This window comes from Pipistrellus kuhlii, unplaced genomic scaffold (assembly GCF_014108245.1).
Source record: "Pipistrellus kuhlii isolate mPipKuh1 unplaced genomic scaffold, mPipKuh1.p scaffold_m20_p_1, whole genome shotgun sequence".
Classification (NCBI taxonomy): domain Eukaryota; kingdom Metazoa; phylum Chordata; class Mammalia; order Chiroptera; family Vespertilionidae; genus Pipistrellus; species Pipistrellus kuhlii.
The window spans coordinates 193,953,395-194,096,979 of NW_023425404.1; the positions used below are offsets into that span (position 1 = coordinate 193,953,395).

Below are 143,585 nucleotides of genomic sequence, written 5' to 3' on the forward strand. Positions count from 1 at the left end.
TTGTTTGATTTCCAGTTAGGGCATATACCTGGGTTTCAGGCTTAATCCCCAGTGTAGGATAAATAAGAGGCAGTCAATAAATGATTCTCTCTCATCATTGATGTTTCTATCTCTCTCTTCCTCTCCCTTTCTCTCTGAAATAAATTTTTAAAAATATTTTTAGAAAAAGAAAGAATAAGAGACGAAGAAGTAGCTTCCCTAGGAGTAACACTTCCATGCTGTAGCTCACGAGGAGAGACACACACTTCTCTCTCATCTGTCTTTCCACTAGGAGGAAAGCTGTGGCCACCTGGGCCCTGTTCCTCCAGGTTTGTCCTCTGCATGTGAAAAAGGGGCAAGGTGCCTGGCATGCTGATGGTCTATCCAGGAGACTTCCACACCCAAAAGCAACAAACACATACTCAACAGTCCTGGCAAAGAAACAGACCCATAGACACAGAGGACAGATTGATGATTGCCAGAGGAAGGGAGTAACTGGGGGACTAGGTGAAAAGATTAAGAAGTACAGAAGATTGATAGCTACAGAATAGTCACAAGGATGTAAAAGTACAGCATAGGAAATATAGTCAATAATCTATATAGATAAAAGGCTAAGTGACTGACCGTACATTTGTCCAACCATCCGGCCAACTGACCAGCCAGTAAATATGACACACACTGGCAATTTAAAAATAAACATTTATATGTGTGATACATATAAAGCTCTCACTGGTGCCAATTGCCCACATGTTCTAATTTTAGAATATAATATAATATAATATAATATAATATAATATAATATAATATAATATTATATATATATATATATATTATTTTGACATGTAATTTTTGTAGTAATGTAATTACCACACGAATCTTTCTTCTAATTAATTTCTTTTCAATGTGCACAAATCTGTGCACTGAGCCACTGGTGTTGTAATAACTATGTATGGTGCCAGTTGGGTACTAGAAATATCAGGAGGAACACTTTGTAAAGTACCTGATTGTCTAACCACTATGCTATACAACCAAAACTAATACAAATTAATAGTGAATGTAAAAAATGAAATTAAAAAGCTCTCATGGCAAAGACATTCACTTTTGGTTAATTGCCATTCACCCCTAACAAAGCTGCACGTGGTCAGATAAGTCTTAGATTATTCATTTATATAAATTTTACATTCTGCTCCTAAACATATGTTTGCTTTTTTATTACAACGATAAAAGAAGATGCACTATGCATGTGTTATAGTTTTATGTAACTCCCCACATGCCCAAATGTAGCTATATCTCAGTGGAAGGAATCTTACTTTAGGTTCGTGTCCTCAAGACCAGAGACCTGTCATGCCCTTGATCAGCACAGAATAGGGATCTGTCCCTTTCACATTGATGACAGCCTATTCCCAAGTTCTCCAGTCTGACCATGTTCAGTCTTCACTCTGCTTGCCAACCTAACCAAATTTAATCAGTTTTTGGTCTATTTCTCTTCACCTTATTCCAATCCTTGGCACTGTTTTCTGACTTTAACCTTTAGCTTGCCCCTTCATCCTCATTTTGGAAACTCCCTTTTGCTGCATTGTTTACAAGATATCATGGTCTCTCCCAGAACCCATCTCTACCTCAGGGTGATACACCCCCATGAATTCTCCCTGGACTTTGGAGTGAGTACGTCCAAAAAGGTTAATATTTGTGTCACAAGGTGTTAAGATGCTCAAACTTGGCTCAATGTATTTGTTTCCAGAGTAGTGATAATATAATACATTACTGCAAACTGGGTGACTTACAGTGACTGAAATTTTTCTCTCACAATTCAAAAAGCCAGAAATCTGAAATCTAGGTGTGAACAGGACCATGCTCCCTCCAAAGGCTCTCGGTGAGAATCCTGCCCTCCCTCTTCCAGCTTCTAGTGGCTGCCAGGAATAGTTGGCATCTCTTGATTTGTAGTCAATGACTCCAGCCTCTGCCTCCATTTCCACACCACATTCTCCTGTCTGTATCTCTGATTTCTCTTTTTTCAATGGCACCCATCATTGGATTAGAGCCCACCCTAATCAATATGACCTTATGTTAACTTATTACTTTTTTAAAGGCCCTAGTTCCAAACAAGGCCATATTCTAAGGTTCCAGGTGGTTATCAATATTGAGGAGACACTGTTAGTACCACTGCTCTCACTGCTTTCTTTTCTGTAGTCTCAGGAAATGGAGGTATGAAGGGTTACATGATATGTATTGGAACCAGGTTTCTTGAAGTAGTTTGATAATCCATGAAGTTCTTCAGCTCTAATGCCCTCTCAGAGATACCTTCTTATTACTAGACAATGGGCATGCTTTGGGAGAGTTGTCTATCAGTTGGCTCCCACACAGACCCCAACTAGGAACCAAACTCACAACCTGAGTATATGCCCTGACCGCGAATCAAGCCCACTAACTTTTGGTGTATGGGATCATGCTCTAACCAACCAACGAGCCACAGTAGCTACATTATAAAAAGTAATAAGAAACAGAATAAAACTAATTTCAAGAATGTATTTAACTCAATGTGTGTTAAGTATTATCATTTCAACTCAATATATACAAAAAAGTATGCACCTAATGTTTTAAAATTCTTCGTGAGATATGGTTTTTTTTTCACCTAAGCCTTCAAAATCCAGTGTGCATTGTCTATCTACAACTCCTCTCAGTTCAGACTAGACACATGTAAGTGTTCAGTAGCTAGCCGTACATGGCAATACAGTTACAGGCACTTTGCTAAACACTTTACCAATATCATTTATTTAAATATCATGACAACCTGCAAATGTGTCCCCATTTTTCAGATGAAGAAACTGAGGCTGAGAGAGGTTACATAATGTGCCTAAGGAAAAAGATTTAATGATTGGCACAGCTAGGATTCAAACGTAAGTGTTTCTTTTAGGGTCCCATACTCCTAACTGTTATACTTTATAGCCACCCAACCTGGATAGATGGATGGATGTATGAATGTAGAGTTCTTTGAGGTCATTCTTTGGATTTAGGGTTTTCTATTTTCTTTGTCCCTGGTCTCTCCCCTCCAACAAGCAAGTTACACCTGTATCAGATTCACCTGGACTTGCCAACTTCCCAGAATTCATCCCGATATGATTCTCATCCAGTAAATTAAGGAGAGCTCATGAATCTGCTTTATTAATGTCCCAGATTAGTGATTCGAATGCCCATTAAAGCAGTGCTTGCAACCTTGGCTAATATTAGCAGCACCTAGAGCTTTAACAATACCATGCTTGGGCTCCATCCACAAACAGTCTGGTATGACTATCTGGGATAGGACCTGAGTGTCAGCGTGTTGACACGGACAGCTGGCACTGAAAATTCTGCTTTGAAGTTTGAGATCCACTCTCATCATGCCTCTCTGTTTCTGGCCAGTCTGGATAATTATGTGTGATAATGTTGAGAAGAATCCAGAGAAATGAATTGAAAGCTGTGGAGCTTCCAGGTGTTCAGGTGGTTAATTGGGACAACAAGCCAACCTGAAAGTAACATTCAAGCTTTTATTTATTCACTGCGACAAGACAAGCAAGAGGCAAAAGAGAGGGAGTGGCTCCATTGTTCCCTACAGAATGGCACCAGGTGTAAGCAGCACAGATGGGGATGCCCTGAATGAAAGGCTCCTACCATTATATGGAGGTACAGGTCAGGGGGATAAAGGGGAAAAGCCTAGGGATGGAAAAATACTGCGTGAAAATGGAGAAAGTGCCTCAGCCACAGGCCCCAACAAAGAGGCCTCTGAATGGACGTGCTTGCCTAGGAATGAAGACATAGGTGTGTACCGGTTAATAATGCAGATGTTTTTCAATAGATGGAGTTACACTTATGTTGATATATATGTGATTTGATATATATGCTATTTTGTTGTGTTGACTACAAGCTTCAAAACTTCAGATGTCAAATTTTCTGAAGATGGTAACATCATAGATATTTTTACGCTTAAAAATGTCAAATTTCATGCAAAAAAAAAAAAGAACATTTGTGAGAAGTTTTAATTCATTACTTTATTTTGAAGAAAAAGTTACTGTATACTTGGGGAAGCTTATTGTGAACATGCTCCATCTCAAGATACTTGTGAATGCTGGTTTAAATGCTTTAAAATTTATGATTTCTATGTGAAAGACAAAGAACGCCCAGGTCAACTAGAAAAGTTTAAGTATCAACAATTACAAACATTATTGCATGAAAATGCATGTCAAACTCAAAAACAACTTCCAGAAAGATTAAACGTTGTTCAGCAAACAATTTCTGATCATTTACAAGCAATAGGAAAGATTTTACAGGAAGGAAAATAGGTGCCACATCAACCGAACAAAAGACAAATGGAAAACCTAAAAGTCATCAATAAAATATTGCTTCAATGGCATGAAAGAAAGTCTTTTTTACATTAAATTGTGACTGGCAATAAAAAGTGGATTTATCTTGAGAATCCCAAATGCACAAAATCATGTGTTGGTCCAGGCCAACCATCAACATCCACTGCAAGGCCAAATCACTTCAGAAAGAAGACAATGTTCTGTGTTTGGTGGGATCAGGAAGGTGTGTTGTAGTATGAGCTTCTAAAATCAGGTGAAACCAATAATACTGATAACTACTGACAACAAATAATCAATTTGAACCACACTTTGATCCTGAAATGACCAGAATGGGCCAGAAGACAAGGCAAAGTAATTTTGCTTCATGATAACACACCATCACACCCTTTAAAACCAGTTAAAGACACGTTAAAAGATCCTGCCTGGAAATTATTGACCCATCCAATGTATTTACCAGACCTTACTCCTTCATATTACCACTTGTTCTGATCAATGGGACACACACTTTCTGAGCAGCACTTCAAAACATCCAAAGAAATGGAAAACTGGGTATCTGCATGGTTTGCTTCAAAACAAGAAAAGTCCTATTGGGATGGTATCCACAAATTACCTGAAAGATGGGGGAAATGTGTAGCTAGCAATGAATATTACTTTGAATAAAGCACTTTTGATGCTTCTTTTGAAATTATCATGTTTTCTTTGATTACAAAATCCAGCCCTCACTGGTTTGGCTCAGTGGATGGAGCGTTGGCCAGGGGACTGAAAGGTCCCAGGTTCAATTCCAGTCAAGGGCATGCATTTACCTTGGTTGCAGGCATATCCCCAGTGGGAGGTGTGCAGGAGGTAGCTGATCGATGTTTTTCTCCCATCGATGTTTCTGACTCTCTATCCTTCTCCCTTTCTCTCTGTAAAAAATCTGTAAATATATATATATATATATTTTTTAAATCCAAATTATTAACTGGTACACACATGCACTTATGAGTATGCCTTGGTCCAGGAGGCTCCTGATCCTTGACTGAACCTCCCTCCAAAAAAACAGCAATGCAAAGAATTTAGTCGTCTTTGGAATCAAATAGATGGTGGTTTGAATCCTGTCTAATATAGTTTCCAGCACATAGTAGGAATATATGTTAAATTTTTCCCCTTTCCCATCTGGACAGTTCAATTCAAATATGTTAGAAGCAAACTTGAATGAGAAATCAGAATATTTGTATTTCAGCTCCTAACATTCTCTGTGACCTTGTTAAGGTGATGTAGGCTCAATGTTCCCTGTTTTCCTCATTCTTCAATGGCTCATTTCCCAACTATTGTGGGGATTAGGTAAATGAATGTTCATTAACTCATTGTGAAAAGTACAAAGAGCTACACAACTATTAGGGATCACAGTGGGCCACCGCCCTAATCAATAATCTCTAAGACAGACTTTAGAGCACAAGCATGCAGGCAGAAAGAATGCAGAGTGGCTGTTTCCCTGTGCAAGGTCCCTGCTCTGCTGCAAGCATCGAAAGCCTGGAGAAGTGGAGGTCAAATACCAGGAAAATCCTTCATGCAACAGAAGATTTTTGTCAGCAGAGCTGAGCAGAATGCCAAGTCACAGATGGTCCCTGAAAGCATGGTTAACTTCCTCATCAATATGTTAAAGCCCTTTGGAAAAGTCACCACTAACCCCAGACTCCCGGAAGTCTACACTTGGTACATAATCCCCTAAGTCTTTCATGCACACACTTCATTTTCTAGTCAAGGAAACTGAGGCCCAGGTCCTCTGCTAGTTTCAAATCCACATTTCTTTCTGCTCTGCCAAATATTTTTTGCCACATTTGCTTTATGTATACTCCCACCCAGTATTATTCAGGTACATTTGATAAAGAAAAATTGTATAGGTTTAAGGTGTACAACAAATTTTTATAAATGTATATGCTGTGAAAGTCAAGTTAATTAACATATCCATCAACTCACAATTATTTATGTATTTTTGGTTGAACCATTTGAAAGGAAGTTGCAAATATTGCTCTACCTTTTAATTCTTTTAACCTGAATTTCCATGATAAGGTATTCATGACTACAATGCCATTAACACAACTAAATTAAGACATTCAATAATCACATCAAGTATGGTAGTCCAAATTTTTTATAACTTTCAAAAACTCCAGGATAAATAAAATATATTTCTTACATCTCTAGCCCACTTTATTCTGAAATAATAAAAATCGGACCTGCCCAAAATTTGTGTGTGATATAAATTAGGAGTGAGAAATTCCCCAAATCCCCAAACACTTCCATTTAAGTACAGTCCTTACTACACAGAATCCTCTAACCTGAATGCAGGTGGGGGTTGGCCCTCCCCAGGACTTGGAAATGTAAACAAAAACGAGGGCATGAGATGGAAGCCCCCTAGCCAGCATAATTTATAAAATGAGCATCGTATCTGAGACACTCAGATGAATGTCACCACAGACATGCCCAACTTTTCATGAAATAGTTAAAAGGAATAAAGTGTTTCTCATTACATTATAGCCTGCAAGGTTTTCATTAAGTTCTGAAGTTGCCCTGTTTAGTTAAAAGCATTCGGGCTTTTCTGAAATGAGTAATCCTAGAGTTTTTACTTTTCTGTGGTCATTTTAATAGGACCATGTAAATTTATTCCTCCAAGCTAAATTTTGTCACAGTAGAGGTGCCTGGAGAATGAGGGAATATGATTCTTATGGCTCAGTAAGGAGGTGAAATTCTCTTTTTCTTTATTCATTGGAATACTGTAACCTTGTTAGAATATTAAAAGAGTTGTGTTACCCAAACAAACAAATGTAGCTTGCTGGGGGTGGGGGTTGGGAAGAGGAATGAAGGCTGCTCATGCACACGTGTGCACACAACCAGTATAAGCTTAGAGCTGAGCCTCCTCTTCCAACCTGCAAAGCACTTAATGTGACTCTGGACCAGTCTCAGGTCTGCTAACTAATTAGAAATAATGCCTCAAGCTTTTATAAATGACGTATCCTTGCCTAGCCAGTATGGCTCAGTAGACAGGGTGTCAACCTGCGGAGTCATGGGTCCCAGGTTTGATTACAGTCAAGGGCACATACCTAGGTGGCAGGCTCCATTCACAGTAGGGGGCCTGCAGGAGGCAGCCAATCAATTATTCTCTGTCATCATTGATGTTTCTATCTCTCTCTCCCTTTTCCTTCTTCTCTGAAATCAACAAAATATATATATAGTATATGTACTTTATAATGTGACCTCACTTGGAAATGGGACCTTTGCAGAAGTAATTAGTTAAGATGAGATAAAACTGCAGTAGATCAATCAAGTCCTTAATGGAAAATAAGGAGAGGAAAGACAGGGACACAGAAACACACACAGAGACTAGCAGGCAACCAGAGGCAGAGACGGAAATAATACCACTGCAAACCAAAGAATGCTAAAATCACCCACAACCTCAAAGCTTAAACTAAGGCATGCAGCCCACTCCCTCAGCCACCTCATGCCCGGAGCCTTCAGAGAGAGCACAGTCCTGTGGACACCTTGACCTTGGACTTCCAGCCTCCAAAAATGAGAGGGAATAAATTTTTGAGGTTTTAAGCAACTCAGTGTGTAGTGCTTTATTATGGCAGCCCTAGAAACTAATACACATTCAGACTCCAAGGACCAAAAACCAGGACTGGGACAAGGATACAAAGAAAAGTATAGGGAGAACCAAAATGGCAGTGCAGGCAAACATCTGTACTCTCTGCCTCCCACAATCACATCAAAATTACAACTAAAATACATAACAACATCATCCAGATCCACCAGAAAGCTGACTGAATGGAAGCTCTACAACTAGATAACTAAAGAAGAAAGTGAACTGAAACTGGTAGAAGGTGTGGAGGCACAGAGCAGGCTGGTCCAGCCACCCACATGTGCCGCTTTTTTAATCAGGAGGGAGATTGTCTCTGTGGAGGCTGCCCGAAAGAGCAAGGGGTGCCAGACCCACACCAGATGCCCAGCCCAGGTTCCCAGAGCTGGGAAAAAGAAGTCCCTATGGGTAATAAGAACTAGGGGCTGTAAAAAACGGTGTGGATTGGGACTCAGTGACAAAGAGGCTGCTAGAGACCCAGCTGTTTCCTCTTAAAAGGCCAAACACAAGCTGAACTTACAAGCTCCCACTTCCTCTGAGCTCCAGTGAAGGAACTGGATTGTCTGGCATTGGGGCAAGAACTCGAGGCGGCTTTCTTCCAGATGGAGGTGCTCACAGCAGTCATTGTTTCTATGCTGTGATCTTCCTGGTCGCAAGGCTGACTAGCAGCCATATTTGTTTGCTCTGCCCTAGTGATTCCCTGAGACCCCGCCCCATGCAATTTACAACCCTACCAAAGCTGAAAGCTACAGCTTTTGCATATGAATGGCCAATTCTTGTTTAGAATTAAAACCTGTCAAACAAGCTACAGTTGGGTCAGGGAGACCCAAGTCTATCAATAAAAGGCCCAAAACCCAGCACCAGTACCAGCCTGCCTTGCTTCACAGCTGGGCCTCGTCTGGACACTTTCAAACATGATACTAAAGGAGGAATAGCATATCTATCTCTTGCTCCTGCTGAGTGGCCCCAGGAAGTGACTAACTTTGCACCTCCCTGGAGACCCAAGGCCAGTGGTAAATATGAGACCGTACCAGATTACAACTCTTCACATCCATAATTGACACACTCAAGTGGCAGACTCCATGAGCACCAAAGCCACACTGAAGCAAGACCTCCTCTATAAGGGTGTCTCCAGCACAGCAGCTCTCCCACTGTAGTTGTAGCTGGTCCCCACAGCCAATTGGCCTGAAGGTCAATTCCTCCCAGTGACAGCAACAGCAATCAAGGCTCAACTACAGCAAGACTGTGCACACACCCTACAAAAGGGTGTGCCTAGAGTGTCTACCTCAGGTGATTGGGGAGGCTGAGCCAGACCCTATAGGGCACTTACTACACAAGGCCACTCTATCAACTCAAGGAGACTTAGCAGCTCTACCCAATACACAGAAGTAAGAACAGGGAAACAGCCAAAGGAACTTGTCACAAATGAAAGAAATGGAAGAAAGCAAACTACTGGATATAGGATTCAAAACCATGGTTATAAGGTAACTCAAGAATCTTCTAGAAATTTCCAGTGAAGTTAGTGAGACTTTCAAGGATCTTAGTGAGAATGTCAAAAAAAAAAAAAAAAAAAAAAAAAAAAAAAAAAAAAATTGAAAAGGATGAGTAAGAAATTAAGCATACACTGACTGAAATAAAGAAGAAATAAAGAATAATATACAGGGATTCAACAGCAGACTAGAGGATAAAATCAATTATTTGAAATATGAGGAAGCAAAAAAAATCCAACCAGAAAAGCAAAAAGAATTAAGAATCCAAAAATATGAAGATAGTGTAAGGAGCCTCTGGGACAACTTCAAGCGTACCAACATCTGAATTATGGGAGTGCCAGAAGAGAGACAACAAGATATTGAAAATCTATTTGAAGAAATAATGACAGAAAAATTCTGTACCTGGTGAAAGAAATAGACTTACAAACCCAGGAAGCACAGACAGTCCCAAACAAGAGGAACCCAAAGAGGACCACAATAAGACACATCATAATTAAAATACCAAGGGCTAAAGACAAAGAAAATATATTAAAAGCAGCAAGAGAAAAGCAGTTAGTTACCTACAAGGGAATGCACATACAATTGTCAGCTGATTTCTCAACAGAAACTGTGCAGGCCAGAAGGGAGTGGCAAGAAATATTCAAAGTGATGAACAGCAAGAACCTACAACCAAGATTACTCTATCCAGCAAAACTATCATTCAGAATTGAAGATCAGATAAAGATCTTCACAGACAAGAAAAAGCTAAAGGAGTTCATCACCACCAAACCAGTATTACATGAAATGCTAAAGGGTATTCTTAAGAAGAGGAAGAAGAAGAAAAAGAAAAATTATGAAAAACAAAATGGCAACAAATATATATCTATCAAGAATTGAATCTAAAAATCAAATGAATAAAAAATCTAATTACAGAATAAACCGATGAATAAAATAGAATCAGAAGCTTGGAAATGGAACAGAGTGATGATCCTCAGAGGTCAAGAGAGTGGGGGGAGAAAAGAGATTAAACAAAGATCTTATATGCATTTATGCATTACCTATGAACACAGACAGTAGGGTGGTGAAGGCCTGGGGTAGGGTGGGAACTGGGTGGAGGGGGTTATGGGGTAAAAAAAGAGACATGTGTAATAATCTCAACAATAAAGATTTAAAAATATATAAAATAAAAATAAGAAAGAAAGAAAAGGAGTACAGCCCTATCTGGTTTGACTCAGTTAATAGCATGTTAGCTTGTGGACTGAAGCATCCCAGGTTTGATTCCGGTCAAGGACACATGCCCATGTTGTGGGCTTGATCCCTGGTAGGGAGTGTGCAGGAGGCAGCCGATCAATGATTCTCTCTCATCATTGATAATTCTACCTCTCTCTCTCTCCTCCTTCTTCTCTGAAATCAATAAAAATATATTTTAAAAAAGGAGTATCAAGCAACTCGGCCTGTGCCCAGAGCCACCCTCCCCAGCAGGCTGGGTGCTTAAACTCAGCTTTTAAAATGGTCCCTCCTGTCACGAGTTATGGGGAATGGGCAAAGTGGAAGGTCGCCTTTATTGCTGACCTGGCATCATAAAAATAATTAGCCAATTGCCACCGGTGCTTCAGGAAGGTGATTTGGGCTGTGTGCTGTCAGCCTGAGAGAGCACACAGACTAGCCAGCCATCAATGCGTCACCTTCGAAGGAAGTGCTGTTGATGAGCAGATATTCCCCTGAACTGTTTTTCTTAGGAGAAACTATTCTTTTCTGCACAAGGTGTGTCCATGGTGCAGAGAACACTCTCAGGTAAGGAACAAAGGTCACATTGGTCTGAGTAAGTGGATGTGACAGCTCCAATCTGGTTCCAAAGTCAAAGGGCAGCTGGAGGGGCCAGCCTGGGACCAGGAAGCCGCTTTCTGGACAGGGGCCATGGTCAGGACTCAGCTTTTAAAGTCTTAACTGCAACTTTGCAGACCTATAAGCATCTAGCAAAGGAAAGGTTTAGTGTTCTGCTCTTAATATGTGTAGTCAGGTGCCTCATCAAGTTCTAATAATCAAAGGCTGTCATTCCTTAATTTAAATTTGAGTACACTTTGTTTTATGTATGCTAGTATATGAAAATAACCATCTCAAAGATAGCAGTTTAATTTTTGTTTCTATTATTTGTTGAAAAGATACATGCTGTCCTAGCCTGTTAAGCTCAATGGTAGAAGTGTCAGCCAGTTTGATTCTTGACAAGGACATGTACTTGGATTGTAGGTTCAATCTCCGGCCACCACCAGGGTGGGTGAGGAAAGTAACCAATCCATGTGCATCTCTCTCACATCAATGGTCCTCTCCCTTCCTTCCACTTTCTTAAACTTATGGGGAGAAAATATCCTCGTGGATGGATTAATAAAACAAAAAAAAGACAAGATAAATGCTGACCTTGAGCAAGGGAACAATAGGACAGGCAGGGTAGAAAAAGGTCTTTGCCACCATTTCTTTACCCCCTTGACATTCCTGACACCACACTTCAGCTCTATTATGTCTTTTAATCCTCGTCTAAGCCCCTGAGTTAGGGTTTATGATTAGTCCTGAATGACAGATGAGAAACTTTTACATGAGTCATCTAACCAAAGTCTCATCACAAGATAGAACAAAGGGACGCCGAAACCTGTTTGGCTCAATGGATAGAGCATCGGCTTGGGGACTGAAGGGTCCCGGGTTCGATTCCGGTCAAGGGCATGTACCTTGGTTGCGGGCATATCCCCAGGAGGGGGTGTGCAAGAGGCAGCTGATCGATGACTCTCTCTCATCATTGTTTCTAACTCTCTATCTCTCTCCCTTCCTCTCGGTACAAAATCAATAAAATATATTTAAAAAAAAAAAAAAAAAAAAAAAAAAAAAACAAGATAGAACAAAGGGACAATTCCAGCAGAGGTCTGTTTGTCGTCATATGCTGTGTGACATGTGCCTCATCTTTGCAATGAGAAAAAAAATCCAAAAACTGGGCCTGTGAGTGAGTCTCCCTGGACCTTGGAGACATTCTCTCTCCTCTCTTCCCAGGGCAGGTAAGGATTTGTAAACTGTAAAGTGCCATCCTCCAACAATTAACAAGTTTCTCTTTTGTCCTCTCTTGGTATATGCCCAGTAGGCACTTTTCCTGCTTCAGAAGGAGTTTGGACAATGCCAGCTGGGTGGATGATCCATAAGGCAGGCCTCGTGAGCAGGTTGGTAACAAGGATTGGAGAATGAAATGGATTCTCTGCCTGACATGGGAATAGAGAGCAGAAAAAGCATCTAGGAAAACATGGTAGTTAAATCAACACAATCATGGTACCGAGTATACTGCTTTGAACAAAAAGCAACTCATTTAGGATTGTTGGAGATATCTCTTTACCCTCCCCTTTGGGACAAATAAAACCCACTCACCTGCTTTTAAATTAAAAATACGTAATTTCATTCAGTAAGTTTCACAAATGGATAGAAAAATTATGGTACAGCCATTGATTGGAATAGTATAACCTCATTAAAGGTCATATTTCCAGAATATTTTGTTGAAATGGGATAAAAATTAATGAGACAGTGCTAATAAGAGAAGCATCAGCATAAAAAATGAGATCCCAAGGTGCCTCTAAAATAGAATCTTACTTCTTTAAAATAGATGAATTTCTGTTTATTTGAATGGAAAAGAGATTGGAAAGAAATACCTACCCAATGGTTAAAAGTGATGAGCTCTGGGTGAAGTATTAGTACTTGACTTTAGTTTTACTTTGCAGTTTTCTGTATTTTTAAACATATTTCACAAGGGTCATGTAATATTTTATAGCAAAAAGAATAATATTTTTAAATAATTTTTGGCAAATACTAAGAGTATGGAACAGGGAAACACAAGAGCCTGGTTTCTGTTCTGAGTCTACGTCAAATCCCTGCTCCAACCTATGTTGGTCTCCTTATCTATTATACAAAACACAGAGGCTGCTCTTAATTAAATCTAGGGCTCAGTGTTTCCATTAGGCATTGTGGCCAATTAGTGACTGTAGGAGAGTGGGCAATGTGTGGAAGCAACTGAGGGGAGTCAGAGACACAGAGGAGTCAGTGAAGAAGAAAAGGAAAGCTGAGAAGTGAGGGATGCAGACAAAGCACATGTGGACTCAGAAGGTTTTGGAGACGAATGATGTTGTTAAGTCACCGCCTTCTCTGCATTTAGAAGTCACCGTCGTGTGGAACTTTGGTTATTTACAAATCTTCATTGGCTTTAATTATTAAACCTCTAAACATTTTGCCCGATTACTTCACCACACAGACCCATCAGGATGGAAATTACCTCTGTGCTAATGCAGGAGTGTCTAGAGGAATGTGATGAACTCAAATTGAAATCTGGATCTAGTGCCTCGAGCTGGAAATGAGTCACCCTTGGAGTAATTATCTGCCCACTTTACCTTTAACCTTGGGTTTATGTGGAAAATAATTCAGTTAAAGATGGTACTGATTAACTCCATTCTACCAAAACTCCCCCGGGTCCTTTCTCTCCAGACCCCTGAGGACAAAGCTTCCTCCTGTCTGATGGTTACCAGGGCCTCAATGCTCTCAGGAGCACAAGGTGGGAAACAGTCATTGTCACTCTGCTAATAAAACTGAGATCTCCATTGCCTGCTTCTGTGTCCTTCAGAGCATCACAACACAGAACACACGGAATAAATTCCTTACCCCTGGAGGAATCATACTGTTTCAAGTCCACAGAACTTCATGTAAAATCAGAGGCTGTCAAAATCAGTGGACAGGTGTGTCAGGTCTTCTGTGAGAAGCCGCAGAATGACTGCACCACTGGACTCTCAGAATAAAACTCTTCCATTCCTCTCAAATACACACCTCTTTAGGGCCTACAATAATTCACAACCCTGGGGTAGGCAGGAAAGCATAGGTGCCTCCAATTCTCCCTATCACACCTCCAACAGACATCTGATCAATGCCGATTCTCCTCTTTGGGCAGAGATAAGGTATGGGAATCCTCATTAGTCCAGGGCTCCGTGTATGATTCATGGACAGGAGAAAATGGACCCTATCTGTTATCCCCACACTGAGCTTCAAGTTCACAGAGGGACTTCATTGGCTTTGTACTAGGCCAGAGAAGCCAAAGGTATAGATGGTGCCCATGCTCTGGCCAGTTTATCTGCTACTTGGAGATGGCCTGGGCCTCCCACTGCATTGAGTGAATTTGCTCCTCTCTCCCCCCGCCATCTCCAAGCAAGAGAGGTCTGACTTGTGATCCTGAAGTCCCGACTGCTCAGCTGCTCAGGTCTGATCAGCCCTCTTGCCCTGTTCATGTTCATTTGCCACTACAGTGTCAGAATCTTCCTTCCTTCTTTCCTTCCTTCCTTCCTTCCTTCATTTATTTATTTATTTTATTTTTCAAAATTACTTACTTTGTCTTTATTGCTGCACTGTAATCAGTAAAATGTAACCATCATAATTGTTTCAGGTGATGAGTTTTGCCAATTGTACACCCTCATGCCACCACCACCCAAAATAAGGCACACACATATTTCATTCCCTCTGAAGTTACCTTTCTGGTGGCATATTTCTCATCACGATGAAAAGCCAACAAAACTCTATCTGATTCCTGTATTTGGACGGGGTCAGGTACCTCGCTGGCTTGTTAAACTGCACTCTTGCAAAGAGACTATCCAACTCCAGCTATAACCTCCAACAGCACTTGTAATTTTCTCTCTAAAACAAAGAAAATTCCATTTCATTTCTTGTCTCATGAGGCTTCCTTGTCCCTCTAAAGATTTTTTATATGTTTCCTATGTCCTGGCTCCTCCACTTATTTATAAAAGTACCAGTTTTTCAGAAGAGACTGTGTAAGTCCTATTATATCATTAGGCCCAAGTCCTCTATATTAGGAATCTGGTGGGAAGGCTGTAAACTCAGGAGATTGTGGTAGGTATAGTGCTTGGGACCTGCTGTAATACTTTTTGTGTCTCTTGCTCCCTGTAATATTACATGTTATTAGAGTTGGTGACTTAAAATCCATCTGCTTCTCAACCTGTGGGATCAGTGATACACTCCTCATAAGCCTTCCGCTCCACTTCAAATTTTTATCAAATTCTTCAATCCCAGAGAAAGGAGAAATGTTTGTAAGAAATGCAGCAAAGGCAGAGTCATTTTGCTTAATGATGAAGTTTGTGCCAGGTTCTGTTGCTGTAGATATTTGTCAATTCGTGTGCCCACTCTAGTTAAAAAGGAAACATTTTCACGTATTTCCCTATATTAGCCAGCAGTGACCTGGGCAATATAACCTGAAAGACACCCAACCTGATTTGTCTAAGAGGAGACAGACTTGGGCTAAGGAGTCAAGGAGCTTTGCCATCACACTACAGGGGTGTTTTTCAGACCCTCATTGCTTCCTGCCTAGATTATTTCAGTAGCCTTCTAACTGGTCTCCTGTCACTGGTCTCAGCCACCTTCATCATCTCTACCACTGACAATGTGCTCTTTCCCCATCATTCTCTGACAAAGGGCTCCCTGTGTCATTCTGCAATGGCTTCCCCATTTTCCACGGTGTCCACACTCCAATGTACTGTTCACAATCTCCATAGAGTGATTTAACTCTCCCTACCTCCTTTGTACACTCCTCTTTACACATCCCAGTGTTCCTCCTGCCACCTGCAGGCTACACAAAGGACAACTCTCAGGCGCCATTTGCCCAGACCCCCTTACATATGCAGCCGCTTCTTCCTCTTCTCAGTCTAGTTAATTCTGCGTCATCCTGAATTCACTTAGATGTCATTTCCTCTGAAACTCTTCCCAAACACTTAGCTCAGGTCTCCTCCTCAGCCCCCAGTAACCCCTGTCAAAGCCTCTTCAGCTGATGCATCACCCAACACCAGGGGCACCATTCACATTGAACACAGTAACAGTGGGACTCCCGGGACCTGTGCAACCTGGTGGCTTTGAGCCTTTGCACCTGAGTTACTGGCTGGCCTGTCTCCCACACCAACCCCCACCGCACACCTTCCACTTGTAGCCGGACCACCGCTCTATTTCAAAGCCTCCCTTCTCTGCCTGGAGTCCTCAGGTTCTCCTCTGGATCTGCCCATCCTTTTGAACCTATTTACTCCCTAAAAGTAACCCTTTATGTTTGGGGAATTGAAAATGTTTGTTTTTCCAATAGTTCTCAAGCTCAGCTTCTCCTAGGTCAGGATCACTGATTTCCACTGAGGATAAGGACAGGCAGTACCCTTCCCCATGCAGCCCCAATTCTCAAAAACCCTACCCCAGCTAGAGTCTCAGGCCACAGCTCACTGACCAGAAGAATTTAGCCATATGGTAGGAAGAGTTTGGGACCCTTTGTCCCTTTTGTCTCAGCCACAGCTCCTTACAGACAATGGCCACACCTTCTATTTCTTTAAAACATTCTGTCTCCCCAAAATGGCTAAATCACAAGGTGTACAAAGTAAATAACTCATCTGATGTTGTTAGGGGGATGTATTTATAAATGAACAATAATTTGGAGCTGAGAAATATATCTTTTGTTGAGAGACATGAATTCTTAGAATAATAAACAAAAATTAAACTCAAACCATTTGAAACATAAAGAATTTGTGAGCTATTTTGTTTATTGTATTAGTATACCTTTTCTGTGAGTCAGAGAGACAGACTAACCAAAAACCTAGAACAATGGATCACATAAATGCCTGTGTGGGTAACTATAATCAATAGACCATCTTTCTAACAGGGAGCATCCTTCCCAGTGGATCAGATTGTCATTTTCCTTAGGTTGAGTGTTGTAGGTTCTCAGTTTATTCCCAGAGACACACACACAAAAAAGAAAAGCCTCCCACAATCATTGCTGATAGGCCATGGGAGGGCAATGATGGGAACGGTGGACAAAGCGGGGCTTAGGTAGCATTTCCTGTAGGTACAATAATAGCTCTTGACTTTGGTCCTTCAGCAACCTTGAGTCTACAGCTCTCTGGGACAGCCCACAGCCTTAGAGAATCAATCTGTTGGGCTGAGTTTTCCTTCATTTAAAAAAAAAATCAAATTTGTTTTTTGAAGCCTCTAATGGCCCAGTGAAATAATTTGTCCCTCACTCAGGAGTTCCCACATGGCCAGGTAATTGTGAGTGGCTGGGATATCTGAGGGGCATCCCTGTTTGTTCAAGTTTCAGATCATATTCCGTTCTTAATCTTTCATCATAAATCAGTTCTTCTGGCCTTTTAATCACTCTCGTTGCATGTTCCAAATGGGTTCCTGGGCCATAAATCAATTAGGAAATGTCTTTAAAGTGCTTTAAAAAATAAAAAGTGTGGGTGAGTGCAGCCCATTGCAGAAGCAGGGTGGCATGCTTGAAAGCGAAACTGGTGTTCAAAGTGCAACCTTTGCATGCACCAGAGCTTGTTTCTAATAAATTTCATAGGAATCTCACGAAGGTGGATTGATTTATTTTCCCCTTTGATATTTCTCTTATTTCCCCGAGGCAAAACCAAATCATATTTCTTTGAGATGTTTGTTTGGGTTGAAGGATAAGGACAGCTTTGCTTTTCCAGCAGGAGATTGTATTTAGACAGGAGAACTTGCTGAAAGCCAAAGCAGAAAACAAAGACATGATCCACAGGGGAGACGGTAGTGATTCCATCAGTGGAGACCTTCAGGAAAATGACGAGCAAAAAGAGAAGACACTTGAATTAAGACCAGGGATAACAAATAGGTTTCAAGTTAAATTGGATTCTGTTCAGTTCTGTTCAATAGATAGCAGCTGCTTGTAAAGATGGTTTCAAAAGAAAGTGGACATCATGTCCAATGGGGAAGTATCATGATCAATAAGCTATGTCTGCCCAGCTGGTGTGGCTCAGTGGTTGTGCATGAACCCATGAACTAAGAGGTCACAGTTCAATTCCAGTCAGTGTACATGCCCAGGTTGCAGGCTTGATATTCAGTAGAGGGCATGCATCAGGCAGCCAATCCATGTTTCTCTCTCATCACTGTTTCTATCTCACTCTCCCTAAAAGAAATCAATAAAAATATATTTAAAACAACAACACTTGCCTTCCTTTAACATAAAAAATAATAATAAATAAGCTATGTTTTCCCTGAGTGTGGAAGAGGCAGATGGCAGCATGCTCGTTACCTATCTGACATTAGACAACTTGAAGGCAAGACTCATTCACATCTACCATCCTCTGCAAGGCTACAGGCACCAGAGGAAGCAAGATGTACCCCAACCTCAGCAGGTGACTACTGCTTAATCCAAGCCAGTCATGGTGGCCCCATTGCCCAATATGGACTTCGACAAGAGCATCTGTTACAATTGGATCTCTGTAACATGAGGATGAGTCTGCTAGGAAGCTTCTGGAAGAGGGTTCTTCACTCTTAAGATGATACAAGAAAGAAATGGACTCTACTGCCTCTGGATAACTTTTTATCTGTGATGCCTGGAGCTATGGCACAGGTGTTGCCAACAGGAGGAGACCAGGCTAAGGACAGATCACCTTTACCAATTTCACAGTGTTGCTCTCACCTACTCTTGCCTGACATGTGACATATGAAGAGGAAGAAGATGGTTCTTTCTGCTGATTCACTGTGCCTGACAGAGGATTACTTTACCAGGTTTGGCAAATAAGAGGTTCTTAGAATGAAGTACGAGCCACAGAGGAATAGGACAGAAGGAAAACAACATTATAAGAAGGATCATTTTAGTTATTAAATGGGTACCACATAATGTCTGTTGAGAGGAAGGGGAAAATAATGAAATATAGAATTTTTTTATTGTTGAACCATCCTTCTTGAATACAACACCACTGAGAAACTAGACCCCAATGCTCAGAGTTTCCATAGCATGAAAGCAGGCCTAAGGGAAATGAGTCACGACACAGCAGCAGCTGTTGTTTGCATATTTGTTGATTTTGCGCAGACTCTTCACTATACCACAGGGGTCAACACACCACAGCCCCAGGGCAAAATCCAGCTTGCTGCCTGGTTGTATAAATAAAGTTTGGTTGGAGTACAGCCAACCGCGCTTGTTTACACGTTGTCCATGGTTGCCTTTTTGCTAAAATGTCAGAGTTGAGTAATTGCAGCAGAGACTTCATGGCTCACAAAGCTGAAATCTTTGTCCTCCAGTCCTTTGCAGAAAGTTTGCTCCCCACTGCCCTGACTTAGAGGGAAGAGAACCAAACTGACAGACTGAACAAACAAATGAACACTGGCCACCACATAGAAATGAACACTGCATAGAAAAATGACCCACCTGAACCCATTTGAACTCTGACCCATGGCCTACAGCAACAGGCCCATAGAACCAAACCAGTACCTACGGCAACCTGCACAGGAAACCCACCTGTTCCCTATACATCAAACTTGTAGAAAGTGAGACACTATCTAATAACAGGTCCAAGAACTCCTATAACATCTATATGTATTTGCAAACCTTGTCTGTAAAGCCCCAAACAGGCAGCACTTTACTAATAACTGATAGCTTTCCTAATTTTTTATTGATTTTAGAGCAAGAGGAAGGGAGCAAAAGAGAGAGAGTGAAACATTGATTTGTTGTTCTGCTTATTTATGCATTCATTGGTTATTTCTTGTATGTCCACTGACCAGGATCAAACCGGCAATCTTGGCATACTGGGGCAATGCTCTAACCAACTGATCTACCCAGCCAGGGCTAGCTTTCCTAATTGTTGTCCTCATTTCTAAATTAGGATTCACCAGAGTTAGTCAGAGTTAGTCAAATATGTACCACTAATCAGTCGCTTAGGATGCCCCAATTTTAGTTGTCCTCCCCAGAGCTTCCTCACACCAACAGCCTCCAATCAGGGCTCACAGGAAGCCCTTCCTTTTCCATGGGAAAGCTTTCCACTCCTTTGCCTACCCCTGAGTCTCTTTCAAAATATAAGTGATGGTGGCTGACTCCTTTGCTATACCAAGTTCTGGGGGCGGGGGGGGGGGGGGGGGGGGAAATAGCCTCTGTTTTTTTCATTTAATTGATCTTCCGTTATTTCCAGAGAATTTAGAATTAAAGGATCTGAGTCCTAATCCTGGATCTGCCACTCATTCCATCTGTGACACTAAACACTCAACTCACCTGTTTAAAAAAGGAAATTAGCCGAAGCCGGTTTGGCTCAGTGGTAGAGCGTCAATCTGCAGACTGAAAGGTCCCAGGTTCGATTCCGGTCAAGGGCATGTACATTGGTTGCGGGCACATCCCCGGTAGGGGGTGTTCAAGAGGCAGCTTGTCGATGTTTCACTCTCATCAACATTTCTAGCTCTCTATCTCTCTCCCTTTCTCTCTGTAAAAAATCAATAAAATATTTTTTTTAAAAAAAGGGAAATTAAAGAGGCAGGGTATCTACCCCTAGTAGCTCACTGGCCATTTACATATTAAGGGTAAGACTGAATCATGCTAGAAATAGATGCAAAAAAGGAGGTGGCTCTGAGGAAGGAGCAACAGCTTGGATTGGGTCATACATCTAATACTTGCCTGGCATTGATTAATTGATAATCACTGTTATCTTTGACCACTATTAATATAGTCACTAGAAAAATGTATTTCCCCTACATTCACAAATTTCTTCCTTTCCAAGCAAAATGTAAGCCACTCGTTTCAAAATATAGAGAAGTCATATGTTTGAAAATCCAATTTCACAAATGGCTTATTTGTTAAAGTAATATTTTAATGGACCTGGATTCAAACACTCTTTTCTAAAGTTTCCATTAGTGGCATCATTTGAGTTTGTCCAAACCACTGTCTAGTTGTTTCATGGATGTTTAGCAATTTCCACTAATGATACAATTTTGATTGTTTTGAACATCTTTCATCTTTTGCAGTACACTTACTTGATTTATGGTGTGTAAAATAAAACACTAATTGCACAGAATTTTCACATATCTCACTGGATACCTTTAGTAATATTATCATAGTTGTATAGCCCGTGAGTATTCTACAAATGTCTTTATGTAAGTCCTAAACATACTCATTGTTAAAATAACCTTTTAAAGCTACAGTTTCCATTAACTATAAAAGCAACATATGAATATTTGTTTGGATTTTTTAGCCTTGATCCAAATGTTATGTCATATATAAGCAAAGCCTATATTGTCAAATCTGTAATATTCAAGACTGTCCATAAATGCAAGTTGAAAGATACACTGGACAGTGTCAGGAGTCCAGCTTTCCAGTTTGGAATCCATCCTTCACTGTCTGAGCAAGCTCCAGAAAATAGCATTATGCCTTGGGATCCTATTTCTTCTCCTATAGGCTATCACTAGTTTCATGTCAAGACCAAAAAGTTATCATTAGTGAGCTCCATAGATTTTCACAAATACTGGTGGAAAATGACATTTTCCAGATGCTCAACTGGATGGCTTCCATCCAGAGGAAGCCTGAACTCGTAGGATTTCAACAAGTTACGCTGGAGGAGCATTGGAGCCTGAGAGGAATCCAGAAAGACTCCTGTCCAGAAGCTGTGCTTTGTTAGCATTGTTTTGCAATCCTAGGTTATCAGCCTTGGCAAAGACTAGGATGATGAAAAGGGTCAATGAGAGGAAGAAATGCCTTGACTCAGTCGTTCATAGAGTAAGGGCTGAATTCTGGAGGTTTGGGGGTAAGACACAGCCCCTCCAGATATCCACAGCAAAAGAGGAGATAAACAGTTTGCAAATGAACACAGACCATTCACTTGTTCTTGATCTCATTGCAGGATCCACTTGGAAAAGAAATGATGTGTTCTTGTTATGCTAAGTAGTCAGGTAGTCACCAGCAATATATCTAGAACTACACCTTCTGGGCTCAAATCGCCTCTCTGCCACTGACTGATCCTGTGATCTTGAGCATTGCCTAAATGCACTGTGCCTCAGGTTGTTTCTTGTCTGTAAAGCAAGGATAATAGTAATACCTACCTCAAGGAGTTTTCTGAGGACTTCAAAAGATGCCTAGCAAATTGTAAGCGCTCTTTAATTATTACTAACTATTAGTTCCCATTTACTGAGCATGGTCTATATGTGCACACATGCATGACGTCAATTAATCTTCACTGAAGTAGGTTCTACTATTCCCATTTTATAAATAAAGTGAGGCTTGCACAGCTTCGGTAAGACCATGATTCAAACTAGTCAGTCTGACCCTGGTGTTAACTCTAAAATGTATAACATTTGGGGGATGAAGATAATGTATACAGCTGCTTTAACCATAACAGGTTGCTATTTCACATTAGAATCCCCAGTAACATAAATCTTTTTTAAAAATATAGTGACTAGAGCCGAGACCGGTTTGGCTCAATGGATAGAGCGTCGGCTTGGGGACTGAAAGGTCCCGGGTTCGATTCCGGTCAAGGGCATGTACCTTGGTTGCGGGCGCGTCCCCGGTGGGGGGTGTGCAGGAGGCAGCTGGTCGCTGACTCTCTCTCATCGATGTTTCTGGCTCTCTATCTCTCTCCTTTCCTCTCTGTACAAAATCAATAAAAAATATATATTAAAAATATAGTGACTAGAGAACTATAGTTTCAAAATACAAGCAATGCAAATATTTTCATTTTCCACAAGAGAGCCAACAAAACACTGTATGGTTCATCTAGTAACATACAACAACCTAAATTAATAATGATGAAACAAAATGAGCTGTCGTCTATATTTGACAAGTATGAATAACAGCATGAGAAAAGCACAACCAGCAGACAGCCCTGATGATACCTAATAACTAAACATCCTTCCAGAATTCAGTGGGAGTGCCCACAGCTGGGTTCCCTCCTGAACACCTTCCCCAGGCACTGGTACAGGTAAATTTCAATTTCTAAAGGCTAAAATGTGTTATCTCTTATTGACTCACTTAAAATAAGTGAGGCCTTTGGTTGTAGAAAAGAAAAGAGGGAAAGGGAGAGATAGGAAGGAAGGAAAGGAAAGAGAGAGGAAAAACCTAGTATGTAATTTGCATTATCCACCATCAAGAAATAAAGGATATTCTCCAAATTATTTCTAAATCTTTCCTCTCAAAGTCTAAGGTACAATCCCGGCTGTGTTTATCTCATCTTCTCACTGGAGCTTATATATTCTCTGAGACCATGGTCACCTTTTCCCATGTATCTGTATTTATATCCTCATCCTATGGGCTGCCAAACCCTTTCCCCTCTTGGGCCCTCCAATTTTCATAAGGAGCGTGTCTGTCTTATATATATATTTATGTATATTACTTCCATACATAACATGTATATTCCCTTGACGTTAGGATGTACTAATATTGAATTCCACCCAAGTCTTGGGGATTCTAAAATATCCCATCTACTACCTTTGTCATTAGTTTCTTTTATTTCTCATAATCTGCTCATTTGTATGGAGATTCTGAGACCATAATTCCCATCCTTCTCTAAAATTGTTCTTTCCTATAAATCCCCAGGCACATTCTGCACCTCCATTCTTCTCTCTGAGTCATACTTATTATCTGTCATCCGAAGCAATTACTTTACTGAATGTTTCTCCCTTCTTATCGGTATTAGTTCTCTAGGGCTGCCTAAACAAAGTTCCACAAGCCCAGCGCTTTAAATGACAGAACTGCATTGTCTCACAGTTTTAGAAATACAACATCCAGATCTTTGCAAAGTTAGCTCCTTCCACAGGCCTGAAGGACAACCTATCTTGGGCCTCTCTTCAGTTCCTAGCGGTTGCCATCAAGCCTCAGTGCTGGATTCTTGTTGGATCCTCTAATCCTTGGAGAGTAGATGCAGCAACCTCTGCCTCCCTCTTCACATGGCCACCTTTTCCCTGTGACTCTGTGTCTTTATGCAGCCTTCTTATAAGGATACCAGCGGTGAGTTAGGGCTACCCTAACTCAGTAAGGCATCATCGTAACCAATAATCCACAAAGATCCAATTTCCAGATAAAATCACATTCACAGGTACTAGAGTTAAAGACCTCAACATACCTTTTTGAAGAGACACAATTCAACCCACGGTACCATTTCTGTTCAGTTTGGATCCTGTGTTCCAGTCAGTTGGACTGCAGAACTAGTAACCTGTTCTTCTCTCTTAGGGATGGAGCCAGCCCAAGAAGTCATCATCATCTCCTCCTTAGCTCAGGATGCCAATCCCCTTTTTCATCCCCATCTACACAGCCTGCTTTGCCTTTCCTATTGTGACACTTCATTCTAAGATCAAAATTTGTATCTGAAGAAATTATGAAACCCACCTGTGCTCTCAAGTTCTCCACCTTTCTGGAGATTTTCCATGATAGTGCTCTTCTTCTACACGTGAGTATAAGGTGCAGCAGACCAAGGGCCTGCTAAGTATATCCATCAGGAAGACAGCCATGTTCCATGTGCCCAGATAGATATACCTGACTATAGATGTGTCCTGCTCTGCCATTTACCACTGTGTGGCTGTAAGCCAGATACTCAACACATGAAGTTACTAGTAATACTAGCCATAGGATTATTATGAACATTAAAATAATGATATGAAATGTTTAGTTTGATATCTGTTATGGGTCCCTCCAAAATTCATATGTTGAAGTCCAACCCCTCAGCACCTCAGAATGTGACTGTATTTGAAGATGTGATGAAGAGGGGAGAACCTAGATGGCAGCAAAGGTAAATACCGGTACTTGCCACCTCCCACAACCACATGAAAGTTACAACTAAAATACAGAACAACCATTATTCAGAACCAACTAAAATCTGGCTGAATGGAAGTCCTACAACTAGATAAGTAAAGAAGAAAGCACATTGAAACTTGTAGGAGATGCTGAGCCATGGAACAGGCTGGTCCTACACCCATGTGTGGCATGTTTTTAATCAGGAAGGAGATCGTCTCTGCAGAGGCTGCCCATGAGAAGCACATTACAGTGCTGAGAAGAGAAATCCCTATAATTTAAGGCTGTAAAAACCACCGGGTATTAATAACATGGGGTCGTGGGAGTCCCAGGCCGTTCCTCATAAAGGGCCAGCACACCAACTTACTAAGACTCTCTCTCTCTGAGTTCCCTCACTGGGACAGTGGCTTGGATTGATCCAGGGACATACCAGAAGGAACTGGATTGTCTGGCACCGGGACAAGACCAATTTACATTCCCACCAGCAATGTACAGTTTCTCCACATTCTCACCAGCATTTATATATTTTTTTTATATTGGCCATTGTAACAAATGTGAGGTGGAATCTCATTGTTGTTTTTATTTGCATTTCTCTAATAAGTAGTGATATTGAGCACCTTTTCATATACACATTGGCCATTCATATGTTTTCATTGAAGAAATATTCTATTCAGATACTTCATCCAATTTTTTTTTCTTCCTCTATTTTTTAATCAGGTTATTTGGGGAGGGTGCTATTGAATTGTGTGAGTTTCTCTCATATTTTGGATATTAACCCCTATCAGATGTGCTTACCTTCCTCTCCTATCTACCAAAATCCAAATGTATTTCAAAGATTGGCTAAAATTTTGCCTTGTGGACGACAGCTTCCACAGGGAGTCATCTTCTCCACCACATCCCAGAAACTAAGATAGAGTCTGGTTCCCCCAAGACATTTGCCTTCTCTGTGCTGCTGAGCACAGCCCCCCCCCCCCCCCCACCTCAAGATCCATTCTTTCCAAAATGAAGCAGAGAAAACATAAGCCACAGCCTGGAGTAGAGATGAGGGAATGCCAAGACACTATCTACTTACATTTGCTACTTTGGCAAAACACAAAGCAGGAAACCCTTACAACCTGCATTCCTAATCCAACTACATTGATAGGGATAGAATTCTACCAACCCTTCCAAGAAACATGCATCCCTCAGGCACAGTGAGAAAAAAATCCTCCTCCATCAGGACCTCCAATTCTCAGCTTCCCCTGAGCGAAGAGAAATGAAGAGGTTCCAGAGAGAAATAACATAGGGGCCCACAGCCCCAATCACCTCTGCAGGGCTGGAGACCCAAGGCTGACATGGCTTTGAACAGTAACTCAAAGAAGAAACTGGAGAAACTCAAAGTATTATCAGAGACAAGCTGCAAAATTCTGCAGTTCAGTATGCCCTGCCCCCCACACACCGAGGCACTTAGGGACCCCACCTAAGGCAGGCAGGGTGCGTCCCAGACAGGAGACAAACCCTGTAACCATATGGCCTACATTTAAATCCCAGCCCCACTGGTACTTAACCTTTCTGGATCTCAGTTTTCATACAAGTGAACATTAATCAAGTTTTCACCATGTGTTAGGCTCTGTGCCGGGCATCATGCAACAGGATTCAATGGGTTAATTACATAAAGCTCTCGGTTCAGATTCCAGCACAGAACAAGCATTTACAACACTCAGTGGCAGTAGATGTTAAGGAAGACGTCATTCCAATAGCCTGTGGTCAGAAGAATTAGCAGATTTGTTATTTATCAGAAGTTCAAGCACCAGCTTTGTTCCCCACCAGCTGTGTGACCTTGACTAAACTTCTGAAGTATCTCAACCTTCACTTCTCTGATCTTACAAGCATGCGCAACAATCTCTGTTCTCCAAGGTTATTGGAGACTCAAGTGGCATCTTGGAGATGAATAGGCTGTGGACCTCATTGCACCATGTGTATTGAGGAGATGATTCTGATTACTGCCCTCACCACTGGGTTATTTTCTGCCCCTATTCCCACATTAATGTTTAAGGGAAGGGGCGAAACACACCCAGCCTCCCCGGGAGGTAAGTATATAGTGGCAAGCTATTATCCCATACTATGTACTCCAGGGCTCTAAACCTTGTAAACTTCAAATTCAGAGGACACCAATAAGTCACACATGAGAAAGGTCAATGGAGCAGTCAGTGGGCCCAATTCTTTTAGCAGTCTGTCTGCCTCTTCCCGTCATTGTCCACCATTCTGGCTAAAAGTAGGGCCAGTCTAGTTACGAGGTAGTTGCAGTGACATCAAGTGAGATGGTAGGCTTCACTAAACAATGAAGGGGCAGGGCTGGAGTGAGTAGAGAGGGAATCGTGGAATTTAGAGACACAGAAATGCACACTCTGGCCTCTGCTTCAATGTCACCTCCTATGAAATCTTTCTTGACCATACTGTCTGAAAGGTCCCACCTATTCCCATGATTATCTAGCTCTGTGCCTCAGTTTCCCTATATAAAGGTGAAATATAATGATTACACCTCTTTCAAGATAGTGGTGAGGATTCAATACATCCTATGAGTAACTGTTTACAAGTGTGGCATATGAGAAGTATTTAATAAATGTTAGCTTTTATCAATATCATTACTATTACTATTTTTATCAGATCACTATTGAATTCTAACGTGTGATCATCTGAAAGCATTATCTCGGTTATCTACTTACCTACAAAACTGACAAAGTTGTATCTTTACCTCTGCAAGGAGACGCCTAAGCTATCTCCCCCACTAAATGCTTAATAAACATCAGCTGGTTGAATGAATAATTTAATGAGTGAATGAGTGAAAAGGCACCCACCACACTCATTAGACTCATCTCTTATATCCTAACAACATACAGCAGTACATAGTTTCTTAGCTACATATTAGGCATGAGGAAATAGTGACACTGAGACAGGTAAGTGGTTTGTCCACACGGGAACATGGGTGAGCAGTGGGCTGGTTCTATACCAAGTACCCATATAAGGCCCACCGGTAGATTGAGTCTCCCTCTGGTTGTTCATTCCACAAATGTGTCAGATTCCTACTCTAGGCCATGCCCTGAGCTCCGACCCCCATCCACAAGAGGGAGCTGTCTTTAATCCTAGACTGCATCCCACCTCCTAATCTCAGTATGTCCACAAAAAAACAAGACTCACACTGAGGGGGAGTCAGAGACCACAACCTCTCCTCCTACCCCACAGCAGATCTAGAGCAAGGTTGAATCATGTGACACCTGATTTCCTCACAGATGACCATCACAACCAGAATTAAATTGTCCCTGGACAAGGACATCTGGGCTCAGTTTCGCCAGCAGGCAAGCCCAGCTCTCAGCTGTGTTTGTTCCGGGAGGGTGAGGTGTTGATAAGCATCACCACAATCAGGACTTGCCGTCCATGACTTACACTCGTTTCCTAATCAGTCATCACACTCTGTCCAAGTTCAATGCTGACCTATTGTGCTGAACGCCACATTCTCTGTAAGGAGCACGGCTGCCCAGAGGGAGGGAGGCCGGCCAGCCCTTGTTCCTGCTGCTGCAGCAAGAAAACAGATTTTAAGGATTTCCCCTCCTTGTTATCTGGGAGTCTTTGTTTTGCTCAAAAGTTTCTCCTCCCTTTTCTCTTTTTCACTTCATGGTTCCAAGACAATCTGAATTACCCAGCTCTATACCGAGGCCATTGCCCTGCTCAGCCTAACATATACATACGCACACATACACACACACACACACACACACACACACACACACTCACACACACACACATTCACACACACAGAGATTATTAGCCAAGAGAACACTGTTACCATGGGCCAGTCTCATTCCTCAAAGCCTCCATTTCATCAACTAGAAAACGAGAGGAGGCTGGACTAGATTACCCTCTCTGTTGTGAAACTTCACAATTCTAATTTCTCATGATTCTGGAGTGAAAGTCACATATTGCCTGAGATGGAAGACACGTTTAGAAATAATTCACTACAATGTCCGTTCATTTTCAGCACCACTTCATTTTGGCCACAGCTACATACCACCTATTCTATTATTTACTCAACTATTTTTCATTATGTGGACTTTTTTACTTAAATGACTGAATTTCAAAGGGGCAATCTCCTCACAACCATAAACAGAAAACCATAATCATTTTCCACACATAGAATTATAACCAAAGAAAAATAAAACCACTTAAGAAAATTTCAACCAGGTGCTAAGGCAGGCCGGCCCAAGGACCTCAGACTCTGCTTGCCCCTTGCTGTTGAAACTGCAGCAGAGAAAGTGTTCAAATATGCTAAAGGCCTGCTAACACCCAATGAGGCTTTCTTCTTGCCCTATTCTGCTTTGAAGAGCAAAGACTCTCTCCCAAGGGGTGTTAATATTATTTGAAACCGAAGCTGGATACCACCCAAGGTCACTCCCCAAAACGTCACTTGGGTAAAATGTCCTCAACTGCTGTTCTTTGCCCACTGCTGCAGCCAGACCATCCAAAGCTCCCAATTGTTCACTTCTGTGTCTCCACTATCACTTTCACCGCAGCCCTGCCAGGAAGCTGGAATAAGAAAAACAGGCACCTCAGCAATACACACAGCCAGGAGCCCACACCCAAAAGGCTCCAAAGGAATTCTGTAAACAGCACAGTGCCTTCCTGGTGCTTACGCAAGTCCACAGCTCCAGGAGCCTTTGACCTTTGACCTTGGGCAAGTCCAATATCGCTGCCTTTTCTAAAGGAATCACTGTCCGTGTGCAACAGAGAAGGCTTCCACTAAACATTTAGGGAGTTCTTTAAATTTATATACACGTTTTCAATGGTGCCATTTACGGAGTTCTTAAGGGGGAGTCCCTTTCTCTCTTTCCTGTCTTCACAGATACGGTGTGGAGTAGGGGCAGATAGTACCCACGTGTGAGAGAGCAGACACAGGGGGGAAAATAGCAATAGGGAGGCATGCTTTCTGTTTATGTACTATGGGGCAGGGAAAGCAATGAAATGTTGCAGCACTGGATGCAGTCTGACTTGCAATTTCATCCTATCACTTTGCAGCAGCAGAAACTTGGGCAAGTTGCTCATCACTATGAGCTTTCATTTCCTGCTTCACAGATTAGCTCTAATGACACATACATGTTGTGAACATGTAAAGAGATACGGCAGGGACAGCGTCAGCCAGGCACACAGAATAGCACCCAACACTGGTTCTCTTCCCCTGTTAGCTTTCATAGAGGTCCGAAGTCCGCCCTCTTTTTATTTGTTTGATTGTTTTGCCTTCTGAGACCTGAGTCTCCTCTGCAAAGTGAGAGAGAGAGAGAAAGAGAGAGAGAGAGAGAGAGAGAGAGAGAGAGAGAGAGAGAGAGAGAGAGAGAGAGAGAGAGAGAGAGAGAGAGAGAGAGAGAGAGCTGTGAATTTTCTTCATTTAAGGTTTTTTTCCCCTATGACTTGATTATGGAAAGTGATTGGTGGGAGTGAATGGAATAACAAGAAGGGGACAGAAAAATTTCTCACCACCAAACCCAATAATCTGCCCCTTTTTGAATAACCATTAAGCAGCCTACTGGAATCTTCAAGCCCCCCCCCCTCCCCTCAAATTTTGGGGATGAGAGAAAAACAACATTAATCTAGAAACCGTGGTGCATTTTGTGCATAGATTTGAATTAAAGAATTCTTGGATGGTTTTGCCTATGCAGTTGGGCAGGTCGGGAAAGACTCAAAGAAAAACAAAGAAACACTCCCCCCTGCTGCCTGGATGACAAATAACAGCGTAGACATAAAAAAATCCACCGTCAAATAAACAGTCAAACCCTAAACCAGTGGTTCTCAACCTTTCTAATACCTCGATCCTTTAATACAGTTCCTCATGTTGTGGTGACCCCAACCATAAAATTGAGAACCGCTAGCAGAGTTGAGAACCCCTGCTGTGGAGCCTAAGACCGTCAGAAAACACAGAGATTTACATTACGATTCATAACAGTAGCAAAATTACAGTTATGAAGTAACAATGAAAATAATTTTATGGTTGGGGGTCACCACAACTTGAGGAACTGTATTAAAGGTCACAGCATTAGAAAGGTTGAGAACCACTGGAAATGCTTGCAAAGGATTCATTGTGTTTATATGCTTTAATTTGGTGAAATGCATTTTCCATCTGAAGTTACCTTCACAGGTTGTAAAAATGGTCAGAGAACAGAAGCTTTCTCTTCAATGATTATTTTTCACTGAGCAATGTATTTCTTTATTTGAGCAGGAAATACGTTGACATGAGTTTGAAATCAAAGCGATGTAAAATTTGTAAATTGAAAAGAAAAAAAATCTCTCCTTGTTTCTGTCTTTCTTACCCAGACGCTGTTATTAGATTTTTTTTTTGTAAACACAGCGAATATAACTATATAATCTTTTTCCTTCTTTCTCATACAATAGTTAGTTACTCAAGTCTGATCTACATAACACCATGTCCCAGAGATCCTTCCAGTTTAAGACATAAGTAAGCTTTCTTGTTGTTTATTCATGGAGCATTTTAGATATGAAAAGAACACATTGCCAGTTGGGGGACCATATAAGCTGGTTAAACTATTGCAAAATGTGCCCTGGCCAGTCGCTCAGTGGTTAGAACATTGGCCTCTGCACAGAAGGTATGGAGTTCCATTCCCCCTCAAGGGCACACACTTGGGCTGCAGGTTCCATCTCAGAACCCCATTGGAGCACTTGGGGGGTGGGGGGCGGGAAGGGGGCAACCTATCAATGTGTCTCACATTGATGTTTCTCTCTCCTTTTCTCCCTCTCCCTCCCTCCCTTGCCCTCTCTCTAAAAAAACAATGGAAAAAATGGCCTCGGGTGAGGATTAAAAATATTATTGCAAGATGTGAATGACTTCAAATGTTTAATATAGAAATGACCTTCGTCAGCCCACATTACCCACAAACACTGTCCCTGTCCATTTGTAATAAACGTGTCTGTCTCCTGCCTGCATTTCCATTCTGGTGCCTCTGCTGATGAAAATCTCTCGTCTTGATCACCGCTGTGTTCCGTGCCAGAATAGAGCTTTGGCGTCACTGAACTTTAGAAGCTGGTGCTCAGAATTAAAAAGGGCTTAATGCCACCACGATTTCTATTAAAACGCCCAGGGTGGTGGAAAAAGCCTTTTACTTCAGCTGAAATGTTTTTGTAAAGGGCAACACAGAAAATACAAACCCCACTGCCTTTTTCTGGTTGGATACCCCAGCCACGGGCCCCTCCTGGAAATGGCAGGGCTGCCAGCTCTCGATGGAAATCAGGTTTGGCTCATTGTATTGAAAAGAGTTTAAAAACAGTGTCTTCCAGTGCAGACAGCAAGCCAGAGAGACTGCCAAGGTCAAAGAAAAATCCAATTATCCATAGTAAATACTGACTGTATGATTAAATTATACCAGCTAGGAAAACATTTGATCTGCAACTGACTTTTCCAGAAAATCCCCCCTCGAATTCAGCCTTCATCAGCATCTGGCTGACAGATTCCCTTCTGTCACTCAGCACCTGCAACGGGTCTGTAGGAAATGCATCAGGGCCTACCCACATGCCCTTGGCCAGGCCTGAAGGTCACCCACAGTTTCAGTAGGAGTTCTCATGCACGCAGTTATCTCACCACCAAAGCCCTGCTTCTCTCCTCCTGAGGGCTTTTTCTTTTTCTTTTTCTTTTTTAAAATGTATTTTTAGTGATTTCAGGTAAGATGGGAGAGGGAGAGAGAAATATCAATGATGAGAAATAATCATTGATTGGCTGCTTCCTGCATGCCCCACACTAGTGATCAAGCCTACAACCTAACTGGGATTGAACCATGACCTCAGGGTTCATGGGTTGATGCTCAACCACTGAACCAAGCTGGCTGGGCCTGGGAGCTTTTTCTGGCTCCAAAAGCATGCCCTAGACTAGGGGTGTCGAACTCAATCAGAGAAAGGGCCAAAATCTAAAATCCAGCCTAAATTGCGGGCCGAATGGTTTACTGAACAGTCATAAACTGTCATTGTGATGGAAACGCAGTGGAGTGCAGTGATGACAGCGCGGTGCGGGCCACATTGCAAGGCCTGGCGGGACGGATTTGGCCGGCGGGCCTTGTGTTTGACACATGTGCCCTAGACAGTTGAGGCATACAGGGTTGGACAGAAATATCAAGAAGATAAGGTCCCTACAAGCAACCCTCAACCAATGAGAGATGGGAAATGGTAGATCCATATCCAGCACTCTTGCCTCTTGCTGGGACAACCCTGCTGTGTGTGGCTCTCAGGGGGATACCAATGGGACTGAGCCCCAGGTGCTCCCAGTAGTGACCCACTCATTAACCCTTTCTTTTTGGTTTCTTGCCCTTTTCCATTCTCTTGGCTTTTTCCTAGGATCACCTCCTATGATAATCTGGGTCCATTCCAGAAACAGAAACTGCACAGTAATTTAACACCCCCCCCAAAAAAAAAAAAAGTCTAATGCAAAGCATCATTAACTCTGATAAAGAGCAACTGTAAGATACAGGGAAACTCTGTTAGGCACCCTATGGCTCAGGGTGAGTACCCACGCAAGGACAAACTTGGGAGGGACCCAGATCTCTGAGAAGATGTGGTTCTGCCCACGGACTAGCAGAGAAGGCTGCTGTTCCGGCAGGGTAGAAACTAATAGTCTGCAGGTGTCTCAAACACAAGAGGCCACTCTCCAGAGTGCATGTGAGTACAGATTACCAGCACCATGTCTCTCTAGCACCCTCTACTGAGAAAACTTAACATTGTGCTCATACTTTGCCCTGGAATATTCATGTTAGACATTTGTCCAGTGGTCTGTGGTGCAACAGTACTTGAGCACTTTTTTCAGAGCAGAGGAAGGAGCCTCTGTGGTTTGGTCTCCTTCATGCTCCTGCCTGGCACCCATGCTTGCTGGGCCTCTGTGATGTAGGACTTCCAGTGTCCTGACGAGTTGCTGGCAGTGCCCACGGAGGGCCACACCCTTGGTCCACGGTCAATGCCACAGCGATTGGGGAAGTAAGAAGATCTCCATCTGGGTGCCGAAGACTGCTGGGACATCAGTAGAGCAGGGCACATACCTGGGAGAAAGTGAATGCCATTGAAGGAGAAATACTTTAAGGAATTTCTTTATCACAGAGCAGAGAGGCAGTGCATTGATAACAAATACTCTTCCCATATAAAAGACTTGCCCCTAAACCCTAGTCTCAGGACCTGCTTTTGAAGAACACAAAATCAAGAGAATGTCTGTAAGATCTGATTTCCATCCTGGCTCTGTGCAACCTTAAGAAAGGCCATATTTTTCATCTATAAAATAGAGGTAGTAATAAACAATATCCACCTCTCAAGGTGTTAAGAGAATGAAATGGGGAAAAAAATAGACCATTTGCAATGCATCTGGTACAAAATAAGTGCTCAAAAATGCCATCATCTGCCTTCCTCATTTTCAAACCGAATTGCAGTTTCAATGTTCTTTTTCAGTGTCAAGGAGTTCTGAACTGCTCAGCCCAAGACATTTTGTTTTTCAATGTGGCTTAGAACTGCTTTGGTGGGGAAGGGATTAGACAAATCCTTTCCCCTAAAAAGGGACTGTGTGAAGAATTAGAAGGATAAAGGTAAAGAAGTGTTTCTCTGCAGAGGAAAGTTCAAGGATAATTTCTCCAGCAATATGATGTACCAAATTCTGTTGGCATGTAAATAAATGAGTTTTAGCCCAGCTGGCATGGCTCAGTGGTTAAGCATCAACCTGTGAACCAGGAGATCATGGTTCTATTTTGGGTCAGGGCACATGCCCGATTGCTCGATCCCCAGTGTGGGGTTGTGCAAGAAGCAGACGATCAATGATTCTCACTCATCATTATTTCTTTCTCTCCTTCTCCTTCCCTCTCTGAAGTCAATAAAAATATGTTTTAAAAAATAAGTGAGCTTTAACGGAGTGTAATAATAGCTATCATGTGTTGATATCTCACTATGTGCCAGGAATTTATAGTCAAAATCTTGTTTAATTCTCACAAGACTTTAACCCCCCCCCCAAAAAAAATGCCATTTTTAATCACAGTTTTGGAAATAATAAAACTAGGTTCAGAAAGATGAAGCAATTTGTCTAAAGTCAGACCAGGATTGAACCTGAGTCTACTTGACTATTATAGTGGACAGAACCTTGATTCAGAGCAAGGAGTCAGGCAATTACAGTTCATGCTTTATCTCTAAATCCCTGTGTAATCCCAGGAGATAGTGCTTCCTTTCCCAAGAGAATGATCCCCTCCCCTGTGAAATCAGGAAGTTGAGTTAGAACCATAGTTCTCACGGGGATGGAATCACCCCAAGGATGCTAAGGAAATTTCTGGGAATAATTGGCACGGTAATTAAAAATGACACTCACTGGCTTTTCACTATTGAGGTCCAAGAACAGTGGACACCCTTTGGGATGCTTGGGGTTGTCTTGTCCAGTGAACAATGTGCTTCCTGCCACAGAACATTCCTGTAGTTGAAACAGTTGTCTGAATCTAGACTCCAACTCCATTCTACACACCAAAATAGATCATCCTTACCCAATGTAATATACAATGAATTTTCCAATTGAGGGAAATTTGTTGTTTTGTTAGAAATTGGTCATCTTTTGGAAAATGATATCACCAACAACAATGCAACTCATAATAGAAGTTAGCAGACCATCACATCTCCCTCTCCACTCTGCATGTGGACTGATCAAATGTAGAGTTATTTGTGAAATGAATTTTTTACACAATGAAATCAAGAGTCTGTGTACTTCATTGTGTCTTCTAATGTAGTAGCCCCCAAACATTTGAAGACCACATTACCTTACTATATGAAGTTATTTTCTTTTCACTTTTCCTTTGTATAATAGTTAGGATTCCATATAGATTAAAAAGAAAACACTTGTGTAGACAGGTTGTATTACCTGTGAACGTCAAGATATTAAAAGAGGCATTATGAAGTATTTGTTTTTGAAGGGATGCTGGGCACAGGAAGAGAGGTTCTGTCCTCACCGTTTTCTAAAAGATGACAGCCCCGGTCCAAAGCCAAGCACCAAGATGCACAATATGCAAATATGTTCACCTACTCCACGTGGCTCCTTAATACTGACTCTACTGCTATGGGTTCTGGGTGCACCAAAGATTGAGGAGACCTGAGCGCCTTGCTTCGTGGAGCTTCCACCAGGAAAACAAAAGCCCGGGTCTACTGATGTTAAATATTTACCTAGGCTTTGCAGATGCCACCACCCAGAAGCCGCCATGACCAGCCATGGTGAGCCCTACCATGTTCTTCAACATTGCAGTGGATGGAGAGCCCTCTCCTTCGAGTTGTTTGCAGATAAAGTTCCCAAGACAGCAGAAAACTTCTGTGCTGTGAGCCCTGGGGAGAGAGGATTTGGTTATAAAGGTTCCTGCTTTCACAGAATTATTCCGGGATTTATGTGCCAGGGTGGTGACTTCACATGCCATAATGGCACTGGCAGCGAGTCCATCTATGGGGACAAGTTTGAGAACGAGAACTTCATCCTGAAACATACAGGCCCTGGCATCCTGTCCATGGCAAATGCTGGGCCCAACACAAACGGCTCCCAGTTTTTCATCTGCACCGCCAAGACCGAGTGGTTGGATGGCAAGCACGTGGTCTTCGGCCAGGTGAAAGAAGGCATACATACTGTGACGGCCATGGAGTCCAGGAATGGCAAGACCTGCAAGATCACCATTGCTGACTGTGGACAACTCTAATACATTTTACTTGTGTTTTATCTTTACCACCAGACCATTTCTTCTGTAGCTCAGGAGAGTACCCCTTCACTCCAATTTGCTTGGAATGTTCCATAATCTTTGTGTTCTTGCCAGTTTATTGGGTTCCATCATTCCCTTACCCCTTCCCAGTCTAGCTGGATTGCAGAGTTAAGTTTATGATTATGAAATAAAAACTAAAGAGTTTTCTGTCAAATAAAATAAATAATAAATAAAAATAAATATTCACCTAACCTTTGGCTCAGTAAATCCACTCCTGGGTACATATTCAAGAGAAGACATTATAAGGATGTGGATAGCAGCTTTATTCATAGTAGACAAAAGCTGCCAAACATCCAAAAGTCTGCACGTGAGATATCCCTGGGAGGCAGGCACTGAGTGGTAGGGGGAAAGTGTGTGGCTGGGAATACAAGGGAATCATACTTGTGCCAGGGCTCCCAGCTGAGTGATCTGGAAGAGAGGGAGCGCCATCGTGTGGTAGAGATGGTGCAAGTCAGGCTGGTTCCTGGGCTTCTGACATCACTGAGAGATATAAGGCTGCACAAAACTAGCACCTTACAAGTGACTCCCTAGCAGGAGCCCTCTGAGTGTCTGTGGATATCTAGCAAATGATATAATTTCAATTAAAGCTGTCATTTATTGAAAGTTTACAATGCACCAAGTCCTAAGCCAAGCTTTTCAATGCAACACACACACACACACACACACACACACACACAGCTGCCAATATTCTCCTCATTACAGAGATGAAGAACTGGGCCCGGAGTCGTGGATAATTCCCCAGCCTGAGTCACAGAGCAAGTAGAGATGGAGTTGGGTTCTAACCAAGAGGGAATCATAGTGATCCTCATTTGCTACTAGGAATTGGGTCTGGGGGTTGTCTGACTACAAAACAAACACAGGGGGAAATGCAGGCAGGAAAGTGAATGCCAGCCAAAACCTTTCCTGGCAGCCATGCCCCTTTCCCTTCAGGTCCTCAACGTGTTCTATAATGAGGCAGAAAAAAGGGTGAACCACAGGGGCACTTGCAGTAGGTACTGCTCCGTGTTTAAAACTGGCTCCATGGGGGGAAGAAAGCCCTGATTTGTGGCCCTTGCCATGTGTGGGAATGCTCCCAGGGTGGCCAATTTCAGGCTACCAACTTGGCATCAACTACTTCACAGATTTCCTGACAATTTAACCTAAGCGCATCCTTATGGAATTGATTCTGTTCTAAGAAAATAATGCTTGTTAGGTAGAAGTGGGGCCTTCCCTCATTCTCCAGTCCCGGATCATCCGGAGTTCTTTAGAATCCCTCGAGAACCTCCTGCAGGGTTTTCCTCACACGGGTAATTGATTCCAGCTCAGCAGGCCCACACAGTCTAGCTGTGTGATTTCAGTTACAGCTCTGGGCTCTAAGGACTGACTGAAGATTCGTCAGGTAAGAGACATCCCAGACCAGAAGGTTTGATGTCATGGCTGTTGACAAACTGGAGAAAAGCTCCATCCTGGTGAAGATTGGGTTCAATGAATTAAAGAACGAATTTGAACTCTTACAAATCTAAAAGCAGAGTGAGAGTATGGATGAGCCACAAACATAGGGGTGGGCAAAAGTAAGTTTATGTTGTGAGCGACATTCCTTTGAGTAAATAAAGCTATTGCAATAATCATAACCTGCATGTCTTTGTCTATAGGAAGAAATGTAAACCTACTCTCTGGGCCGCCTGCATATATCTTGACGGTGGGTCACAGTGAATCACAAAATAACCTTCTTTAACCAGCAATATAGCATAAAATGAATAATAATGGAATTGCAATAAAAGAGGAACATGAGCCCTAACCGATTTGGCTCAGTGGAGAGAGCATTGGCCTGTGGACTGAAAGGACCCAGGTTCAATTCCGGTCAAGGGCATGTACCTTGGTTGCGGGCCCATCCCAGTAGGTTTCTCTCATCAGTGTTCTAACTAATAATAATAATAATAATAATAATAATAATAATACAATATATTAAAAAAGAAAGAAAGGAAGGAAGGAAGGAAGGAAGGAAGGAAGGAAGGAAGGAAGGAAGAAAGAAAGAAAGAAAGAAAGAAAGAAAGAAAGAAAGAAAGAAAGAAAGAAAGAAAGAAGAAGAAAAAATGTGTAGAGAGACGCCTGAGAAGGCACATGGACATTCTTTTTATTCTTATCAGCTGAGCCAGAGGGCATTGACAGAATCCTGTTATTAGTACTGGTTTCTTATCTTTATCCGTGTGCTTGAAATGAGGAACAAATAGGACCTTGACTTACCCAGGTCTTGATATGATAAATCTCATCCTTGTACCAAAAAATGAGGAACTTACCCAGGTCTTGATGAATAGGACCTGGGCGCACCTGAAACTCCTTTTGACCTTAAACTTCCCCTTTGGAAATCAATAAATGTGCTGTGTTGTCTGTGGTGAGTGGGTGAGTGTGACTGCTTCTCCATCAGAGAGGTGGCGCCCACTTAGCGCCCAGCTTGATGAATCTATTTCTGCCTCCATGTCTCTTTCTTTCTCTAATTTCTTAATCCCCAGCTCCTCCACTCAGGAATCTGTCGTTTTCCCTGTGGGACGTGGAAAACAGAGAAAATGCCCACCGCAAAAATGTTTTTAAAAAAATAAAAGAGGAACGTGATAACTGGGACCTATTCAATCCCCTGGGTTTTGTTTTCCTTTGCTGCTGCTTCTTCAAACACTGGGTTGAGTTTGGTTTTCCTGGGGGTAAGTTCAGTGGGGTGCTTAATGTAGGCTTTGGGTGGAAATCCATGGAACTGACCAAGCTACTTAACATTTCTAAGCCTCAGTCAGTTTCCTGGTCGGTGGACTAGTGATACTAAAGATGCTGTCCCAGCAGCTGCTGAGATGAATTGAGCATAAACTTGTATCCACACTTTAATTCAAGCTTCTCGCAGGGAAAAGACATCAAAAATACTAACTCAAAGGCATTATTCAAGGCTGAAAATCAATGTGACTTAATAAGTACTACTCAGAGTTTTACAAGTTATTAGGTTTAAAAGTTATTAGGATAACTTCAGGCTTAGAGGGCGTTGATGGCACTTTGCTATCTGGTTCAAGGTTACGGGGGACATCAGTGAACTGCAGTCAGCACAACGGAGTCAGTCTGCCTTCCCGGAAGGACTCCCAATTGCATTAAAGTCCATCAGGAAAATACTGCAGTGCTTTATCAGGAATGCTAGAGCCCACCCACATGGGCTGAAAATCACGTCAGCCCCCAGAGTTCTGCGCCAGATGAGGTTTGGTATGATTTCCTTTGACACCAGGCTACCCTGAGGGTTCGATGAAATGATAACCACAGCAAAATGTGTGTTTATCCTGAGCCAGAGTCCATGGTGAGCACTTCACGTCCATGATGGAACCATATCACCCACCATTTAAATTTCTCTAGGGCACATACCCTGTCCTTGCTATCAAAGCCCTACTCGACTCAATTCTAATCCCATCTGACTCTGCTCTTCCCCTTGCCCAGTATTCTTCATCTGCAATAACCCGAGGCCTGCTCTTCAAACACATTGAGTCGACTTCTGCCCCAGGACCTTAGCACTCGCTGTTCTCCCTGCCAGGGCTACTCCTCCTCTTTTCCCATGGTTGGCTTCTCCAGGACATTCAGATCTGAGAAAGAGCTCCCTTAATATCCACTGCTACCCAGTCATCCTCCGTCATATCATCCTACTTAACCCTCTGCTGAGCACATACCACTGCCTTATACTTTATTCATAGTGGAGGGTGTTTCTCTCTTTTCCACATCCAGCATGGAAAAGGAAAAAAGACAGATTCCTGAGTGGAGGAGAAGAGGATTAAGAAATAAAAGAAAGAAAGAAAGAGACAATAGGCAGAAATAGATTTAAAAGTTGGGTGCTAGGTGGGAGGCTGTCACTCTGATGGAAGAACAGACACACACCACAGATGACACAGCACATTTATTTATCTTCCAAAATACAAGGGTGTTTCACTAGAAAACTTAGGATCAAAGGAGCTTGGGAGGGCCCAGGTCCGATTCATTCCCTCTTTCTCCGTGCTAGACTAGATTTACATCTCAAAGCCCTCTCCCAAAACCTGGACAAAGGTAAATCAGATCTGATAAACACACACACACACACACACACACACACACACACACACACCACTTTCTTGTGGGGAATGTAACCTGGACAGGACTCTGCCAGTGCCTGGGGCTCAGGTGATAATTTAAAGAATGTCCATGTGCCTTCCCTGGGGGCCTTGTACAATTCAGGTATTTGTTTGCTGGCTGCTAGCTCCACTAGAATGGAGGCACTGGTAGGGCTTGCCTGCTTTGCTCACCTATTCTCTCCCCCACTTGTTGTGGGTGCATATTAGGAGCCTAAAACATACTTGTGGAGTGAATAAATGAGCTCAATCAATCCTCCCCAAAACCCTCTCTGGTAGGTCTCTTATTCTTTCCATTGCACAAATGAGAAAACTTATTCTTTCCATTGCACAAATGAGAAAACAGGGTGCAGACGGGCGGAGCAATTTGCCCCCTGTCATCAGGCTGGACAACAGCAAAGCTGAAATGCAGACCGCGGTGTGGCTCCACCTCCCCTTTATGCATTACACATCTAATCTAGGAAACGAAAATAAATCTGCCTTTGCTCTAGACTTACATTTAAATTAGTTCCTCTGACAGTCATTAGTCAGAGGGCTCTCTGCGGCTCTATGTAAATCAGAATGAAGAAAAATGCCCACTTCAAGAGTGGATATGCCTCTAATCGCATGCATCTATCTCTTCTATGACTAGCCTGGAATATTAAGCTACTTAACAACTTGCTCGTGCCTTCCTTTCCCTCTGCCCAACCAGCATCCGTCATCTCTTTCAAAGGCGGGGTGAAGGCCACCGCCTTCCTGCGTAGTGCCTCGGTGGCCAGCTCAGGCCACTCCAGGACCCTTCCACACATTCATTTTCTATGTGACCCAACCACATTGGTTTTATTTTCTGTGCAGTATGTGTGCTTAGTAAGCTTATTTGGTCTTTCTGAAGGGCATGCTGGCTCCCTGAGCCTGGGGCCTATGCCCACTGGGCTTCCCTTCCTAGGCACCTGCATGGACCAGCACGACGGCACAGGCACGGTACAGGTGCCTAATGGCAGGAAATTCAACTCCAGAAATAGAAATGCATTTCCTTCTCTCCTCACTCCTTGGTGAAAGTTCTGATTTGGGAAACAACACAAAAGCTCACTTTTGTAAAACTCACTTTTTTTTTTTAAATTGATTTTTAACAAAGAGGAAGAGATAGGGATAGAGAGTTAGAAACATTGATGAGAGAAAATCATCGATCAGCTGCCTCTTGCACACCCGCAACTGGGGATGTGCCTGCAACCAATGCCCTTGACTGGAATCGAACCCAGGACCCTTCAGTCTGCAGGCCGACGCTTTATCCACTGAGCCAAACTGATTTCGGCTAAAACTCACTTTTTGACCACCATTGTAAGTTGATCAATATCTGACAAAGATTCACTTTAATCTCAACTGACTGAGCCTTTATATATATATATATTTTTTTTTTTAATATATTTTATTTATTTTTCACAGAGAGGAAGAGAGAGGGATAGAAAGTTAGAAACATCAATGAGAGAGAATCATCAATCAGCTACCTCTTGCACACCCCCTACTGGGGATGTGCCCACAACCAAGGTACATGCCCTTAACCGGAATCGAACCCGGGACCTTTCAGTCCACAAGCCGATGCTCTATCCACTGAGCCAAACCGGTCCTGGCCTGACTGAGCCTTTTGTCTTTTTCTTTTTCTATATATGATAACACTGTCTTTGAAATGTCAAGGTAACTGGTAACTTCTCTTTTTCAGTAACTTCTCTTTTTCCGTACCTCTCCAGGTTCAACCAATGCCTTAGGGCAGTGGTCGGCAAACCGGGGCTCCTGAGCCACATGCAGCTCTTTGGCCCCTTGAATGTTCTAATGCCACTTCTTCAAAGTAGACTTGCCTTGGCCGAAAACTGACTTCTGCGCATGGGCCATAAAGTTTTATTCGTGTAGAGAGCCTCTGAGAAGGCACATGGACATTCTTTTCATTCTTATCAGCTAAGCCCGAGGGCACTGGCAGAATCCTGTTATCAGTACTGATTTTTTATTCCATGTGCTTGGAATGAGGAACAAATAGGACCTTGACTCACCCAGGTCTTGATATGCTAAATCTTGTACCAAAAAATAAGGAGCTTACCCAGATTTTGATGAATAGGACCTGGGCACACCCAAAACTCCTTTTGACCTTAAACTCCCCTTTGGAAGCCAATAAATATGCTGTGTTGTCTGTGGTGAGTGTGACTGTCTCTCCATCAGAGAGATGGCACCTACCTAGCGCCCAGCTTTATGAATCTATTTCTGCCTCTTGTCTCTTTCTTTCTCTAATTTCTTAATCCCCAGCTCCTCCCCTCAGGAACCTGTCAGGGAGAAACACCACACATTCGCCCTGTACGTGCACACTCGCACGTGGTATGTTGTGGAAGAGCCACAGTCAAGGGGCCAAAGAGCCGCATGTGGCTCTTAAGCCAAGGTTTGCCTACCACTGCCTTAGGGCACCAGGTGGAGACCACAAAGTCCCTCATTGTTGACTGGTGACTATCCTGTGCCCATCTATGAAAAAGAAGCACGAGTCTATCACCCTACTTTTTACCCATTCCCAGAGGTTCCCCTGCTTTGCTTTCTCCCACCTCCCTAATCTATCACCAGTGGGTTTCAGGGTACCTACTTACATCTCCTGCTTTGATGGCAATTTATAAGAATAGGTAAAAACTGCCATTCAGTAAATTGAGATTCTACTTCCCATAATTTTTGACAGTTTGACTCAAATAAACTCACACAAAAAATTTTTTAATATATTTTTATTGATTTTGCAGAGGAAGGGAAAGGGAGAGATAGAAACATCTATGATGACAAAGAATTATGAAGCGGAGGCTCCTGTACACCCAACACTGAGGATCTAGCCACCAGCCCAGGCATGTGCCCTGACCGGGAATGGAACTATGACCTCTGGTTCACAGATCAAGGCTCAACCACTGAAGCACGCTGGCTTGGCCAAAAGTTCTTTACAGGTTTGAATGTTTCTTACATCAGCACTGGACACCAGGCGTCAGACCATGTAAGAAATTGCAACTGTTCTGAAGACGCCTGATCACATACCTACCAGATTCTGTCTGCATTCAAGCCCACCAGCTCAGCCCCCAAATCCACTGATGACAAAGTTTCCCACCAGCGACTGCATAGAAGGATGAAACTCCAACTCCGGAGTGCTGCCATCATCGACCCAATGTCACCTTGGCTGGGGTCTGTGTGGCTCTTCCCTTTGGATGTCCCATCCCTCTTCCCCTTTCCCTAAATAAAATCAATGTTCTTTTTTTTTTAAATTCTTTATTGTTGCAAGTGTTGCATATGTCTCTTTTTCCCCCCCCATTGATCTCTCCCAGCCCACCCCCCGCCCCTCCAACCTAGGCCTTTACCCTCTATCGTCTGTGTCCATTGGTTAAGTTTATAAGCATAGAAATTCTTTGGCTGATCTCTTACCCTCCCCCACCCAAATCAATTTTCTTTAATTACCATCTGAAATGGCTATTTAGCCTGCCGGCGAGCACCATCCACCATGTACACCTTTTATCATATACACAATAACATATACATTTAGCAACATGTTACATTGCTAAATATATTGTTGGTAATTGGGTAAAGGGGAAAATATGTCATAGTCCCATCTTGTTTTTAGCACTAATTTTGAAAATGGATAAAATAATTATATCTTTCACCATTTTAATCTTGATTGCTTTTACTAATAAATCTTTTAAGATTCATTTCATGACTCTTGCTGCAGCCTTCATTATACTCTCAAAATGCATGAGGCTTTATGGGAATTGATGCAATTAAGCCAAACTGTTTCCGAGGGAAAGTAGATGCAATTTGGCTAGTTTGATGTTAATTAGGTTATAAGACAAGCATTTTTCATACTTGACAGTTTCACCTTGAATAAGCTGTATCATTAGCTGAAAAGTTTGGGCAAAAACAAAATTGAAACACATAACAACACCACCAAAAGGCATTTTATCGAAAAACTTCATGGAAATGAAAAATGTTTACATTTTCCCCAAAGTTTGAATATATCAGGTAAACATGGTACATCTCATGGTGGGGTTGGGGGGAGGTCAACTTCAAAGTCATTTGATGTCTTGGTAAAACCTGTTTGGTATATTTCCCCAAAACTGAAAAATTAAGAAAAAGAAAAAAGGACAAGGTAAGCAAATCCTTTGACAAGTCAGGTGGTTTTCTATTCTTTGCTTTCAACAAAATTGGAGGTCCTAATTGAATAGTCACCTCACAGATCATCAAATCTAATTTTTTGAGATGAAGAATTGAGTGACATTGCTACAATAAAACTCTGTCCACGGGTACAGTACTTGTTTACATGAACAGGGTTTCTGAAGGCATACAGCTATAGAAACTGACAATGGGATTAATTGATGTACAACTCTTCCCATTCTGGCAATGACATCACCCACAGAAGAATGAATTTTCTAAAGCATCTAGAGGCCTGGTGCACGAATTCATGCATGGGTGGGGTCCCTCTGGGTGGCCTGTGGGGATTGGGCTGAAACCTGTAGTCCAATGCCTCCTGCAGCTTCTACCTGCACCTGATGGCTCATGCTGGCCTCACTGTGCGTGCTGAGGGTTTGTGCCCAATTAGTCCTTATTGGGAGAGGCTCCTGCTGCCACAGCATTGATCACTAACTGTGAGTCCTGTATCTGGCACCCTTCTGAGGGGAGTGGCCTGCAGGATCAGGCTGAAACCGGCTCTCCAACATCCCCAGAGGGGTCTCGGATTGTGAGAGGGCGCAGGCTGGGCCAAGGACCCCACTGGTGCAAGATCAGTCTTGAGAGGGACCATGGGAGGGCTCCAGGGCATGTCCAACCCATCTGGCATAGTCTTGATGAATGGGACCACAGCAGCAAGCTAACCTACCGGACAGAGTGTCTGCCCCTGGTGGTCAGTGCACATCATAGCGAGCCATTGAGTAGCCTTAGCATATCTAATAAAAGAGTAATATGCAAATTAACTACCACTCCGCTACACCCATAAGTCATGCCCACAAGCCATGCCTACAAGCCAATCAGGAGCAAGTATGCAAAGTAACCCAACCAAGATGGCTGTAGCCACAAAGAGAGCAGGAGGGAGGCTTGGGTTTCCCTGATGATGGAGGAAGCCAAGCTTTTCACACACCCTGGCCAGCCCAGGCCTCTGCTTAAGGCTACAAAGTTTCAATTGTAGAAAATAAAGAAATCCCAGATACCAGGGCCTCCGCTTGGGTGGGGTGGGGGGGGTGTGGGTGGCCTGCAAACCACCACAGGCCCCTCTCCCAGGCTGCCCCACACCTCAAGGAAACCCCCACCCTGATCCTGGACACCCTTCATGGCAAACCAGATGGCCCCCACCCATGCACCAGGCCTCTATCCCATCTAATAAGAGTAATATGCAGACTGACCATCACTCCAACACACAAGATCTGCCCCCATGTGGTCAAAGATCCTGCCCCCATGTAGACACAAGATGGCCACCACAAGATGGCCAGCAGGGGAGGGCAGTTGAGAGGGACCAGGTCTGCAAGGGAGGCAGTTGTGGGAGATCAGGCCAGCAAGGGAGGACAATTGGGAGGGACCAGGCCTAAAAGGGAGGGCAGTTAGGGGTGACCAGGCTGGCAGAGGAGGGAAGTTGGGGCCAAACAGGCTGGCAGGGGAGAAGTTAGACATCAATCAGGCTGGCAGAGTGGTTAGAGGGTGATCAGGCAGAAACGGTTAGGGGCAGTCAGGAAGGCAGGCAGGTAAGCAGTTGGGAGCCAGCAGTCCTGTATTGTGAGAGGGATGTCTGACTGCCCGTTTCAGACATCCCTCGAGGGGTTCCAGATTGGAGAGGGTGCAGGCTGGACTGAGGGACACCACCCCCCATGCACAAATTTTGTGGACTGGGCCTCTAGTAATTAGCATGTTATGCTTTGATTGTTTGAACAGTCCACGGGTCACCTGACCATCAGACACTTAGCATAGTAGGCTTTTATTTTTTTAGATACCATCCACTTTACCAAGATGCATTTTCTTTTTCAAAAGGTTTTCATTGATTTTAGAGAGGGAGAGCAAAGGAAAGAAACATGAATGATGAGAGAGAATCATTGATCAGCTGCATCCAGCCCGCCCTGCCCCCTCCATTGGGGATCCAGCTTAAAAGCCCAGCATGGGTCCTGACTGGGAAGCAAACCACGATCTCCTGACTCAACCACTGAACCACACCAGCTGGGCAAGATGCATTTTCCAACACACTTTGCATTCTACTCCATAGTTATGAAAACAGGCAATATTTATTTTGCTTTAATTGTGTGTTAATATTTTAAAGACAATAGCCCAGAATCGCGATTAGTTGTCTCTGTAACCTTCAGCAACTTAGCTCATAGCTTTGGGCCTCAATTTCCTGCTTTTTGAGTTGAGAGTAGAGTTGCTACAAAGATTGAGATGATGCAGGTCAAAGCTCTTGACGCCAAGCTGGTATACAGTGCATGCTATGCAAGCGTGACCTGCTCCAATTAGAGGAATCAAAAGCAAAGCCCTTAAAACTAACAGCCTGTGGGTTCATTTTCACACCGGCAGGGAGACGGTGCTGGAGGGAAGGGGTCCAGCTGGCTGGCACAATGGGAGTAGGAAGGGATGGGACCCAGGACCAGGAGGATGGAGTGGGGATCAGGCAGGAGGCCCCTGGAGCTCCCTGCTTGCAGGAAAACTGGGCTGGATCCTGAAAACGAGGGTTTGGGGAGAGGTCAGAGCCGCAGTTCCACGTGCAGTTCGCCTTAGAAAGGCCCAGGGACCTCGACTGCTCCGTGAGACCGGAGTAAAGCACCAGGCCAGCGCCTGCCCCCCCCCCCCCCCCCCCCCCCCCCCCCCCGGACAGCTCCACGGGTGGAAGGGCCGCTCGCCGAGCACTGAGCTCCGCGCCGCCGCTCCCTACGCAGCGCGGCCGCGCGAGTGCGCCTGTGCGGCGGCGGCCGGAACTGGCCCCGCGCGGCTTCCGTCGCCGCCCCTCCGTCACCGGGATCGCCGCCTTCTGCTCCCTTCCCAAGGTTCCCTTTCACTTCCGGGGTCGCCGTGGGTCCGCTGGTCCTGTAACAACATCCCGTGGGCCTCGCTCGGGCAGCGGGACCGGTGCAACCGCCGCCCGCCCGGAGCGCCGCCGCCATGGCCACCAACCCGCAGCCGCAGCCGCCGCCCGCGCCGCCGCCGCCCCCGCCGCAGCCGCAGCCGCCGCCGCCGCCGCCCGGCCCCGGGACCGGCCCCGGCGCGGGCGGGCCGGGCGGCGCGGGCGCCGGCGCGGGGGACCCTCAGCTCGTGGCCATGATCGTGAACCATCTCAAGAGCCAGGGCCTCTTCGACCAGTTCCGCAGGGACTGCCTGGCCGACGTGGACACGAAGGTTCGGGGCGCGCGGGCGCGGGAGGGGAGGGGAGGGGAGGGGAGGGGAGGCGAGGGTCCCGCCCGGGCCGCCTTCCCGGCGGTGTCCCGCGTGCGTGCACCGCGGACCGGCCGCGCCTCTGCCTCCCCGGCGGCGGCCCCTCCGCGTGGGGCTCCCCCGGTTCCCGGGCAGCCGCGCCGGGCGCTCATTCATTCGCCCGCCGGCTCCGGGGTTCAGCGCGCCCGCCGGGGGCTGAGCGCCTGCTGCGCGGCTTAGGCGCCGGGGTAGACCCGCGAGCGAGACTCCCTGTTCGTGCGGGGGGGACACGTTTGGAAAAGCTAAGCAGCGCTTTCACCCCCGGTTCATGTTTTCGTCGCGGTTTACTTAGTCTCCGCGCTCCTCTCCTGGAGCGTTCTGGGCGGGAAGGGTGGGCTCTTTGTCCTTTGGGGAAGTTAAGTGGTTGTGAATCGGATTGTGTGTAGGGTGCATTGCTGGATGGATGATTGGGGGGCGGGTGGGGTAAAGAGGTACAAAGGTAGAGCTGAACAGCGGCAAGATGGGTTGGGGAGATGGGAATTTGAGTGCCTATCAAGGACTGTCTGATGGGGTAACAGGCCAGGTCACTTCCCCATAATGAGGAGTTTGAGGAGTTTGGGCATGGATGGGGAGACCCGAGCCATCCAGTGGGAAAAAAAGGAGGAGAGGTGCCAGCTGACAATCCAGTGGAGGAAGGGCAGGCAGGAAAGAGGAGTTCAGGAGAGGGATGAGGAGAGGGGAAAGGTATGCAAAGCGCTTCCCTGGACAAAGGGGGTTGCACCGGGGGGAGGGGGGGGGCCCACAACGACACGGACATGATTTAACACCAAATGTCAGCGTGGAGGGGTGTTAGCAGGAACCAGGTAGCCAATCGCACCTGGCTCTGCAAAGGAAGAGCGGGGTCACCGAGAGGAGCTTGGTGGGAGTATCGGAATACTGGAAACAGTTGGAAAATTGTTGCGTTTTTCTTTCTTGGTTTGCTACAAGACAGAGCATGGTCTTGTGTGTGGGTTGGGGGAGGGTGGTTGGTTTTGGCCTAGATCTGGTTGTGTCCATCCGGTAGTTTTGATGGGGTGAGGGTTTTCTCATGGCGTGCTCAGCTGTTCTGAGGAACCCCGTTTCTTTGAGAAAAGGGTGTCTGCAGCAACGCCGGCCAGTTAATCCGTCCCTGCAACGTTGGGGTGAGCTGCACAGGTCTGCGGTGTCCTCTGGGAAAAGCTTGGCGGAAATCTGGGCACGTCTTTTCCTATAGGGACCCTGGCCCCCTATGCAGACCCTGAGGACAGGGTGCCTTCTCAGGCAATGGACTTTTTGCACAACAGATGACTAAATCTACTTAGGATGTTTATCTCTGCAGGAAGTATATCGTTTTTCGCACTTTGTTTTAGGGAATATGCACAGCCACCTTTTTGAGAAGAATGCCCATTACCTTTTTTGTTTTGTTTTGTTTTAAATGGGATAAGATTAGGTAGGGATGGCCAAATAAACGTTACCCAGATAAAGCGAGTTAGTTGTGTCTGCAAATTTCACTCTGCAGTTCCCAGAAACCTACAGATGTGTGTGGTTGTGTATGCAAATGGAAAATATACTTAGGGTACCTGTATAAGGCTCAGCTTTTTCTTTACTCCATCTCCACTAAACTTGACTACTCAGTGTCTGTAATATTGCCACAGATCCTCTCAAAGTGAAGCTTGAAGCCTGAATTCCTATCTTGGGGGAAGGAGGGAAGCACAGTTTCTCAGACAAGGTCCTGATGAAAGCTAGGACCTTCTCCCCAGAAAAATGCACACATACACATTAAAGTGCTGTTTTTCACAATTCAAACATGGTTGACAGTTGGCAATTTCATGTTTCTCAACCTAATACGTAATTTCCGGAAGTGTGCAGGGACCACGGAACAAGGTCCCTGTTTTGCTGTTTGATGCTAGAAAAGAGAGGAGCTGAAATGATACCCCCTCCCAACAGAGTATGGTCTTGTGTTCTCCCTTTTCTCTCAAAAAGAGTAAGTTTGAACATAACAAAAGGTTTTCTTTTACATGAGCTTAATATTCCTGCCAATTTGCCAAGTGGGCCAAAGCAGAAGTAAGGGTCCCTATTCATGCAAAGGAGCATCATTTTAATGGGTCCTGGGTGTCATCTGTAAGGAACACCTTAGAACTTAGACCACTTGCGGGATGAAGCTTTTGCTAACTGAACCCCGAAGACTGGCTTTGCCAAGCTCTGGCCTGTAGTGTATAGCGTGTGGGGTGTCCCTCACATGCAGAGTTAAGGATCAGGACATTTGACACCTGCCAGGTGCTCTCCAAGAGCAATACTACCATCCGGCCCAGCGTGTTCAGAGAGAGATAAGAAGCTCCAAAGTTGGCTGCCACTCCAGGGGACCCTAGGACCCGTCAAACTGTGTTGGGGTCTTGGATGGTCCAGCTAAGAGAGACCTGAGGATGAGATTACATCAGTCCTCTCACCCTCCTCTGCTCAGACTCCCAGTCCAGCTCCCTGGAGTAATTAAGCTAGGCGGTCACAAAGCCAGCCTGACCGCTTGGCATTGATTGGTAACTGGTGAAAATGAGGAGGGAAGGTCAGTGTCCATCATGCTGTCCCAGGCAGGGAGCTCTCATCAAACAAGTAAATATGTCACCTCTCTCCCAGTAAAGTAATAGGCCAGTTTTTAGATACTTTCTGAGGTGTGAATGACTCCTGGCCACTGTGATTATTGTCTGTTTTGTTTTGTTTGTTTTTTCCTTAGATTTGAAAGGAGTACTAAAGACAAAAATATAGAAATGTACTCACCCTATAGATATTTATGGTCTGCCAGGCACTGTTTTAGATGCCCGAGCTATATTAGTGAACACAAGGTCCCTGCTCTTACAGAGCTTATGCCACACAGAAAAGAACAGATGTCATTGGGCCTATGGAAGCAGTAAGGCAGGGTGAGGCTGGAAGGACTGATTTGTCTTGAGTTCAGGGGAGATTTCAAATAAGATGAAATTTTGAGCCATCACAGGAGGAGCCTGGCGGCTAGCTGTCTGAGCTGGGCATTCCAGGTAGAGGCCACAGCGAGTGCATGAAGCCTCAGGCAGAAACTATCTGAAGAAAGTGACTGGAGCTGAGTGGGGGTGACCCTCCCTCCTTCCTCAGCTGTGCTGGCCTGTGGGCCTTTTAAAGAGTTTGCTGCCGAAACCGGCTTGGCTCAGTGGATAGAGCGTCGGCCTGGGACTAAAAAGTCCCAGGTTCTTTTAGTCCCAGGTTCGATTCCGGTCAAGGGCATGTACCTTATTTGCGGGCACATCCCCAGTAGGGGGTGTGCGGGAGGCAGCTGATCGATGTTTCTCTCATCGATGTTTCTGACTCTCTATCCCTCTCCCTTCCTCTCTGTAAAAAAATCAATAAAATATATATATATATATTTTAAAAGAGTTTGCCTTTTACCTGAGCTGAGAAGCCTTTGGCAGGTTTGCGTAAGAAGAACGTGCTTGCTCTGGCTTCCATCTTAGATGGATTGGCCATGTGTAATGATTAATGGTGTCTACTTTCACACTAGGCTGTGATCTGGTTTGGACAATAAATTACATGGTTGCCCTAATTTTAAGAGATATGCATTACCTGCTATAAGGAAAATAGACTTCAGGTGGGCAAGGGTAGACACAGGGAGATGAGATGAGTTACTGTAATCCAGACAGGAGACGAAAATGCATCAGCATTACAGCAGGAAAGATAGTGGAAGTGGTCAGATCCTGATGTCTTGTGATGCTAGTGCTGACAGTATCGGCTAATGGTTTATTTAGATTTGCAGTGGAAGAGAAGGGGGGAGTCAAAAATGACTCCAGGGCTCTCTGGAATGGGAAGAAGAAACAGCAAAAAGTTCCCAGAAGTATAATGGAATCCTTATGTCTGGATTCACCAGGCTAATTTTTACTGACAGGAGAACTGGGAACAAGGAAAATTACCTGTGTGGTTCAGATTTGCGCGTGTTATGGGGCAACTAGAGTGCTAAATGCATTGTGATTTTTTTGTTTTTAGCCTAATATTTTTGAGATTTGGGAATACTGGGAAGAAAAGTATGTTTTACAGTTCTGCTGAAAATTGAGAGAACGAATTCATTTATTCAGTTCACGTTAATTGTGAATAAATAGAGAGGAACATGAGAAATGATCATGGGATTTAAATGGGAATTAGCAGAAGCCTGCAAACTGGAAGGGATGCAAGGTCATCACCAAGGGATGGCACCTTCAGCATCCCTGTTGGAGTTGGTGACCCATCTCACAACCTCATTTTAATTGCTTATCTGCCAAGCAGGGTAATAAGCTTCCTGAACACACGTACCCTTCAGCGGGAGTTTAATATCCCCCTCCCCAAAATACAGTGCAGTGCAAGAGCTGCTGAGACGATAGACATCTAGAAAGTATAGGAGACGGGAAGAATGAGTGGGCGGGCCTCATGGGGCTTCCGTTGGGTGTCAGGATGACTGTACAGATTAGGGTGAGTTCTGAAGGTGAGAAGTTTGCCAACTGGACAAGTAGAGGGAATGAATGGTAGATGAGGCTGCACGGTTTTGTTTCTGGAGGCACTCAAATCTATCCGCATTAAAGCCACTGAAAAGAAGGACAGGAAGAATGTGGGTGATAGAGAACAACTAGGAATGGAGTGCGTGGTCCTGCTTGAGTGGATGAGAACTTCCAAACATCCCTGCCAGGCAGGAGCAGCCTTCCCAGTAGAGATGGCATGGTATGTGCCCTCTCTGCTCTCCCTTACATGAGCGGTTGTCAGCCTCAGCAGTGTGGACATTTGGGGCTGGATGGTTCTTTGTTGTGTTGGGGGTTCCCCTGCACTGTAGGATGTTCAGCATCCCTGCCCTCTTCCCACTAGATGCCAGTAGCGGCTCCCCCATTTTTCTCCAGAGGTTGCCAAATGTTGCCTGGGGAGGGGGTGAGGAGTAGTCACTCCCAGCTGAGAGCCACTGCCTAACATTGAGTGTATTGCCTAGTTCCCATGGTTGCCCCTCCATAACTTCTCTCGGACCCATGCCTTTCAGCCCATTTCTGCCACTGTCCCGACCAGCGGGAGATCAACGTGGGGGCGAGGAGACACCTAGAAGGGAATGATAGAGGATAGGAGACGCGAAGAAATAGAGGCAAGACAGGGTTCTGATCAAGCCTCAAATTTTATTTGTTGCAGCCACAATATATGTACACAGGTTGTAGGGGGAAGTTGCCCCGGAGACATTCCAGGGCAGGGAGGGTTGTGTATCAGCAGGATGTGTCTGCAGGGGAGGATACAGCAGAGATTCTCCGGGGGCGGGCGAGTTATCACAACAGGTGTGCCTTGCTCAATGGCCAGATATGCTGCTAGGCATTTAGATTGTTTCTAGTTAACTGCCTTGTCACATGAGTTCTGGTAAGTCAGAAACTCAGTGTCTAAGATGGAGGTGTCTTTTAAGATATAGTCACTAATTCTTTTTTGGCTCCCGACATGCCACCCCGTTATGAACCTTCTCCTCTCTGTTGCATGCTCTTCTAGATATATTTAGTGTCTGTTCAATCACCAGAAAGCTCAGCCATCACATACCACTCTGCTCATATGTGCAGGGCTTACCATTCTCTGTCCCATAATTACAAACCTCTTAGGCAGGTACCCAAGTCCTTCCAGCCCCTGGCCCCAAACTGTCGCCTGCTTTTTTGTATTCTCTTTTTCATCCAAATTGGACTTAATAAGTTGGGTTGTAGGCCCAAACATCCCTACCTCATGTTTTCTCATCCACTGGCTCTTTGCTTTATTGTTGGGGGTGCCTGCAAGATGGCCTTCAAATTCCCAGCCGCATCAGGAACCTTGAAGGTTCAGCTCCAATGCCACATTCTCAGTGAATGCTTACTCCCTCATTTCCTCTCCCTCTCTTCTCGCCAAATCATCACCATTAACATTCATTGGTATCCATAGAAGATATGGATACCAATGAATGCTACATATAAGAGGTATGTTCTTGTCTACATATAAGAGGTATGTTCTTTCTCCTTTGTACTCACCGTATCTCCAAACAGAAACTATAAAACTCTGTTGCCATGTTGATGCGCTAAGAAATGTGAACACTGTTAAAGATACGTACTCACATTCTGAGACCATCAGTATTGTTACTGAATCACATTGGAAATTTTCAACATTTGTGTCTTTCCTTTTTCCTTTCTAGCCTGCCTATCAGAATCTGAGACAACGTGTTGACAACTTTGTTGCTAATCACTTAGCAACTCATACCTGGAGCCCCCACCTCAATAAGAACCAGCTACGAAACAACATTAGACAGCAAGTGCTCAAGTAAGTCCCAAAATTACAAAGTTCCAAGGCGGGCTTAAAAATGCCACAGTCTACTTTACCTGGAGACAGAGACATTCTGCATAAGTCTGTTTAGCTGGTGCTGATTTTGTGTAGTTTGGCACTTCCGTATTGTATTGTGATACTGTGTGATTTTAAAAGGCTCTGGTCTCTTCCCATCTCCACCGTCAATTTTAATAGTCAGATTTCTCCACAGCCCTTTGGAAATACTGAAGGAAGGGAATATTCATGTGACTTTAACCGTTTATTTTCACAACCATTTTCTTGGCCCTATAAAGAGAAGACTTTATTATTATTTTACAAATGAATACATTGAAAATCACTGAAATTAAGATATTTTTCCCTGGTTTTTGAAGCTGTATCTTCTATCTTCTTTTACAGTCTACCCCTTCCCCCTGCCCATTTTATCTGTTGTGTTTTGTGATTTTAACTATATTTTTGCGGTGGGCATTTTCTCTGTTTCCTGTGTCCATCACGGAAAACGACAGGTTCCTGAGTGGAGGAGCTGGGGATTAAGAAATTAGAGAAAGAAAGAGACATGGAGGCAGAAATAGATTCATCAAGCTCGGCGCTAGGTGGGCGCCACCTCTCTGATGGAGAAGCGGTCACACACACCCACTCACCACAGACAACACAGCACATTTATTGATTTCCAAAGCGGAAGTTTAAGGTCAAAAGGAGTTTCGATGTGCCCAGGTCCTATTCATCAAGAACTGGGTAAGTTCCTCATTTTTTGGTACAAGGATGAGATTTATCATATCAAGACCTGGGTAAGTCAAGGTCCTATTTGTTCCTCATTGCAAGCCCATGGATAAAGATAAGAAATCAGTACTGATAACAGGACTCTGCCAGTGCCCTCTGGCTCAGCTGATAAGAATTAAAAGAATGTCCATGTGCCTTCTCTGGCTGCTCTCAACATATTTTGGTGTTACTATTGCCAAAAAAAAAAAACAAGAAAAGTACATCTAGACCTGCCAGCCATTTTTGGTTGAACATAAGATAAAGGGAGTGAAAAGAGATGAAATTTTTAGAAGGACCAAATAGTCATATTCCCCAGAAAAGCAAATTTGCAATATTATCTTGTTCTTAAATATAAATATTTGCCTTCTATCCCTACGTCAGCCCCCGAAAAAGGTGACTTAAGTTATCTTCCTCCCTTGACAGATATTTATATTCAAGCACATCATTTAGAATGAAATCTTGCTTGAAAACAGTTGAGCAGATCGCTTTTATACCTGCCTCCCATGAATTCCCTCCTGCCCCATGGGAACCTGGCCAGCCTTCCTAGCGTGCTCCCCAGCTGATAGCTGTCACCACAGGAAGCCCTGCATGCACAGCTCGCACTGACTGCAAGGCCCATTTAGCCCCGGGTAACCCGAGAACCAGGAGCCTGACTCCTGTCTCCAGGGAAGAAGGGAAGAGAGAAATTCAACAGTAACTCTGTTGTCTGCATTTTAAAAGATGTTTGAGGAACCTGTAAAGAGTCCAAATGAGATCAAAAGATGCCATTAGAGGCTGCATAGCAACACCTGGGGGGAAAAGGGAAAGCCTTTCTTGAAAAAGATGAGACTGAAGGGGGTCTGTTGGGTTGACTGGCCTAACAGTTGACTCATTTCCAGGCAGTTAGGAGAACAGGAGCCAAGAAAGCAGTGGGTTATTGGAGGCAAGCTTCCCCAGTGTCCCTCACACGGACACAGCGCCTTGCCGAATACGGAGTGCTTTCACGCAGCAATCTACATAGCCACCACCCTTCCGACAATGACTACATTTCTTTAAAGCACATTCCCTTTCTTTGTCTTAAGGTTGAGACTAAATGGAAGGCCAGTTTCCTGGAATTGCATTTACTCCCTAGCATACCAAACCTGTAAAATAGGGAAGCAGCCGTTTAGTTGGTCCTTACGGGAACTAAACTCAGTCTCACTCATGTAAGACCAGGCACTTACCATTCTTGCTATACCGCTGCGAGATGATGTTTCCATAGAATTGGTGTCTGGTGAGGGGTGTGGGGCACATCGGGAAGGGGTTCTGTGCTGTCTAAAGTTAGTACAGGAGCACTCTGCTGGTGGGTGACAAGGGGAAGGAGCTGTCTCTTGGATAAGTTAGTACTTTCCAGCTGTTTTATATGTAACTAGAGGCCTGGTGCATGAAAATTCATGCAGTGGAGGGGTGAGTCCCTCAACTTGGCCTTCCCCCTCTCACAGTCCGGGAGCCCTCAGGGGTGGGAGGTGACCTGGTGATCAGAGGGAGGCAATGCCTCATCACACCTCTGCTGCTGCCACTGCCGGCAGCACAAGTCTTGGCTGGCCCTGATTACCTGAGCCTCGGGCGGCCCTGGGCAGCTGGGCAGCCGACATCTGAGGCTTTCCTACACCTCAGGCATTGCCTAGACAGCTGTCATCTAAAGCGTGCCCGCGCCTACAGCCGACCCCGGGTGGCTGAGGGGACTGGGGGACTCTGGAGGCAGGCCCGGTTGAGGGGACTGGGTACTGCTATCATGTGGCTGTGGGTGCCCCCATCTTTGTGATAGAGTGAGGATCAATTAGCATATTCCCTCTATTAGATAGAATACATTTTCTTATTTAAATTCTATTGGTAAAATTATGTTACTGATAACATTTTAAAGCTTACTGAAAGAGACTAACTATTTAGTTGTGTCTAGCTAATGGTATAGGGATGAACTGGCCACCATTAATACAATTTCAAACCATTTTTCATCCTTATAGTTCCAGAAACACTCAGTTGACTGTTATGTTGAACCATCTACAATTGCCATTTTTGTAGGACAACAACAGTCTACTATCAGCAATTTGGGATGGTTCAATTTAATAGCAAATCTGCAGACTCAGTACAGGGAAAACTTATTTTATCTATATATTCATTTGTACAACAATATAAAAATGCTGGATGCTCAGAAATAATTATCTTAATTGAACAGGATTTAAAAGGAAGACAAGGAAATAATTTTAACCAGGACAGTGCCAGCTGCTAGCATTTCGCTTTGTCCTTGAATCTAGAGTGTGGCTTCCTTTTAGTGAGGCAGCTGTCTAAGGCCATGCCTCCAGAGTGAGCCCACTGGGAAGGGTGGGGTCATAAGCGCTGGCCTACAAACTTATTTACGGTCAGAGCTGACCACTGTGAGAGTGGACTAAAATGGACAACGGACCAGAAAATAGGCAAACAGACAAGCAATAATTTGGGATGGGTGGTTTTTATTTTTTATTGTATGCCTTTATACTTATGCCTTAAATCAAAGCATCTTTATGATTGCTTGTCCTTGTTTTTTCCCCCACCTGCTACATTTTAAAGTCACCTCTGAGCTGCATTGCAGGATTTACAATTTTTTATCTTAGAACTTGAAAAAGCAGGTTACCTACTTTGTGTAGGGTTGACTCATTTTTCTCTCTGGCCCACATATGTAGCATTATAGTATCATAAGGCTGCAAGGTGCCTCAGGAAATGAAAATCGTATTTATCCTCCACTCTAGACAGGGCTGTACTTGGATCACCATTTGAGTGGTCAGGAGAGTCCCCCTCATTCTGCAGAGAGAGCCCGAGGTCTAGAAGCTGGAAAGGACCAGCACCTGCACTCTTCTGACACTATCCAGGGAACTTCTCAAGCTCTTAATATATATATATATATTTTTAATATGTTTTTAATTGGTTTTAGAGAAGAAGGAAGAAGGAGAGAGAGAGAGAAACATCAATGATGGGAAAGAATCATTGATTGGCTGCACGCCCCCTACTGACAATTGAGCCTGCAATCCAGGCATGTGCCCTGGGTCAACGCTCAACCAATGAGCGTCGGGCTCAAGCTCTTTTTTAAGAAGAAAACAGGTTTAAGTATATTTCTCAAAAATAAATTTACATCCTCTTATTTTGCTAACATGCCCTTATGATTTTCTGCACATTTGGAACTTAGTTGCCCTGTTTGCTCTTTTGTCTCTTGTCAGTGGTATTTCTTTAAGCTTTTTATTCTCAACTCAAATGTCTTCTCCATGGTGAAGCATTGCCCCGTTATCTCCACTATGTCTCATAAATCCGTGTTCCACTCTTTCCTTGCAGTATATGGTGTGCCTGGTGCCTGTCGCCTTGTATTTTAATTGTTTATGTCTGTCTCCTCATGAGAAAAAGGACCAGGTCTGGCTTGCAGCAGCCCAGTGGCCAGCAGGGTGCCTGTTAGTGTAGAAGACACTCATTCTTGTTGAATGAATAAATCACCCAGTTTTTTATAGCAAGAAGATAGTAAAAAGAAAGAAAAAAATCCTAAGTTTTATTTTTGTTCTAAAAGTTGTTGATTTTTTGTAAGTTTGATGAAATTACACTTTGTAATTTTCTTCCATTTGCCTGGAGACTCAAATATTTATAAAAGTCTTACATTTTTCTGCTTAAAGATAAAGGTGCAGAGTCCATTGATGTATTTTATATCCAGAACCGAGCTTTAGGGATTATTTATTCCTCTGGGGTTGGAGTAAATAAGTATCATCTGTAAACCTGGGTTCTAGATAGTGTGCTGTGTCTAGTTTTGTTTAGTTTGCTTCAGTGGTTATAGTGACAACAGTGGTGAAGAATTTAGAGATTTTCAAGATGGTATATCCAGATGCCATTGTTATCCTGTGGAACTTGTCATTGCCTATTCTTTCTCTACATAGGAGTACAGATTGGGAAAATTTAAGGTTGGAAAGAGACTGTTTTACCTAAAAATAATTAGTGCAATTATATACTAGAGGCCCTGTGCACAAAATTCACACCTTGAGTCCAGCCTGCACCCTCTCCAATCTGGGACCTCTCAGGGGATGTCTGACTGCCAGGATCAGACCTAAACTGGCAGTAGGACATCCCTCTCACAATCCAGGACCACTGGCTCCTATCAGCTCACTTGCCTGCCTGCCTGATTACTCCTAACTGCCCTCCCTGCCAGATTGATAACCCCTAACCACCTCTACCTGCCAGCCTGATCGCCCCTAACTGCCCCCTCCTGCTGGCTTGGTCGCCCCCAACTGCCCCTTCCTGGCCTGGTCACCCCTAACTGCCCCCCCCCCCTCCTCTAGCCTTGTCACCCCTTACTGCCCCTCCTGCTGGCCTGGTAGTCCCCAACTGCCCCCAGCCCCTGCTGGCCTGGTTCCCCTACTCAGCCTGCTATTCAGTCGTTTGGTCATCCCTCACTAACCCCCCCTGCCAGCCTTGTCGCCCCACACAGCCTGTGTTCAATTGTCCGTCTGGTTTTTTTGGTCATGACAGCCCCTGGCTATTTATATATTAGGATATATACTATATATAGAGGCCCAGTGTATGAAATTTGTGCACTGGGGGCGGGAGAAGGGGAGTCCCGGAGCCCAGCCTGCACCCCTTGCAGTCTGGGACCTCTCAGGGAATGTTCACCTGCCAGCTTAGGGGTTCAGGCCTAAGCTGGCAGTCATACATCCCTCTCTCACAGTCTGGGACCCCGTGCTCCTTACCGCTCTGCTCGCTGCCCCTTAGCACCACCACTGCTAAGCTCATCAGCTATGAGCCCGGCTTCTAGCTGAGTGGGGCTCCCCCTGTGGCGCACACTGACCACCAGGGGATAGCTCCTGCATTGTGCATCTGCCCCCTGTAGTCAGTGCACATCACAGCCACTGGTCATTCTGCTATTTGGTCAGTTTGCATATCAGGGTTTTATTATGTAAGATAATAATGAAATATTACCCCAATATATATATATCTTTAACCTTTCTGTAAATTATCTTGTATTTCAGATCAGGAATGTTGGAGTCTGGCATCGACCGAATTATTTCTCAAGTTGTGGATCCAAAAATTAACCACACGTTCAGACCTCAGGTGGAGAAAGCTGTGCATGAGTTTCTGGCCACGCTAAACCACAAGGAGGAAGCGGGGGGTAGTGTGACCCCTGAGGAGGAGAAGCCGGACTCTGCTGTCAGCACACAAGGTGCATCACTTTTCCTCTTGAACTGAGTGTCAGTTTACGGGTATTTGGGCGTTAATTTTATTTTATGTATTTATTTTTTAGATATATTTTTATTGATTTCAGAGAGAAAGGGAGAGGGAGAGAGAGAGAGAAACATTAATGATGAGAGAAAACCATTGATCGGCTGCCTCCTACATGACTCCCACTGGGGATCAAGCCCACAACCTGGGCATGTGCCCTGGACTTGAATTGAACTCGGAACCTTTTGAGCTCTACCCACTGAGCTAAACTGGCGAGGGCTGGATATTTGGGTTTTTAAATCATCTATTTGGCACAATAGTAAAATTGTATTATTTCAAATACCACCCAGTGTCCTTAACTGGCTTACATTTTTTGCCTTAATACAAAATATTAGGCACTTTAGAGATGTATTCAGGGTATATGTATATTTCAACAGGGAATAATTAAAATAATTAGAGAAGATACTATTGTTCTGGAGCTAGGCTGTTCTCAGGTTTGCATGGTGACTTTCTGAGATACTGTAGTAGAGAAGCAGAGAGGCAGAGTGTGCCTGATAACGGCACTGGTGCCCGAAAGGCTACAGGCATATGAACGGTCTGCACAGCATGGGCATCAGACTAAGGTGGCAGTGGCATGTAGCGTTGATTCAGCCAGGGGGTTGACTTTCTGTATAAATTGATTCTAAAACTTGTCTTTCCCTCCAGGTGCCCCTGCTCCTGGGCCCAGTGCCAATGTGGCCAATGATGCCATGTCCATCTTGGAAACCATCACTTCTCTCAACCAAGAAGCTACTGCTGCCAGGGCCTCCACAGAAACATCAAACCCTAAGGGTGGTGAGCGGGCATCCAAAAGGCTGCCGTCCCAGCCGAGCACTGACACCAGTGCTGAGAAGGAGAGAATTGCAGAAGACGGGGCTGATAAAGACAAGTCCATGCCAGACTCTGTGGGCGAAGGACAGGAACCGGCCCCTAGGTCTGAAGAATGTAGTGATCTCCCTGGTCCAGCTGAAGAAACTAAAAATCACACAAAGGAGAGTAGCAGTTCAGTTCTGCTAAATAAAGATGTTCAACAGGAAAGCAGTGACCAAAAAAATAAGTCAGCAGACAAAGGTGAAAAGAAACCGGACAGCAATGAAAAAGGAGAAAGAAAGAAAGAAAAGAAGGAAAAGACTGATAAGAAATTTGATCACTCAAAAAGGAGTAAAGATACACAAAAAGCCAAAGAGGAAAAGCAAACAAAGGATAAAGAAGCAGAGGGCACAAAAGTTCCTTCAGAAAAGAACAGTAATAAAGCCAAAGCCATGGAAGGGACAAAAGAAGGTACAAACTTGCAAAAATATATAACAGTTTAAAGAATAAACAGTGTTCACGAGGCGATACCAAATTTGCCTTCAAATTTTAATAAATTTGATTCTTTTTTTTTTTAGAGAGAGAGAGAGAGAGGGAGGAAGGGAGAGAGAGAGAAAGAAAGAATCATTGATCAGCTGCCTCCTGTACACCTCCTACTGGGGATTGAGCTCTCAACACAGGCATGTGCTCTGCCCGGGAATCAAACCAGCAACCTCTCAGTGCAGGAGACAATGCTCAACCATTAAGCCATGCTGGCCAGGACAATAAATTTGATTCTTATATTTCAAAAGCCTGGGAACATATCCACTTTGCTAAAAAAAGAACGATAACATTTGTGTATTTATGTTCTATACTAGTGTTCAGTTTGACAAAGTAAATGAGCAAAGAGGATCTAAACCTTTTAATTCAACTCATAATTTATTATCGTACATTAATTCAGGCAACTTAATTCATAGTTATATATCTTCATCTTTAAAATATCACATAGTCAATGTATTAATTACTTAAAGTTTACTTTTGTTTCTATCACATCATAAGTTAATACTTCCATTATTTTTTCTGGATAATAGTTTGCCTTTGTATTTTCTGGAAACAGCTCTATCTTTTTTGATATTGGTTATGAGAGATTTTTATTTCTAAAGTTGAAGAAAGTCTTTGAAATGGATCCGAAGAAGGAAATCTTAAGTATAATTTGGGAATTGGGTGCTGAGTGTGTTCCTGTAACGCAATGATTTACCTTCTGTGTGTGTGGTTTTTTTTTTTGCTTGTTTGTTTTTTGGTCTCCTTGAAGATTGCTCTGCAGTAGATTCTGACGTGGATGGACTGACGGACATTACGGTTAGCTCTGTCCATACCAGTGACCTCTCGTCCTTTGAAGAAGACACTGAAGAGGAGGTTGTAATGTCCGATAGCATGGAAGAAGGAGAGATTACGTCAGATGGTAAAGCATTTTACTTAATAATGCCTCTGTGAAGCTTCCGCCGAACGTTTTGTGTGTATTCACATGGCTATCTCGTGAAAGACTGTGTGGTAGAGTGGCCAGAGCATGGGGCTTTGTAGTTGGAAGATTGGTTTCTGAGTCCCAGCTCCGAGGTTTTCTGTCTGAGCAAGCTTGGTAAGTTCCTGAATCTCAACAAGCCTGGGTTCCCCACTTCTTACCTCCATTCCCTGGGGTGATTATACAAATTAGATGAGATGGTATATATGAAGATGTGTGTGTACTCAGGTGTGTGTGTGCGACATTTGGGGAGTACTGTCCCCAAGATTCCCATCACTTCTGACATCAGTTGCAAGTTTGGGGTTTCCAAGATCACCCTTGGGTTTGGCAATTTGCTAAAAGGACTCAGTACTCCCTGAAATCTGTGAAGCTTGGTTACAGGTTATTACAGTAAGGGACACCGATTAACCTCAGCCAAGAGAAGAGGGCTTAGGCCATAGTCCAGGAAAGTTCCACACACGGCGCTTCCACTTCCTGTGGAGTTGTGGACAGCATTACCTTCTCAGCATTGATGTCTGACAGTGCACTCAGGTCACTACCAACCGGGGAAGCCCACCCAAGTCTTGATGTCCAACATTTCTGTGGGGCTTCCTCAAAGAAGCACAGTTACCTCCTAGGTGTCTGGTCTCAGTCTCTAGCCCCTCTGGATGTCCAGCTGATGCCCCATGACCTAAAGCCCCCACCCTAAGTCATATTCTTAGATGATTTGGCTTGACACCAGACTCCTAGGCGACCAAAACTCGGGCCTGGTGTTCCAGAGGCGTGGAGATGACCTCCCAGAAGCCAAGGGCAAAGCCTGGGCCTCCCTTTACTGTACAGTTGGTTTTTCAGTAACCCTTACTAAGTACTTACTGTATTCCTGGCCCTGGGCTAAGTTATTACTCTATTGTGTGTAATAACATCTGTGGTCCTCACAACCACCCTTGGAAGGTAGACTGAGGGACATGTCTCGTCCAGGGTGAGCGCCAGAGCCTGTCTCAGACCTGCATCTGTTTCTAACCAACTCTGTGTGCTGCTCTTGACCACGCGATTTAATTCTCCTCATGATTTCTTTAAAAATCAAAAACACTGAATATTATTTGCATCTGTCTGTAGATAGCATGTAAATTTGATGCTGGTTTTGGGATGGAAAATCAGAGAAAAAAGTAGACGCTTTCAGTGCTGCAGATCTATTTTTTAATTCTAGATGCTTTGTTGTTGTTTTTCAAGTTTTTTCCTGGACAGAGCTATATTTTGGGATCCAGAAGGAAAAAAGAGAGCTATTTTGAGAGTTCCCAGTGGTAGGAAAGGAAAACCTTGTTCCCAAGTTTCCTTCTTGCTGTGTTCCCAGAAAGCTGATTTGCCTCCTGTAGTGGAGGGTGTCAGTGTCTGCTTGGTGGGGTTAGTGTGTGATTGTTGCATCCTCCTTAGGGAGCACTCACAGGTGGGCAAGGCGCAGCTTCCAGTGCCTCTGTCCAGTTGGACAGTGGTGAAGCATTCGTGTCAAGGCTACTGACACTCAAATAAGGATTCACTGTTTTTCAAGAAAACATGAATAACCATAAGCTTTAACTTCTCCTTACCGTCCTCCTTTATGTTTGAAAAGCTGACCGTTAAGAAATAAGTGAAGATATGGATTCCAGCTTTTATAAATTTCTCATACTGGTATTTCCTCTATTGGACCTGCAAATACACTTGAGCTACCTGAATACTGCTTTTGCTGCTTGATGTTGATCAAGCATAATGTTGGATTTATTGCTAATTCACAGGGCTTTCCTTTCTGTTGACTTTCTTCCAGATGAAGAGAAGAACAAACAGAATAAAACAAAACCTCCACCCTGTGAGTCCCGTGAAGGAAAACCTAAGAGTGTACGGCAGGCTTACGTTCACAAGCCATTCCTTTACTCCAAGTATTACAGCGATTCCGATGACGAGCTCACGGTAGAACAGCGGCGGCAGTCCATTGTGAGTCATGTTCCATCTGTCGTTATTTTCACATGTTAAATAGGGTTGAGAAATGACTTGTCTGGGTGCAGGGTAGTGAGCATACGAATCAGCAGCATACAGGTTCTGCCTTCAGGCACCTTGTTATTACACTAGAGCCAGTGGTCGGCAAACTCATTAGTCAACAGAGCCAAATATCAGCAGCACAACGATTGAAATTTCTTTTGAGAGCCAAATTTTTTCAACTTAAACTTCTTCTAATGCCACTTCTTCAAGATAGACTCACCTAGGCCGTGGTATTTTCTGAAAGAGCCACACGCAAGGGGCCGAAGAGCCACATCTGGCTTGCGAGCCACAGTTTGCCGACCGCTGCACTAGACAGAATGGACACAAACACATGACAGGTGTCCGTGTCATTGTGATTAATAGTGAAAACCTGGTGACAGCCTGGAGGTTTCACGGTGTGGAAATGTTTGACTCAAGTGTGAATCGAGCTTGGGGTGTAAAGTCATGAGTGTAATATTAAGAGGGAAGTACAGTCCACGTGTTTGCTGGGTGTGAAAGTACTTCTAATTATAAGACGTGTCATTGACAGCAGCTTTTTAGGAAAAAAACAACCGCTTTATCATACATGCTCATCAGTTTTACGATGACTTGAAATTTCAGAAACATTAAACTATGAAAGGTTGTGCATCTCCCAATGAGGAAGTACATTACGTAGAAAAATGATTTGGAGGATGTGCACTAAATGCTATTAGTGGCTTAACTGTTGAAAAGTTTCTTTGATCGGGAGTTAGCAAACTTTGAGACAGTGAGTTGTGGCTGGAAAGGGGTGGTAGGAGTAACACCACGACCGTATTCTCTCTGGCTTTAAAATTCAGTGGCAGAAAGTTCTACGTCCAAAACCCTCATCCTCGGAGTATAACCAGCAGTCGTATTTTCCATAGGACTAACCTGTCACTGGACTCTGCATTTTAATGAATAATCCAAAAATTAGAGAGACCTGCTATGCCTCCCTGATGCTCAGAGATATTTTCACTGCTGTCCTTTTAATTGAGGCAACCAGTTTATTAAACCACCATTGCTCAAAATGATAGCTTTCCCATTCTTTAAGCTAATGCTATTCTGAAGAGTAAGAAAAAGTGTTCACCTCTGTCTCTGTTATTCCAGTAGCTTCCAAATTGTGTAGTGCATGTCACTTTTGCAGAGCCCATTCATTTGTAAGAACATTTGAAGGAGAAACATTGTTTTTTTTCAGTGTTTTGTTTTTGCCTGATAATCAGAATAATTGTGAGTATGTTGTGGTTTTAGGCTAAAGAAAAAGAAGAGAGGCTTTTAAGAAGGCAAATTAATAGAGAAAAACTTGAAGAGAAACGAAAACAGAAAGCAGAAAAGACAAAGTCTTCAAAAGCTAAGAGTCCAGGTATAGGAGATGTTAACTTTAATATTATAAACTATCTTACATACTTTTTTAGTTCCTAGAAGTGTATAATACTTATGAGATATAATTATAAAATAAAGTTATCTACATTATATCTTAGTAAAGCTGTTATATTTTCAGTTGTGGAAGGGTTCTTTATTTTTTAATCTAATGTGTTTAGTCAAGTTTTTAAAATTATATTGCTGTTTCTATTATAGATTAAATATTCAGGTACCAACTTATACCACTCACATGTTAGCAATTTATTTCCCAGTGGCTGTGGAACGAATTATGGAAAATAGTTTGTTAATTAAGCTGTGCTGGTGATATTACCCTGTATTTGTATAAAATACAAATACATACACATAGGAGGTTGGGCAAAGATGGCTTAGAGCTGAGAGTACCTGAAACACAGTTTATTCTTGTATTACTATTCATTGTTGTATTATCGTTGTTGTTATTAATACTTCTGCCCATCCCTGCGTAAGCATTTGAAATAAAAGACAAGTCATCTCCCATCTAAAATATTATTTGTATTCCAGCACAACTTGATTTTAAAGCCTTTTTGCATTTTCACACTTATTAGAAAATTTTACTGAAAAATAATTATTACTACTGTTTAGAACTGTTATGAAATCCCTTATAGATTCCTTTCTTTCCTAGGCAAAAGTAGTGTGGATTTAGAAGAATCATCAGCAAAGAGTTTGGAACCTAAAGCCCCCAGAATTAAAGAAGTCCTTAAAGAACGGAAAGTTTTAGAGAAAAAAGTAGCCTTAAGCATAAAAAGAAAAAAAGATTCAAGGTATGTGTTTTACCCGGCCCTGGTCCCATTGCAGCATTCTCAGCATGCTTCCAGAAGCAAGGCATTGAAAGTGACAGCGAAGAGCCAGACTTCTGTGTGTATGTTGTTGCATGCTTGTTAAAGACCTCGGAGTTTCGTTTTTAGAATCCTAATTCAGTGTGCTAAAATCTATAATATTTCAAAGTGTTCACCTTTATAATCTCTGGGGTCCCGATCTTTTTGATAATCGGATGGAACCTTTGGACTTTCTCCCCAGAAAAATACGTATGAAATACATGTGAGTAAACAAACAGTTGTCCCTAGAGTTCCAGGGGCTTATGGGCGCTCTCGATGGACTCGGGAAGTGTCTCCCTTTTGAACATTCAGGAACCACTTACACTGATGGCCTTCATTTTCCCTTCTTTCCAGCAATTCTCTTCGCCAGTAGTCCATGCTTCTCCCCATAAACCAGAGGTCTGACCCAGATTCTTTTGTAATACCACATTATCAGAGTAGATTCTGTAAGAATTAGAAAGCTGAAGAGGTAGAGTGGCTCCAGTGTTAAGTGAGCCATGGGCTACCATTTGCTGTGCCATTAAGATGCAATCATGTGAATTTATTACGACTTCAGGACACCTAAATCAGTTATTTGCAAAACTCTGAGAGGAGTTAGCTCTCAGTTTGCTAATACCTCATTCCTATTGATCTGTACAAATAAGACTACCGTATTTACTAAAAAAATAAATTTTTAAAAAAATAGTAAGACTTTCAAAATGTAATTATAGATCATAACATTCAGTTTCAAGCAGCAATTCAGGAATTTCTGTGTTTGTTCTACTCCCTGTGTAAGTGTTCCACGTCACATTTGGATTGTGTTCTCTGTTGACTAAGAATAGCATTTCTTTTAAAAGCCTTTTTTTATTTAATATATTTTTATTGATTTCAGAGAGGAAGGGAGAGGGAGAGGGAGTGATGAGAGAGAACCATTGATCAGCTGCCTCCTGCATGAACCCCACTGGTGATTGAGACCCCAACCCAGGCATGTACCCTTGACCTGAATTGAACCCGAGACCTTTCAGTCCACAGGCCCATGCTCTTATCTGCTGAGCCAAACTGGCTAGGGCAAGAATAGCATTTCAGTTGAAACATAACAAGTCTGCATTTATGGATAAAGTGTTTATACAAAAGGGAAGCTAAGCGCTTTTTTTTTTTAACCTTCCTGAAAATTTCAAAGTTTATTTTGACATTTTCCCCCTACATAGGAATGTTGATGAGAATTCTAAAAAGAAACAGCAAGCAGAAGAAGATTCCAAAGAAACACTCAAAACAAGCGAGGTATGTCTAGATTAATAAGCCCATGTTCTATGCTCTTTTGTTAGATACTTCCATCCTTTGAAGTAATACTTAGAAATGCAATTGATCTTTTCCAAGTTAAATAAAAAATTCCTCACATTCTATTATGAATTCCCATTATGGTCTGAATTCCTCATTTTGGCAAGTTGATTCATGTGATCATTTATCTAGGTAGTATCTACTTTTCTATTCTCTCTTCCCACCCACTCCATTTCTTATATTGGTAAAAACAAAACTGCCAGTTACAGTAACATAGAAGAAAAGGGGAATAAACAAAACCCCTCCCCATAACAAAGCACCTGTTTTCATTCTCTTGTTTTTCGTCCACAAATACACATAATTTTGTAGTGTGTGTGTGTATTCTTGCAAAATGTTTTTAACATTCACTCTTACTTATTTTATATATTTACTGGTAGCATAGTGTAGATTGACAGATAGGCCATAATGTAATCATTTCCTTATAGTCAAGCACTTAGATGTTTCTGAGATTTAACCATTTTAAATTGTAAAAATATGGGCAATGAATACATTTGTTCTCCTTTTTGGATTATTTTCTTGGGATAAACTTTTGCTTTTATTTGTTTTAAATCCTTATTTATAATTCTATAGATGAGCTATCTTAACACTTCCCAGGGGGAAAACTAATAATTTAATAATTATTCACAGCCAGTAAGTAGTCTTGATTTCTTTATTTATAAATTTGAGGCATATTTAAGTATATTCTGGTATTTTAACGTCACTTTAAAAAATATTTAATTTTATTTTGTGATGAATTTCTTTGAGAAATGATCCCAAAATTTTATTCACATTTATTTGTTAGAACTTAGGTTAAAATTAGGTGGATGAAATCCCTTTTAGTTTTTTCTTTGAGGAGTTTAAATTTTAGAGTATTTTTTAAAACCTTGCTATCTCCTGGTCCCCGTATTAGTAGAAGCACATTAATCTTTGTGTTACGTTGTAAGGAGATGCCATGGTAAGCTGACCCAGAGGCACAGAAATCTGTCTGGGAACTTCAGCCCATCATTTAAAGAAGAACAGTTTCTGGTGTCTAAACTAAAACATTGGCAACTTTTATTTTAATGAAAACTTTTTAAATTGGCTCCAATATGCCTTTGGACTGAAAAGAATATTGGATTGTCATCCACTCATTTTATATTTACTAATGACCACTGGGCATTGGTGGACTGTAGTGACTGAGAGTTAAAGAAGGCCTACATGCATGGACAGCCCTGGAGAAGCAGCTAGTCTCTCTGAAGGTGCCTGCGGTGTAGGGGAAAGTATTATACTAGATTTTAGACTGAGATCCTCTGAATGCATTGCCCAGGTCTGAGCTTACTGAGTCCTGCTGGGTTCCAGTTTCTTCGTGCAAAAACGGAATTAATAATCCCAACCACAGGCTGCTTGCACAGACCAAGTAAGGTTTAAGATATGTGACCACTCAGCATATGAAATGCACTCAGGTGTTAAATTTGGTACAAAAATGGACTGTAGTATTTCTCATATTTGAACCTTTATCTTCTTGCAGCACTGTGAAAAGGAAAAGGTGTCTTCTTCCAAGGATTTGAAGCATGTTCACACAAAGAGTGAAGCAAGTAAAACTACTCGGAGGCTCTCGGAGTGTTTGCATTCAGCGGATGAAAGCAAAAATGAGTCCAGAGTGGAGAGAGAACACAAAAGGCGGACCTCCACTCCCGCGGTGGTGGAAGGGGCGCAGGAGGAGACGGACACGCGCGATGGGAAGAGGCAAGCAGAGCGTTCAGAAGCGGGTGCAGAAGAACCCCCGAAGCAGAAAGGCACCCTGAAAAGTGAAAAGCACGTCAGGAAGGAGGATTCTGAAACACAGCACGTGAAGAACCTCCCCAAAAAAGAGACAAAGGCCTCCAAGGAGAAGCCAGAGAAAGAGAAGACTGTGTCCGAAGACAAGGCATCTGTGAAGCATAAACACAAAGGGGAGAGTGCGTATAAGGCAGGCGATGAGACGGAGGCCCACGCCCCTGAGAAAGGGGCCAAAGGGGAGGACGGTGCTCAGAAGCAAAGCCAACAAGCCAGGCTCTCCACAGATGAGAAAGCTGAGCGGAAGAACAAGCACAGGAATGAAAGGAAATTGTCCATTTTGGGCAAAGATGGAAAGCCAGTTTCTGAATACATTATAAAAACAGATGAGAATGTGCGTAAGGAAAACAACAAAAAGGAGAAACACCCGTTGACTGAGAAAACGAAGGCAGAGCACAAATCGAGAAGGTCGGGTGATTCTAAAATTCAGAAAGAGTCTCTGAGCTCCAAGCAACATGGAACCCCATTACAGAGAAGAAGTGAAAGCTTTTCAGAGGATAAGGGTGACGTGGACTCAACTCATCTAGATAGCAGTTCAAAACCCGAAGAGGCTGTTCCCAAGGAGAAGCGAAGAACCAAGAGCTTGCAGGATGAAAGACCTGCGCCCAAGTCTAAATCCAAAAGTCAAAGCAAGCCGTTAAAAGTCGGTGACACCGAGTCACAAGAAGGCGTCCCGAGACACACAGCTGCATCCAAACCAGATAAGGAGAGGAGCACAGAAGACAGTGACCCAGACAGACAGCGCAAGTCGAAAGCCGAGGACAGATCCGAGGAGGCCAGTGCTGACCCTGCAGCCGAGGGTGTGGCCTCCTCGGCCCACGGCACCCAGAAGGACTCTATTCACCGAGCAAAGCCGCTGCCGGCCAAGGACAAGCACAAGGCAGAGAGGGAGTCAGGCTCTTCCCGACCGGAGAGGAGGTTATCAGATGGGCACAAGGGTCGAAACGCAAAGCACAGCAGTAAGGATGTGAGGAAGAAGGAAGAAAGCAAATCTGATGACAAGGATGGGAAAGAAGTTGACAGTAATCACGAAAAGGCCAGAGGGAGTAGCTCAGTCACAGAAAAGAAATTGAGCAGGAGGGCGTGTGAAAATCGAAGAGGCAGCTCAGCCCAAGAAATGGCCAAAGGAGAAGAGAAATCTGCAGCCAGTAGTTCCTCCTTTCAGAGACCAAAAAGAGGAGGTGATGCCACTCAGATTCCCGGGCAGGAACCGATGGAGACAGACATGGAGCCGGCCGCCGGGAACGTGCTGGAAGCATCGAAAGCCCCAGAGAGCAGCAGCAGCAGTGCTCAGCACGATCCTGGCCTTGAAAATGCGATGAAGCCAAAAGCCACAGCCACGGTCCTAAAGGATGAGCTCCGAACTTCCACAGGAGATGCAAAAGCTGTCCCCGCCTGCAAACCGGAACGTGGGACAGCTGCGGCTAATAATTCTGAAAAGCACACCAACCCTAAAAGTGCCGGGACCAAGAAAGCACACGGTCAGAGTGCTGTGTCCAAGCCGAGTCCTGGGGACAGGGATCCCCCTCCGCCAGGAGCCCCGGAGACCAGTGTGGACCCCGAGGCCGCTCACAGAACGGTGCCTCACGTCCCGGCAGAAAACGGCCGGGCACCGAAGACTGGGAAGCACCCGAGACCCACGGAGGAGCGAGCTGTTCAAGAACATTCCACAGATGTGGACCCATCACTGTCCTTAAGTCCTGTGACTGCTGGGCCTCAGAAACAGCCCCATGGCGCAGAGGCTCCTGCAGGCGACAGAAGGCCTGTTTCAGACGGCGGCTCGGGCAGCACCGGCCTGGGGGACCGCTCGGGGCCCCCTCAGCAGAGCCTGTCTGCGAGGGAATCAGAAGTCCCGAGGTCAAGTCACGGCAAAGAAGGCAGAGCACTTGCCGCACCAGATGTGCCAGCAAAAGGGAGCCTAGATAGCAAAAGGCACATTCCAGAAGGTTCCCAGGCCACCACACTGCATGGTAAACAAGGGAAAGCAAACATGTCTGTGGGTAGCAAGTTAACAGACATGACTGTGGGACATGAGAATATTAGCAAAGAAAGCAGCTCGGTGGACGAGGTCAGGAGAGAGAGTACCATGGCTACAGAGCCCACCTCCAAGCAGACTGTTAGAACTGGAGGAGAAAGCGCCAGAACGGATGGGCCGGCTGCTGTCCCCGGCAGGAGCATGCGCCCCGAAAAAGATGCTCAGACCGGTGAACTTCAGCACAGCAGAGGCCCGGGTGAAGTAGGACACCCGACAGCTGCTGCAAGAAGGAAGGAGAGCAGTGAGGTCGACACCAGTGCAGGAGGTGGCACCGTTTCACACCAGAGGAATCGGAAAGCTGAGGACGTGGCGAGGCCTTCTCTGGCCACCAGCACTGAAGGGAAGGACAAGGGCGTGACCTCGAGCCCAGTACACGCTGGGGCCGCCACCACCACTTCAGAAGCAGGCGACGGAGAGGGGGCATTGCCTTGCATGAGCATCGAGGCAGACAATGGCCTCACAGGGGCTCCCAGCGCCCACGCCCTGCCCACCGGGGCCCACGCCAGCCCGGGCACCGTGTTTGCAGCGGCGGAAGAAGGGGGGGCCGTGGTGACGGAGGGCTTCTCGGAGAGCGAGACGGTCCTCACCAGCACCAAGGAGGGGGAGAGCGGGGAGTGTGCGCTGGCCGGATCCGGAGAGCCAGCCGCGGGCCCGGCAGCTGCCCAGGCGGCCACGGCCAACGACAGCGTCAACAGCGCTACGACGGAAGAGAAGGACGATGCTGTGACCAGCGCCGGCTCCGAAGGGAAATGCGAAGGCTCTTCCAGCCGGGACTCGGAAAGAGCCGGGGGGCCTGTGACCTTCACCGGGGAAGGCGAGAGCGACGGGGCCGTGACCAGCGCTGGGACAGAGCTGCGAGAGCGATCCTTAAGCCATGGGGGGAGAGCTGTGAGGAGAGTGGGCCCCAAAAAGGAGCCCGAGGGGACTGTCACGTGTACGGGAGCAGAAAGGGGAAGCGAAGGCACAGCTGTGTGCGCGGGCACGGGAGCGGGGCCGCAGGAAGAGCGCCTGGTGACGGGCGCGGCAGAGGTCCTGGCGGACAATGACACCCCACCGGGAGCCGGTGTCCCCCGAGAGGGAGCGGGGTCTGTGAACGACGGGGTGGAGGGCGAGAGCGCCGTCACCAGCACGGGCATCACGGAAGACGCCGAGGGGCCGGCCAGCTGCACGGGCTCCGAGGAGGGCAGCGAGGGCCTGGCTCTGAGCTGTGAGTCCGAAGAGAACGGGCAGAGTGCCACGGGCAGCGCCGCAGCCAAAGAAGCCACCAACGTGCCCCTGGTCGCCGCCGGGCCCGGGGACGGCGAAGACATCGTCACCAGCACGGGTGCCAAAGAGGAGGACGAGGAAGGGGAGGGCGTGGTGACCAGCACTGGGAGAGGCAACGAGGTCGGGCCCGCCTCTGCCTGCACGGGGGTAGAGGAGGGCGAAGGGGTGCCCGTGTGTGAGAGCGCGGAGGAAGCGGACGCCCGGGTTGGGGCCGCCGTCAGCGCCCACGAAGGTAGCGTGGACAGCATGAGCGCCTCAGACCAGGAGGTGAAGGACACGGAGATCTGCTCCAGCGCGAAGGGGATCGTGGAAAGCAGCGTGACCAGCGTGGCTTCGGCGAAGGCCGGGGTGGCACTGGGGCCCGGTGCGTGTGAGGGGCCCATGACCAGCGCAGCTTCAGGCCAGAGCGATAGGAAAGAGCACGCCGAGGAGGCCGCTATCTCCACGGGCCTGGTGGGCGGCAGTCACGAGGGGCTGGTGTCTGCCGCAGGCCCAGAGCGGGAGGCTCATCGCACGTCGCCCAGGGAGAAAGAAGATGAAGGCGCCATCACCTCTGTGGACAGTGAGGAGTGTGATGGCCACGTGGCTGCCACCGCCAGCGACACCGTCACCAACCAGAGTCGGGGCATGGGCCTGGTGATTTCCACCAGCACGATGCGTGAGTGCCCCGCGCCGCTGAGCGCCAGGACAGACGGGGAGGGTCACCCGTATTCCCTGCGGGCCGAAGAGGGCGCGGAAGGCCCCAGGGTCAGCACGGAGGAGTTCGAGGCCCCCATGCCCAGTGCAACCTCGGAGGAGAGCCCCGTGGCCGCTGGGGGAGAGGAGGAGAAGGACGAATGCGCCATGATTTCCACCAGCCTCGTGGAGGAGTGCGAAGTGCCCGTCTCCAGCGCCAGCACCATCCTGGGTGCGGGGGGCCAGCAGCCCGTCACAGCGGTGGGAGGAAGAGCCCCCGGCCCCGTGCTGGTCACCGAGGACTTTGAGGTGCCCATGCCCAGCGCACCCACCAAGGCCGAGAGCCCCCTCGCCTCCACCAGCAAGGAGGAGAAGGACGAGTGCGCCCTCATCTCCACCAGCGTGGCCGAGGGCCGCGAGGCCTGCATGGCCGGGGTGCCCGCGGAGAGCGGAGGTGAGCAGCCGGGCACGGCCGTGGAGGAGAAGGACGGGAGCGCCGTCATCTCCACCAGCTCCGGGGAGGACTGCGAGGGCCCGGTGTCCAGTGCCATCGCTCCGGAGCACGTGGGCCCCTCGGCCGCGCCGGCGGAGGAGGTAAGCGACACCACGGTGATCTCCACCAGCACCTCCGAAGGCCGGGAAGCAGCCATGCGCGGGGCCGGGCCGCAGGATGAAGACCGGCCTGCTGACGCAGGGCTGGAGGATGGGAGCGAGGCCGCCCTCATCTCCACCAGCACGGCTGAACTGGGCCCCGCCGGCCTGGATGGGCATGGAGAGACTCCGCCGACCGCAGGCCACCCAGAAGGGCCAGGCGGCCGCTCTGCCGCAAAGATGAGCAAGTGTGAGGCCCCCACGCCCAGCCTCATTGCCGAGAACAACTGTCAGTGTCCCGGGCCACTCGAAGGAGGAAAAGCAGTGAGCCCAGAGGACGGGCGGGCCAGGGTGCCAGTCAGCACACCCTCCACAGGGGGAGGCCAGTCGGGGGAGAAGAGAATACCCTTGAGCCCCGAGGCAGAGACGGCAGGGGACAGCGGTACAGCCAGCCCTTCAGCAGGGGGGGACGTGGAGAAGAGTGCTGGCCAGCCTGCAAGCCTGAGACCAGAGCACACATCTGGGCAGACGGCTGAGGGCTCCTCCGTCAGTACCCGCGCTATGACAGCAGGGAAAGCTGGCCCTGAGATGGCTGAGGGCGGGCCACCGGGCACAGGCACTGCAGTGGAGCAGCCCTGTCCTCCTGCCCAGCGGGACCCTACCACCACCGCGTGTGTTCACAGCCAAGGGCCCGACGCCACTCCTGCCCGCTCCGTCCTTCCGTATGTCTGCAGCTCGGCTCTGCCAGCGGCCGAGTGTGAGCAGGACCTGCCCATCGAGAGTGCTCAGGCGCCGGCTGAGAACATGGGAGATGGCATGACGAAGCCATCCCAGAAGGAAGGAGCCCTCGCGGTCACCGATTCTCCTGGAGAAAATGTGGGTGACAAAGGTGAGAACCCCTCTAATGGCAAATTGTAGCATTTTACAGAGATGATTGTGCGTTGAATCCATTTACAGCAACCTTCCAAAACATGGTTTTGATTCCAGAATGGCACTAAATAATTTACCAGACGCAAGGGTCAAGTCTCTCCAAGAGGAACTTGTGTTCAGAAGCTCAGAGCCTCCATTTCTCATGGGGGCAGAGGCAGGAGGCCAGGGGGCTGGAAGTCACCCACGTTTAAGCCAGGGCCAGTTCTCATAGGTTACTAACCCGTCCTGACCTTCAGCTCAGGTTCCTTGTCCAACTGACGGACACCTTACGTCAGCCTGTGAAATCAGTATTCTCTTACCACCATTTTCCAGATGAGCAGACGGGATCATAGAACTTAGGTAACTTGCATGGTACTTAGGTGCCTTTTAGAAAACACTACCTCTGAAGCTCAGCTTTCTGTTATATAAAATAGGGATCCAGGTGGCTATTTAAAAACAATTGGGAATAAATGTCTCCACAAATAATACACCGCGTCCTTCTTTCTGAGCAGCCCTCCTAACAGCAAGAGACAATGTTACCGTCTCCACAAAAAATCTTAAATGACCCAGGCATTTCCTCGGGTAATTTCCATACATACTCCTTTTTCTCATTTTCTGTTGACTGCCAAAGAAAATGGCAAAGTGGTGGGTTGTGCTGGGTAAGAGCCTTCTGTTTCCTTTTGGTTCAGGATGTATTGTGCAAGCAAGTTCTTACATTGGTTTAATGGCTTTGACTTTCATTAGGCAGCGAAGAGTCTCCATCGTATGGCGTGGGAGGATTGGACTTGAAAGCCGGCTTGAAGACTGAGGTGCAGCTGCGCCAAGCTGTAAGTGGTGTCCATACCGTTTCCCCTGTGTGCACACAGACACGTAAGCTCTTTGTAGCTCTCATGTTGTCATTGAACTTAAGACACTTAAGTACAGTTAATGTTGCATCCTGTGGTGGAGAGCCAAAAGCTCTCCTGTATGTAGGGTCGTCATCATTCCATTTGCTCCAACCAGAAACCCGAGTCACCCACGTTTAAGCCAGGGCCAGTTCTCATAGGCTCCCTCCCAGAGTGTGACTGGAGTCCTTCTGTTTCTGGTTCTGCAGATGCTGCCCTAGTCTCCACCCCGCTTCAGTGGGTCCCTGCTAACTTCCTTCCTCTCCGGCCCCACTCCTCTGATTAGCACGGCCCTGGGCACTAGCTTGAGAAACATAAATTAGGTCATGCCATTACCCTGCTTAAGATTTCCAGTGGCTTCCCATCATACTTAGAAGAAACCTGGCTTCTCATGGCCTTTGTGGCTTACATACTTTAATCACTGTGTCCCCTTCTCAGCCTGCCCCCGAAGCGCCCTCCCAGCGAGCAGGGCAGTGGTAGGCAGGCAGGAGGGCTCGAAGGAGGACATGGGAGTTTGCATTGGAACTTAGCAAGTGGATACAAGTTCACCAGAGAAGGAACAGAAAGCGTGCCAGTCAGGGAAGTCAGTTGTAGGCACAGAGGGAGGGTCCGTGGTGCATGGGAGGTACTGCATTGGTTTGGAGGTCCCGGCCTCGTGAGGGAGCAGTGCCGGTCAGGAAGGGCCTCAGTGTTACTAAACTGGAGTTTTAATGTAAAGCAGTAGGAGAGCCATTGATGGGTGAAATATGAAATTAGATTGATTTTTCGTTTTCTGGTGTGTTTTTTTTGTTTGTTTGCTTGTAAAAGCCAACATGTATTCATTTTGAAATTTTGCACAGACTTGATGAAGTAGCGTTTTATATTGTTACAAAACTCTGGGTGTTTTTTTAATTCGTTTGAGGTTAGATTTGCCTTGTTATAAAAACCGCAGCTAAGTAATGTTTTATGGCAATTTGGACTTTTTAGACACTTGCACCACCGGTGGAAAAGACAGCTCCTGAAATTCCAGCACCATCAGAAATTCCACGTGGGAGAAAGCTGGCTGGACGAGGTAAGCTCCTTTTAGCAGGTGTTCTCGTCATCTTCCCTCGCATGTGGTTGTACCTTTCACTGAGGCTTAGCATCAGTAGCCAGCTCATCACAACTTGCTGACAGGATATATGAATTTGCTTTGCATGTTTTAAAATAGGTGAGAGAGAACCCTCTGATTTCATTTTTAACACAAACCTTTTCTTATGAAGTGCCATTTTCATAGGAGGTAACTTTATTTATTTTATTTTTTTAAGATATGTTGATTTTTTTTATAGAGAGGAAGGGAGAGAGATAGAGAGTTAGAAACATCGAGGAGAGAGAAACATCGACCAGCTGCCTCCCGCACACCTCCTACTGGGGATGTGCCCACAGCCCAGGTACATGCCCTTGATGGGACTCGAACCTGGGACCTTTCAGTCCGCAGGCCGACGCTCTATCCATTGAGCCAAACCAGTTAGGGCAGGAGGTAACTGTTTAAATGTGATAGCTCCAATCATGGCAAACAGAAAATTGCTTTGAGCAAGCTCTTGCTCCATCCCCAACATGTGTCTGTGCCTCCCTGCTCTCCTAGGGACTGGGGCTGTTATCACAGCTCATTTCCAAAAGGCAGGGCTGCTGCTGTGCATCCTCCTCTCTACTAGTAACCCCCTTGCTCTGGGCTTGGGAGCCCTGGCCGGGCACTGGTGACCACGCCTAAGCTGCTCCCCGCTTGCAGAGCCTTCCGGCCCGTCCGCACCGCAGTCGTCAGTGGCCACTGCAGTCTTAGGAGAGTGCGTGCCCAGCGTCAGGAAGGATTAGGGCAGCAACGCGCTCTGTGGTCCAGAATTTGTCTCCACTCAAAACTCATTGAGGACCCCGAAGAGCTTTGTTGTGTGGATTAGACCTCTTGACATTTACCAAGTAGAAAACTGAGCCCTGGCCAGTGTGGCGTCCTCCCATGCACTAGAAGGTTGTTGGTTCGATTCCCGGGGCACATCTAGGTTGCAGGTTTGATTTCCCAGTGGGGGGCTTGCAGGAGGCAGCTGATCGATCACACATCCATGTTTCTCTTTCCCTCTCCCTCTCCCTTCCTCTCTCTGTAAAAATAAATTTTAAAACAATATTTTTTTTTAAAAAAAAGAGGACACTTTGGAGATTCTGAAGTCCTTTGTTCCCACAGTTATTCCAGATCCCTGTGTCTGGGTATGGTTCAGTAAGAGATGTACTTACGTAAAAGGAAGTTGTTTGAAAGAAAAATGTGCGTTCTGTCATGTTGATTAGAAGCAGTAGACCTTGTACTTGAAGTTTCCAAAGAATATAAATAGACCTTTGCTGTTCAAGGGGAAACTTGAACAGCAAAGGTCTATTTGCTAACTTTTCATCTGATGACCCGGCTTCGCACTGCGGCCTGCCTGTCTGGAGGTCTCCCAAGCTGCTTCCGAGCTGCGGGGCTTTGGCCATGAGATCGGGGGTGAATTAGGGACACTGCCATTGCAGTCAAGACCGGCCGGCGGCTTTCATTGCTGTGGATGCTCTGATAGAACGTGGACCAGAGAGAGTACGTGGTCAGAGTTATATAAGCCACAGGCAGTCAGGCGCGTAGCATCTCAGCCCTGCCTAACTGCTCTGAGCATCTCTGAGTTGCTTCTTTGTGGTCCAGGCTCAGTACTCAGTTTCCTTATCTCTCACTGTCGTTTTGAACAGCTGACCAGCAGAGGGAGTCTGGGTCGGTGAACGCATCACTGAAGGTGAGTCGCTGTGGAGGCTGGTTTCCTCGTGGTTGGGTGGTTTTGGTTTAGTGTTTGAGAGCCATGGGGGAGGACTGCCCTGTGCATTACTTAGGAGACAGGAGGCGGGCGGTAGCATGCTCTCCTCTCGAGTTCACCTAACCAGAATATTTACTTGTCCTTTTTCACATCCCACTATATCCACTGGTATCATGAAATATAGTTATTTTCCTCAAAAACAAAAAAGCTGCTCTGAATTTCCAGCACTGAATCTAGGCCAGTGTCACGAAAGAAGACCGAGGAAGCAGAAGGCGGCCCAGATTGCTGAGACCAGGATGCTCACCTGGGGCGCCAATGTTAGGAAATGTCAGAGAACCAGCCTTCCTGTCGGTTCTTGCTGCGTTGCAAGCCGGTTTGTGGCAGTCATTAACAGCCTATTTTTGAGAACTCAAGTTGACTTTATATTTTAGTGCAGTCTTTCTGAAAATACCAAACTGTAATGGCCAGGTATACTTTTTTTTCACATGTGGCTCTCGTAATCCCTTTGGTGCCCTGAGATCATACCAGGAACGGACACTGTAAAACGCTTGTACACTGCAGGCGGCCACAATCTTTCCCCAGCCCCTGTGGCCTCAGGGGCCTCACCCCCTGGACACACCCCGTTCGGAGCTGGAAGCTCAGCACAGGCTGCTGAGAGAGAAGGAAGGAGAAGCCTATTGGTTTGGTTCAGCTGCAGAGCTAGCGGGCGGCGACTGTGAGCTCCCATCATGTGTCCTGTCCTCCCTCAGAGCTTTCCTCACTCCCTGAGTCCCCGCAGCTGCCTCCCCATCCAGGCACAGCCAGCCTTTCTAATTCTGGGTTTTTAACGTTTTAGGCTATTCTGAGACTTCCCCTCAGTAAAGAGAAACCAAAGGTGTAGTTGACAAGATTTGCCAAAGAGAAATCTTAGGACAGAACGACAGAATCCTTTAGCATTTTAAGTAAAGAAAAAAAAAAAAAAATCAAGAGGGATCATTGGATGGGAAGAAAAATCACAGAATTCAGGGATGTTTTCTTTCTTACTCTTTTGCGGTAATAATTTTAAAGGCAAGGGAGAATAAGCACATGAATGGTAATTGTTAATGGGGTCTTCCTCCAGAAGGTGCTCTGTGTTCTTGAACTTGGGGTGAAAATGAAAAGAGCACGCATCCCAGCCTCTCTCAGCGTCCCCACTAACTTTAGATCATGCACATCCCCTTTCCTTTCCCTCCTGCCTCCTAGACTTCTCAGATTATCCACAACTACAGTTTCCTATTGTATATTTAGGTGGAAAATTCAGGCTCAAGAACAAATGAAGACGTTCACAGCAAGTCTCAGAACAAAGAAGGTAAGTTAACTAATTTCCTAGGAGTCATTCTGCTAGCAGCTACAATGACACTTGTTAAATGCCTGGTGTGTCAGGCCCTGGGACAAGTATCCCTAGGTCTCCTCCCATTGAGTTGAGGTAATGCAGTCAGGTGAGGTGGAGTTGAGGAAACTGAGGCCTGAGAAGCCCAGGCTTAGTCAAGACCAGGCAGGCAGTGTGTAAGCGATGCCTGGAGCACTAGAACTTGCCAGTGACCTCATGGTGGGCTCCATTCCGTGCACATGCAGACATGCAGTTCCTGTGGTGTGCACGGCGGGAGAATTCTGAGCTGAGGGCTGGCGGGGTTAGTTCCTCATGGATGAGGGCTGTCTATGTCTGTCTCTCCCAGGGGTGGGGTTTCACTTCATGACGGAGAAGGCTGCCAACTCCAGAGGGATAATTCTCTTCTCCAACAGAACAGGGAGTTTGGTTTGTTCCTACCAATTTTGTTCATTCTGTATCTAGCAATGGGGAAAGTGGTCTTAATCCCCGCTAAAGCCATTTTATAGCGTGTTACACCATATTTCAAACCAGCAGAAGCAACAGTAATTATAAATCCATGTGCTCACCACCTAATTTTGTCATAACTTAAAATTTATATTTGCTTCAGATGCTTTTTTTTTCTTTTTTAACATTATGGATACAGTTGAATCTACATTATCCCATCCCAATCCCAGTGTCCTTTTATCTACCCCACAGAGACCCACCACTCTATTCACTGTATATGTTCTCATACACAGTGCGGAGCCTGTGGTGTGAGCGTTGGGAAGAGGGTATCTTGCAGAAACTCCACCACATTTCTTTGGCAGCACTGTGTTTGGAAAGGTTGTCATGTCCGTGTGTCTCCTCTAGTTACTTTCCTTCAGCTGCTCTGTAGTGTTCCGGGTGTGACTAGACCAGTTCTTACTTTTTGGCTTCATTAGGTTTTTAGTCACTTCTCCCATGACAAAGAGCTCCCCCATGTGTGATCCTGTCCCTGTTTCTGGGTACATGTGTAGTGAGTGCACCTATCCCTCTAGGTGTGGATTGCTGGGTCGGGAGACACTCCTCGGTTTGGCTGAATGTGCCAAAGTGTCCCCGGTGGTTTTTCAATTGTCACCCCGCACCTTCTCCCATGTGTGATTATCCTGTGGTTTGGGGGTTTGCTAACCTGGTGATTGAGAAGTGATGCCTGTTCTTGGGCACACATGCTGTGCTACTGCCGGGGCCAGGAGGGGGGCTGTGAAGTCAGGGATCCTCTTCCCTCCCTAAACCCCTCTGTCTCACATCTGGAAATGGAAGTCCCAGCTTCCCTGATGGTGTCCCGCCACGTCATCTGCAAAGTCTCCTCCTCTTTCCTTCCCCTGCCACACTCGGCCCTACGGTGGGTATTGGGATGAATAAATATTTAAAGTTGTTTTTCTTTTGTGCTTATTGCTCAGAGATCTCCAGTGCTAGAGATGACGGCACAGAAGCCAGACGGGGTCAAGGTGCTGAAGCAGATCCTACAGAGGTGGGTTTTCATAAGACACTTGGGGGTTTTGTGTTTTTATGGTGTTTTCACCCGTGCACAGAGGCTTCACTCTGTGTATATGTCACAGATAAAGGGGAGGGTTGAGAGTTCGCCATATCACTGTGATCTGTGTCTGCTCAGCTGGTGCCCAGGTAATTGGACAGACTCCGGGGTGTCTTGGATGTGTCCCTGTCACACACTCAAGAATCTCTTTTCATGTCCTGCCTCTCATCTGCCCTTTCATGGGCCACTGAGGGGAGAGAAACACCCGTTAATTCATGTTGTGCCTTTGATTGTCACGCATAGCCCGACTGCAGAGATTGCAACATGAGAAATGCTTTGTAAATGCATTTTAGAACTGTGTGAAGTATAGTGTGTAACCAGAGACAGATTTGATAGTTCATGTAGATTTACACTCGAATTGAAAAAAGAAAAGGCTCAAGCTAAATTAATCCAAATCTAGTTGCCAAAAGTGTTATTCCAGACTTTTTTTTTTTTTTTTTTTTTAATATATATTTTATTGATTTTACACAGAGAGAAATTGAGAGGGACAGAGAGTTAGAAACATCGATGAGAGAGAATCATTGATCAGCTGCCTCTTGCACACCCCCTACTGGGGATGTGCCCGCAACCAAGGTACATGCCCTCGACCGGAATCGAACCTGGGACCCCCCAGTCCGCAGGCCGACGCTCCATCCACTGAGCCAAACCAGTCCCGGCTATTCCAGACTTTTATATGAAATTATATGAAGGCTAGAAGTTAATGTGTCTTGTTTCAGTGGGCAGGATATAAATCCAAGTGTCTTTAACAGGGTCATTCTTAATTTCAGGTGGAGGAGAAGGAAAAGCATACACCTAGGAGGAAAAGGAAGAAGCACTACCCCTCTTCAGAAGACGAACTGGGTACTTAGAACACTCATGTCCTTGTTTCAGGCGTATTTGAAAATCATGTTTTTTTCACATGTGAAATAGTGGACCAAGAGCAGAAAATTCTAGAGGGTGGTACAGTTGACTCTTTAACAGAACAAGGGGTAGGGACCTTGACCACATACACAGTAGAAAATCTGAGTGCAACTTAGGTCAGCCCTACACATGCACAGATTCCCAAACAAGGATCAAAAACACAGTTGACCTTGAAGAACGTGGATTTGAATTGCCTGAGTTCACATGTGTTCGGGTTTTTAAATCAAGCCCGTGTGTTCATGGATGAATTGTAGTTGTTTACTTCCCAGCTCTTGAGTGTAGTTGGTTTCCAGACCAGCTTGACACCTGAAGGGTCTTTTATGGACTTGGTCCAGATTGTCTGCTGAGGAAGACCCTGCCCCTGGGACTCCTGCAGCCGGGGCCTGAGGCCCAGCCAGGCACCACCAAATTCCTTATTTTAGGTTGAAAACCAGTGCCCCACAGAGCTAGTGAAGCACTAAAGGTCCTAATGGCCCTCCTGCGCCTCGTTGGCTTCCTCCTGGTCTGTGGCAGTGCCGTCCAGCAGGAAAATGCCCTGTATTTGTTTTGTCTAGAACAGTGGCTATTGCCGTGCGCTTGAATGTGGTCCATGTAAATGAAAGATTGAATTTTTTATTGTGTTCAAACTTAATTACTTTAAATTTCAGGAGTCCCGTGTGGCCAGTGGCTACCATTACTGGACAGTGCAGAGATTTTTATACTTTAACTAGAGGCCTTGTGCACAAAATTTGTGCACAGATAGGGTCCCCAGGTCCTCCCTTCCATGGCTGCTGGCTCCCAGCCAGGGCTTTCCATTCCACACTGCTCCCTGCTGGTCAGCACATGTCATAGTGAGTGATTAACTCCCGGTCAAACTCCCATAGAGACACTTTGCACATTAGCCTTTTATATATAAAGATACCTGACACAAAGTACAAGTTCAGTAAACATCTATTTACATAAAAGGCTAAGTGACTAAACGTATGTCCGTCCATCAGACAGACCGACCAGCCGGTACGTATGACAGGAACTGGCAATTTATTTATTTATTTATTTATTTATTTATTTATTATTTTAAATATATTTTATTGATTTTGTACAGAGAGAAGGGAGAGAGATAGAAAGCCAGAAACATCGATGAGAGAGAGTCATCGATCAGCTGCCTCTTGCACACGCCCTACTGGGGATATGCCCGCAACCAAGGTACATGCCCTTGACCAGAATCGACCCGGGTCCCTTCAGTCCCCAAGCCGACGCTCTATCCATTGAGCCAAACTGGTCTTGGCGGAACTGGCAATTTAAAACTAAACCTTGACTAGCACATGCGCAAGGCCGACCTGCCAGTATATATGATGCACAATGGCAATTTAAAAATCCTATATAATAAAAGCCTGATATGCTAATTGTCCAGTTGGCCAGTCAGTCGTTCAACCAATCAAAGCATAATATGCTAATGATATTCTAAGGCCACTCAACTGCTCTCTATGACATGCACTGACCACCAGGAGGCACTCAACCAGTTGCTATGGTGTACACTGACCAACAGGGTGCAGATGCTCCAACTAGTAGGTTAGCATGCTGCTAAGGTCTAGCCAATCAAGTCTGAGCAAAACAGGCTGGACGCCCTGGAGCCATCCCACAGTCTCTCCCTGGCTGGCCAACTCCCGTGTCTCTCCCCTTCCCAATCATGCACCGGTGGGCTCCCTCGGCATGGTCTGTGCCCTCTTGTATTCTGGGACCCTTTAAGGGATGTTGGAGAGCCAGTTTTGGCCCAATCCCACAGGCCAGGCCAAAGGACCTGGTGTGTGAATTCATATACCGGCCTCCAGTATACATATAAAGCTTTTGCTGGTGCCAATTGCATGCATGTGTTTTGATATGTCATTGTCAATCGTGAAGTTGGTTGACACTTCTATTATAGAGAAAAGGCGAGTAGTGATATTAAAATGTTTCTTCTAATTAATTGCCTTTCAGTGTGCATGAATCCATGCACCAGGCCACTAGTTAAATAATATATGAGAAAAAATACATAAATACTTTGCTTTTTTTGATAGGAAACAACTATTTTATAATTATTCAGTTCATACTATATCTAGTTATTATCCATGGCAACATCCACATTCACAATAACAATGTGTTAGGTATTGTCACCATTTAATAAACAAAGAAAATAAGATCCTGAGAGATTCCCAGCCAGGCCCATGGTCTTCATCACTAACTGCACCTCATCAGAAACTCATTCAGGAAGTGGAGTATCCACATGCCCTCAGCCCTTTCCATAGAACTGCTGTGTTTGTGGTGACATCTGAGCGTTTGTGGATTTTTATATTAGTATTTTTTTTTTTTTTACTTTGCCAAGGCCAGTGTTCAGTGTTCAAATCACATGACACGCATACCTTTAGAATACCTAGCATCTCTGAAGCACACGCCCCGGAAAAAAGTCTCAGACTGTCCTAAAACAGAACCGAGTGTTTCATTTCCCATGTAGCTTTTCTCCCTTTGTGATTCTGTCCAAACTGATTTTCAGACGATAATTCAGATGCCCCGGATTCCAAAATAGAAGCAGCACGGAAGCAACGCTCTGAGGCTGAGCCACGGGATGCGAAGGTATTTTTCCGCACGCTGCATTAAACGTCAGGAGCGACCCCGTCACTGCAGCCTGAGCACGTATATAGTTTTCCTCCCAGTACCCTCTTCCTTTACGACTCTCTCATAATAACCACTGTATTAGCAGAGGTGTATTTTTTAGGCTCAAAAAAAGAAACAAAAGGTACACTTTATTTTTTTTTTAAATAATAAATTATATTTCATGTGCTTGTTATAAGATAGACACTACTAAAAATCCAAGTACAATTTTTTTATTTATTTCATTAAATTTATTGCAAGTTCCCGTTCTCTTGCATTTTCTCTTGAAAACACCAAGTCCAGGGTGAGGGAGAAGAGCGGTTTCCATTTTGCAGGGAGAAAACGGGCGGCTTTGGTGCTTTACACTTGAACCTTATCTCATGCCCTTCAGCCTTCAAAATTTGTGGCCTTTTTATACTTTCACTGGCAGCAACGTAGTTCCTTTTTAAAAGTTTACAACAGACTGTTCTAAAAGATCACTGGGGAATTGTTTTTTTAAAAAAAGGAAAACTTGGGAGGCTAAATAGAAGAGTTTGTAAAAGGCGTTTCTTGTTTTGTTCACTCCCGTGCAGGAAGAGAACACTGGGGATTCGGAAGAGGCATCTAAGACCAGTCCCAGCACGCGCTCCGCTACCGCGAAGGCCACGGAGGAGCGAGGTGAGGGCATCTGCTGGTTGAAATGTGCTGGGAGGAGACTAACCCATCAGGCAGCAGCATCTCGGGCCAGGCATCCCCGACAGAAAGCACCTGCTCCTCGCTCCCCTCGATCATCCTGGCACGTGCCTGCTTAGTATCCCGGGGCTTCATATCCATGGAGCATCGTTTCCGATTTGGGTCCTGTTCTACCCAAAGTGTGCTCCTTACCAGCTAACCAGAGCCTGGCTTCTTAACTGTGGGGGCCTGGGCCTGGGCCTGAGAGTGGAGTACGTGTGTGGCAGGGCCTGTGTGGTCCCCGAGGTGGGGTCGGCGGTGAGGCTGACCCAGGTCCCCCACTGACTGAGCTCTGCCGATTCTGCAGATGAGTACAGCGGTGGCGAAGCTGCTGGCGAGAAGACAGAGCAGAATGACGACGACAACACCAAGTCTCAGGAGGTGAGTGAGGACGTTTTTATACTTGTTCCCATTTACTCCAGGACTAAAAAAACAAATAAAATGCTGTAACCTCAATTTTCTTTTGAAGGAGTTGAAAGAAGTTGTGCCTTTTTATATAGTGCATTTTATCATTGTCATTTTGATTAATTGTGTTCTCTTCACCTTCATTTCATCCAAACATTTTTATGAGCCTATTTCTGTCCCAGCCGCACAGGGTCACCCAGAGCTGTCCTCACAGCCACGTCCAGTGCCGCACAAGCAGCTTAGCATGGCTGCCCACACAGCGGGGGCTGCTGCGCCCCGGCTCTGGGCGGGCAGAACGGGAGGAGCAGCCCGTGTGCGGGCCTGCGGGGTCCCACGGGACCAGGTTTTGAGGCCTGGCAGAGGCTCCTGGGGGACTCTGTCCATTCGGATTTGCAGAGAGCCCCATGGGGCACATAACCACAGTGGCCTGGGACAGGCCTTTGAGTCCAGGAAACAGCCTGAGCCCCCGCCAGGCCTTCTAAATAGCCATTGCCTACTTTGCCGGACATATATATATATATATATAGGAATTGATTTTTTACAGAGAGAAGGGAGAGAGAGGGAGAGTTAGAAGCATCGAGGAGAGAGAAACATCGATCAGCTGCCTCCTGCACACCCCCTACTGGGGATGTGCCCGCAACCAAGGTACGTGCCCTTGACCGGAATCGAACCAGGGACCCTTCAGTCCACAGGCCTCCGCTCTATCCACTGAGTCAAACCGGTTTTGGCTTGCCGGACTTTTTAATCATCCTTTGTTTTCTCATACTCTAAATGAGAAATTCAGTGGCCCCCTTTCTTCTTTATAAGGAATAACGTGTGGTCACAAGGGACTAGATTGGATCCGAAAGTAAATGGGTGTGCGTGTTTATTCAAAAGTGAAAGCTAACACCACGCGCCCACTGGCTCTGCCTCATTATCTCAGAATTCTCACAACCGAGAGTTCACGCTGCAGTGGCCAGCGTTGGAGGTGAGGGGGCGGCGCTGAGAAAAGAAGTTCTGAGCCCAGCGTCCTGTGTGTTTAAGTGACAGAGCCAGGATCGGAGACCTCCAGGGAGGACCCCAACTCTCTTTTTGAGAAGATGACATGTGATCTGTGTGATGGCAGATAAAATGAAGGTGTATTTCTTCCTCTCCCCTTAGGAAGACCAGCCGGTGGTCATCAAGAGGAAGAGAGGAAGACCTCGGAAACACCCCGTGGAAACAGCGTTAAAAACAAGTGGGTACTTGGTGTGTTTGTAGTTCACACAAGACATTTTCAAACTGATTTTCTAAGTGAGGTTTGTTTTTGCACTTTTCAGAAGAAGATGGCAAAGCAGATGCCGGCGTTGTCACTGTAAGTAATTGCAAAAGATGAGAACGCTTCACATTTGCTCTTGACCTAGAATGGGTGTGCCGCAGCGTCTAATATTCCAAACAACTTTATTCTTTAGCGGTATTGGAAAGCTTTAAAAGGCTTTCTTTTTTAAATATATTTTATTGGTTTTGTACAGAGAGGAAGAGAGAGAGAGAGATAGAAACATCGATGAGAGAGAGTCATTGATTAGCTGCCTCTTGCACACCCCTTACTGGGGATATGCCCACAACCAAGGTACATGCCCTTGACCAGAATCGAACCCAGGACCCTTCAGTCCCCAAGCCACGCTCTATCCATTGAGCCAAACCGGTCTCGGCTAAAAGGCTTTCTTAGGGAAAATATTGAATAACCTTTCAATTACTATCTTACTGCTAATATTTTCACTCAGCATTGTTGGTTCCTCAGTCTGCTTCCTTCCTCATGTGAGAGTTTAGTTATTAATACATAAAAGTTTTCTAGGCACTTACCTTCTGTGGCCACCCTTAATTCACTGTATCCAGATTTCACAGCGTGAGCGAGCTTTGGTGACAGCATCATCAGAAGGACAGACATGTCTGCTAAACTACAAAGGGCTGTGGGATTTAGCCATGACATGGGGCCAGCCATGTGGCCCTTTGAGAGTCCATTTCCTTGGGTATCATAGAATAATTGTAAGACAGCAGAACCAACGGGCCCATGTGAATGCATTTCCCAGTGAGCGAGCTGGCCAGGGGCGTTGGGAACTGTTCACAGTTTGCTGTGCTGCATGTCCTCCAGTCCCAGGGAGGAGGCTGTGGCAGCCCCGATAAAAGCATGGTGTCATGTTCGCTTGGTGTTCTTCATCCCCTGCAAAAAGTAGGACCCAAATGTCCTGTCTATTTAAATGGAGGTCCTACACCTTCTTTCTATGTGCTGATGACAAATGCTAACTTTGGTGTTTTGTTTAAATTTAGGTAGAACAGTCTCCTCCTGGCGGCAAACCGAAAGTAGTGCAAGCAGGTGTGTACCTATAGCGTTGCTCTCTGTGATATAACAAAGGCATGAGGCTGCTGCAGGAGTAGCTTTACAGTTTCATGGTTTCTCACTGGAGTGGGTGGCCTCCTTGGAGAAGACAGCTGTCCTTCAGCCGTGAGAGACTGTGCCTGTTGGCTTTCCCTGTGATTGGAGCCATTCTTGGTTTTAGAAGTCTGGGAAGCCTTCAGGGAAGAGCATGAAAGCAAGAAAAAGCAAACTAGGGAAGTCACTTTGCCATGTGCAAACCATAACTTACTGGGCATGTGTCCGGGAGAAATAAACCAGCCTCGGGGTGGGCACTATCAAGAGCCTATTCTCAGAAGAAGAATTTCTAAAGCAGTTTTTGCAGTGTCAAAGCCAGGATCCAAGAGATAAAATTGTTTCAAGTATCTGTGTCCTGGTTCCAACTGTTGATGGCAATTAGCTCCAGATGCTGGGATGATGGGCACATCCATATTTTTTGTTACTGTTGCCTACATTTTCCAGAATGTTTTACAATGTGTACATATTCATTTCATGGTCTAACAGTTTCACATAAAAACAAGAAGAGCCACTACAGGGTTTTGTAGGTTCAACACAGGCAAAAAGATGGGTGTGGCGGCTATTTTGGGTCAAATAAGCAGCATGGTCAAATCAGGAGGAGATGTATTCTGATCACCAAGGTCAAGCAAAAGGAGAATGTAAGTTTCTCCACATTTAACACGTATGATCTGTGGTCATACTTTAGTTTTTCTTATTTCTTGGAAGATTAATGTTTGTTTGTTTGCTTTTAAAGGGGGATTCTGCTTATGCTTGGCTTTTAACTAAGTTTTACTCACAATATAACAATATTTTAAGTCCATATAGCAAGGATTTTTATAACTCGAACGGCCTTTAAGGGGTCCAGTGTAAGCTGTGTGCTTGTGTTTGGGGTTGGTTAGCAGTGGTGGTGTGAATCGGGGTAATAATGAGCAGCTGAAAACAGGGTTCTTTGGGGGCCCTTTTCTCGATTCAGCTCTTCCAGGTGTGCTCATCTGTTGACTGCAGAGAGGGGGACTGCTACGGTCTCACTGATAAGTGTCTGGGTTGTGAGCGTCTTAGGAGGATCCTGTAATCCAGCTGTTGGAAGATAGTGTATTGAACTCTAAGCTGCATTTTTCTTACCAAGACACAGGAAGTTATAATTCCTACAGAAAGCAAAAACATGAAGAATAGGCATATATAAACCAATAGTGTCTTAAAATGTTTTTTTTTTTAATTTTCTTTTTAGTTACCATAATGTAAGTACTTGGAGTCAAAGAATTCCAGCTATCATCCAGTTTCTCAGTTTTGTGATGAACAAATGGCTTAAATGAAGTTACTGGAGCCTCTGTTTGCTTGTATTTTTTTTTTTTTTTTTTTTCTAACTATATAATGGGACTGTAATATTTACAGAGTTACATTGAGCTTCCAGTGGAGTCTGCAATCCTGACCCCAGTTCCTGGTGCTCTTGGGGGCCGCTCCCTGGCCCCGCCTCCTCCTTTTCTGGGTTCAGAGCCTGTGAGCTGAGAGGGACCGTAAAGGTGATCTAACCCCATTCCTCCTCCCGAGGCTCCAGGAATTTCGGTGATTTGCCCAGATCACAGAGCTTAAACCTTCAGTGTCATGACTCACATCCCGATGTGCCAGCTATTCCGGCTCAAACAGACATGATGAATTGTGTGAAAATCCATTCATGAGCACTGGTGTGTTCATAGGCCACAGGCCATGTAAATGTTACGCTGATGAAGTACTAACACCGAGGTTTCCCTTTTCTTGAAGATGAGTCCAGCAAAGAATCAGGTGCCCAGCAAGAAAAGAGCGGAAGCAACGTAAGTGCTGCTTTTCTTACCAAGACGCGGCCTTTCGAGATACACTCAGTGCATGCTCAGCAGCCACCCTTTCACCTCTAACGTAACTGCTTCTAGGAGGACGGCGACGAGAAGACCGTGGCAGGTGCCCGGCGGCGAGGGAGGAAGCCCAAGCGTTCGCTCACCTCGTCCGACGATGCCGGTACGTTCCCCGCGAGTGCTCGGCTGCAGAGCCGCCTCATCTCAGCGCCGCCCTCCGAGTTTCTCTCCGGGTGAGAAAATTCCGTGGGGCACAGCTGGTATTCCCGTTACATAAATACGTGTGAAGCGGCTCTAATCCCGTGTCAGAAGTGCTACGTCCCAGATGCTCTGGGTCCGCGTGAAGTGTGCACGAGCGCTGGCTGCGCACTGCCTAAGTAAACTCTCCCGGATGTGTTTGAGGCTAAGCTAAACAATTGAGAGTCGTCAGTGCCGAAACCCAGAGGAAATGGAAATCCACTCCTGCCTGCAGGTCCCTACACCCCATGCTCTGAGCCTTGGGCCCCGGCTGGGGAAGCACATAGGGAATCGTACAATCCAGGTGCGACTCTTCTCTTTGAGCAGAATCCTCGGAACCGGAAAGGAAACGCCAGAAGTCGGTTTCCGAAGCCACCGAGGACAGGAAAGACCAGGAGTCAGAAGAGGAGGAGGAAGAGGAAGAGGAAGAGGAAGAGCCCTTGGGGGCCACCACCAGGTCTGCCGCCAGGGCAGAGGCCCAGAGGTAACGGGCTCACTTAGCTCCCAGAGGCCTTTGCATGCCAGGGAGCCCGTGCTCTCAGTCCCTGATGTTTCATTCTCCTTGGGGAACCTGTTTCCAGCTTCCACCGTTACTGGGATCACAGTCTTTGCTAGGCTTCAGAGACCTGTTTGGTGGAAGCCTTTACACGTTCTTTATCGACTGCGTGTAGGTGTCAGATACGCTGATCACCAGGGTGAAAACAGCACAGGCAGCAGCTTCGCTCCAACGAGCGAGGCCGGGGCCTCCCAACCAGTCTCCGGAAAAGGCTGCTCACTGGAAATTGCCCACATGAGACCATTGTCAGCTTACTTAACTAGTCATGTCATGTTTCCCAAACCCTGGTCTGGCCAGAGGCCTCTGGGAAATAGTACGACCGTCCAGTGTGCTTGCACAATCCCTTATTTCTCCATTTCATTTAACATCAGGGGTTTAGCATACTGCTGAAGGCTTGGCATACTGCTGTTACCACCAGTGTTCCCCGCCCCACCACCCTTTTCAGAAATGTTACGTCACTTTGTAGTTTAATAGTTTTTCTGAAGTAGGACTCTTTTCTATTTGTAATGTGATACACAGCTGTTAATTTTGCTACCATCATTTGTAATCTCCTTATCCAAGATCAAAAGGTTCAGGAACATTTATCTCTAGAACATCACTTACTAGCACCTGCCAGGGGAGTGCCGTATGTTTACATAGAGGCTGAAAATCAACCCACTTAACCATTCCTCCCAGTTTGTCATTAGCAGCCACTGGGCCTTGGGGTAACCCTCAGAGACTCGGATTATCGAGCTGGAAACTTGAGATTCCCAAGTGGCTGGGTGGGAGGTGGTCCTGTGTGTGTGTTAGGGGGGTAGCTCAGATCAATAGAAGACACGTCACAGACTCTAGATCAGGAGAGAGTGAGTGGGGGAGCCCAGCGCCCTGCGTCAGGTGCAGGACACGCCAGCACCACCGCCTCCCTCTCAGTTGGGCTCCCTCAGCAAGTCCCACTGGCCACCTCAGCGTCTTCAGTGAGTCTCTCAGAATAGCTGTTGTGTCTGCCTTTTAAATTCCCTCTTCAGAAGTTTATGTCCCCTGACTTAGCGGAGCATGCCTTACATGCGCCTATGGTTCAGGTGCCTTGGCAGGGTGATGGGTTCCGGGCACCCCATCTTCACAGTCCCCGCGTCCACACAGATTCTCAGGGTGCGGAGGAGTCCTGGCGGGTCAGTACTGCTGAGAGCTGGGTATCAGGCGCTGCGCCAGCGGCTTAGCAGCCGGTTTTCTCTTTTGGGCGCTCAGGTCAGAAACCTTCCTTCCATCTTTTCAAAGAACTCCCAAGTCCTTCAGAGCAGCTCCTCTGACCTCTCACCCCTGCCTGACTCTTGTCCCCTGCAGGTCGAAGGCACAGCTGTCCCCTTCCACCAAGCGCAAGAGGGAGGCCAGCCCGCCCGGGGCCCGCACGCGAGGCCAGCAGCAGAGAGTGGAGGAGGCGCCCGGGAAGAAGGCAAAGCGGTAATGTGCCAGCCTCACCGTCAGCGGGCTTTCCCCGGGAAAGGACATGCATGTGCAAGCTTTCCTCCTCATGTTTTAAACAGCTTTATAAACTATTGTCCATAGAAGGTATTATGTACATTCACTTCCGCTAAAGAAAAATAAGTTTACTTTGTATCTGAACTCAAGACAAAGGAGCTGTATATTTTAACATTGGACGCTGGGCTTTCCCCACGGGGCACACCACCAACCCACCTCCACCCATCGGACACCAGGCCGCCCTCGGGTCCCCTGTGTACAGTATACAAACATGTAAAAATAGGTTGTATTTTACTCCGCGTATGATGCTAATCAATGAACACTTTATTTATTTTACAGAGAAAACTTACCTGTGAACTTTACTATATATCTGTTTATTATTTTATTACTTTTTTAATTAGTGGAAGGGTTTTAACGGCTGTGCAGGCATTAGATGTGCTTTAGGACTGCCTGCCCCGTCCGTACCTGTCGCAGCCTGGCCTGGCATGAGCCCCGGAGCCTCCGCGCATGCGGCCAGCCAAGTAGCTTAGCGCACGAGCAGTGGCGGCCCGGTGTTTTAGGATGTAGCGTGTTTTAGACGATCCTCGCATCCGACTTCACCACCAGCCCACGGGCGGGAAGCGCTCTGGTCCCGGCGGTGATGCGGCAGCCACCCCTCCGCCCGTGGCCGTGGCCGTGGCCGTGGCCCTGGCCCTGGCCCTGGCCCTCGCCCTGGCCCTGGCCCTCTGCCGCCCCCAGAGGGCCTGTTCTCTCCCATCACCTTATCACCTTGACCGGAAGGGAAACGCTTGGAAGATCAGGTCACTGCTATCATGATCCAGGATTTTGTGTTGTTTCCTGCACAGTTACTTCAGGATCGAGACTGGCTTTGCTGCCAGGTCCTTTTTTAAACACCGTCAACTCCCACACGAGCAAACTGTCCAACTCACATTTTTCATAAGATTTAACTGTTCTTACGATCAAATGCGTCTCTAGCGATGATGTGATGAGTTGCCAAATAATTGAGATTATTTTAAAATGTTTTATTCATATTCTTGTTTTGTAATTAAAATTTACATTCCGTGTGTGTGAATTTTTTTTTTTTTTTGACTCAATGTAAAGTGGATATTTCTGTCATTTTACATGGTTTCTTACTGAGATTTTATATATAAATTATAAAATGTTTCCCAAAACCTTAGTGGTAAGAATTTTTTCTTTCCTGAACTTTACAATTTCTCCCTTTGAAAGCCATTTCTTCTCTTAGACACGTTCCATTTTCACATTTCAATGGTCGGTGAAGGCGTCCCTCTTGATAGAATTAAATATGAGGTGACATTGCTCTTCTGACAAGATTCGTGGAGAATTGACAAAGTAGTATGTAGTTCCGGTCCACTCATTTTCACTGGTGTATAGTACTTCATTTAAAGACACTATCACAATATACTAAGCCCATGGTCGGCAAACTGTGGCTCTCAAGCCACATGTGGCTCTTTGGCCCCTTGAGTGTGGCTCTTCCACAAAATATCACGGCCTGGGCAAGTCTATTTTGAAAAAGTGGTATTAAAAGAAGTTTAAGTTTAAAAAAATTGGCTCTCAAAAGAAATTTCAATCATACTATTGATATTTGGCTCTGTACTGAGCTATCCATTTGCCTGTTATGGTCTTCAGGTTGTTTCTGGGTTAACATTTCTATGAATATTCTACAAGTATTTTGCAGGCAGACCTTTCCAAACTTACCTTTGTACATTGAGGAAGCGATATTTGTCGGCACATAGAGGTAGGTGGGCGGACAAGGCTGGCTGTTGTCTCCAGGTCATTAACCTGTGAACCAGAGCGCCAGCCCACCCAGCACTTTGAAGGCTACGACTTTAATGGAGCCCCGGCCCCCCATGCCAAGACACCGGCTTTCTGCTCCAGGGTACAACTGCTCATGCCTAGGGTGGGCGTGTTTTCACTCTGCAGGATAAAGCCGAATTGGTTCCCAGATGCTGTTGCCACGCTGTGTTCCTGCCAGCGGTGTACTGCTCTTCCCTGGCATGTGGTTCAGTCCAGGCTGCTTCAGCTGTGCCTCTGGACAGTGGGAAAGATCTCACTGTGGTGAGATGCTCAAGGAAATGGAACATCTTTCCATGTGTTTATTTCCATCCATGCTTCCTCTCCTGTGAAATGCCTGTTCGTGCCTTGTGTCCATTTTGTTCTTTGTGGCTTTTTTGTTTGGTTGGTTGGTTGTTTTTTGCTGACTCGTAGGAGTTCTTCATATATTCTTATATGAAGATATAAGCATCTATACTAATAAAAGGGTTAATATGCTCATTAGACTGGGTCCACCAGCCATCTTCCGGATGTCCAACTTCCTTCTGGACAAAACCACGGTGGCAGGGGCCGAGGCAGAGGCAGTTAGGGGCAATCAGACCAGTAGGGGAGCAGTTAGGGGGTGACCAGGCCAGCAGGGGACCAGTTAGGGGCCGATCAGGCAGGCAGGTAGAGTAGTTAGGGATGATCAGAGAGGCAGGCAGGGGAGCAGTTAGGAGCCCGCAATCCCAGATTGTGAGTCAGACATCCCTGAGGGGTCCCGGATTGGAGAGGGTGCAGGTCAGGCTGAGGGACTGCCCCCATCCCCAGTCCCGTGCATGAGTTTCGTGCACCCGGCCTCTAGTATCTATACATTCAGCATAATAAAACTTTGTGTATATGTGTTGCGAATACCCTCCAACACACACGTACACACATATGCACAATGTGCATTTTTTTTCATTTTCTTTATGGTACTTTCTGGTGAACAGTTTTTAATTTTAAAAGTGGATAGAAACTTCACTTTGTGTTTCTTGGTGCATCTTGGCTGAAAATCAATAATCTAAAAGCTTTGATGTTTTGCCTCCTATGTTTATGACATAGAGAAGAAAGAGCAATGTTAATGCATGACCCAGGAAGCCAAGTTCACAGAAGGGTTTAGGCCAAACTCCCGGCACCAGCAGATTTTAATGTGATCCGAGGCCAGAGGCACACAACTGGGTCAGCTTGGGTCAGACTGCTTCAGTCTATACTGGCTGCCTCGCCCACTGGGGTCTGTCTCTAACCATTGCCCTTCACATCTCTTCCCTTTTAGATTCTTTAACACCTATTTCCCACACCGTCCTTTTGCTTGTTTGCTCCCCTATTTTGCTGAAGCACTAGCATCTAAGAAATGGCTTCTGCCATAAGTAAGAATCTTAGAGACACCCAGAATCGAGCTTCCTAATAATGCCAAAGATATAAGTAGACGGGACAGCCGACCTTCTTCCTGGGGTGACCTGGCCAGTGTCAAGTTCTCCAGGGAGCTGTGTCCCCGTGAACCACTAGGTTCCCAGGGGGTTTCTTTGTGTGCCTTGTTCCTGGAGAGACCAAGCACCTTCCACTAAAGACCTTCCGTGAGTACCCACTCCCCGTCCAGCTGTTTGTCTGAAGGTCAAACACTAAAGTGGACAAGGATTTCTAGCTCCAGATCACTTTCCTCCTGTGCTGGGCACCTCTCACTGTTGGACTGAGGGCCTGACGCCAACCATTCTCTTCTCTTCCTACTGCGTCTTGCACGGAGACCTTGTCTTGGGGTGCAGTCCACTATTGAGAACCACATCAGCTCTTTTTTTTTTTTTTTAATTGATTTCAGAGGAGAAAGAAGAGAGAGGGAGAGAGAGAGAGATCTATGATGAGAGAATCATTCATAGGCTGCCTCCTGCACACCCCACTCTGGGAATTGAGCCTGCAACCCAGGCGTGTGTTCTGACCTGGAATCCAATTGTGATCTCCTGGTTCATAGGTCTATGCTCAACCCCTGAGCCACACCATCCCGGCCACATCAGTTATTTTTAACACAAAGAATATTGAGAATGGACTTCAACCATTATTTAAGGATGAAAAAGCAATAGGGCAGCACGATGTGCCACAGAGTGACTAACCAGAAAGCAGCCCTCAGCACTCTGGGCTTGGGAATAAAAGGGAAGCCTGAGTGGGGAGGACGTGGGAGGGGATGGGTGCAGAGTGAGAACTCAGACCTGGGGAAGGGTGCAGCCTGCCTGCCTTGGACAGGTCCCTGCGGCTGGTTCTGGGAGAGGAGAATCTGGGACCCGCTGGCAATGCCGAGTAAAAAGCCATAGCCAGGCAGAAGCTAACTGATGGCAGGAAGGGTGAGCAAAGAAGAGGAAACAAGTTCCTTCTCACACTTGAGCCCTTGGGTGCTTTTAATGCCCTGCTTGACAGAAGCTGAGAGCCAGCCAGCTAAGGAGAATAATGTCTGCAGACTCCCAGCCCCATCACAAAGCAGAGGTGGGATGGCTGCATGAAGCAAAGGGACCACAGCTTAGTGATCAGTTACCACCCGCACGTCTGCTCACCCACACCCATCCATCCCACCCTCCTTTGCACATTTAAGTTTCTCTACAAGAACAGCTGTGTCCCGGCCAGTGTGGCTTAGTTGGTTGGGTGTCATCCTGTGCAGCAAAAGGTTGCCAGTTGGATTCCCAGACAGGGCACATGCCCAGGGTTATGGGCTAGATCTCCTGTAAGGGGCATGCAGGAGGCAGCCGATGGATGTTTTTCTCTCTTTACAAATTCAATAAAAAGTCTTACAAAATAACTGTGACTGTGGATTCCCTTCTTCCCTGGGAAGCTCAGCAATGCACCGTGAGTGAGAGTCAACTGTGGGATTCGCCTGGCACCTGAGTGCTCTGTGGCAGCAGGGCCTTACCCAGGCTGGGCTGCCATGCTTTCTAAAACTGCAAGTCCACGGGCATCTCTCTTTCAGAGCCTCTGCAGAGACCGTGTGTCCTCCTTCACTCAGCTTAGATCTCCTGAAGGACTCGTCTCCTCATTTGCATCTAGAACATGCCTTCCCTGTGATCTCTTGCAGAATGGGGTCCAGGCTCTGTATAAAATGTCATCCTTTCAAAATGAGTTTATCATTAGAGCTCAGAGTTGTTTTTATTATATTTGCAGGAACCAATTTGTCAGTCTTCAGCAACTCTGACTCAAAACAGTTAGATTCCCAATTTTTCAACCAAGAACTTGCCTTCGCCTATTTTTGGCTCGTGGGTCTCTCTGTTTACCCTCAAACGTTGTTGCTAAATTCATCCCTGTCATTCTGGGGTCTTCTGGTCCTTCAGAAAGACTCTTTCCCCATAAACATCCTCGGAGTTGAAAAATATATAATCGGTCATTTTGGATCTTAAAAGTAAAAAGTAAAGCTAACTCTTAAGTGAAATCCATGTTTCAATAAATGTGTCCACTCTCCACACCCCCTACTCATTCCTACTTCTTTCTTTTATGTTTTTTTTCATGTTTTTTTAAAAAATATTGTTGAAAATATTACCTGTGTCCTTCTATTGACTTCTTCTTGCCCACCCCCACCCCCTGCCCAAGCCTTCACCACTCTCTTGCCTGTGTCCATGGGCTATGCATATATGTATACTTCTCTGGTTGATCTCCTCCCATCCACCCACCCTCCCCTGCCTTTCCTCTGAGATTCCAAAGTCTGTTTCATGCTTCTATGTCTCTGCATCTGTCTTGTTCATCATTTTATTTTGTCCTACTTCCTTCTGACCTGGATACAGATTGATCTAGAAAAATGGCTTGGCCGAAACCGGTTTGGCTCAGTGGATAGAGCGTTGGTCTGTGGACTGAAAGGTCTCAGGTTCGATTCCGGTCAAGGGCATGTACATTGGTTGCGGGCACATCCCCAGTAGGGGGGTGTGCAGGAGGCAGCTGGTCGATGTTTCTCTCTCATCGACGTTTCTAGCTCTCTATCCCTCTCCCTTCATCTCTGTGGAAAATCAATAAAATGTATATTAAAAAAATAAATAAATAAAAATAAAGTTACATTTCACAGTAAACCATCTTCAGGAGGACATGTAGCCTAACATATTATAAAAATGTTTCTGATTTGCCCTAACCGCTGGGTTCAGTGGACAGAGCACCAGCCTGTATACTGAAAGGTCCCAGGTTCAATTCCGGTCAAGGGCATGAATCTTGGTTGCAGGCACATCCCCAGTAGGGGGTGTGCAGGAGGCAGCTGATCGATGTTTCTCTCTCATCAATGTTTCTATCCCTCTCCCTTCCTCTCTGTAAAAAATAAAAATAAAAAAAAAATGGCTTGGACAGAAGGCACCTTTACTTTTCCTTTGGATGTTTCCCTGAGAACCCTCATATATATATATATATATATTCCCTCTTTTATATATATATAATCCCTCTTTTATGTGTGTGTGTGTGTGTGTGTGTATGTATATATATATATATATATATATATATATATATATATATATATATATATAATATATATATTATTGATTTTTTCAGAGAGGAAGAGAGAGGGATAGAGAGTTAGAAACATCGATGAGAGAGAATCATCCATCAGCTGCCTCTTGCACACCCTCTACTGGGGATGTGCCCGCAATCAGGACACATGCCCTTGACCGGAATCGAACCTAGGACCTTTCAGTCCGCAGGCTGACATCTATCCACTGAGCCAAACCGGTTTCGGCTGAGAACCTTCTTTGAATCCAGAGGAAGCCCACGCCCCAGCCCCAGTCACCTGCGTCTGTGTGGAGATCGCTCCGCAGCCTCCTCAAGCGTCTTCCTCTGACGGTTCCCAGGACAGCTCGGTCCCATCTGTCCACTTGACGTTCCATTAAGCCTGAGATCTCCCACAATATCCTGTGTTCCCCTTCCTGTTCCTAGCCACACTTACTCAGGCAGAATGACAGCTTGCTGCAGTTCCTGGACATAAATCTCTCCAGTGAGCTCTCTCCCCACCCTCTCCTCACACCCCTTTTTCTGAAAGCACAGCCTTTTGGCCCTTTCCCTTTCCAAAATATCCCATCGTGGAAATAAACATCTCCAAGTTCTGCCGCAGAAAATGATTTATCAACAACAAAAGAAACTGAACTATGTGATTTGTGCTAAAAGGCTAAGAGAATAGCTGTGTACCTGAGGGCGATGGGGAGCCAGCCTGGCCTACAGAGCAGGCTGTTAGGCATCCTGACCTAGTGGCCATGTTCACTGTGACCTTGAATAATTCCCTTGGCCTCTCTATGCCTCAGGTTCCTCCTCTGTCAATAGAAATCCCTGTACTGTCCCGCTGGTCTCACAGGGTTAAAATGAGACCATCTATTCAGTAAATATTTGCTAAGAGCATCCCAAGTGCCAGGCTCATTCTAGGCACAGGAGATACACAGTGAGTCACTGAAAGCATCACCTGAGAGATTCGTCCATGTGGCTGTCTGTAGCAGTAGCTTGTTCATTCTCATGGCTGTGTAACAGCTTATGCTGTGAACAGGTCACACCTGACTTATCCATTCTGCGTTTAATGAGCCTTGGAGAAGGTTCCAGGTTTTTGGGAACTAGAAGGTCAGGCCATGAACATTCTGGCATGTGTCTTTTGGTGAACTTACATGCACATTTCTATGGGGTCAATTCCTTTCTTGTCTTTCTGGTTACGTCAGAAAGACTCAGGAGGACGCTAGAGTGTGGTAATATCTCTCTAGCCCTTATCAGTCTTTTTAATAGAGAGCACTTCAGGCCCCTGCTTCAGCATTCCGCTATATCTCCTTAGCTTACTATTATAACACTGTTTTATCAGCATCCTATATAATATTAGGTCTAGTAATAATTAATGTCGTTTCTAATACTTTTTTAAATCGAATTTATTTAAACAATACAACAAAATTTAATCAACAATATAGTTGCCGTTGTTTTCTACTACTTGTGCCCAACGCTCAGGAAGCATTTTAATCCCTCTGTTGTAAAATTCTTGTGATTTTGATGCAAAAAATTCGGTCAATGCATTTTTGAGGCATTCTTCATTATTAAATTTTTTTCCAAGAAGAAAGTTTTGCAAAGAACAAAACAAATGGTAATCGGAAGGGGCAATATCAGGAGAATATGCAGGTTGAGGGAGAACTTCCCATTCCAACTGGCGCAGTTTTTCAGCAGTGATTCTTGCAGTATGCGTTCGTGCGTTATCGTGGTGAAGAATTACGGCCTTCCGATTAATCAGCGCGGGTTCTTTTTCTCTTAAAGCTTGGGCTAACCTTTCCAATTGGGCGCTATACACTGCACTTGTAATGGTTTGGTTAGATGGTAAAAGTTCATAATGAAGAATTCCTTTAAAATTCCACCAAACACACAACATCACTTTTTTCGCATGCAAGTCAGGTTTTGGCATGGGCTGCGGAGCCTCATTTTTGTCCAACCATTGAGGCCGCCTTTTCAAATTAACATACAGCACCCATTCTTCATCTCCGGTAACTATTTGCTCTAAAAACGGCAAACGGTTTTGACGAGAGAGGAGCCAACTGCAAATTGTGACTCTTTGATTACGGTTGTTGTCGGTCAACTCATGAGGAACCCATTTTCCAAACTTTTGGACTTTGCCAAGTGCACGCAATTGATTGGAAATTGTTTTTTGTGAACAATTTAAAGTTGTCGCAAGCTCTTGTTGGGTAATTTGAGGATTTTGCACCAAAAGAGCTTGAAGAGCTTCTTGATCAAAATTGGACACACGGCCTCGACCACTCTTGTCATCTAACAAAAAATTTCCCTCGCGAAATTTCTCAAACCAATGCTGGCATTTTCTGGCGCTAACTGTATCTTGACCTAGAGCACAACAGATGTTTTTTGCAGCCTCACTTGCTTTTCTTCCTAATTGGAACTCGTAAAGCATGCAGTGCCGAATATGCTCTTCATCCGCCATCTTCTTAGCCCTAGTTTTGCAACAAAAACCAAACCAAACACAAACTTTTTCAAGCAAAACTTGTTAATTGCACTTCACACGTTCTGTAGATACCACGTGTTTGAAGGTTATGTCAATATAAGTCAACACCAAGCAAGATTTTACGAATGTTTAAAAACGACATTAATTATTACTAGACCCGATAAAAAGCTACTATAAAAATTGACTGAATGGTGGAATGATTGGTTGCTATGATGCACACTGACCACCAGGGGGCAGACGCTCAATGCAGGAGCTGCCCCCTGGTGTTCAATGCACTTCCACAGGGGGAGCCTCTCTCTGCCAGAAGCCAGGCTCACGCTGGTGAGAGCAGTGGCCATGTTGGGAGCCTCTCCCACCTCCACAGCAGCTAAGGATGTCCGACTGATAGCTAAGGCCCATTCCCTATGGGGAGCAGGCCTAAGCCGTCAATTGGACATCCCCTAATGGCTCCCAAACTGTGAGAGAGTGCAGGCTGGGCTTAGGGACCCCCCATAAGTGCACAAATTGTGTGCACTGGGCCTATAGTTTTATATATATGAGTTGGTGAAGTGGCTCAGTGATTGAGCATTGACCTATGAACCAGGAAGTCATGATTTGATTCCCACTCAGAGCACATGCCTGGGTTGCAGGCTCAATCCCCAGTAGGGGCCATGCCAATCAATGATTTTCTCTCAGCTTTGATGTTTCTGTCTCTCCCTCTCCATTCCTCTCTGAAATCAATAAAAAAAAAAAAAAATCTAAGTTTTAAAAATGCATATTATATGGGTAAGATATATGGTGGAAGGTGTTCCATTTGTTTATATATTTACATGTAAATATACTTATATTATTTTTATGTATTTATATGAAGTTTCTTTTGAAAATATGGTGTTTAAAGCTCACCAACTATCATTTTTTAATTCTTTATTGATTAAGGTATTACATACATGTCCTTATCCCTTATCACTCCATTGCCCACCCACCCCCTGCTTGTGCCTTCACCCCCTAGTGTCTGTGTCCATTGGTTAGGCATATATGCATGCATACAAGTTCTTTGGTTGATCTCTTCCTCTTTCCTTACTCTCCTCTGCTTTCCCTGTGAGGTTTGATGGTCTGGTTAATACTTCTCTATCTCTGGATCTGTTTTTGTTCATCAGTTTACGAGTGAGATCATGTGACATTTATCTTTCTCTGACTGACTTATTTCACTTAGCAAAATGCTCTCCAGGTCTATCCATGCTGTTGAAAATGGTAAGAGTTCCTTCTTTTTCACAGCAGCGTAGTATTCCATTGTGTAGATGTACCCCAGTTTTCTTTTCTTTTTTATTTTTTTTTCTTTTTTTTTCTTTTCTTTTTTAAATATATTTTATTGATGTTTTACAGAGAGGAAGAGAGAGGGATAGAGAGTTAGAAACATCTATGGGAGAGAATCATCCATGAGCTGCCTCTTGTACACCCCCTACTGGGGATGTGCCTGTAACCAAGGACATGCCCTTGACCGGAATCGAACCCGGGATCTTTCAGTCCACAGGCTGACGCTCTATTCACTGAACCAAACCAGTTTTGGCATGTACCACAGTTTTCTAATCCACTCATCTGCTGATGGGCACTTAGGCTGTTTCCCAATCTTAGCCATTGTAAATTGTTCTGCTATGAACACAGTGGTGCATATATTCTTTCTGATTGGTGTTTCTAGTTTCTTGGGATATATTCCTAGAAGTGGGATCACTGGATCAAATGGGTGTTCCATTTTTAGTTTTTTGAGGAAACTCCATACTGTTCACAGTGGCTGCATTCCCACCAGCATGAGGGTTCCTTTTTCTCCGCATCCTCACCAGCCTTATCATTTGTTGATTTGTGGATGATAGCCATTCTGACAGGTATAAGATGGTACCACTTTGTTGTTTTGATTTGCATCTCTCAGATGATTAGTGACTTTGAGCATGTTTTCATATGTCCTCTTTTGAAAAGTATATATTTATAGTAGGTCCATTGCCCCTCCTTTTTTTATTGAATTGAATTGTTTATCTTACTTTTGTCAAGTTGTATGAGTTCCCTGTAAATATTGAAGATTAAACACTTATCGGAGATAACATGGGAAAATATGTTCCCCCATGAAGTGGGCTTTTTAAAAATTTTATTGTTTTGTTGATGGTTTCTTTTGCGGTGCAAAACTTTTTATTTTTATGCAGTCCCATTTGTTTATTTTCTATTAAGTTTTCATTGTCCTAGGAGCTGTATTGGTGAAGATATTGTTTTGGCATATGTCTGAACTTTCGCTGCCTGTGGATTCCTCTAAGATTTTTCGGTTTCCCATCTTACGTTTAAGACTTTTATCCATTTTTCATTTATTTTTGTGTATGCTGTAAGTTGGTGGTCTAGGTTACAAACATTTACATAAAGGTATTAAGTAAAGAGTGACCTAGGTGAATATGCAGAGATGACAAGCTGTGTGAAGAGGTCTATGAATGGCAGTAGTATATAAAGTGCTATGTTAAGACTTCCCAAGGATACATCTTTGTCTATCATCACTGCTGGAAATAAGGCTAGCTCCCCAAGCCAGGGGTCCTGGTAGAACACAAACCATACTTGGGAGCCAGGCAGCAAGGCAAATATTTTTACTTCTACGTAGGAGGGTGCACAAACATGGTCTGGAAGCGCGCACACACTAAGCAGGCGGTCTACTAGGGATTTATAACCCCTGATGCACGTGACCTGTTCTTTGCTCTTGATTGGAGCTCAGACACACAGTTATTTTGTGATTGGCTAATTCAAAGGGAGCGGTTGGCCTTTGCTCCCCCAAGGGAGCTCCAAGCCATGTAGCCAATATGGTGGCTGCCAAGTCACACAGTCCAAAATGGCGACTGTTTAACCTGTTCTTGGACAGAAAAGATGATGTTTATTCTCACAATCACCAGGTGGCAACTTGCCCCATGAATTGATTTAATTAAAGACAAAGAGGGCTAGTTGGGCTTCCCAGATTTCAGGGGGAAAGGTCGCAGCAGGTGGGGTGAGAGAATCTCAGAAAGATGCAGAACGATGCAGAATGATGAGCTGGGCCTGGCTGTGAAGAACAGTATCTTTTAAAAAATAGTATATTTTCTTATTTCCATGTCCTTTGCCAGACCTGTGGGTCAGTGGGATCTCCACAGTGAGGAACAAAACAGATGGCACGTAGGTAGGAGAAACGGGAGCCAAGGGTGTGGGGGGAGGTGTTCACAGGAATATCATAGGTTGGATGGGCTGTTTGAGGAATTGGAAGAATAAGGCAGAAGGGCACCTCCAGTAATCAAGGCCTGCACCCATGGCCATCACCCTGGACTTGAGTGTCACAAATAACCTGAACACCTCAGAAGTCTTTTTTTTTTTTTAAGACAGTGTATTTATTTATTTATTTATTTATATTCTTATTGATTTCAGAGAGAAAGGAAGAGAGGTAGAGAGAGAAAAAAAACATCAACGATGAAAGAGAATCATTGATTGGCTGTCTCCTGCACACCTTCTATTGGGGATCGAGCCTGAAACCCAAGCATGTGCCCTTGACCAGAATCGAACCTGGGACCCTTCAGTCTGCAGGCCAATGCTCTATCCACTGAGCCAAACTGGCTAGGGCAGCACCAAGTCTTGACTAAGTTCCCAAACCTATGACCACTCTCTTTCTAACTAACATCCCTGATACTCAGGCTCCCACTCCAGCCAGCACTGTCATCTTTTCATGGGTGCAGTTTAACGTGTTTTGCTCTCGCAAGAAAAGTTCTAGAGGAGGATGGTGGTGGTGGTTACACAGCACAGTGAATGTACTTCACAACACTGAACAGCATACTCAAAAGGAGTAAAGTTTATGTTATGTATATTTTACCACAATTCAAAAACATAAATGATAAATACCACCCAAATCAATGCCATGCCCCGCCCTTCCCTCCATCTTCAGCACCACCTAACAGAAGCCACCATCATCTCTGGCTTGGACTCAGTAACTTCTATCAGATTTCCACAATTCTCTCTTTGCTACCCCCAGCCTTTCCGCACCTCAGCCAGAGTGATGATCTTTTTCAGATGCAGATCATATTCAGTTAACTCCTTGCTTAGAATCTTCCTATGGCTTCTCCTTTCTGTGCCTTATGAAGGCTGCACAGGCTGGCCTCCAGTTGCCTCCAGTTGGGACCCCAACTCTGGCCACTCTGCCCATTCTAGCCCCACGGAGCGCCCCCTTGGGTCCTTGAACACACTTTAATTGTTCCCACTACTTGTCCTTTGTTCTAGTTCTTCCCTCTGTCTAAGCATTTCTTCCTTTATATTCCTTCTGCTTCCCATCTCACTCCATCAAAAATAGCCCCAAATCACCTCTCCCAACCACTGTGTTTTTTTATAGCCCTTACATTGTCTGATGTTTTGTTTGTTGTGGTACTTAAGCATTTATTCCTTTATTTAAGAGCAATTTTTAAATATATTTTTATTGATTTCAGAGAGGAAGGTAGAGGGGGAGAGAGAGACAGAAACATCAATGATGACAGAGAATCTCATTGGCTTCCTCCTGCACGTCCCACACTGGGTACCAAGCCTGCAACTCAAACATATGCCCTGACTGAGAATTGAATCATGACCTCCTGGTTCATAGGTTGATATTCAAGCAGTTGTGCAAGCATTTATTTATTGATGGCACTCCACCACTGAAATGTTAGCCTATGGAGAGTAGTGTTTTAGGGAACCTTGAACCTCCGAGCCTAGAATATCATCTGAGACATAGTAGGCACTAGGAAAAAATCTGTTGAATATTAAATGAGTGAAAGGGAGAGAATAGAGAAAGAAAAATGAGTGGGGAAAATTTTCAAGGAGAACCTGGCATAACACCTTGAGAGTCCCCCGTATAATTACTTAGACTCAGAAAGGTAATAAAATCAGAAGGCTTTTTTAAAAAAAATTATAAGCATCTCAAACTCAACACAAGCCATCAGACATATCATCTTCCTGTTTATCCACTGAAACTTTCTCCTCCTAACCTTGTCCCACAAAAGCTAAAAAAATGAAATAGCACCATCTACACCCCAAATGAGAAACTAAAACTGGAGGGACACCAAGGGCTTGTCTGTAATGCCTGCACTTTCTTTCTTTCTTTCTTTCTTTCTTTCTTTCTTTCTTTCTTTCTTTCTTTCTTTCTTTCTTTCTTTCTTTCTTTCTTCCTTCCTTCCTTCCTTCCTTCCTTCCTTCCTTCCTTCCTTCCTTCCTTCCTTCCTTCCTTCCTTCCTTCCTTTCTTTCTTTCTTTCTTTTCTTCCTTTCTTCCTTTCTTTCTTTTCTTTCTTTAATATATATTTTATTGATTTTACACAGAGAGGAATTGAGAGGGATAGAGAGTTAGAAATGTCGATGAGAGAGAAACATCGACCAGCCGCCTCTTGCACACCCCCCACCGGGGATGTGCCCGCAACCAAGGTACATGCCCTTGTCCGGAATCGAACCCGGGACCTTTCAGTCCGCAGGCCGAAGCTCTATCCACTGAGCCAAACCGGTCTCGGCAATGCCTGCACTTTCTGAGGATTAGGGTGAAATACCCCAATTAGTCTCATGAAGCTATTCGTTTCTGAAGAACTTAAAAACATTCCCACGACTCCAAGGAAGCATACAGAATACACGTGCCCTAAATCAGCATCCAGTCAGAGCCTGTGTGGGGCACTCACAGAGGCAGCCCGAGGAGTCTGCACAGAGGAATCAAGGATGCTGTGATAGGTCAGGTCTCTGCAACTACCTCGATTCTCCAGCTGATCCCCTACCTAGCCCTGCCTTTTAGTGAGGTGAGTTTTCAGTGGGGTTCGGACTGTGTCTGCATGAGTCTTTTCAAAGGAACACCTCCGTTATTAGGTTGCTCATAACGTGAGGCTGTGGAGACAATTCACAGCGAAAAACATTCCGTTTTGTGAAAGCAACACTTTTCTTTTCGGTGTTTCAGTAGATCGGTACGCCACACATCCCGCAAGGGTTCCCGCTAGGTGGCGCTCGTCCTCCACTGTACCCAGGCGGGTTCGCGAGGCCGTGCTTCACTTTCTTTAAACGTGAGCTGCCACCTCCAACATGGGCTTTTTACAGGTAAGAAAACTAAAGCTCCGAAGAGGAAACGTCTTCCGTGAGGTTCTTATCACTGCATCCTCCAGCAGAGCCCAGGTCCGCGTATTTCCGAACCCAATCAGCTGTTTCCCTTTACACATGGTTCCTTTCATTGATTATAGTAATAATGGTGGGGTTTTCTTTCTTTCGGTATAACAAACCTTACGTCCAGATGCATGGGCTTCTGGCGTCCTTCATTTTCAAATGCACAAACCAGAAAAATCATTACATTTGCCTGCCCGAATTCTTTCTTCGATTTCCTTAAATTCCAGGCTCCTTTTCTGATGAAGAAGTCCATTGAAATGGGCCAGGAAGACAATAAGAAACACTTGATGAGAATAAACCTGAAGGTTCATAGGAAAAAAAAAACACAACTGGTTAGGATACCCAACAGGATTGTACATTAGACCGGTCTGAATCCTGATTGAGCTATTTACTGCCGGTCAGGTCATTTAAACTACATGATTCTGTTTCCTCATCTGTAAAGTGGGGATAATAATGTGTTCTACTCCCCACACCCTCAAGGTTGTGTAGATTCAACAAAACCATAGGCCTGGCCATGGTGGCTCAGTGGTTGAGTGTCAACCTGTGACCAGGAGGTCATAGTTCCATTCCTGGTCAGGGCACATGCTCTGGTTGCAGGCTCTGTTCCCAGTGTGGGCTGTCCAGGAGGCAGCCCATCAATGATTCTCTCTCATTGTTGATGTTTCTCTCTCTCTCTCTGTCCCTCTCCCTTCCTTTCTGAAAGCAATAAAAATACATTTTAAAAATAACAAACAAACAAATAAATAAATAAAAACAATAGGCTGGGGCCCCTGGAACCTTGCTGGTGAACAGCATCTGTGTAAATAGAAAACTACTCTGACCCAGAGCCATGCTTCCCTGTGCAGTCAGGTATACCGGGGCCACGGGGCCACGTGTGTGAAAAACCCTGGAGTCTGGAGACGGAGGACTTGGGATCTAGGGAGTTGGTTGGTGTTTGCTGGCTGGAAGGTGGCCAGCTGCTTGGCGCTGGGGATGCTTGGAGCACCCTCAGGAGCCTGCAGGTGGGGACCAGGGGACCCCGGTTCAGCCTCTGCCTGGACCTGGCCTGAGAGCCTGCACCCGAGCCTCCTACACACACACACACACACACACACACACACACACACACACACACACCAGCTCCAGCAGTTCAGCGGCGCCTCGGCCTCAGAGGGCACCAAGTCAAAGCCCTTGGTTTAAAAGACTAGAAACTGCGGCCCAGAAAAGGCCAATGTCTTCAGTCCAGGTCATCAGCGTCACGGAGAAGCCCAGCGCGGTCTCCTGTTGCATCGCAGCCCGGGCGTGTGCCCTCGGTCCATCGCGGGCACAGAAAACAGCTCCTCCCCCCCCCACCCCCCCAAGACGAAGGAGGGCTGAGGGCAGGGGTGATGGGCGGCAGGGACCCAGCGCGCGGGGGCCCCTGGTGGGCCGGGCCCGAGAGCCGCGTTTCCCCATCTCCGTCCCCTGGGCTCTCACACCCGCATCCCGCACTCCGCACGCGACCCGGGAAACCTCCCCGCCCAGCAGCGCGGGGACCTGGGCTGTTGGGGGCGCGCAGGAACCGAGCTGCGGAGTCAGGGAGAGGGGCGCTGCGGGGGGATAAGGTTAGAGCCAGGCGGTGGAAGGCAGCGCGCGGGGCGAACCGATCGCCTTCTGTGCGTGGGTGACTCGGGGTTCCCATCTCCGGTTCCGCGGATTCCCAGGCCTGAGCGCGGCACCGACCGCCCTGCAGGCGCCGTCCTGCAGCCGCGGGGCCGGGAGCCACGCCGGAGCAGACCGCCCTGGGTGAGCTGCAAGCCGGTTCCGGCCCGCCGGCCGGCGCGGAAGCTTCCGATCCCCGTCGATTTGCGGAGCTGCGGAGACTTCGCCGCGCACCCCTCCCCAGCCACTCGCTGGCCCTGCCTCTGCGCGTACCCGGGGAAATAAATTTCTTTGCATCCCACCACCTTCGCCCACTGTCCCCCAAAGGCTTTGCCTTCTCCACCCCAGCGGCTTCAGAGCCTGGTGTTTACCCGCGGCCAGCACCCGCCTCCCGGCCTGCCCGCAGCCAAGCTCCGGCCCTAACGGTTCGGGGCCGCGCCTCTGGGACAGAGCTCCGGGCGGCGCTCCTCCTGCAGACTCGGGAGGCCGCCAGTCTCACACCCGAAGCCCACAAAGTCCGCAGCCACAGCTCTCCACGCTCTGAACGCCTCTGCCCGAGCCTGTGTCAGCGGTGAGGGTATATCCTACTTGGATTTGGGATGGTGTTAGGAGGTTGTCTTTAAAAAGTAGAGGAGAGCTAAGTAAGTCTTTGGATAGCCCCACGCTTACTCTCAGTCTCAGTTATTAAACCCCAAAGCTTCTCTGCCTGTCTGAGTGTCTGTATTCGGTGCCCATACCATGTCCTAACCCCGCAGAAGGATAAAGGAGAGCTGACTGCGACACCCAGGTCACACCCGCACCTCTCACCCTCTGGGCACCCTGGGTCCACCTCCTCCTCCACTGGACCCCAGAGAATAGCAACACATTGCCTAGGGCGGCAAGGGAGAGATGATTTATTTAGAGGATAAATAAAGGTCTAGAGAGAAAAGCAAGGACACGCTTTCTTTTGAAGCCCAGAAGACATTCGGTGGATCCTGACACCACATTTACACCACCTTTCTCTCCCAACCTGATGTCCTGGTGAAGATCTACAGAGGGCAATGACCTCTGCAAGTGTGAGGTTCTTCCGCATCGAATCCAGACAGGATCCGCTCTGTAGCATATTTGGGATGCAGCAAGCATCCTGTGGCTGAGGCGCTGAGAAGTGGACATGCTGCGGAGCCCCCGCTGAGCCTGAGAATGGGACAGTGGGTGTGTTCCGTCCTGCGGTGGGTTCCCATGGGGAGCCACCGAAAAGAACGCAGCAACAAGGGCAATGTTGTTTATGTTAGTGACACCAAAAACACCAGACCCCACACTTCACTACCTTAACATCACACTTCCTTCAATGTATGTAATGGCTCCCGCTGTGTATTTGGTGTTAAGTTAAACCTCTGGCAAAATTTATGGAAGACAGTAAAGCATTTTACTGGTGCAAAAAAAAAATTTTTTTATTTAAAAATAAACAACAAGAATTAGTAACAAATGTTTTTATATACCCACAATATTTGTGTTTCTTAACTCGGCTCCTTCTTGTACAGAAAAACAATGTTACTTATTTTATTTGAAGAGCATTTAATGCCAGTCCAGGATCATTTCTATGGTAATTCCTAGAAATTCTTTTTAAACAAATACATATCTTCTAATCTCATTCAACTCACAAGTAACAGAATATTTAAAGAACAAATGGAAAGTTTCTCCTTTTTCTTCTTCCTGGTGCAAAATTTAACTCCAATTAAACTCAGCATTGGCAGTGCAGGGAATAATCACGAAATTTCCAGAAACTCTCCTAAACTTGCCTTCCAATGTCTCGCCTGATTTTAGTTCTAACTTTTCCCCCCTTTTCAATCAATTCCTCTACACAGCAATCGAATCAAATCAAATACGGCCGGGAAAGAAAAATAACAATGATTTTCATGAACTGATTATTTCAGCGAAAAGAATTAGCAGGGAAGAGCCGCGAAAGTCTAAGGGGGCGAAAGAAACAATTTTTTTTTTCTTCTCTGTGCACCTTCCTAGAGGACAGAAACTATGCGCGGTATATGGAACTGCGTTCTCTTGGAATGCCGCCTGGGCTATGACTCCGCTAAACACGGCGCTGCATCAAAACGCGGGAAAAGGTGGGTGCATCCACCAAGGTAAGCCCCGCGGGTTCTCGAGCGGCGGCTCTGCGGCCTCCTCGCCGCTGGAAGATGCTTCGCGAACCACACTTGGGAGGAAAGGGGTTAAGCCAGACCCTGACTTTCTGCTCGCAACGCGCCCAGTTTTGTCCGTTTCGGCGGACGTCTCCCCGCCGGAGCCAGCCAATGAGCGGCCGGGAGCGCCCGGCACCGCCCACCGCGGGGGCGTGGCCTGCGGCTGTCACTCAGCGGTGAGGAATGACACCCGCGCGGGAGGGGGGTCCGCAGGAACGCGGGGGAAGAAAAGGGAGAAGAAACAGATAAAACCCAGGCAGGGGGGGAAAAGGTGCCCCGCGCCTCTCGCAGTCTCGCGGCCGCCGCCGCCACCGCTGCCTGCCGCCGGGGGTGGGCTCCGGCAGCGGGGAAGGGAGAGGACGAGCCGGGAGCGAAGCCCTGCAAGGCGGGCAAGAGACCGAGGCTCCGAGGAAAAGGGACTCTGGGTCGTGCGCTCCGGAGGCGCTTAGGAGGGGACGGCAGCAGCCGCCCGAGGGGCCCCCGCGGATCCTCCCCCCCAAATGCCCTCCGAGGGGCCGACCCCGGCCCGCTCCTCCCCTCGGAGCGCTAGGCGATGAGATAATTCAGCTGAGCTGCGAAAGAAGGGCGTCTGGCTCTAGATCGGGAGGGAGGGAGGGAGGGAGGGGGTCTCCGGGCGGGCGGGGTAGGGAAAACTCGGAAGTAGGGGTGAGGGTCGGCGCTGATCCCAGGCCAGAGCAGGGCGCGGGCTCCTGGACCGATAGCGCGGGAGTGGGCTGCGGGGGCCCCGCGCGAAAGTTCCGTCCAGCTCGGAGCTGCCCCGCTCCCCGGCCGCCCGGCCGGCCGGCCGCCCCGGCCCGCGGCGCAGATGGCCGTGCGCGGCGCCAGCACCTTGACGCCCTTCTCCATCCAGGCGATCCTCAACAAGAAGGAGGAGCGCGGCGGGCTCCCCGCGCCGCCCGAGGGGCGCCGGGCCCCCGGGGGCGCCCCGGGAGCGGTGGCCGGGGCGCCCGCCGTCTGCTGCTGGCGGCTCTTTGGGGAGAAGGACGCGGGCGCGCTGGGGGCCGCCGAGGACCCGCTGCTGGCGTCGCCCGCCGGGCCGAGGACGGCGGCAGCGGCAGGGCGCACCGCGGAGAGCCCGGGCGCCTGGGACTCGGACTCGGCGCTGAGCGAGGACCACGAGGGCGGCGGGCGGCGCTGCGCGGACGCGCCCGCGGCCGGTCGGGCCGGCCGTGCGGGAGGGACCCTGGGCCTCGTCCAGGCGGGCTGCGAGCTGCCCGCCGCCAAGGACCTGGAGGAGGAAGCCGCGGGCCGGAGCGACAGCGAGATGTCCGCCAGCGTCTCAGGTTCGCCGAGGCTTCTCCCGGGGAAGGGGGCCGTGCTGAGGGGCTGGGCGAGAAGGTCAGCCTTGCCGAGTGGGGAGGGCCTGCCTGCCGCGAGCACCCTGCCTTGGGACCTGGGGGCTGATCCGGGGCCCGGGGGTCGGATCTGGACCCCAAGCTCTGCGCTCGGGCGTGGGCAGCCCTAACCCTCCGGGAAGGAAGCCCGAGAAAACCAGAGCATCCTGCCATCCTGGGACGAGGCCCGAGATGTCCTCCGGACAGGGCTGGAGGGAACCACTGGGTTTGAGTTCATCTTTAGTGCCTTCAGCAGGCCGTGTCTGTCTCCAAATCCCAAATCAGTTGGAAGGGGGAAGAGCGAGAGGCCCAGAGATCTAGGACAGCCAGTGCGCTGGCCCTCACCCAGAGAGAGAGCAGAGACTCTCCGGGCGGGAGGGCCCAGGGCCAGGCCAGGTAGCGAGGGCCACCTCCCCTCGGGCCAGAGGACAGGACCTGCTGAGCCCGGGCTTGGAGAGGAGGGTTTGTTCAGCTCCTCAGATCCCAGGGCCTGGAAAGCTGTTCTGGGCTGAGGACCCCAGAGCTGGAGGCAAACCCAGCAGCCAGCTGGAGGCAGCGGGGCTGATGTAGGACACCCCAGACGCAGCAGGGAGAGGGGCCTCCTCAGCTTCTGGCAAGTCATTGGTTCAGAGAGACCCCCACGCCTGCCCCAGGTCTGGTAGACGCTGTTGTAGGCCTTGATCAGGCCCCAGGCAAAGTCTGTCCTGCCTGCCAGAGGCCAGAGCGCTGGACCTCTCTGCTGGGTGCTGTGGCCAGAGCGCCATACCTCTATGCTGGGTGCTGTGGCCTCTCTGCTGGGTGCTGTGGCCAGAGCATCATACCTCTCTGCTGGGTGCTGAGGCCAGAGTGCGCTGGAGAGTCGAACTAGAGTCAGATGTGAATCCGAGGACTCGGGGCAGGGACACCCTGCTCTTGCCACCCCAAACCCCAGCCTCTGTCTAATTTCCTGGCGAAGAGAGGGAGAAGTCCGCCCAAGGCCTGGGGGCAGCCCGTTGCCACACCTTCTGGTGGTTGGCGGCGGGAGACTCTGATACCTCTGTCCCCAGAACTTGTCCCCACGCCTTCGCTTGAGGCTCAGCTAACACATGTGTATGTGTGAGCGTGAGTGTGGGGAGGCGGGTGAATCCAGAGAGGGAAACATAATCTAGTCTAGAGCCCCAGGGCTCGGCTCTCGGAGTCCAGAAGGCTTTGGAGGGTAACCAGACTCAGTGCCCCGCGTTACCGAGGGGAGGCTGGGGCCCAGAGAGAGCAGAGAGCTGGATCTGGGCCGCCCGCGGGGCGTTGGCACAGCGGAGGCGGAGTCCCTGGGCCGCCCCCGACAGGCCTAGATGCGGGAAGGGAGACTGTCTCCGCAAACCCAAACCCGGGCTCGGAGGCCCTCCCGGCGGTCCTAGTGGGATCGCAAGACATTTCCGTTCCCCACCCCCACCCCAACCTCACTCCCCGGCTTCGCTGACGCTCTCTCCTTTCTGTTTCCTCTGGGGTCCGAAGGCGACCGCAGCCCGAGGCCGGAGGACGACAGCGTGGGCCCGGGAGGCGCCCGCGTGCTGTGCGGCGGCGAGGCGGGCGGCGGCGGGGGCGGCCCGGCGGGCGGCGCGGAGGAGGAGGAAGAGGAGGAGGAGGAGGGGCCCGTGGCCCCGAAGCCGCGCAAGAAGCGCTCGCGGGCCGCCTTCTCGCACGCGCAGGTCTTCGAGCTGGAGCGCCGCTTCAACCACCAGCGCTACCTGTCGGGGCCCGAGCGCGCTGACCTGGCCGCGTCGCTGAAGCTCACGGAGACGCAGGTGAAGATCTGGTTCCAGAACCGCCGCTACAAGACCAAGCGCCGCCAGATGGCCGCAGACCTGCTGGCCTCGGCGCCCGCGGCCAAGAAGGTGGCGGTCAAGGTGCTGGTGCGCGACGACCAGAGACAGTACCTGCCGGGCGAGGTGCTGCGGCCGCCGTCGCTGCTGCCCCTGCAGCCCTCCTACTACTACCCGTACTACTGCCTGCCCGGCTGGGCGCTGTCCCCCTGCGCCGCCGCCGCGGGCACCCAGTGAGCGGCCCGGGGCCCGGCCGGAGCCATCCCGGCTCCCCGGCTCTGTCCAGGGGCACCCACACCCACCGAGGGGGCAAGAGGAGGATGCAATCCAGCCCTGGATCCAATCTGCTATCCTGGACGTGCGCCCCCGCGATGGGACTTGAGTCTGCCCGGAGGGGGCGCCTTTTCCCAGTTTGAACAGAGGCGCCCAGGGGCCTAGGGGCTTTGCGGCGTCTCCGTTCCCCCTAGCCCCCCTAAACCTGCCTGGAAGCCCCGAGACGTTATTTATTATCGCCACAGCCTTGGATTTAGATTTGGATTGGGATTTGGATTGTATCTGCCTGGGGACGGCGGTTCCCGTTTCCCCAGAGCGGAGAGAACTCCTGGACACCACGTAAGCCTGAGTCCCCCGAGGATCAGGTCCCTGCCGCCAGGAGCTGCGTGCGCTAGGCCACACTAGTTCATGGTATCCATGCTACCGATCTATGTATATCGACATATCTATTCTTTTTGGAAATTGCGTTTGTAATAAAGGGGGTGCGACACCCAGGCGGCCCCCTAAGGAACCCCGGGCCAGGGGTTGGTTTGAACTGTGAAGGGTTTGGTTCTCTGGCCCCTCCCTCCCTCCCTGGCTCCCGGGCATCGGACCTTGGGTGAGGGCGCCCCGTGAACGCTGAATGTAAGGAAGGAAGCCTCTGAGCATGGCGCACCCTCTTCCCCCTCCTCCCCCCCCTCCTTCCTCTTCCAGGCCAGAAGCTCCCTGGGAGCCCTTCCTTCGCAGAGAAGTTTCTTCTATTTCTTTTTATTTGTTCCAAAGGGGGTTCAAAGTGTAGCACTTTTCAGTTGTTTGTACTCAAATGACGGTTATTTTTGTATTCAGTGTGAATATCCCTGACCAGCCTGTCCACGGTGCCCTCCTCCGCAATGGGCCAGCCGCCGGGCCCTTTGTCTGTCCTCCTGTCCCCTCTTCGCCACCGCTGCGTCCTGACCGAGGATTCGCAGGCCTGGCCCTGCCCCGGCCCCGGTGCCCCGGCCCCGGTCCCCCGCCCCTGCGACAGGTGATCCTGTCACCCTCGCCGCTTTCCGCCTCCTTAAGGGCACAGTGCACTCAACTAGACTGTTCACTTTTAAAAGATTTGCCAAGTTGGGAAGCTCTGTTCGCTGTTTTTTCCCTTTAATTTATAAACTTTCCATGTAACATGCCCTCCTGGACGCCTCATTTTCTCTGAGCCCCTCTCTGCCCGCCTGGCTTTGGGGAAGCCAGGGCCATGGAAATAGCTGGGGTTCCATTTCCCAGCCTCCTGTCCTGGACCCAGGCTGTCTGCCCCTCCAGATTTACACCCCTTGCTGGCCACCTCTCCCTTCTCCCCAGCAGGGGTGAAAATCTGTGCAGCTCAGGGAATCTTGACTTCGCCAGAGCCCAAGATGAACCCCACTAATCAGGATCGGGTCCCCAGGATTCCCCTTTTCCTCGCGAGCGTTGGTGTCAGAATCCAGGAAGCATCTGTAGCTGAACCTGCGGCCCATTCCCATCCCGCGTCCTAACTCGCCGACCCCTCCACCTGCCTGCATCTGCCGTACTTTCCGTGTTCCACATATTTTTTTTTCTGCGTGATTCCGGCTTCAGTTGGTTCGGAGAACAGGCCAGCAAAAACCTTCGCTGAGACTCCGAAGCGATGAGGGGCGAGCGAGGCTGGAGGGTCCCCCGGGCGGCTCCCGGGAGGGTCCCTGGCGCTCCGACCTCGGCGGGTGCAAAAGGCGCTTCCACTGCTCCAGGGCCCTGCTCCCTTCCATCCGCACCGAAAGCTAAAATGGGCGCAGAGGATGGGCAGAGGGAGGGTTCGATGTTACTGGATTCTGTAGGGGAACGAGCGCCAGGATGCCACCAGTCCGCCCGCGCAAAACGCGCCCCGCTACCCTCGCTCCCGCCGGCCTGGGAGCTGGGAAGGGTTAACGCGCAGGGCAGGCGCGGGGGCCTGAGCAGGGAAACGCAGACACCGGGCCCGCTGCTTTCAATTTCGCCGGGAGCCAGCGGGCCGGCCGGCCTGCCCTCCTCGGGCCTCGACCTTATTTTGCCACGAGACCCCTTGGCCTTGACACCCTCAGACGGAGGCCTGGCGTCTGCAGCCCTGGGGACCGGATGGGGCAGAGAGTGGCCAGGAGCCTTGAAAAAACGGTTCCCGCTTCTGGAAACAGAAGTGCGGAGGGAAAGGCAAAAGCTCTCGGGAAGTGCAACCCTGGTCCCCAAGCCCAGCTACCTTCCAACTGGCTCCCGCAGTCACTTTGTTTCTTTCTCACCGGGTTCGATTTTAGTTTCCTGCTCATGCATGCAATTTATTTTATTTTATTTTATTTTATTCTTTTTGGTAGGAAGAACATTTCCGATAATGTTAGACTCTCCTCCTTACCTCTTTCCAGAGGTCGCCACTACTGATTTGGGGGCAGGGAAGTGATTTTTCCTCTTCTAAACCCGCAGTTGGTTATAGCTGCGTTCTAAGCGGGTGGGTTGGGCTCCATCCTTTCGGATGTGGAGTGAGTCCTGAGAACAGAACGGGGGAGGCCAGGCAGCGCCCCTACCCCTCTGCTCTCTCTCCCGCACCCCCTGCCAGGGCCAATTCTTCTGGGCTGGCTGGAGACTTCCAGGGAAAATGACTCAAAGGGATTCAATCTGACCGGATTGTGGCAGTTTCTCTCTGACCCGCCCCAGGGCCAGAGCTGGCTTGAATGCCCTGAGATCCGGAACCTGAGGCAGCCCCGGGGCCAGCCTGGCCTCTGAGGCTTTCCCGCTGCACTGCCACCCTAGCCAGGTGCCTTTACAGGGCCCTAGACATGTGTAGCATAACTATTTTCATTTCCTTTTCCTTGAGCACTCACACCCGGCCCTTTTGTAGAGGATGGGGAACAATTGGTCCTTCTCCCTGTCTGCCCTGCACCGGGAATTCCCATGGCCGGCTGCAGAGCTGGGCGCTGGTCTGGGTCTGCTCTGGGCCCGGGGAAGCAGAACGTTATTGCCCTAGCCTGAACGCTTCATGTTTCTCAGTCCCCTTCGGCCCTTCCCAAATCTCAGAGCTGGCCTTGGGGACCCACACACTGAGGAGGGTAAACTAAGGCAGAAGGAATGGCTGGGAAAGGGGGCAGACAGGCTGTGACTCGCCCTGAAATCCGTCCCAAGGCTGCAGGCCCAGCCCATGAATCTCATTCTGGACTTCCAGTGTCCCTGGGGCGTGTGTGTGTGTGTGTGTGTGTGTGTGTGTGTAACTCAAATTTCCTTCCCGCCCCAAAGCCTGTGGGTCTTGGCCTTGGCTGTCCCAAGTTGGTTTCTATTCTAGCAAGTTCCACTCTCAGACCCCCCCAAGTGTATCCGCCAAGCAGCGGGTGTATGGGGGTGCGGTCCATTATGAAAATAACTCTAGTAAAGGGGGAGAGATGACAGCGAATCTGTTCATTGGAGAAGGTCTGAGGGAGGACTCGAATGTACCTCCCCACACCTCTGACATGGGCGTTGTGGTAGTTCACCCCCAGCTCAAAGAGGCTGGTGAGAGCTGGCGCCGGGGAGGGGGGACTGGCAGTGATAGTAGCCTCAGTAGCCTTTCCCAGAGGTAGGACCTCATCCAAGACCTGCACACTCCCCAAGGTGCGGGGTGCAGTGACTGGGACCCCCCAACCTGCCCGGAGCTCAGTCTCAGGCAGGCACACATTTCACCCATGTTATCTCCCGTCAGGGTTCGCCCGCCCGGAAAAGGCAGAACCCAGCTTCCCACAAGTCCAAGGGGTTCACTTCACTTTACAGAAGGACAAGCTGTTTCCAACCGAGCCTGAGCAGCAAGGAGGATTAGATATTTCCCCTGAGCCCAAAAAGCTGGTGGAGGAGCTCTGGGCAGAAGGGAGAGTTAGGGAGCAGGCCCACCAGTGCAGGGGGGGAGAGAAAGGGAGGTGGGGGTGTGTGCTAGGTGCCACAGGGTTTCAATCTTGCAGGTCACCAACCTCCCTCAGCTCACCGTCAGAGCTGGGGAGCACACACAGCTGCTTGGGGACTGCGGAGCCCAGCGAATGCCTGACAGCGCTTTGCAGATAGGAGAGCGGAGGCAGTAGGGGCAGGTTGTTGCAGACTGGGGGGGTGGGGGGGGGGCTATGGCTGCTGCAGAGGCCACAGCCACCACGCCCTGAGAACGAAGGAAGCAGGCAAAGAGGCTCCTCATCCGAGGGAGGCCCGGAGGAGCAGCCAAAGAACACAGAACCACATGGGTAACAACAGTGATAACTCCATTCGTTTGGGGCATTGCACCTCCTGAGTCTGCCCCGTGGCCAGTTCACTAAGGCCACCTTAGTGTGTGAACTAGACCACCATTCCAAAGATGGGCAGGCTGAAGCTCACACAGGCAAGGTGACTTGCCCAAAAGCCACAGGCCATCCTTCAAAGCTCAGAAGCCAGGAGCTGAGGTGATAGGGTAGTTGGCCGCTCCAGACATGGCTCTGGGGTGGGTGGATCCCAAAGTGTGGGTGTGCTTTGAAAGCCCTTTGCCACTGCACAACCCACATGGACTTACTATTGTTGTTGCCATTATTATTGTTGTTGTTATGAACTTCTGGGCAGTGCCGATTTGGCTGATGGGAAATGATCTTCCTTGAACTCCGGCCTCTGACAGAGGTTCCCAGGTGTCCTCCTGTGTGCTCAGCGCAGGGTCCTCAGATGTAGACACGCTGGGCCTCGGCCAGGTTTCCAATCTCCTGATAAATACACTTTAATGATGAAGAAATAACAAAGCAGGGTTGCAAAAAAAAAAAAAGTGCTATATTGTAAATGGCTACTTCATGTAATAAATTAAGGTTTTTTTTTCCCTGTAGTTGCACATAGAAGTTATTCAACAGAAGTGGGGTTGTTGGAATCATTAAAGCATTCCTAAAAAGGATGGATTCCCGGGGCCCTGCAAGCAGGGGGAGTCCACTGTGCTCCGGGTTATGTTGAACCGTGAGCTTCGTGAGCTTCGTTCAGACCTGTAGGTGTGTGTCTGAGACCATGCCGTCTACTAAGTAAATGACAAAGGTCCATTTGGGGCAGTTCACACATGTGAGCTCTGGGTAAAGGGCCCTACAGCCCTACACCCTACCTGGGTACTATGACTATTGCAGCTTTTTGCGCTGAGCCTGCAGCTTCTGGCAGACCCAGAGCTGAGCCAGAATCCTCCAAGCCCAGAAGAGCGAGCAAGGAAGGGTTAAGGCGCTCCGCTTGCTTCCCGTTGGGAAGTCTTGTTCAAAGGGAATACTCAACAGCTGCGAGAGAGTCGCATCACCATCCTGGAGTCTCCCAGGAAGTGAGCTCGCTCCAAAGTTTCTTCCACGCTTTTGGTGAGAGTGTGTGTGTGTGTGTGGGGGGGGGGGAGAATAATACGCCTTCTGGCCTAAGGCCCTCGCTCTCATCCACTCTCCCTCCCTCCCACATGCACTCTGGTTTCCTCCCACCATGCCTGTTAGGGTGCTGGAACCTTGCGGAGTCATGGGCACTTGGTCCCCGCGTGCTCTCCAGCGAGCGCTGGCATCATCACACTGTTTCTGCAATCGCCAGTTTAACTTTTGGCCTGAGCATCCCACAAGGGCTGGGCAGGCCCGGAGCTTCTCGGAGAGTCCTTTCGGTCCCTCCCGGCCCAGGCTCCTTCCCTGTCGTCACTACATTGGGGCCTCCAAGCTGAGCAGTATCCTTCGATGTCCTCCTGTGTCCCAGCGAGCGCTTACCTGGGTGGGGAGTGGTCAAATCCTGTTCACCGACCTTACGGGTCCAGGGAGAGATCCCCAGGGGGCAGCTCTGTCACGGATGTGATGGCTCTTCTTAGGCAATTAACTCCTCTTCTCGGCGTCCCTATTTCACACAATCAAAGAAAACCCTGGTGAGGCATCTTTGAAGGCCCCTGGGTGAAGTTTGGAGTCCATACCACCTCTGGGTGGAGCGGAGATAAAGGACAAAACCGTTTCTGCTTTAAATAATGAGGCCTGGCCTTCGTGAGCAGGTTTTGTTTTTGGGGGGGAAGGGGAGAGAGGATATTTTATCTGTTTGTTGTTGTTATGCCTCACCCGGAGGAGGATATGTTTTTGTTAATTTTTAGGGAGAGTGGAAGAAAGGGAATGACAGAGAGAAGCATCGGTGTGAAAGAAGCACATCCATTGCTTGTCTCCTGCATGGTCGGGCCCGGGCTGAAGAAGAGCTACAGCCATGGAACGAACGTGCCCTTGACCGGAATCAAACCTGGGACTCTTGGGTGTGTCCACAGCCAAAGCTCCATCCACTGAGCCAAACCCGCTGTGGGGAGCGGGTATTTTTTTTTTTTTTTTAAGGATTTGGGTCTCTCAAGTGGCCGCCCCAGGCCTCCCCAAGGTTTATCCCCGGGCCCCCCTCTGTCTCCTCTGGGTGGCCAGCTGTTTTTGGAAAACCCAGTTTTCCCTCCTGGACAACTTCTCCCACCCACCACCCTCGGGAGGGAGGGAGGAGACTGTGGCCGCACTGCGCTCCCGACAGGCCCTCGTCCTGGGATGAAAACGCGTTCAGAAGAAGAAATAAAAACACCCGGAATGCCACCACCGGGGCACACCAGAAAGCAAGGGTGGGCAGCGTGCTGTAAAACAAGAGCTAGTAAAGCGGCTGATTTTAATAAGCGCATTAACGTTTTTGAATGACTCCCTTGTGCGGGCCAAGCCCTCCCTGGGTGCGCTGCGGGGCGAGCTGTGTGTGTGTGTGGTGGTGGTGGTGGGGGGGGGGGGGTTACGCAACTACAGGCACACACGTGCGGGTCCGCACCTTCTGCCCGCGGGAGGTTGGGGAGGAGGACGGGTAAAGGAGCAATGCCCACGGTGCCAAATCAGGACCACCGCGTTTCCCCCGTCCTCCCCTAGCTGCTCGCGGTCCTGTAGATTGCAACCAGTGGAGGGAGGATACAGGGCAGGGCTGTAGGGGGTCAGAGGTCGCCAAGAAGCTCCAGTGGCTTTGGATATGGCCTCGGAGTTGCCCCCACAGCGTCTTAGGACTCGCAGGTCTGAAGGTTCGTCCTGCCTGACTTCGTGTTTGCTGGTGCTTTTGCAAAGGACGATGGGATTGGCATCCCTCCCTGCGCAGGTACCACCTGGATTGCTCTGGGGTTGGCCCGAATCCTCCTAGCTCCGCAGGGATCCCCGGACCTCTGGGAATCCCTGACTTCCGAGAGGCTCCCCGTTCCCCTATAAGGCCCAGGACGCTGGCCCTCCTTCACTTTACAAGGGAGCTTGCGCCCCCCCCCCCCGCCCCCGTGGAAGAGTAAGCTAGAGACACACACTCTAGAGAAAGATGGGGGTGGAGATGAGAGGGAAAGTGGGGTAACAGGAAGACCTTCTCCTGGCTAAATCCTCTGCTACAGGTCTCAGGCTTTCTCTGAGTGATCCTCCCTCCAGACCCCCACATCCCCGCCAAACCCGTTTCTATTAAAAGTCCTACCATCCAACACCCTGCTTTCCACAGGTCTGGCCTTACGCTTAGGACCTGGGGAAGACAGGGCCAGAGCGCTGGCCCCACAGCGGCCCCAGTGCCTCGCGGGGAGCCTGCCCATCATGAAGGCCAATGTTATTGGACGGACTCGTGGATAAGAACCAGGATCTTTCAGCTGTGCCCTCTCCTGTCCCCATCCACAGCGTCCTTACTGCCACCCGGGCTCGGCTCCGAGTTGGTCAAGGAGGGCAGGCAGGCGGAGCTCTCCAGCACCTCCCCAGGCTGTTCTCTGCGTGGGCGGGTGGGCGGCGTCCTGGGGAAAAGCCCCGTGGAGAGAGCAGGGCTTGGCTTGTTGGGGATCAAGTTCTCCAGCCTGGGGTTTAGGGTTCCTTCTGGCACCTAGGCAGTGGGTCTAGCTGCAGGCAAACTCCACAAACTGTCTCCCCATCTCATACTTGATCATATGAAAATGTGCATAATGCCTGGTGAGCTAGGGTTGTAAAAAACAAATGTTTCCTTTGGGTTTGTGTATGCGTGTGGGTGGTGGTGGTGGGGGGAGATGAATAGCCCGGAGAGGGCCCCTGGCTCTAAGAGTGCAGATGGGCGGGTTGGGTGGAGACCCCTTAGAGAGGTGCTGGCAGGTAGTCTTGTGGAGGGGTGCACCTAGGAGGCCTGCGTCTCAGCTGCCCTTCCATAGCAGCCTCCTCCGAAGACTTGGGGTGAGCCCACTTTCTCCTCTCCCCCCTTGGCATTGGGATGGGGTTGGGATCAGGGGCTAAAGGCGGTGCTGCTGGTTGAATCAGCCTTTTTCCAGTGCAGCCCCAGCCCTTGGGTCCTCAGCTCAGGGACTGGCACACTCAGCTATCCGGGGAGGAAACAGTCTTACTGTGCAGCGTTTTATGTTCCCAGAACGGATTCTCCAGGCCACTTGCACTGAACCTCATGGCAAGTAGCTTTGGTCCCAGGAGAGGCCCCAGGAGCGCAGACGCTGGCGGTTCCCGGGAGGCTCCGCGGGAGAAGCTGGGCCCAGGCAGGGTGTTTTTGATTCTCCAGGAGGGAAGGCAGTGAGAGCTTCCCTCTGAAAGACCCCCAGGGAAAGAGCGTGGATTTGAAACCAGGCCATTGAGGAAGACCTCACAGGAGCTGCTGTGCTGAAAATACAGATAATTATCCCCCAACAAAGATGGCATAGTCTAAGAACCTTGCACTTCCAGCAGTAGTGCATACAGCCTAAATGATCATAAGTTTTTTAAAGTTAAACAAGAATATTACCATTAACATATATATATATATATATATATATATATATATATATATATTTCTCTAGTGATGGTAAGGGATGGGCAGGGATTGTAAAAACAACTAAAACCTGCTCAGCCTGTGTTGCTCAGTGGTTGGGCATTGACCTATGAACAGGGAGATCATGGTTTGATTTCTGGTCAGGGCTCATGCCCCACTTGCAAGCTTGACCCCGAGTGTGGGGCATGCAGGAGGCAGCTAATCAATGATTCTCTCTGCGCATTGATGCTTCTGTCTCTCTCTCTCCCACACCCTTCCTCCCTGAAACCAATAAAAATATTTTAAAAAACAATAACCAAAATAATTATTTCCTAAGATGCCTATCACGTATTAGATTTACAGCCGTTCACATGATGCTGCTGACAATGGTGAGATACTCCCCATTAAGCTCATCCTCCTGCTATGGGAGGCTGAAATCATTTCCTCTCTGAGATCATTTTCCTTCAGATCCAGCTGGAAGGAGAATGAACCCCCAAAACACAATGGAGAGAGGACAGCCCCAGGGTAGGCAGTGTGTGTGTGTGGGGGGGGGGCCCAGCCCTCACAGGTGCTCACCAAGGGAAGTCCTCAAGGGAGCCCAGGGCAATTATACACCTAGGAGAGCTTTTTAAAAAAGAGAGTACTTTTTTATTGTAGAGCCGCTATCTGACCTTCTCTTTCCTGATTTATTCACTTATCCGTTCAACTGCTCAGCAGGATTTGGTAGGCGCCTATTCTTTGCGCCAGGGATACAGGAGAGAAGCTCTGCCCTGGTGGAGTCTGTGGTCTAATGGAGATGGGAATGAAAATTCCAGAAGGGCCCTAGCCGGTGTGGGTGTGGCTCTGTGGGTAGAGCGTTGGCCTGGGGACTGGCTGGTCCTGGGTTGGCCTGGGGACTGAAGGCCAAGGGCAGCAGCTGGCTTGCAGCGGACATCAATGATTCTCTCTCCTCATTGCTGTTTCCATCTTTCTCTCCCTCTCCCTTCGTCACTGAAGTCAATACACATATTAAAGTGGCAGGAGGAAAATAAAGCGGGAGGTGGATTAGCGAGGAGGAGCGCAGGGCGTTATTTATGGGAATAGTCAAGCAGAGTCCCTGCCATGCCCATGCCCGTGCCTGGCAGCATGTTTGTAGGAGCGCTGTCAGTGCGCGCTGATCACTGGGGCTCCTGGCTACCTCCCATTCCCTGGTATCTCCGGTGGGTTGGGCTGCCTCTGTGTGCCTGCCGCTCCCTGTCAGAGCCTTCCCTGCTCTGAGTGCGGTGGGCTGTGGTCAGGCTTAGGGCTCTGAGGGCGGCCGCTCTGCGCTTCTAAACGACCCCTCTCTCTCCCTCTCTGGGAGCGTCTAAGAGGCGCAGCCCCAGGACCAGGCGCCCTCCTTCCCCATCACTAGTGCCTGGAGCCCCTAGAAACCCTGAGAAGTTTCCAGAGGGGGGCCAGGGCCGGGGCAGCTTCTTGTTCTGCCTCCAAGCACCCTCTCCAATTGCTATCCTGGTGGCCAGCACCTAATTTAGTGTTTAATCGGTTTCCCTGAGTGCTTTCGGTGAATCATTTCATTCTTTCCTCTCCGCAGCTCAATTGCTGTTACTCCGCGTTGGGGATCGATCGACCCCTGGGCTGCGGCTGTTGCTGGGGTTCCAAGGAGACAGGCTCCACGCTGCTCAGCGCTGCCCGCGTCTGTCTGGCTCCCCACCGCGGAGCCGGCCAGTGAGGTCTCATCCACAGGGGAGAGAAATGAGGCCGGAGAGAGTGAGCTAGCCGGCCGCAGACACATGGGTTGGGTTCCTAGCTCATGTCATGTCCACCAGCTCTCCAGAGGCGGGATCTGCGCTCTCCGCAGCGAAGGGGGAAGGAGAACCAGACAGAGGGCTGGTTGGCTGTGGCTGTGCGGGTCCCAGTGGCATCGTCACTGAGACTCTGGAGGCAGATTCTTGCTTCTTCGCAGCTTCGTGCTTTTGGGGTGAGTTCCCTCATCTCTAGCGCTGCTCGGTGTCCCCAGTTGGAAGAATGGAGCCAAGCCGTAGGCTCGCTGTGAGATAAAGGAGGTGATGTAGACAGAGCCCTTAGGACTAAGCAGATGCATGGTGCCCCACACGCTCTCAGGAGGGGATAAGGGTACGAGGCTGAACTGGAACCAGCCTTCCCAGACTCACACCCCGTATTTTTCCCTGTCTGCCGGAGATGGGGAGTCTCCCCCAAATGCCCTACTGAGGGGGGGATAGCAAATTGCCTTTTCACCTTCAGGGCGTACCCAGGCAGCAGCCGGTTAGGGAGGCTTTTTAATCCAGGCCCCATTGACCGATATACCCATCCTTGGTGACTGACGGTGTGGTTCCTGGTGTGGGCTGGTGGCTGGGGGGAAGGGGGCAGGATGGAGAACTCAGCGCCCCTTTTCACATCTTTTCCAACCCAGGCACGCGGTGGCTCAGAGCTCACCCCTCCCCAGTTTTCACAGATTCTGGCTTCCATTTTCAGGGTTTCATGGGCAAAATTTTCTCGCATCACCTCCCCCCGCCCGCCAAACACACACTGCAGACCCTCCACCAGCATCCCCAGGGCAGGGACAGGAGCTCCTGGAAGGAAAACGGGTCGCACAGGTTCCAAGAGCCGCTGGTGCTCCGCGCTGACCGTATTTGATCTCATGTAATCCCCCGGAGAACCCCACAAAGTGGATGGGATTATCTCCCCTTTATAGACGAGGGAGCAAAGTTCAGGAGGGTCTAGTGATGAGGGCAGGGTCACACAGCTTGCAAGTGGAGAGCAGGGAAATCACCCCCGGGCCTGAAGGACTTCAAAGTCTCCAGCTACTTGCCCCGGACACCTCGGTGCCCCACTCCCACTCCGAGGGCGGGGCTGGGCGGTGGAGAAGGGAGAGGGCACCCCAGGGGGAGTGAGAAAGGGGGAATTAATTCTCTGGGCGGTTCCGTATTAAGAAAACACCGGGCTCTGGCTGGCCTCCTCCCTGGGGCCGGAGCTCGGTCTCCTGAAGGCGAGGCCTGTATATTTGTAGTTTGATTCCACCCGTCAAGGCTAATTTCGCCCTACAACTTAATGGACTCGGCTTGACGTACGTAATGATTCCTAATCATGAACATTATTTTCGATCGCGAGGAGACATGTTCCAGTTGTTGTGACAGATCGCATTTCAGCCATAATGACGGAAAATTACCATTTCTAATTCTCCGGTTTTTGACACCTAAATCCACAGACCATATGTGGCAGGGGGCTCTGGGCCCCTGCAGTCCTCCCTCCCAAAGGCAGTGGCAAAGCGATCTTGCCGCGTGGTGCTCCCACCCCAAGGGGGCCATGGGGATGGACCTGACTCTGCTGGCTCCTCAGTTTTCCTGCCTCTCCTCCCTTGGGACACCGAGCTTTGGAATGGGCTGAGACGGATGCATTTTCAGGGCCTTCTTTTACAGATGAGACCACAGAGGGGAGGGCAGCTTGTCTGAGGGCTCCCCGGCGGGAGGGTACGTTTTTCCTAGAACCATTCCTGGAGTTCCCAGCAGTGAGCCCGCTGGGCCCCTCAGCCCGGGAAAGGGAGACCTGGCTTGTTCTTTGATTGGCAGGCCTCAACCATGAGGGGGGTGAAGCTTTGTAGAACACCGACAGCTGTGTGGGCTGAGGGCAGAGGAAGAAGTTGAGGCACAGAGAGGTTGAGCCATTGGCCCAAGATCACAGCGCTGGTGGAGAAAGGAGGCAGGCCGGGCACCCAGGAATTTAACAGGTTCCTAAGTTCACAGGATTCATGGTGACATCTTACATTCAGCGCCACCCCAGGGGGTTATTATCCTCACGTTAGGTGGGAGGAAATTGTCCTAGGTTTGCCCACTGCAGGGGTGGCCCACTGAACCCCAATAGCAAACTCTCTAGTTTGCTTCAAGAGTCACTTCCTGTGTGCACTTCCTGCCATCCACCGCCCCTCACCACCCTACCTTCAGGCTGGGTCTGGGCAAGGCCCTGAGGATAGAGAGGTGAGAAGCTGTAATGCCTCCACCAGGGTTCACAGGGGCAGTCATGCATTTCAGAGGTGTGAGGGTCCCAGTATTGACTGGTGCACTTTGCTCTGGGGAACGTGAAGGCACACCGGCCCAGTGTCTGCTCAGAATTTACTAACCCTGCGTTAGTCACCTGTCACAGGGCCTCGGATCCATCTCCTGGGTGAAAAAGTCCACCTTCCATAATGGTTGAGAGATGGGGAGAGAGGCCTCCTGCCCAGGCACCGGGAAGGAGCAACCTTAACGAGAGCTGTGGTGACTGCAGGTGCTAAGGAACACCCACAAGCAGGCAAGGAAGCCATGGTCTCCCACCTTCCCCAAAAGGTGCAGGTGAGTCACTGGAGCTTATCAGTTGCCCTGAGCCAAGGTCTTGGATGAGCCCGGGGCGCTCCCTGCAGAGTACCTTCTGCTAGGGCCCCCCTGAGATTGCATTGGTCTTCACTGCTCTAAGTGTGCTCCTGTGGTGCAGCAACAGCTGTGACCCAGAGGGTCAGGGAGTCCAGGCCCCCACCCACAAGCTGAAAACCTCACACTAAAGTCTGAAAGCCAAGTGCTCCCCCACGCAGTGCCATCTCTACCTCTGTCTTCTACACCATGCGTGGTCTCTGCCTGTCCCCGCATTTTCCCACTGGAGATGTGCCCGCAACCAAGGTACATGCCCTTGATCGGAATAAAACCTGGGACCCTTCAGTCTGAAGGCCAAGGCTCTATCCACTGAGCCAAACTGATTTCAGCTTGACTATTATTATTATTATTATTTTTTTTTTACCAACTTGGACACTGAGGCCAAGCATGGGGGTACCCTCTCTCCTTTTTTTATGCTGCTTGAAGCTTTAGGTCAGCCGAGAAACTCCATCCAATAGGAAGGACACTCCTCCCTATAAGTAAATTGGCAGGAAAAACAGTTGGTAGATATTGGCACAGAGGCTTCTGAGCAAGGGGCTCTTCTGTTTGAATCAAGGAGAGAATCATTTACGGCCAGGCTGCCTGTGAGTCAAACCTGTCTGCTTTTTACTGCTTGCATGACATCAGGCCTTGTGAGCTGGCCCATCTGTGAACGGGGGTTAGCAATACAACCTACCTCATCGGGTTTGGCCAAGCATGAAATGACTTAGAACTGGCTTAGGAGAGTGCCTGGCACTTAGTAAGTGGCCAATGACTGGTGCTTGGCATATAAGCCATCAATGCATGATAGCTATTTTCAAAGACACCCTGGCTCCAGAGGAAGGCATTTCAGTCTTTGCCGGAATTTAGACAAACAAATCTATAGAGGCCATCATACACTCATGGGGCCATGTGGAAGAGGGGCTTGGCGTTAGGTATTGCCTAGAAGGGCAGTTTGGAGTCAGGGGGCTGGGTGTCAATTTCAGCTCTGCCACTTCCCAGCCAGGCGACCTTGAACCGATAGATACTTAATCTGTTGGAGCCCTGGTTTCTTCTTGTAGATGATTTTAGAAAGATAGATGCAAATCATTTATTTTAGCTTCTGACATTCGGGAAGAGTTCAATAGTGTTAGCTTTTATTGCTTCTTAGTACATAAACTGCCATCCAGAAGCCACCAGGATAGGAGGAGATGGCATACTTGGTCAATGCTCTGGTAACTGTTTGGTTGCTCAAGGACAAGGACTTTAGGGAGGGTGTGAGTTGGGTGGCCTCGCACCAGTCACATCCCATTTGAGTCAGCAGCTGCCAGCTCTCCAAGGAGGATAACAGCATCCACTTAGCCGCCGAGACCCCAGAATTTCCCAATAGGAAAGGGTCTGGGGGCCGCTGGAAGTGTGTCTCAAAGCTATTCTGGCAGAACAGCAGGCTCTAGACTTGGTGTGTTCTCATGATCCACGGGAAGCGAGACTGTAGGCCATGCGCTTTAGCTGCCTTTCGCAGCCCTGCCCGCTCATAAAGGGCAAAATGCCGTGCATTTACAGTCTGGCTGAAGGGGGCACCTGCTACTTAGTCCTCATAAAATGCCTGCACGGGCAGCATTCAAACGTGCTTACAAATTCCTTTCCGTAAGATAGGAGGTCCATATTGCATTACTCACATCTTATGTGCCGCTCACGGTGTGCCCAGGAGACAGGGAAAGACTCACTGGCTTCTGCAGCTGTGGTGTCCACGTAGGATGCAGGCGTCTTCAAACTACGGCCCGCGGGCCACGGAGTCTGATCTGGCCCGCCAGGTTTTTTGGGCAGTGAGCGCAGCCGAGGTGTTACAGTAGGAATTATTGAATAGTAGTTCATATAGTCCGGCTCTCCAGCTCTCTGAGGGACCGTGATCTGGCCCCCACTTTAAAAAGTTTGAGGACGCCTGGATTAGAGCGTGTAAAAGGCTTGGCCACGTGCCTGGCACACAGAGCCTGGAAATGGACATCCTTATTATTAAGTCCGATCATAAAAGCCTGCAGTAAAAGGGCCTGAGCGGGACCTGGGACACATTCACAGGAAGGCTCCAGGTTCATTTCTCAGCCTTCCCAGAGGAGCGTTTGAAACGCCTGCGATGCCACCTTTATCCGTGTCACCGAAAAGCATCCTGAAGCGGAGACACCCTTTCCAGGGGGAATCTCCCTCAGAGCTGAGGCTGTCTTAGGGGGTTCCCTCCAGAAACGGTGAGGCTGGGGTCTCTGGGCGCTGGCTGCCCCGCTCCTCGGTGCCAGGAAGGGCGTGGAGACCAGGCCGAGGGCGCACCCGCAGCGTCTTCTGGAGGCTCTGCTTCTGCGTCGCTGTTCGGCCTGCCCTTCTGCCCGTGATACCCGGTCACTTCCACGCCTGGGACCTGAGGCCTGGGAGAGCGAGAGGGGTCTCTGTGCTGCGGGCTTTCCAGTCCGGTTGAGGGCTCCTCCCTGGGACCTTTCCCTTCCGCCCAGGAGAGGCTGTCAGGGGAAGGGGCCTGGCACTGGGGCTCTGAGCAGGGTGAGGAGAGGCTTCTCGGCTACCTGCAGGGGACAGCCATGGCCATGGCCACCGGACAAGTGGGCTAGCTCATCAGATCAGTTGTTGCACCCGTCCTAGGTGGGACACCTCAGTATTACCCCATCTCACAGCTAAGGGCACTGAGGCACGGGCATCATGTTTGTGGTCCTCCAGTTGACCAAACGGTGGAACAGGGATTCGAACCTGCACAGAGAGTCTGCCTCCTGCGGCTGCTCCCGGGCCCACAAGCTGGCCGCCCTGGGGTGGGCTTCGCTGGTGTTTGTGGGGAGAAGGAGGAGCTGTTCTCCTCCTGTTCAGTGCTGAGCAGATGGGGCTGCTGGCCAGCCCGGCAGGGAGGGAGCCGGGGCCGTGTGGGGGTGGCTTCTCCCCTGCTTTCCGCTCCTGCCCCCTGCGACCCAGGTGGCCTGGGCGATGGTGATTGCAGTGCAGGCCACCAGCTAGACACCACTGTGCTCAAGGGGTCCCCTAGCCGAGGCGCCCCAGCCAAGCAGTGCCCCTGCCCCGGGGATTTTGGTCCCAAGCAGAGCATGAGAGTCGGTGAATTAGGGCTCTGGGCCTCGGGGCAGAGGACGCTGATTCCGTTTGATTTCATGAGCGCTCCAGTGGCAAGGTCACCCCATTACCACCAACTCGCTGGGGTCCCTGGCCCAGGCGCCCCAGCCAAGCGGTGCCCCCCGCCCTGCCCCTTCCCCTTCTATTTCCCAGGCATCCCGAAGATGGAGCTGGGGGCTCTAGGGCTCTCCCTGCGGCTGGAACCCCAGCAATCCCAGAGTGTGCGCGGCGGGCGAGCAGGTGGAGGGGAGTCGGTTCCAGCACGTGGGAGCTGGATCACTGAGTCTTCCCAAACCTCAGCCTCTGGCTTGGCCTCGGCACCCCCCCCCCCCCCCTGCCTCCTGAGGCTGCAGGTCCCCCGGGGAGATGGCCCCGACCATGTCCCTTCACTGAGCATCTCCAGCTCCAAAGGGGCGAACGCTAAGGAGCCGCTGCGGTCCGTCGGTCGGTTGGTGCCAGGGCCCAGCACGCCTCCCGCGTCCGCGCAGAGCCTGGCGGGGAGAGGGCCAGGCTTCAGCGGCCAGGGTGGGGCCAGGAGCCCATTTCTACCCTCGGGTGGTCCCCGTGCACGTGGGGCGGGACCTCCCAGGAAGAGCCGGGCTGCGGGGGCCGGCGGGCTGGGAGGGGAGCCTGGCCTTGGCTGGCTGAGCCTTGCTGGGAGCCGCCGTGTGGCGAGGGGCCGGGACGCGGGGACAGCCAGCAGCGGTCCCCGGGGAGGTGACCGGTCAGCGGCGGGGTGGCAGGCCCCGGACCAGCGCTTCCTCCAGCGAGGCTGCCCGTAGACGAAGCCTGCAGTGGATGCGCCGCCCTGGGCTCCTTTCCCGCGTCCCTTCGGCCTCTGAGTAGCGTCCGCCCCGTCCCATCGCAGCCCCGGGAGCCCAGGTCCCCGCGGCGGAGGGAGCGGCCGCGCGCGGTGGCCTTGCTGGGGCTCCGGCGATGGGCGAGCGCCCCGCAGACCCCCACCGCGGCGGCCAGGCCTCTGCTAGCTCCGGGGAGGGTGGGTGGGGCGCGGTTCCGCAGCTGGACAGTGTGGGGGGTCGAACTGATCGTAACTCGGGTCTCGCAGTGGTTTGCCCCGAAGCCCAGGAGCAAACTGGGCCCCCGCAATCTCGCGGGGAACGGGGGCGCCGCTCCCTGCAGGCTCTGGAGGGGGTCAGGTCTGGCTGCCCGAGCAGGCGGGGTTGCGCGGGGCCTCGCTGCCAAGGAGAGCCACCTGCGGAGGCCGCTGGCGAGGGCCCAGCCGAACCCCCACCTGGAACCTGCCCCTCCCCAGTTCCCTGCCCCAAGCTCTTCCCCGGAGCGTTTGAAACGGAGCGAGAGGTGGTAGGCAGTGAAGTTGTCAGGGACCCACAAACAGACAGTGTTCGCTCGCCTTGGCCCATCCAGGTGAATTATTTGCGGTGACTTCTCATTTCCTGCCCCCAAAGAAAACCCTGTCCTGTCCTTCCATCTCTCCACCTCCGCCCCCCTCCTCCTCACGCTTAAGAAAAATCGATGGAAAAAACATCTTCAAGTCAGCCTTTGGGTTTCTCCTAGAAAAACAACACAAAGGCAGACCTCACCAGGAACAGCAACAACGTTAACATCCAGCTCTTTATGCCCGGCTCCCCCAGTTTGCAAACTGACAATTCAAACACGCTTGGACTTCAAACTTGATAGCTGGCTGCTTGACAGAGGTGGCTTGGCTCGAGAAATCACTGAAAAATGTAAAATGTTAATTGCCACGGGTTCAAAATGCTCCGTTTTCTTCTGCTCAGCCAGCTAGCCATTTGCTGGGTGACCATGGCGTGATTGAAAGTTTTGTGTCCATATATTCGCAGTTTATTGGGGGGAGGGGGAGTGCAGAGGGCAGAATATGGAGCTAATGAAATCGAACAAGAATACCACTAGAATGTTCCCTTCTTCGTCATTCCCCCTTGGTTTCTTTTACGTGGAATTTTATATAAAATATAAACTATTTATATAAAAGTTTGCAGAGTGTTACCTTCACCCAACATACAGGGAATGAAACAATTAAGCAGCACATATAGGCATATTAATGACCCCACCTTGCACATGAGGCTGCATGTTGAACATAGCATTTTTCATGACTACATGAGCTGTTAAATGTATAAAGTAGGTACATTTGTGGGCACATTAACACACTATGAGAACTTGAACTTGTTCATTTCCTGGCTTTTATGGGGCCTAGTTAGGCTGCACGGGCTTGCTATACACAGGCTCACATGCCCTGAACTCCCAATGACTTCTAGAGTCCTCACCTCCGGGGACAGAGGGAGGCAAGGAGAAATGGGGCAGTGAAGGGGACACCGGCCACATCTGCATTGTCCTCTATGCCTGACATTCACAGTGACATTCACAGTGACCCTGGTCCAGGACAGAAGGAAGCCCCTGACTCCTTGTGCCTTTATTCAACCAGTCTTTCCAGAGACCACACCGCAGGTCCGTCATTACACTGGAGGTACATTTTTTGCCGTGGGTTAGCCTAGACTGTCCTCCTAACATAGTCTCACAAATATGAAACCTAAAGGAAAGCTGATCTGCCCCCTTACGCAGAGCAGCCAGGTCTCTCCTTAGTGCAAAGGAGTCTGAAATCATTCTCACGCACACCATCAGCCACCTGTGGCTTTTCTCTTGGATTTCTCTATGCCTTTATTCTTAATCATAAAGTTGGAAATAATTTTAATAGGATAATTAGATCCCTGGAAATGGGTATCTCGGTAAAGAAGAGATAGATTGACATAGCAATAAAGAATCCTGAGTCCTGATGGGTGTTGCAATGTAAGAGAATTAATTTATATCACATATATTGAAAAATTGCTTATGTATTCAAGAGAAGTGTTTAAAAAAACTTTATGTCCATTTTACATATATATATATATATATATATATATATATATATATATATATATATTTCCTTAGCTTCTTATTTATTTTAAAGATTAATTATCCAGCAAAAAGTAACTTGTTTGAGTCGGTAACTAGAATAAAGAGCAATGCTTGAGAGTACTATTTGCCAGTGGACTATTTTGAAAAAACATTTAAAGTGAGCTTCAGGATAAATCTTGAAATAAATGTTTAAAGTATGTTTTTCTTCTTATGTCATTTGCAAATGGCATAAGAAGGAAAACATCACAGAGCAAAGGACTTGGAAGAAAAGTAAAAAAAAAAAAATGCCATTTGTCACTTGATGTCCTGTTTACAGGACAGATGTCCATATATTTTGGAGGAAAAAAACCCCTGATTTTTTTGGGGAGGGTGGGGTTGGGAAGAATGTCATATGAATGGGTCAGATGTTCACATTTTACCTGGTGAGTGTAGGCAGTCTATGATAGACCAATTGACATTTAAACTGAACGTTGATGAAACTTTAAAAGATGTGACCAGCCATTTTTATCTAAATTTCATTTATTTATTTTTTTAAATGGCCAAATCAAACATGGGGATAACAGCTACCATTACTGAGGGCTTCTCACAATCTAGGCACCATGCTACATGCCTCGCAAACATTATTTCATTTGCTGCTATGAAAATCTCTGCTGTTGCCCTCACTGAAATCGAGGCTTCCAGAGTCTAAGCAATTTCCTTACAGCCTTATAGATAGTAAAGAGTGGAACCAGGGTCCGTGGACCTGAATAGCCAAATGTGAGCCACCCCTCTAAGCTGTATCCCTCTATTGACATGAATAGCCACGTTTCACCGAACAGACATGAATTCACAGAACCTTGAATTAAAAAAAAAAATGTTTACTAAATTAAATGGTTCAAGTTGAAATGGAGGAATTGGCTATGAACTTGAGACTCGGAGAAACATTACCTGGCACTCAAGAAGGTGGTGTTGCTTGCTAGTCCTAAAATGTTTTACTTGACTGTTCTGTTTTGAAATGTTACGTTTTGAAGCAAAACCAGTGGTGAGGTTCAGAAATGGAAATGCCAATATAAAGGGTGAAATGCTGGCACTCATTCAAGCTATAAACCCGAGGGAGCCCAGTGCTGGGGAGTTCATGTTATCTCAAGTCCATGTCAGACAACTGGGTACGTCTGAGCCATCTCATGTGGCCTTTTTCTGTGGAAAACATGTCTCTTTAACATTTGTTTGCTGAAAAAGTGTAAGTCCAAGGGGCAAATTCTCTGGCTTGCGTACTGAAGAGCTTCAGCATGTTGAGTGTTAAGAAGAGCTGCAAATTAATCCCCAGGAAAAATTCCTTCCATTTCCAAGTCTGCCAATGCAGGATTTTCAGAAAGGATAGTTGACCAAGGAAATTAAACTCCCTTTTACTATGCAGATGTCAAGAAAGACCATGCTCTTCAAAGCAGAGCTATGAAACAGAGGGATTTTTTTCTCCCCTTGCAAACACATTTTCTTCTTGGTGTTGGTATCTAAATAAGCTTGAGTTTCCTAGGAACGTTTCAGTCCCTTTATTCTTTGTTACTGTGTGGTGCTCATGTTTAACAACCCAGGAGACAGCGTTATGTAAAGGAAATTTTAAAGTTCAATTACAATCTCCAATTCCCCCAAATTGGGAAAAAAAAGTAAACTGGAATTAACATACATGTCATTTCTGAAGGGTGGAATTTTAAATGTCCTAAGAGTCCTGATACTCAGAAATAGCAGGATTATTCCATGGTTGGAGATTCTTTATGGAACAGCATTTATAGAATGCAGTGCATCCTGCTGGAGCAGGTTAACGGGCCGCCTTTTTAATAGGCAGCTATTGCTACTGGCTTACCTTCCATAAGGCTCGCACTTGGAGCTGTTTTTCAGCGCCGTGAGTGCTAATGAAGGCCAATTTGAAGCAATTTTCTTGAAGATTGCTGCTCAGGCCTGGCTGACTTGTAATGCTGATACTCACGTCAGGCAGGAGGGTGTAGCGGAAGGTTGGTAAATATAATTATATTAATATTGGTGTTATTTTAGTTACTTAAAGTTTGATTATCTTGAAGGCAAGCAGTGAATGAATGTAGGCCTGGTATATCCAATGCATACATTAGACCAATAAACCTAAACAGACATTGAAACTATTGTGGGAGAAAGGGTGATCGTGGAGGCATTCGCGTTTGGCCTGGACTGATGAATGAGGGTGAGAGATCCTCTCTTTTAATGCTGAAGTGTAGAAGGCAAGTCACTGGCATGTGTTATCTTAGCAATATGATTGCTGTGTTTGCCATAACATTACTATAGTGTCATTTTTTTGGAGAAGGGGAATTATTTTCCTCCGGTATAGATAGTATGTTTGTCTATGTTTTTTGAGCAGGGTGTACTCTTTCAGAATACAGACTGACTCTTTCAGGAGCTGGAGGTAGATGTCGTGAATATACAGAATTCAGATAGAAGCTGGTTCAGTGATCGCTACAGTGAATGCTCGGTAGGGTCCCTCATTCAGTGACTTCGTTATTAGAAAAATAAAAAAGGAGAAAAGGTGGCTTTTACATTTTTCGGTCATTTTGTAGCCCCTCAACCATTTTCAGGTTTCACTTTTCATTTCAAAAACTAAATTTCATAGGCTCCCTTCCAAACTATTTAATTCACTTCTAGCAACAAGAAAAATGAGGCATAAATTGCTTTGGAAAACTTAGAAAGGGACCTGTGTTACTGAACATAACATTGCGTGGGACTTAAATTGGGTATAATACAATATTTTATACCTTTAATTCCCTTGAGACCAAAATGAAAAAAAATTTTCTCTTCGGGGAGAAAGATGAAAATATTTCAAATACAGTAACTAAAATGTAACTATACAAAGTAGGGTAGGGTATTTTTTTGCTCTCTATTATTTTTTAACTATGTCACCTTGTCTAAGAGAGGATAAGAATTTTCAAAGTATTTGGACATTGAATTCATGGGTTGGTATTTGTAAATTATTTTGTAGTTTTTGAGCGGCAAAATGGAGATTATTTGATTTATGAAAGACATTTTGTGGGACTTCGAATGAAAAAAAGATGGATGATGAACACTACATTAATTTTGACATTTGAACAAAAAATTGCTTAATCACTTTCTTCTCCAAGTCTCAACTTAAACCAACATTTTTCAGTGTACCTTTTTATGTGAATGCCACAATTATAGAGATACTTTAGATGAAATCTGAAATGGGGTCATTTGAATTTTCAAATCAGTAATTTGTATTTTGTTCAAATATTTAATTTTTCATATTTTAATAATGGCAAGGTAAATCAGGATGAACTGTCCACGTTGGGCCTTCCCCCACAGTTTGCATTTTGATTAGCACACAAAACAAATGCATTCCAAAAATGAAGACTTTGGGATTGGAATTCAAAGCTTCTTCTTTTAAAACTCTTCATTCTTTAAGGTATTGCATATAGTATTACATTTGTCTCCTTTTTTCCCCCAGTGGCCACTCCCACCCAAAGCGTCTTTAAATACTAAGAAATATTAAATATTTTGCAAATGCCATGAGCATTTTTCTGGTGCTTGCTTGAAAAGAATGTCAGGTTCATATTGATGACAAACAATCTGAAGAGATTTTATTGACGTGTGGCCCTTCTAACGTGGTGAGAACACATCCACCGTCTCAGAGTTTCTCTTTGTCTTTCCCTTTATGTGGAGAATGAGGAAGTGTGTCTAATTTATTACTATTAAGGAACTTTATGAACGGTCCTTCTCATATTTCCCCCTTGGAAGCCATTAGATAATCTGTTTTTGTAATACTAAGTCAAACCCTTGGTTTAATATTCTTTTTTCAGAACAGACCACATAATCAGAGGATTATTAGACATCTCGTAATTTTTAGAAGTGTCTTAAATCCGTGCACGTTTAGCTCTGTCCTGCGTTTCCTAAAGTTACAATCTTTAATTCTTGCTCTCAAAAGCAAACAAACAAGAAAATGTTACCCAAGATGCATATAAAACATGCATTAAAGGCGTTTCCTACTCTATGTTTTTTTATTATCCCTCTCCCTTACCACCCACCCGTGTGTGGATTTAAGAGAGTCGACATAATTGAGTAAGTAAATTACCCAAAACCGAGGCAGCTGCTGCAGACACCTAGCAATTGGCGTGCCTGGGTTCTAATGTTCTCGTATTAGCACATTAAAAAAGGCAGAAAGGGGGCTCTTAATTACGCCTCGCTTTATGGGAGCACAATAAATTCCTTTTGTTGACCTTGCTGCACACTCAATGGTGTTTTTGTGCGGGGTTGAAGGAAGAGATATCAAAAGTCATAGATTGAAGGATTATTCTGAGTCTTTAAGGAACGTGTAAGTAGGTAGTAATGAACTGCCCCAACGCAACCACGTCTGCTCCTCTGAATGCGAAAGGCCCAGTTATTCCACATTTCAAACTGACAGCTTGTAAATGTAAATTTTATTAAATGCACAGCAGTAAAAATTTGTAGGTTTCTGTCACTTTGAATTTTAGTGGCTCGAAATGAGGCCTCCAGCCTTTTAAATCACAGCAGGTAAAAGCAGAGCTCTCAAGCATTCAGCATTTTAAAACGAGCCCTTTTTAGGTTTCACTCCGTGCATGTACTCGCCTAATATCCTTTGCAGGATTCAAGAATGGATGTGTTATGTCACTTAACAGGCCTGCATTTTCCATCACCTCGGTATCACAGTTCACAAAGTGTTTCTCTTACAGCCTAGGGGCAGAGGGAGAGGGAGAAATAGGAGGGAACGAGAGAAACAGAGATTAAAAAGGAGCTAAATAAATGAAAGAGATAAAAATAAAAACATTGGAATAAAAACCTAAGTGTCCAACCTAAGTGGATGAATGAATAAAGAAGTTGTGATACATATAATGGAATATTATTCAGCCATCAAAGAAGCAAGGAAATTGAACCATGTATGACAACGTGAATAGCCCTCAAAGGGGTGAAATAAGTCAGAGAAAGACAAATACTATATGATCTCACTTATATGTGGAATCTTAAAAAAAATGCAACAACAACCAAATTTATAGAAAAATACACTCAAAAAAGCAGGTGAGACTTGTGGTTACCAGAGGGGGAGTTGAGGAGAGAAGGAAAATTAGAGGAAGATGTTCAAAAAGAACAAACTTCCAGTTATAAGATAAATAAGAACTAGGGATGTCATGTACAACTTGACAACTATAGCTGCATGATATAAAAAATTGGTTAAGAGAGATAATCCTATGAGTTCTCAAGGAGAAATTTTTTCCCTTTTTTTTCTTTCATTTTTACTGTATCTAGTACATGTGAAGACACACATTAACTGAATTTATTGCACTAATCCCTTCACATTAGATGTGAATCAAACCATCAGGCTGTATCCCAAACTGATAGAGTGATATATCAATATGTTAAATATTTCTCAATAAAACTGGAACTTTTTTAAAAAGTAAAATAAATAAATAAATAAAATAAAATAAATGAAGAAATAATACGTCGTAATATGACTTGATATTAAAAATTAGGAGATTGTTGAGCATATCACATTGAAGTCATATAAAATAAGCATATAGTGAGAAAATATTGTGGGGAATAAAACCTTGGTAAGGTTTTCCTAAAACTTCCAAAGTATGGAAGGAAAATTAAGAACATGCATATATCCAGGATCAGTTTATTGGGCAAAATGATCATTGGTTTTTTATTTAAGGAAAACCCAACGCTGGATTTAAATAGCAATGGTTGCCTGTGCCCTGAGCTTGCTGAACCACAGAAGCATTTCCTTTATTTATTGTCCTAGCGGGAAGCAGTTTCGATAGATACCTGACAAATGTCAGGGTTGAACCATCATAATTGAATATGCAATTTGTCAGATGATATTGCTTCACCTTAGTGAATATGGTTGCCATAAATGACTTTTCTGATGAGACCTAGGAGAAAGCAGTTGGCCACCTGCAGCTATTAAATGTCCCCCTGGCACTTTTTCTAAGAGTTGAAGTATTGCCTTGTGTTTTGGCCACATTCCAGCCTGGGCTAATGGCATTCGTTTTACTCTCGAAGTTTCCTTTGCAGTTTTAATTGGGTCTGACCCTTTTCTTCACTTTCGGGAGCCTTATCCCCTAAACATTCCCACTCTGGCTGCAGGAGACAGCCATTCCTTCTCTGGCTGGCTTTCTGGAGAGTGTTACAGTGTTCCTTACCTGGGCAAAGTGGTTAAGGGCGGATTTCAACACTGTGCCTGCGTAAGTGTCAGAGGCCTTCAGCGTGTATAAGTTATAAATATTATTGGGTGCATGTACAGAATCTTTCTTCGAAACAGTCCCCTGTTAGAGTACATTAGAGGTGACATGCAACACTTATTCTAACTGCAGTGTTTTAACGGCTTATTTTTTAAATGGTGGCAATCAGGATTGCCTTATGACAAGAATTTACACATGTTTAAAGATTATTATTATTATTACCAAGTTAGTCATCGCGTTTTGGGGGCTCACTTTCCTTTTTGTATTCAAAGTCAAAGTTCTTTTCTCCAAGACCTGTGCAGATTAGCGAACATCTATTTGAAGCTGTTCCGATCTCCATACCTCTAGCTACTGCTACACCAATCAAATCCAAACCAGAGTTAAGCTTGGAGGACATATTAGTCAAGTGGTTTTTAAGGTTTCTTTACCTAATGCATGTACGTTTGAGAGGCAGTCACTGTTGAGATTATTTCTATTTCTGCTTTCTCACCTTCCCTCTATCACTTCTGGCTAGATCTGCTGCCAAGGTCAACTCCTGTCCTGTTAGGATTGTCGGGATTACTGCTATTTTGGTGGGTGGCTGTCCAAGGGAGGGAGGGAGAAGAAAAATAGCAGAGTGACCTTAAAATCCTGAAATTTCAGACCTGAATTCCAGAGCTCACTTTTAGTCACCTTATAATATTCTACTTCATATTTTTTTCTTGTTATTTCAAACTCTGAAACTAGTATGTGACTATTAAAAATACATGTTCTATAACATAGAAGAATTCACTGTCCTTCCTCCTGTCCCCTACTCTGCCTCAATTCTAGACCTTCCCAGTGGTAATCACTGATGGTACTTTGGTGTTGGCCCTTCCAGACATTGTTGTACATAATTTTGTTCTGTGTGATTTATTTCAAATATACTTCTCATGCAACCTGCTTTCCCCTTCTCCCGCCTTATAATGTTACTTACAGAGCTTTCTAAACTAGTATATATAGATATACTTAATTATTGTAAATTGGGGCTTGTAAATCAATGTTATTAAGCACTTCTCAGGTGTTGAATGTTTCATTATTTATTTTATTTTTTAAAATCTTCACCCGAGGACATTTTTTCCATTAATTTTTAGGGAGAGTGGAAGGGAGAGGGAGAGACAGAAACACAGATGTAAGAGAGACATGTTGATTGGTTGCTTCCCACATGCACACCTTACCAGGGCCGGGAGCCTGCTACTGAAGTACATGCCCTTGATAGGAATTGAACCTGGGACCTTTCAGTCTGCAGGCCAAGAGGCTCCATCCACTGAGCCAAACCAGCTAGGGCAAATGTTTCATTATTATAACCACTTCCCTTGTCCCTCTTTATGTGTATGTGGGATTATTGCTCCAGAGCAAATGCCTGTAAACTATGCTGAAATCCTCTCATGTTATAATTGAAGCCACCAGGGTCCATACAGATAAAGCAATCTGTCTAAGGACACACAGTTTTGGCAAAGCCAGGACCAAAACTCTGGTTTTTAGGTTACTGACTTTCCCTCGATATCTCATACAGTGGCTGTTCTGATGCTCTGCCAGATCCTGCCTTCATGGTAAATGTTCTCATTCTCACAGGCTGGGCATCAGTTTCCCGCAGCTCACAGCTACATCCCCCACTGAGAACTGCCCTTGGCTGCAGGAAACTGCTTTGGCTAAGGCTATGCCCCCTCTCCCAGAGTGTCTCATGGTTAATGACTGGCTGCTGCAGGGACACAAAGACCCAGGTCCCTTGTTTCAGTCTGGGACAACTCTGAAGAGCCACCCCAGTGAACCTGCTGCATGCAGTTCTCCAGCTCAGGGTCTCTTACCAGGGAATCCAATTCAGGACACCATAGGTTTTCCCATTATTTTCCTCAAATGTAAAGTTAGAGATTGAGAGGCAGGGCAAGAAGTGAAGTTCAGAAATGAGTCTCAAATGGATTCATAATTCCTGTAGGCGTTAGGACTAAGTCTGAGCATTTAAGGCTAGCTTTGCACATAACTCCTCCTGGAGGCAAAGGTGCAGAAAGAGAAGAAGGAATGAAGATGAAGGTGTAGAGATGAGGGGAGGTGCCTCCATCTGTCTTTGAGAAGAGAGAGGACAAACATCAAGGGTAAATAAATAAACAGATGTCTTAGGATGGAGAAATTGTAGTCACCCGAATTCCTTTTAGGTAGAGGACCATATTTTAGGGGTGAAGCAATGATAAGTGTGATGTTCCACCTTTCCCAGCCTCCTCACTCTCCCTGCCATACTCGACCCCAATATGCTGACATAGGCTGATGCCAAGAGCACAGAGCACTGAGGGAGGGGAATCTAAAGTTCTAGGGAAGTCAGGAAGAAGCAAGCAGAAGCCAAACTGGCTGGGTGATGCCTAGAAGAAAGACACGAAAGGGAGAGAACCAGGGGAAAAAGAGGTAGGATGAATTTTGAAACATTAATTAATTAAAGTTCAGTGAGCATTTACTGTACATACATTTCTTCAATCTTGGACAGAGGTGTTTTGCCTCAGAGAAAAATTTATACTTATCACATTCAAAGTTATCTGGCCCTAGCTGGTTTGGCTCAGTAGATGATGCGTTGACCTGTGGATTGAAGGGTCCCGGATTTTATTCTGGTCTAGGGCACATGCCAGGGTTGTGGGCTCATCCCCATTAGGATCAATCAATGATTCTATTTCATCATTGACGTTTCTATTTATCTCTCCCTTTCCTTCCCTCTCTGAAATCAATAAAAATCTATTTAAAAAACAAAACAAAAACAAAGTTATTTCAAGCTGACCTCACCCCTTTGTAACACTAAACAAGTACAGTACACAATGCCCAAATCCGATATGCACATAGAAAGTGTTCTGTTTGTTAATTGTTATTTATTTATTTAAGTTAACAATTTTGGGATAAAAATGCTTAATAAAATTATATAGGTTTCAAGTGTACAGTTCTACGATACATAATCTGTATATTGCATTGTATGCCCACCATCCAAAGTTAAATCTTCTTTCATAACCATATATTTTACCGTTTTTATCCTTTGCTAATCCCACAATACCTTTCCCTCTGGTAACCACCATATTGCT

General features: G+C 46.9%; 2 protein-coding genes and 1 pseudogene across 8 annotated transcripts; all 3 read left to right on the plus strand.

Moving 5' to 3' along the window:
* The first annotated feature begins 36,198 nt into the window (after positions 1 to 36,198).
* Positions 36,199 to 36,885, plus strand: LOC118708859 (annotated as a pseudogene).
* Positions 36,886 to 47,842: 10,957 nt separating this feature from the next.
* BOD1L1 (biorientation of chromosomes in cell division 1 like 1) lies at positions 47,843 to 93,343 on the plus strand. Of its 7 annotated transcripts, none has more exons than XM_045574048.1 (26): positions 47,843 to 48,172; positions 54,369 to 54,493; positions 60,247 to 60,437; positions 61,142 to 61,756; positions 62,577 to 62,726; positions 64,561 to 64,727; positions 66,018 to 66,129; positions 66,790 to 66,928; positions 68,170 to 68,242; positions 69,786 to 75,549; positions 76,314 to 76,396; positions 77,420 to 77,504; positions 79,169 to 79,212; positions 80,497 to 80,557; positions 81,997 to 82,067; positions 82,898 to 82,970; positions 85,537 to 85,616; positions 86,207 to 86,291; positions 86,653 to 86,726; positions 87,891 to 87,966; positions 88,049 to 88,083; positions 89,037 to 89,082; positions 90,877 to 90,926; positions 91,023 to 91,107; positions 91,509 to 91,665; positions 93,058 to 93,343. In XM_045574048.1, exons 1-26 carry the CDS (start codon positions 47,939 to 47,941, stop codon positions 93,176 to 93,178), a joined length of 8,796 nt encoding a protein of 2,931 aa, XP_045430004.1. In that variant the 5' UTR covers positions 47,843 to 47,938; the 3' UTR covers positions 93,179 to 93,343. The 7 variants fall into 7 exon arrangements, 3 of the variants coding, with proteins under 3 accessions (XP_045430004.1, XP_045430013.1, XP_036276205.1); XM_045574057.1 differs by having other exon boundaries at positions 91,509 to 91,638; XM_036420312.2 differs by having other exon boundaries at positions 76,314 to 76,378.
* An 18,626-nt stretch (positions 93,344 to 111,969) lies between these two features.
* NKX3-2 (NK3 homeobox 2) lies at positions 111,970 to 116,404 on the plus strand. The gene is made up of 2 exons (XM_036426168.2): positions 111,970 to 113,139; positions 114,682 to 116,404. The coding sequence occupies exons 1-2, from the start codon at positions 112,662 to 112,664 to the stop codon at positions 115,224 to 115,226; spliced, it is 1,023 nt and encodes a 340-aa protein (XP_036282061.1). The 5' UTR covers positions 111,970 to 112,661; the 3' UTR covers positions 115,227 to 116,404.
* The last annotated feature ends 27,181 nt before the right edge of the window (positions 116,405 to 143,585 follow it).

Coding starts and splice junctions, on each gene's coding strand:
- NKX3-2 (XM_036426168.2), top strand. CDS start 112,662: ATGGCCGTGCGCGGCGCCAGCACCTTGACGCCCTTCTCCATCCAGGCG. Junction 113,140..114,681: donor GATGTCCGCCAGCGTCTCAG/GTTCGCCGAGGC, acceptor TGGGGTCCGAAG/GCGACCGCAGCCCGAGGCCG.
- BOD1L1 (XM_045574048.1), top strand. CDS start 47,939: ATGGCCACCAACCCGCAGCCGCAGCCGCCGCCCGCGCCGCCGCCGCCC. Junction 82,971..85,536: donor CTCTTCAGAAGACGAACTGG/GTACTTAGAACA, acceptor ACTGATTTTCAG/ACGATAATTCAGATGCCCCG. Junction 88,084..89,036: donor CAGATGCCGGCGTTGTCACT/GTAAGTAATTGC, acceptor GTTTAAATTTAG/GTAGAACAGTCTCCTCCTGG.